This window comes from Pezoporus flaviventris, unplaced genomic scaffold (genome assembly GCF_033815535.1).
Source record: "Pezoporus flaviventris isolate CSIRO_AGI_PZ_B2104156 unplaced genomic scaffold, CSIRO_AGI_Pfla_v1 ptg000026l, whole genome shotgun sequence".
NCBI classification, from domain to species: domain Eukaryota; kingdom Metazoa; phylum Chordata; class Aves; order Psittaciformes; family Psittacidae; genus Pezoporus; species Pezoporus flaviventris.
In genome coordinates this window covers 2,759,723-2,875,852 of record NW_026892574.1, presented here as the reverse complement: position 1 = coordinate 2,875,852, position 116,130 = coordinate 2,759,723, and the positions used below count along the sequence as shown (strand labels likewise).

The following is a 116,130-nucleotide window of genomic DNA, read 5'->3' as shown; positions in this document are numbered from 1 at the left end:
TCAAAGAGGGCAATTCTTTCTCAATTTCACCTTGTTGCCCGTCTGTGAGAATGAATCAGGTACACACAGCAGAGAAAGCATTACATGGATGCTGAAGATAAGAGGGAATAACTGTGCTGGTTTATTGCTGCAGGTTCAAGCCAGCACACAATTTTGAGAGGTTGAATCAAAAAAGAAATCCGATAATAAATCACAGTTACCATGATGCGAATCCTTTAAGTGAAACGGAGAAACGAACAGACTGGAGAGACCTGGGAGACAAGATCAATAATACCCCCTCCCCTGCTTCAAGCTAGAAAATCTCAACTCATTCTCCTCTCAGCTTCTCTTTGGCATGGCAACTGGAACCTTATACCCTGAAGAATGAATTTTCCATGGAGGATTTTGTTTTTATTAGCTATTTTATGCTCTGGCCATATCTATTTTAGCAGCCCAGCAAGGTTGATTGGTATCAGCCAAGATCCAAGGATTCCTGATGAATCACTGCTGGACTCTTTTGTGCCTGCTGCATCAGCACAGAGAACAGCAGCAAGGCAGAACAACCCTGCGGTGGCTCTCCTGATATGTCACCTGAGCAACCTCTTCCTGGGAGCAGGGCTGAGGTGGCAATGGGACCTACCTGTACTTTTATCTCCTGGACCAGAATCTGAACCCCATCCATGTCAAAAAAGCTACCTCCAGGACTCAAAGACCCTGAACCTTTAGTAGGGTGAGTGATGGAGCCCACTTCCAATTCAGCAGCACTGGCAATCTCTGCCTAGAACCAAAATAACGCGGCTTCTGCTGCCACTGACGGCCGACTGTCTGTGATGGGGGAAGTGTGTACCCAGCCTGCCCACAGCAGACCTAATTCTTCAATGCTCTGCTCCCTGTGTGCTCGCTCACACCTCCGTAAAGTCCTTCCTGAGCATTTATCTCAAAATAAAACAAACCCCTACTCAGTGTCCAGCTCAAAAACTTCCATCTGTCACAATCTCCCAGCTGCACAGAGGGAAGGTCTGGTGTTTGTAACTGCAAAAAGCTTGACACACACCACCTAAAATAAATAAAGAAAACAGGCCTCCAAAGTTTCCCCAGCAATTCCCCAGGCAGACAAGCAAAGCAGCTTGTCTGAGCATGCTAAAGTCAATGTAGAGATGGAAGAACTGCTAAATACAAAGGGAATCCTACTCTCCTGCCACCCCAGCTGCTGGGCTGCGGCCAGGGCTTCCAGCGAGGAGATTTCCCAAAGCATGGTGAGAAGCTCGCTCTGGTGCCAGGTGGGTGCTCTCATCCAGCCCTCAGGAACAGCCTCCAGGTTGGTTTAAATGATGAGAAGAGAGACTCTCTCTCTTTTACTCACCTAGCTACTGAGCCTAGGAGTTTACTGCACAGCAATTCACTCTTCCCCAGGCTTAAACTCCACCACCATCACCTTCTGCCTTCCCACTCACCCCAAATGATCAGCAGTGTGTAGACTCCAGGGCTGTCCTCCCCATCCTCCATTGAGGATGACCCCAGACCCTCATCCATGGACAGCAAAGCCTGGTGTGGATTGCCAAGGCTGTCGCTACCTGGGGAAGGGAACACCTCCCATCTTGCAGTGAACACACAACAGCAGCTTTCAGCCAGCTCTACTAGAGCAACTGCCGACAGTGTGGAGCAGCTCATGCTTGAGGATTTCTTCACTGCCTGAAGAAAAGCAGAGAAACTGCCCAGTGCCCTGTTAGTGTCACACTCCGGGCAGGAAGCTGGCTGTATGCCATAGAATCATAGAATAGTCAGGGTTGGAAAGGACCTTAAGATCATCCAGTTCCAACCCCCCTGCCATGGGCAGGGACACCTCACATTAGACTGTATCACCCAAGGCTCTGTCCAACCTGGCTGTGAACACTGCCAGGGACGGAGCATTCACCACTTCTTTGGGCAGCTTCTTCCAGTGCCTCACCACCTTCAAAGTGAGTAACTTCTTCCATATATCTAACCTGAACTTCCCCTGTTTAAGTTTAAACCATGTTTGCAGCCTTCAATCCCTTCCTATTCAGAGCACTTTCCTCAGGGCAGGAGCTCCCCTTTGACAAGCTGAGGTTTAAAGGTGGGGAAAAAAGGAGTTCAGCTCATTGCAAGCAGACAAGATGTCTCCCTGAAAGCAGATCCTCTGCCCACCTCAATAACCCTTTGCTCTACGCTGCCCCTGTGCATCTGGGAGCTTCTCCCCCCTCTTCAACATCTGCCTGGCACCAGCCATCTCAGTTTTAGCTATAATAATCTTTGAAGATCTCTTCCTGATTGCTGAAGCACCTGTCTCTCCAGCAGTTCAGACATGCTCTCTCACACCTGAAAAGCATGTTTCCTAGATATGCCAGGTATGTTGTACTACACTAAATTGAACTACTCAAAATGAAAGCACATTGTAATGGCACTGCTGACACATTAGGTACAGTGTCTGTGTGTCATCGTGGCAAGGCTATAATTACAATTTCTTGGTAAATTCAGGCTTTACATACCCAAGAAGTCAAACTCCCACGTGTCTTGCTCAATGTCTGCTATGAGCTTTTTGATCTGCTGATCTGCCGCCTGTACTTCAGTTCTTTGATGCAAAGCTAACAAAATGGGCTCTTTTCTTTCAAATAAGGTTCAAAAAGGCTAAAATTGCAACAGAAAAAAAAAGTACTTTAAGAATAATCTAACCCCTAAACAAAACTGCAGGTTGAAATCTAGTAGTCATTCATCTGACATTATTTACCTGCCGATAGCCAAAAACCCAACTACCGCACTACCTGGCCACCAACACGCAGAAATTCCTTCTTCCTACCGTTTAAGCCATATAAGCTCGAACAAGGTGATGCGCTCTCCACAAAGCCCTTTAAACATTATCCTGTACTTCAGATCTCTTCTACTTTAAAAAGGGAGTTGAAAGGAATTTTGAGTTTTACAGCAGCCTATTCCCTCCAAGGATCTGGGTGGTTCCAAACCTGATTTGCCTCTGCGTTTTTAAACGCATTCCTTTCTCCATGGGAAAGCACCACAAAGCCTCCACTAGAACCTGAGGACGCAGGGGGGAACAGCAAGACTGACGGCGAGCGGCCCTGCTCGTTACACAGAGCACCTAGCGACAAGGATCCACCGCACCGTTCAGGTTACGGCCATGGCGGGTGTTACGAGACACCACACAAAGCATTTAGACCGTGACTCCAGCAACGTTTGTTCCATTTACGAAGCACAACAGCCTCCGTCTCTATAGCGCGCAACCCAAGGGCAGCCGCACGCTAACCCCAGAGATGGGATAGCGCGGGGCACCCGCGTCCACTTCTCACGGTCTCAGGAATCCAACCCCAGCCCATTTCCACCGTCTCGCACAGCACGAGGGGGGCTCACACCCCCGTCACCCACAGCAGCGCGGCCGCCCCCCCGCATCCTTCCACACCTCCTGCCCTCCACCACGGCGAGGCCCGCGCCCACACCCCCCAGCGCCCGAAGCCCCGGCACCACTCCTGGCCGGGGGCTGGCGGACCTGGCCGGGCGGGACTCTGCGGCTCCCCCGGCCCGGCTCATCCCTCCCTGGCGGGCGGCCCGCACCGGCCGGCTCGATGCGCCCCGGCTGCCGGCGCCCGGCTCCGCGCTCATCGCTAACGGACGGAGGGGCGGGCCCAACGCGCGGGGCGGGGGGGCTCGGCTGGCCCCAGGGAGGTGCCGGGCACCGCGGGCCGGGTGCGGCCACCGCGAGGTCGCTGCCGGGCTCTCCGCTGCCGCCGCCACAGGGACAGCACCAAGAGTGCGCCGCCTCAGAGCCACCACTGAGCATCACCACCGGGCCGGCACAGAGCCGCCATCAGCCCTCCCCTTGCAGGGGCTCGGCCACCCCATCACCGAGCAGCTCCGGGGACACCCACTGTGCGAGGGGCTGGGCTGCTCTGGTGCCACCTTCCATGCCGGCTGGCCACCAACCTCACCGGTGGCTGTCCCCGAAGGTCTGGCAGATCCCTCCTTTACACCATCCCCGAAACCACTGTAGTCAGGCAGGATGCAGAGATACACAACGGCTGGTCTCTGACCGAGCTTATGTACCCATGAAAGCCTTGATCAGTTACACCTGGGAGGTTATGTCAGCTGGGGATGTGTGACTTACCACCACTTGATATCGTCATGAAGAACACATGGTGCCCTACAGACACAAAGGTGGCACAAAATCCTGTTGGGAAGGATGGGGAGGAAGGGACAAGGATTTAAAAAAAAAAAAAAAAAAAAAATCCATCCACCCCTCCCACCAAAAAAAAAAAAAACCAAAACACAAAAAACCAAACCCCACAAAAAAGCAAACAAACAAATCACCAACCAACCACACACCAAACAAACTCAACATAAAAGCGCCATAAAAGTCAGAGATACAGTGTGGGAGAGAGCTAAGGGTAGAGAAGGAAGAGGAAAAATGAAGCAGACTGGAGTGGAGGCTCCTGCAGGAGGGGAGCCATAGGTAGGAGCTGCTCCATAGCCCCTTTGCCCCCCCCCCCCCCATGCCTGTCAGCCCTGTCCAGGCAAGCAGAGAGCTGAGAAGCCCTGCTGCTGCACAGCTTAGCTCCGGGGCAGGTACGAGTCCTAGAGAGCAGGGCCGGAGGAGTAGAGCTGAGCACAAACCAGGCAGCTGAGCCAAGGCCATGGCCTTGCACAGGGCCAGAGGGTCAGGCGGGGGGGCAGGGAGCATGCCATGAGGAGGCAGCAGAGCCCAGGCAATGAGCTCCTCTCCCTGCCTGCCTGGCACTGGGTGCAAAGGGCTTGCGAGTCAAGGGTGGTGGAGGCACTTGTGCCATGCAAAAATGTGCGAGCCAGGGGATGCGAGGTTTGAGCAGGGGGAGGTGGAGGCCGTGGAAAGAAACACAAATCCTCCAAATAACACGGCTTCCTTGCAGCAACGCTCAGCTCTTGCCAAGGTGCTCTCCAGCCCAGCCCTGCGCAGATTTGCACCTCGTGCTGGACTGCCCCTGGCCCTGCTCAAAGCAGCGGCTGCTGGAGGAATTCCCAAGTGTAGGTTCCCTGTCGTACTGCTGGCCTCATTGCTTTACTTTAGACAGGAGCGCGTGCTGACTTGCCTTGATTAGGTTTGATAGAAGCACAGCTCTCACTGAAGTCCCCTTGAGTCGCATGCCAGATGCTCTGGCTGGGAGGAAGCGATGGTGAAGCCCCTTTGCCCTCTGCACGGGAATAATACCCATCTGTTTCACGCCAGCTCCGTCTCCCCTGCAGCAGGTTGGGATTCACAGCAGGTCTTGCTCTCCCTGCAGTTAGTTGTGCTTCATTTTTGGCCAGGCTTTCAAAGCTCAACACAGAATGCTTCAGCGAGTCAGGAGATGAAAGCTGAGCAGTTTCAACTGGCTGGGCCTTCACAAACCCACCAGGCCAGAACAGAAAGCAGACAGGTGTGAGAGCCACCCTGCTCCCCAGCCGTGGGCTGCCACGACTGGCTGATATCCTGACCTGCCTTCAAAAGGGCTTTCTGGTTCCCCAGAAACTCTCTCCCAGGGCTTGCAGCCTCCACTGACGCCATGCCCTGCTTCCACAGGTGCTCCTTTAGGCCAGGATGGCCAGGCAGGGGAGTGTGAGCCCTAATCACTTCCAAAAACCAGGTGGCAGTTGGCACAGCTGAGCACCTCCATGCTCTCTCCTTCTCATACCAGTCTGAGCTGAGATGCTGTCCCCAGCAGGGCCAGAATGAAAGGTCTTTCTCCTGACAGCTCTCCTTCCTGCTCCTTTTCTGCTGTGGGCTCTTTCAAGGCCACAGATCTGCCTGTAACTGCAGGTGATGCTTAGTTCCCCAGAAAACACTTGTTCAAGAAGAGGCTCCCAAGTCCCTGCTGAAACAGGCAGATCAGTGACTTAACATAGGATTTTTCCTTACTGCAAGGCTGTTTTGGGAGAAGGAAAGCAGAGTTCGCCTCTGTTTCAGCTGTGATAGAGCTAATTTTCTTCTTAGTTAAACAATTATGCCCATCCAGTCAGACAGATCACTGGTGCAGTGAAAGCATGCACAGGGGCTAGCAGAGTCTGGACTCATAGTGAGGGCTCCCATCTCACCCACTTATCAAACATGAGAATCAAAACAGTTTCAGTAGGTGTTATGATGTGAGCTGGCACTAGGAAATATGTGACATGTGCTAATGGTTCATTCCTGGCTGAAGAGCCCAGCATCCCTCTTTTATTGTCCATGAGCTGTTGCAGCCACCTTTCGTGCCATCCACTTGCACTCCTTTAGATCTCATGCATCTATCCCAAACCAATAGCTCAGGAAACACCACTGCCAGGGCAGTTAATCACACCAAAGCTCGCTTCTACAGAGAACAGCCTTACCCTGGTTATGGGAGGAATAATAAAATATCAAAAATTCCCAACTTTGTGGACCTCAGAGATGATGCACGGGTTGTTTTGTTTCATCACTTGCACCTACCCCATGTGGGTGGCAGGCCCTTCAGATTTAGCAGTATTTCCATACCCACCCCACACACATTTTGCTGAAGGTGCAAATGATCCTCCAAGCACAAGGCCACTGAAGAATAAGGCCCCAGATTTCTGTCTCCACACCTACATGTGTTCCCACACACGAGATACAGCATTAATCTAGAGTAAAACACCACATGTTGACAATGTGAACAGTACGTTTGACAGAAACTCCTTAGACTTGAACCTCAGAAAGCAAACCCACGAGAAAGTCACAATGCAGGGAGAGTCAGGACAAGGTCTGTCTTTATGCTGCCTGCTCCCTTCTCCTGAAGAGGCAGTTTCATTCTGGGAAGGAGAAGCCAGGTTCACCTTATATTCCTGCTCCTTTCAACAGCGCACTCAGCACAAGGCTGTTACCTTGAATTCAGTCAGGCTGGGACTGGAAGAGCAGTTCATACCAGCCAGCAGCAAATTCTGTCCTTTGCAAGCAGTTTTCACTGCAGCCTCAAAACCAAAGGAGACTGACCCAGGTAGTGACATTGTTGTTGATGAGCTTTCACCACTGTGCCACAGCAAATCATCTCCCCAGGGCACGTTCTTCCACACCTGGGATCACACCATCAATCCAGCCAGAAGGCTTCCCCAAGGAATTTGCAGGCAGAGGTTGCTTCTCCGAGGAAGGTGTGCAGAAAGCATGGGGCTGGCCAGAAGCGGGAAGACGACAGTGAGGATTACCAAGGCCAAGCCTGAGCAGGCAGGGAGTGGTGGTGGTGATGATGAAAAAGCTAAGCAAGCCTCAGTGAGGAGATCTCAACAGTGGTGGGCAGAGAAGCTGGCAGCAGGCATTTCTTACACAACTGATTCAGCGGAATTGGCCAGAATGGTCTCCAATGCAACTCTGGCATCTTCTGCGTAGGGCTGCAGGTGGAAAGAACCTGTCACCCATCGGCAGGCTGGGAGATTTTTCCAAGAAGAGTCTTCTTCTTTAGAGGGACCTTGATTTTAGAAAAGGTGAGTGGCAGAGATGCTCCCAAATCCCCTGGGAATAGACCCTTAGATACCTCAGAAGCCTCAGGCAGGTAAATGACCAGATTTCATGCAGCCTGAGATGACATGCTGACAGGAGGCTTTGACCTCCGTAGCTCCCCCAGCAAATATGGTACAGGCACTTCCCCATCTTCCTAGGTGAAAGCATCAAAATGGAGCTATCAGTCTAACCACTGGTACTCAGGAGCATAAGGGTAGGCTGCTGTAGCCTTGCTCTTGCTGAGAGGGGGCTGTTGCCCTCTGGAACACGAGTCATCCCACGTAAGAGGACCAGGGCCAGCCTCACAAGGAAGCCAGTATACCCCCAGTCTGCACTGGGTAGGAGGACATTTCCTGGCACGCTTCCAAAATTACAGATTCACACATAAACACTCTTCAAGCATGCAAAACACTCAGGAGGCTATAGATAGAGCCTGCTCTCTTCCAGGGAATTTGTCACCCAGCCCTGGTGAAAACAATCCTCAAAGAACTGCAAAACATCTCTGAAGAGCTACGAGCAGTCTTGCAACTCAGACATTCCCAGACAACATACAGGGAGCTGAGGTCCTCAGCCAGTTAATACTGCACGCTTCCGAGAGTTCAGGGGAGCGTTTGGGGGTTTGCTTTAATAGGAACAGGAGAAATTACTTGCCCCTTCTTAGAAAGGCTGGAAATTTTCCCTGAAGCTTCCAGATGAGCATCAAGCTTTTCATGAGGAAGCCAGCAACACCTCGGCTCCCTTCATAAGGGCGCTTGCTGGGGGGCATAGGGAGCTCTGCTTCAAATTTGTCATACAGAACAGACCATTAGGCTTAATGGTTTATGCCCTTTCAGCAGGTAAGCATCAAAGTAATCTAGTTTGAGGGAAAAATAAATAAATAAATAAATCTGCCCTTTGCTGACAAACAGTAACAGATTCCTGCAAAAAGCCTTTCTTCCAACCGACTGGCATTTCATCAAGGAATCCCTAACCTGTCCCGATTTTTTCCCCACTAGAAAGCATATGCCAAAAGCTGGGCTAGACCCTCACCTGAACCCCACCATTTCAGAAGCTGTGCAGAGCAGTGTCTGAGCTGGTTGGCCGAACAGAGTAACAAAATCAAAGCATATCTTTGTGCCAGGCCTTAGGAAAAGCATGCACCACCAGAAGCAGAGGGTCAAGCACGCGGATATGACAGAGCAACATCTTTCCGGATAAGAGGACAACTCAACATTTTTGGATTTAGAACAGCTTCAAAACATGCCTTCTTGACATTTGTTCATGAGCTGATGTATTGCACCAGGTGCCGCTCTGACTTCCTACCATCAGTAACACAGCACCATCAATATCTGGGCATTTATATCATTTGTCTGGCTGGTTCATCTACTCTTGAAGTACCTTCTCACTTAGCAGTGACTATTCCCCATAAAGAGCCCTCTCAAACACAGAGAAACCATTAAAAACTATCTGTTGAAAGCAAAAAAAACCCAAGTGGTTTTTTGCTGTTTTCCGTCTGATTTTTGTATGCAGCTGATTATTGCAGCAGTGTAAACATGAAGGTGAATACAGATGTGCAACCCAGAAAATAAGAGCTGAGTTTGGGTGTGACCTTGTGTTGCAAGTCAGCCTGCTCACCTCACACTCAATGTAAAGGGAATTACTGGTGTCTTTGTCTCCCAAAACAAGGCAACATTCCTGGGGATCTCAGCAGGAAGGAGATTCCTGAAGCTTAAGACTGAGCTTCCTCTCCCCAACAGAAATGTCTCCCATTTAATGATTACCAAATCTTTTGTCTCTTTGCTGGGAGCAGAGCTCAGAGGAAGCAAAATCCAAAGGAAGCCATGGTTGTAGCGTAGACAACCGAGAGAAACTGGACAATCAAGTCAGAAGAATTATAGATTCAAATGTGTATCGTCATCCTGCTAATTCCCGGCTCTCCCCCTACTCCCTCCTCTGCTGACACTCCAGTCCCCACTTCAATACCTGCCAGGTCCTTTTAGAAAGCTGACGTTTCCATTCCTGACATTTTCTGCAGCTCCATCTGGGAATTAGTGGCCGGATATTAGCAGCGATGGGGCCGTTTATCATAATTAGTCTCATGAAGCTACTAAGCATCCAACTATTTTTCATCAGTGCTGAGGAAATAAACTGCAGAATCCAGCAGACGAGACGGACGATTTATTTATTGATTGATTTATTCTGGTCTGTCAGGATGCAGCTTTAAAGTTTGCCGAGATGAGCAATCTCAGAGGCAATGACGACGGCAGGGCTGGCTCACCTTGGGTGCACAAGCAGCAGAGAAGCAGCTCCCAAACCCCCTGGGACAGTGAGGAGGCTTTTGTTATCCTACGTCTGCTCTAGCCTCCTGCTGATAGGAAACAAGTTGTGACAGGTTGTGGGCAAGCTCAGGAAGAGACAGCCACCAGCCACACGATGGCATCATGAATAAAAGCCATCTCCAGGCATACCTTTTCTTCCCCATCAGGAGGGTGCTGTTTACCTTACAGGAGGTGGCACCTGGACCAGCAGCAACAGGACTGTCATTTGGCTTGGGTGCGCCAGATTGTCCTTGGACCTTAATGCTGAAATGAGGATGCTGCAGACAGCACATGTCTGTCACCTTCCAGAGGTGCCTGGGAGCGGGTAAAGCTGTTCTCTTCCTTGTCATCCTATGTGGAGCAGTGTGAAGTACTAGATAGTTATTTCCTTCCCCAAAGGATCAAAAGAGAATTCTGAGGAGGCAAAGTTTCATAAGCAAAATATCAGACTGGGTCCCCTGCAGGCAGGGGAGGGCCCCTTGGAATGGCCGGGGCTCACCACCAGCCACCTTCTCTGCAGAGATAAGATCCACCCTGTCGCAGCTAGTGCTTGCTGTGCTCTCAGACTTACTTTTTAGGGGCTAATGCAGTACATTGTCTGTGTTTCTGGGCGCTTGGGTACTCAAGGAATGTGCCAGAGCTTCCACTCCTCTGGGGTTAGCTGGACAGTGAGCTGCTGAGATCCACCAGACATTGTTTCCTATCCTGGCGGCCACTGCTCTGGGCAAGGAGCCTGTGCTGATTTCAGTGACTTCTCTATCATCCTGCAAGTACCACTCTGCATGGCTTGTAGCCCGGTTAGAGCATCTCTGACTGCAGCTCCTCTCTATACAAGTAAGAAATGAGGATTACAAGGCTGTGTGGAGCTTCTGCCTGGAATGAGCCATGAAGGCATTCTGGGCTGTGCTGCTTTTCCTTCTATCCCCAGGAAAAGCCACAAATCTTGCTACAAGCCATAAACCTCAGTGCTCACCTGCAGCAGACCCACCTCCTCTCCTGCAAGGCTGATTATCAAGGGCTTTCCATCCTGAGGTTTGCTATGCAAACATTAAACATTTGTGTTTAAATATTACACATCTTCTGCTGATGTGAAGCTAGTAATTACAGCCAGATGGGACCTGGCTCACAGGCAGACACAGGGCCCACACACTGCTGGATGGTGGCTTTTGTTTTTTGCAAAGCCATGTGGCCGACCACCACCAGGAGTATCAGAAAAGCTAGGTGTAATTAAAAACAGTAATAAAAGAAGTCTTCTAAATATATCTTGCAACATATTCCAGGTGAGCACTAAGCGTTCCTGGCTGCAGTGCCTGGCAGCCTCAACACTCTACCTGGGACATGATCCAAGCCAGTGTGCTTGCGCCATACATCCCTCCAGGCACAGCAATGACATACACTCATTTGATACTAGCACCTCCTACAGCACCAGCACGGTCTGATCCCACAGAGCCTTCCTCAGCTGAGTGAGACCTCTTTTTGCGCAAGAGTCTAAGCCAGCCTGTACTCCACTCCATCAAAGTAGCCCCTACAAGTGTGTTGCAGTCACAGGGCCACCACGCCACCAGTACAAGTTCACAACTGCTGCTGCCTCCTCACCTGCTTAGTTGAGAGATCATCTTCATTTCAGATGCCTGCACACATTTCTGCTTGCCTGAGCTCCCAGAATAGGAAATTCTGCACTTCCTGCTGCCTGCAAGATTCCAGGTTTGATTCTGTTCAAGGCAAAACAAAAGCATGGCAGTGAATAGTGGATTTATTCCCCCTGAAAAATAACCCGTATTCACATTCAACATCTAAGTCTTGTTTTAGTATATAATCCTCTTCCCCATCGCCTCTCCCCTACACAGCAGACCCAAAAGGTAAGCAGGAGCATACCAGTTTGAGCAAATAGCCGAATGCTTGTCTTACTCATCACCTGTGTTGCATTTATATATATATATAGACACAGAGAGAGAGAGAGCAGCAAACATCCAGGAAGCAATACCTATCCTTACTCCACAAACCTAATTGAGCAGTTGTGTTCTAGCAGCTACAGTGATACACACAACAACCAGCATTTGATGCCTGGAAAAAACTAGAGCTAGCATCTCATGCACAGTTTAAGTAGCCCCGATAAAGGAGCTGCAGGTGATGGCACTGAGGGGAAACGAGCTATAAAGGCTACAACCCTTTCCCTGCAAATCAATCTAGCCCTGTTTAATATTTATGTTCTTACGAGCTGTTGATTCCTCCTCTTTGTTATGAATATTCTGGCATACTTTCAGGATGTTCCCAAGGTAAGTGTTAGACAGTCAGAGCTTGGTCTCCTGCCTAAGCAACCAGTTATGTTTAATTCTCTCGGACAGCTGCTAAGCTGTATTCTCTGTATTGTAACAGTCAGCATTGTATCTCTACCTGCTCATCATCCAGGTGTAAGAGGTGTCTTACAGCCAGCCTGACTGATAGGAGCCAGTGTCTCTGGTTTCAAGGGGAAGAAAGAGGGAAAGGAGCAAACACAGGGAACAAAAAAGAGAGGCTGTCTAGGAGGTGTAATAGAAATCATTGTTTTGTGAGACACGGCAGAGCCAGAGCAAGCATATGCTGTAATCTGAGACAAGTGCCAAGCCCTGATAGGTTTCCCTATCGAGGAAATCAGGATCAGCCTTGGTGAGAGGCTGAGAAGGGGAGTAGGTAACATACATGGAGAGACAGGAAGCTCTGATACAGCCATCTAGGAGCCTGTGCCAAAGCTCTTGAACCCCATTCTCTGAGCTTCGGCTCTTCCTCTGGCTAACCAGAGCCTTGTGGCTGTATGGTTTGCATTCGTGTTTCATTTGCTTCTCTGCTACCCTGGTCTCACTTGTCTGCCATCTCTCTTGCTACTCCCTCTTCCTGTGCTTTATGGGCTTCTAACTTCCTAAGTCTTCCAGGGACCATAGGTAGAGCTTCCAAAGAAGCTTATTTCTGCTGTCATATGCATCAGGAGAGTGTTATGGGATGGGAAAGACAGGACTCAATGCCTCTCTGCTTTCTGCACCCAAGTAGCAGAGCTTTGGCATACCATTACCAACCCTTGTTTCTGCAGTAACCTTATCCAACGCTGCATGGGTCTGTGGAGGCCGTGTTGTACTACTGTTGCCTTCATGAATAATGGATTCCCTTCCACTTTCCCTCTCCTCTTCCCTGTTAGATCCCGTTTCATGTTGGGCATGCCTGGTATGTTTGCCGTGTCCCCTGGGAACACTCTGATTCCCAGCTCCTCTTCCCAAGATGCAAGCAATATGCAAGAGGACACCGAGGATAATTCAGGTGGTTATTAGCAGAGGCATGAGCAGGATCTACCTGCTGGGTTTTGTTTAAGGTATTTCCATTGCTTCCAATGAGGCTGCGCAGCTCATATTGTCAAGGCCTGAGGGCTTTAGCGGCCCTGACCAGGGGCTGTCCTTGCAACACACTCTGCTCCAGCCGCACCAGTTTAACTCAGCCCTGGACCCCGACCCCCTGCTCTTGCCCGAGCTACATTATAGGTGCATCCATCTCCAGCTGTGTTTCTGGCCCTGCCTTCTGCAGGGACTTAAGACCCATGCGTAGCCTTCTCTCCAGTTCTGTCTCTGGCCCTTGTGCTCCTAGCAGGGCTCTGTGGATGGACTCTGGAGCTGGTTCAACAAGAAGCTCTTGTTCTTCCCAGCTCTTCCTGTCCCTGTGAAATATACTTGAATCTGGCCAAAATAAAACCAACAGTATAGGTGCCTGTTACAGAGCAAAACATGCATGGAAATTACCCAAAGGCCAGCCTGGTTGCAGCGTAAGAACTGCTATTTCAAAGTCATTTGCACAGACCTTAGTTTTTTTATGACACCTGATTTTTATTTTAATGTGAATGACAGAGTTGAGCTGCTTTCCTGAGGACCCCCGATCGTCCCACACTCAGGACAGACTTTGCATGGTTAGCACAAAGTCCTGCACTGCTCCGTTTCCATTGTGTTGTTCAGTGCATGAAGCCCTAGGCAGGATTTACTGCACATTATTCAATCTCTGCTAGGGAGGTAAGATTATTAGTCTCCTAAAAAGCTTTTCAATTGAGTTCACTAAAATAGCTGAATGTTCTGAAACTGTTAATGATTTTAGCTTCGGAGCTCCACTGCCTGAGGACGGGTCTGTGCTGGGGCTGTTTTACTGAGGACACAACTGCAGCCCGGAAGGGCTAAAGGAATGGGATCTCTGGGGCCCTGCATGGACACAGCTCAGGTGAGATGTTACAGAGCACTTAGACAAGTGTAGCAGCTTCCCTTCAAGACAGGGGTCTTTCCGAAAGCCCCATGGCAGTCACCTGGAAAATGAAGATCACACCAGTGTGGTACGAGCTGCATAACGAAGCTACTGCATGAGGAGCAGCTCTGAGCCCGGGTGGTAGCAGAGGGCTCTGAAGCCAGCCACCACACCACCTTTATGTGCTCACTGGTCATTTCCTGCAGCCCAGAACCAAAGAGGGTATCAGTCTTTCCAAATCAAAAGAGATTGTCCAAACCTGGATCTAGGCACTTTGGTGGGGGGAGCAGAAAATAAAACACCTCAAGGCTCAAGCTTGGGCAGAAAGGTAGCACAGAGCATCTGGCATTTGTCCTCCTGGCCCTGGGACTGGAGACATGTAGCCTTCATCCCACAGGTGGTGGCTAATCCCTGCTGTCCACAGCTGTTTCTGTAATCCATGGCGGCACTAACCTGCTTCTCTGTACCCAAGGAACCTTTTGTCATCAGAGCAGAGACCGCTGCAGGGACTCTCTTCCTGATTACCCCTAGGAGGGGGATTTGGCTTTTGTCTGGGCAAATGCTTTCCTGATTCAGCATGGGAGTGGGGGAACGTGACACACGTCTCAGGAATTAAATCCATTGCTGGAACTGAAAAGATCCTAGTCCCCAAGATGCTGATCCACGGTGTCAAACAGGGTGGGGGGAGGAAGAAAGGAGGGTGGACAAAAAGGGTTTGCTGAGCAGACCAAAGGCAGGTCTGAGTTTCACCCAGCACAGATGACAGTGGAGCCTCCCTCCCTGTCTGCTTCCCTCCCTCCGTCTCTCCCCCTGTCTCCCAGCCCTTCTCTCTTCTGAACGCAAGCTGCAAGTCCCTGGGAGGCCCCTAATCTGCTTTGCTGTACAAAAGGCCCAGTCTACTGGCTTTCCTTTTCTTCCTCCCTCTTCAAAGTTGAAGTGGGGATCGGTTTCCAGACATGAAGGTAGGGAGGGGAAAGGAGCAGGGCACAAGCGATTCCTCTGCAAAAGAGATTCTTTGGAAGGCAAGGGCACAGGTGTCTTCAGGTGGGATGGAAGCACAGGGTCTTCGGGCTGTCAGGATCCTTGCTTCCTAATTACTTTTTCTGGTGTGCTTTGGTATCACTTATTCTCATGCCAACATCACCCATCATTTTATATGCCTTTTCTTCCTCCCACCCTGATTAATAAACCAGCTCCTTCCAGCCTTTGTTTTACTTGTGAAATAGGATCTCCATTCTCCTGATCACACTCAGAGAATTTTTCTGCATTGCTTCTGGTGTGAATTCAGCCTACCTGCCCAGGACTGCTACCGATGCTAGACCAGGTCTTGTCAGGACTGTGCAAACACTATTAATAATCTTCTTCTTCTTGGAAATATCCCAAACCCCTTGGGTCTCGTTCACCTTTTTTGTGCCTTTAGCTCATTGGTGGTTTATAATCACCCATGACTGCTACAACCAAGTTCACCTCCTCCTCAGTCATGTCCAGCTGACACACTGCCTGTCTAGCATGAAAAATCCCCAACCCTGTGATTAGTCTTGCATTTCGTGCTGGTGAATTTCAACTCCTTCCTGCGTCTCTATGCTCAAGGTTGTCTGCTGCTTTCTGTTTGATCTCCCATCTCCTCTGCATTCACGATGCCTCCCCGTTCTGCGTCATGAGCTGGCTTAACCTAAGCGCTTCCACTTCTTATGACAACATCATTCACGGGGAGAATAAACAAGATCGATCCCAGGACTGATCTGGGAGAAACTCCAGTGGTGAGCTCTGTTCACCCTGCTACTGCCTCTGTCCAGAGGAACAGCTTCTGCCCCCAACTTCTATTTCTTCCACCGGTGCCATCATCTTCAGTTTAATTAGTAATTTCCCTGTTACTCCATTGAGCACAGCTTGCTGCATGTGTCTAGAAATTTGTCTAGATAAATTGAGATGAGCAGGCTGAGTCGGTTGAATGCTTTCCATGGCATGCTGAGATGGGTTTCCTCCAGCCATTTAACCATGCTGGTCTGCAGGTTTTGTTCCAGGTCTTTGCATGCTACTGACCTATCCTGCAAACTTCCCAAGCCCACAAACAACAAAGGAAGAATGGGTATTAGGTTCACAATCTTCAGTGTGGTTCTTTCTCTCCTGCGAGAGGTTTAGGTTTTGCCTCTGGAAACCTTGCCACTGCACCAGCAGTTTGGCACATTATTTTGTTTGGAACCCACAGATATGTGCTTGCCCTGGCTGCAGTGCATCGGTGCATCTGACTGTTGTCTTTTATTATGTTATACCATTCCGTCTTTATGCTGTCATCCTCTTATCTTGCATGTTGACCCTACCTACCCCCAGCACTGTCATCTCCTTCAGATTGGTTGGGGGCCACATCATAAACATCCTTGACACTCAATAAACCTACCGTGTTGAGCTGATGCCTGAATAGTATTTTCCCCCGTGTCATAGTATCCTTTATAAGGTTTATCTCAGTTCAGCTTGCCATGTTATCTTTGCTGCTTCCAGGTGTCTAAAGTAGCATCCCTCTTGTCACCAAAACTGGTAGAGGAGTACATAGATCCAGTTAGAACTGGATTTCCCATAGCTAAACTCTTCCTTGTCAGTGTGAGGCAAGCACATCTCAGATCTAGTCCTCAATTAGGGGCTCAGACAGATTTAAGGTCTTACATTCACTTTGCTAAGTGACATGCCAAGAGGACCTGGCAGTCCTGCTTCTTCTGACTCTCAGGCTTTGGGTCCCAGATGTTCCTACTGCAATCCAGGCCTGTCACAGGCAACTTTAATGCAATCTGGGGATGGACCAGGTCCTCTCTAGTGGGGGCAATGCTAGACCTGGGAGTCTGCAGCCTTCACTGGGAAGGAAAATAACAAAGTGTGTTCTGATTAAATTGTAAAACCTTCTCCATCAGGCTACTGAAAACCAGCTTTCCGCAGTTTAGTTCTACCTGCTGGGGCACTGGGATCCCTGAGCAGGAAGAAGGGGGTAAATCCGTCCTCAGTGAACAGAGGAGTGAGCAGGCTCTTTGTGTTGCAGCAGAGGCTGGGACAGAGTCCATGTCCTGTAATGGGCAGGTGGGATGGGCCCGCTGGAGGGTTACCGCTGTGTTAACCTTTGCAGGAGAGCCCCTCGGCACCACTTTGCTCCCTGCATCTCCCGGGATGCTGCCGGCTGTCTGGGTACGTGGCTTCCCTGGAGACCATGTCAGTTGCTCCCAACTCACCTGCCCTGCTGCGAAGAGCAAAGGCGAAGCCGAGCCTCACCACCCTGCTCTCTAAAGCCTCTGTCTTGTGGTGGAAATAAATTGCCTCAGATTCCTGTAACTCAGGCAGAAAACCCAGGCCCCTTGCTGATAAAACCAGGCGGCCTGGACAGCGTTGCCCTGGCAACCTGCACTTTCTTCCCCATCCTTTTGTTCGGCCTCGGACCCAGACTTTTGTACCCAGCCATAATGGGGCCAGACTCTCGGGATGTTTACGGGGTGAGGTGAGAGGAATTTCATTCAGCTGCGTCTTGCTTGGCCCGTCTCCTTCCGCAGGGCGAGGGAGGAATGTTATTGACCAAGGCCCCATGCAGCGACATAGGCACTAAAGAAAAGCACTTCAGACTTTCGGGCAAAGAAAAGAAATTCCTGCCCTCCCCCATGCAAACATACCCCCTCTGCCCCAGCGCGCCTTTTGTTTCCTTATTTCTCTTTTTGTAACTCCCCTGCTCACCCACTCCTGCCTACAGCTGCTCTCACCGGGCACAAACAAAACCCTTTAGCATGCCCTGTGTGCCTGCCAGCTCTGAGCTGTGGGACATTCAGTCCTCCTGGATCACCATCCTCCGAGGCTCCTGGCCGATAAAATGAGGCTGTGGGTGCCCCGAGTCTGCAGGAGCAGAGGTGCTGTGCAGCTGAGGCAGGGGCATGGAGCAGCCAAGCACAGCAGGGAGCTGGAGCAGGACCTGCAGCCCACTCGGAGACCCTGCCACGCTCAGTCCTGTGCCCTCTAGTTCAGGCTGGAAAGGGTTAAGCACATCAGGTCCAACTGCCTGCTGAGAAGACAAAAGACTGCCTTGACATCCAATATTGAAGCTCCCAGGGACACCACTGAGGAATTCCCATTAGCTGGTGTTTGTGGAAAGCTTTATATCAAATGCAGAGGACAGCCAGTTTGCTTTCCTCGTGCCAGTCGCTGGGAGAGCAGCAGCGCCTTCTCAGTGCTACGTTGCAGGGCAGAAGCAATGAAGGTGCAGTGACTTGTGCCTTTGTGAAGGAAAGGAATGTCTTTTGCCTTGTCCCCCTGCACTGATGAGCAGCCCCAATAGCAGCCAAAACCCATAGAGAAATTTGCCTGACTTGACCTAACCTGTGCCTGGGTTTAGGTAGCTCCTTTCAGAGGTGGACCCCATAGCATCACTCTTTTCCTCACCTTCAGACCTTGTATTGTCGTAGGAGAAGGCAAATAAGTTCATGGTTTGGGCAGAAGGCTTTGAGGACCTGTTACTGGCAAAGCAGTGTTGTTTTCAGTGTACTCTGCCCCACACTGCTCTGTTTTTAGGGCAACTGTGCAAAGCAAAAGGCACAGGCAGAGATGGGATGCAGGGCAGAATGGGCCCTGGGTTTTCTTCAGTGCTGCTGTGGGCATAAACAGGAATTAAAGCCCAAGTCAGTGTTGTTTGGCTGAGCAAGGATGCATTGGGAAGTGAGTAGCTCCTGCTGTGGGCAGCATCCCGCAACTGTCCTCCTTCAGTACTCAGCCGTTCTGGGGGGCTCTCCCCTACCTGATCTAGCATCGGAGAAGAGCCTTCAACTCTTGGCGGAGACACCGAGTGTCTTGCAGGTGATGAGAGACGCTGCTGGAAGCTTATCTTTAGCCCCAAATGGATTTATATGCTATTGCTCTCTCCTAGATGGAATATCTGAAGTCTAATTAAAAGTGAGCTCAGGCATTGTAGCCTGTCACGTCAGTTGGAGGAAAGCAAGAAGTTGGAGGAAAAGGACTTGGACACCTGTTTTCATAGCACTTGTCTTTGAGACTCCTACTCTTCCGTCACGTCTCGTTGAATACAAGGAGTCAGCTAGTAGAGCTAAAAAGTGATTAGTGAGCTGGGCAGGGGAGAGAAGAGGCAACAGAGACAATTGAAGACCACAGACACCTTGTTCTGGGACTAGCGCCAACAAAAACCAAAGCCCAGAGCATGCCCACTTGGCTCTTGGCAAAGGACTGTCGCACTGGCACCGTTTCAATATGGCTTGCCTTGAAGGAATGAAACCCCAGCTATAAAGTAAGCTGGGAACCAAGTGGAAGAAAATGCACACCAGCCATGAATAATGGGACAAGTGTGTCAGTGCAAACAGAAACACACAGCAGCCCTTCCTTCCCATCATCCAGTCTTGGCAAGGTCTTTCCAAAAGCTGCTGCTAAGGCAAGGCTTCCTGCATCAACCAGAGTATGCCCGCAGGCGTGATCCCTGAGCTGGGTTTGACATATGTGCTTCAGGGGTTAATGATTCTGCTGCAGTGAGGGATCATGCACAGGCCTGGAGGCACTCTCGCATGGCTCTTCCCTCACCTGCACCTCTGCTGACCCCTCAGTTTTGGATGGGTTACCTGAGCAGTGATTCACCTTTTCCAAAGGTGCAGAGCTGCAGATTTCATCATGTGATTTGAAGTGTTTGAAAACTGCTTCTGAGCAAGCCCTGAGACATGAAGCCACGCTGAAGAAGTCCATTCTCTTGCATTTTAAAGCACTAGCATTCATGTTTCTTATGTTTCCTCCTTGTGGGACTAAGTAGGGCTCAGGGCAGGTAGGAGGAAGCAGGCTCAGGTATACTCACAAATAGATCTCTATTAGGAAGTGCAGCAGAAGAAAACTGCTTCTGGACAAGAAGAAGGAATGAGAACTGAAGTTCTCACCGCTGGTGGGAACAGAGTTCTTGGAAGAGGCAAGAAAAGCTGAGGAGGAAGAGCAAAGGCTGAGACAGGGATCCTTGAAGCACAAGAGGGAGGGAAAGAAAGCAGTTCTGTTAGGGAAGGTTTTAAGGCACAGGAAGAAGTGACATAGTGTGAAATCTGGTAAGTGGCCCTGTGAGCTTTCCTCTATTTACCCAGTAATAGCACAGGGGCCAGGACAATGGTAGGAAGAAGGATGTCAGCTTCCCGCTACCCCTTTTCTTCCATGTGCCACGCAGCCCAGCAGAATGGCTCTCCAGTAATGATCTAGAGACATCCAGAGAGGTGACTCCTCTTCAGAAATGTGGGCTGTTTCATCTGAGGCTTTGTCTGAAAGAGATGTGTTTGAGCAAGCCTCTGTGTTGTAGCAGCCTCTCCCTCCCTTCTGATGATATGAAGAGCCTAACTGATGAGTCCAGCAGTAGGCTCCTAATCCTTTAAACAGCAGAATTAATTTCACCCAGAGTTACTGGTCAAAAGTTACTTGCTCCTGTACCTGGAAATACGGCAGAGGGGTTGATCCTAGATTGTCCAGACCAGGTTACAGCCCAGGCCACTCTGGGAAAGAACACAATGTAGTAGCTGGTCTTGGGACCTGCAGCATCAAGGCAAGACCATCACCGCCCTATAGAAAATACTCCCTCCAGACCCCATCCCCGCTCTTTCAGGTACCTTGTGGGCTGCTTCTCACCTTCACAAGGAAGGTCTGTGAAGCAGGGATGCCCTGCGGAGGAGGGGGTGCTGCAGGAACCTCTGTGCATGGAGGGACCTGGGCAGCAAATCTCTGCTTAGGTGACCCTGCATCCCCCACACGTGCTGCCTTGGTCACTCACTGCACCCAGCCTCATCTCGTAGAAATATGTTTGTTTGTACATAGTTCGCAACCTGCAGAGCACTGCCTTGGAGCTCTCAGTGAGGAGGTGGGCTGCAGCGACTTCAAATGCTGCATCCAACAGCAGCTGAGCACCGGACATCTGAACTGAGGAGTGAGAATTGCGGCAGGCTGGCACAAGGGAATTTCTGCCGCTAATGTCTTGTCAAGTCATGTGGGCTTAACCTGTCAGGCAGAGCAAGAAGCGGTAGAGACAGAGTACCAGTTAATAGGCATTAGGACATACAAATCAGCGGGAAACCCATTTACCTGCAACCACCCACAACCCATACTGATGTAGCCCTGGGTATTTTTTGTTTTCAGCTGTGTGTTGGTGCAAACAAAAGCATGTCCCTTCTGAGCCATTTGAGCAAGAAGAATGAGGTACAGTAGAGGCTCCTGGGGAGGCTTCTTTTATCAGAGATGCTGGTGTCAAGGAGGTAGAAAAGACACCAATAAGGCATAAATTAAATTAATAAATTAAATTTTGGGCTGTCAGGGATGCCTCAGATGGGACAGGAATGTCGCTGAATTCCCTCTTGCCTTGGTGCAGGTAGGCTTGTCCTGTCAGTGCCATGGAGGGTTGACAAGGTGTTAGCTGTAATGCAGCTCCCCTTTTTAGTGGCAAATGAAGGACAGTTTGCCACAGCAGCAGTCTTTCTGCATCCAGCCACACTCAGGGGTCACCAAAAGAGGCTTAGGTGCAGGTGTACAAGATCTTCTCCATGGGGCCTGTGGCAGATGTTCAGCGCTGCCAAAGCTTTTACAAATCTGATGAAGTCAAATGGGGTTTTATCTCCTGTTTCAAATATTAGGTACTTTGATGCACATAAACCACCTTGGATTATCTGTACGTAAGAGACTTTTTTATGGAAATATTTCCTTGGGATCATTTCTAGCAAGAAAGACAGAGATCTTTCATCTGAAGCTCCCTTTTAAATACCAATCCATAGCCTCGATTTTCAGATCAATGTAAAAAAAGGGGAAAAAAAAGAAAAGATGTTAAAAAATCCATCAAATGATTTTCTTCCTGCTTTCTTCTGACAGTGCTTTTCTCAGCACTCTCCTCCTCCCAGCCCGTTAGCTGGAGGAGCAGTACCAGGTGCTCCAAGGTGACAGGAGACAATTTGATTACAGTGGTGCTGAGCTCTGAGCGCCGTCGGTTCCTGCCTCAACCTGCATGGCAGCTGTGTGTCCCCCCCAAAGGCGGACATGCATTGCTTTGGTGGGTGGTAGGAGATGGAGGTGCTTTTGGAGTAAAAGGCTAATTGTCTGTGTCATTATTAATGGGCTTGAGTTGTGTCACTGCAGCAACAGAAGAAACAGGGACGAAAAGAAAAACCAGCTGAATAAATTCCTAGATTTGCTTTTTCTGTCTGAAGAAAGGAGATAAAAATATAAAGGGGCTCAAACAAATGGAAAACACATCAAGACAAAGCAGAAACAGTGTCAGCTTTCCAGCAAATTACACACTTGGTGTTTAGAGACCACAACTTTGATTTCCAGTCCTCGGGGATATTCCAGTGCATCATCTTCAAGCTGGCTTCCTTGTTCAGCCGTGGTTGGGTCTGACGGCTGGTGTGGGCTCTAAAATCATGAGGGATTAGTGTTAATAAAGGCAACATCCCCCCACCCCCTTGCTTTATTTTAGGAATGGCCTTGTGCTGGAGATGGCACATTGTTTCCCTTCTACAACCATCCATCAAGGACAGTTCATCTCAGTCTCCGATGAATCCTATTATTTCAGCTGCGCATTTCCACTGCCTCCAAATCAGCAGCTGATGATATGCAGAGTGTTGCAATAAATGTTTATGACTCTGCTTCTCCTCAGCCTTTAATTTCAATGGTTTGATGTTGATCAGCCCGTTGAACGGAACCCGTTCACATCATTACTGGTGTGTGCAAACAGCTTGCTCTGGGAACCAGCGCCAGCTCAGCCGCCGCACTGATGTTGGCTTGTTAGAGGTGTTTCCAGATATGATCTTAACTCATGAAAACGAATTATTTCCTCCAGCCTTGAGCTAGCATTCTGCTGTACAAAAAGCGCATGCTACGGCTATATTTATGCATGGATGAATGCCCTGGGTGTATACATAACTTGGGATTTTATTAAAACATATACCCACCTCGGTGCTTGTGGGCAAATTCACAGCTGAAGTGCACCATCGGTTTAGGAGCTGCATGCAGGCTGTGAAAGCCAGTAATTAAACATTCCCCTAACCCAGTGAGCTGACGTTTCCCTGCCAGCCACCTGCCCTTGCCCATGGAGCAGGCAGATGCAGGGGAGGATGTCACCGCTGTCCCCAGCCTGAAGCATTGCAAAGGCCAGAGGATGCTGCCATGGAGCTCAGGACCCGCTGGTGTGAGGTGATGCACAAACACCTATTTTTAGCCACATTTTGGACCTAATAGGTGTGGCTTGGAAGCCTCGATGCAGATCTGGGGCAAACAGGAGTGCAGGGAGTCCACAGCAGAACTGAGCCTGCATCCCTTAGATCGTTATCCAGGGCAGCCATCCTTCTACACATCCGGGGTGGACTGAGATCCCTTTACTGACCTCGCCTTGTGTCCCACTATGGACTAAGCCACACTTTCTCAGCCAGACATCCTACCAGGGTACACAAGCCAAACTACTAGGCCATGCTGGTAGCCAAGTTGAAGGACAACATTTCACAGTTCCATGGTGGATCTTCCATGTGAATTTGCTCCCTGCAGGAGCAAGAGGAAGGCTCAGGGCAGGAATACCTGCTGGCCCAAGGCTCAGGAAGGGGGTGAGGAAGATGAGCTGGGGCTCTGCTTGCCAGAAAAATGAAGTTCACAGCTCGCTTGTCAATGCAGATACAGGAAGGGGGGGCTTCCTGGGAGAGGGATAGAGCTGGGGAGAGTGGGTCGTTAGCCTTCTGCTCACATCGGCGGGGGAAAGCAGTTTCATTTGCTGGCCTGATTGGACTGATGAGATTTCCATATTCTTCATTAAGGGGCTGCCAGCAAGCGCGGCTGGGCTGCCATTTCCCATTACTCACAGCCTATCCATTATGCAAAAGGCAAAGGGGAGAGGGACGAGCCAGTGGGCCCAGATAGGAGCTGTAATGATCCTGTCAGCCTCCATGCTCAGCTCCAGGGAGAGGGCAGCCTGAGCTGCCTCTGAGCATGTTGTCTGCTGCTTCCTTGCCTGCTCCCTCCTGCATGGGCACATGCTCGCCCCTGCAGGTGCCAGTTTGGTTCCATCACACGCCATGTCTCATCCTGGCATCTCTGTGCCAAATGTGCAGCTCTCCTAGGGGCACAGATGAGTAAAGCCTCACTGCAGAGGGGGGAAATGAAGCCCTTGCCAGCCCTGGGATGTGCCCACCAGCCTCTCAGCCATATAAAAGGGCTGCAGGGCACCCCCTCCCCAGCCTCTTCGCCATAGCAGATGAAGCGGGGTGGCCTGATGCTCCTTGCATCCCTGGTGCACTAGGATGGGGTGGCAGGGGGTGGGAGGAGGAAAGTAGAAAAGCCTCCTTTGGTCATGTGCATAAAGGGCAGGAGCAGGTCTGTATGTGCCCCACTGACCTCCAGGTGGGCACAGCTTCTGCCTGGGTGTGCTAACTGCATCCCATGAGAGCTCCAGGGCTTCAAGCTTGCTCCTCTATTACTCCCCATCCTTCCCTGTGGGTCACAGCCTGTGTGTAGAGCTTTTGGATGGGGCTGCATGGAGTTTGAAGGCAGGGATGCCCAAAGGATCACTGCCTGGACCCTGATCCATCCAGAAAGAGCCTGCACTGGAGAAGATGGGGAAAATTGCCTCTCAACCATAGTATTGAATGAGGCTGCTACAAGGAGGCCTCAGAGCTGGGAGCTCTTCCCAAGGTATCCGTCATGCCTGACCTCAGCTGTCACCGGCAGGCAATTATCTCGGTGCTGAGAGACCTCGGCGGGGCTGCAAGGACCCAGCTCTCCTCCTGCCTCCCCTTCAGCCCCCTTTTTCTCATCATACTTGCCATAGCAGCACAAGCAGCAGTCGCTGCTGGCTGGAGGGCGCAGGCAAGGCAGCCCCTGGGATGCCTCTGTGCTCCGCAGCATCCATCCCAGGTTATGGATGGGGCTCTCTGCCCTGCTCCTGCTCACTGGGGGCTGAGTCATGGCATGGGGAGAGGGATGGAGGAGAGCTGCCGGTGCCTGTGCGGCCTCTCCATCCCCTCTGTGCCGTATTTCATGGCATTGTTTATGAGTCTCGCTGCTCCAGAGGGAGTGCAGGTCATCTCCGGGCGAGGATGCTACCGGGGGGGCTGCGCTCAGAGGACGATGCCAATGTCCAGATGCTGGAAGGAACAGGGACATGTGGCAAGGGACAGTCTCCATTTATTAGTGACAGTAACCTTAGCAAAAAATAGCCTGGTCTTTGTCACATCTTCATCCCTCCAGTGTCTCTGCAGGGCACAAGCAAGTAGCTCTAATTGCTCCCGGCTGCGGAGAGCGGAGATCAGAGCCTGCAGCTCTCTCCTCACCATCTCATGCTTTCTTCTCGCCTTTCTCTCATCCTCTCCACCCTTTCCTCTGCCATCCCTCTTTCATTTGCCAGTGCTGATACAACCAATGCACTCAGCTGTCTTTGCTCCTTCATTCCTGCCTGTATTTCCCTTCAAATACCTTCAGAGATCTCAGTCCTGGTGGCCCTGCTGAGCCCTAAGGAGATGTTTTCTGCTGCTATCCCTGGCCTTTCTGGCTGCTTTTGGGGACCACTGCGGCAAGTGCTGTCATCCCTCCCTGCGTGCAGGCAGGCGGAACACACTGAGAGGGACAGGAAGGCGCTGTGCATGTTGCCCCGTAGCCGAGCCTTGGTTTTGGGGTTGGAGACCCACCGGTGCAGACGGGGAGAGAAGGGTTAATTGCCCACGGTGTGATGCCATCATTCGGTGCCCATCAGGGTTGTGTTGCACCAACACAAGGCACTGAATACCTTCCTTGTTGGCCGTGCTCCAGCCTGGCAGAGGAAGCTGCTGAGAAAATGCAATTACAGCAAACAACAGCCACACGCGCAAGCGCTGCAATCCACACCTGGCACTAATTAACTTAATTAGCCCTTAATGAGCTACACTGGTCGGAAGGCCTATTTTTACTTAATTATCCCCTAATGCGCTTGGCAGAAAGTGTGGGCCCTGATGGATGGAGAGGTTTACCTGGCTTCCTCTGCTCTGGCAGGATACTCCATCATCCTGGCATCCCTAACGAGCTGAGCTGCCCAGCAGTGGAGTGCTATGAGCCTGGGAGAGATGGGAGCCTGGCATTTGGTGGGCATCTGCCTGGCAAATTTGGCTGTGCTCATGGGGGACTGTGCATCCGCCTCCCCCAGGTCTGGGTGTCAGTTAGAAGGGCCAGTGGCAGTGCACCAGGTGCGTGAAATCTTGGTGCCAGTGCAAAAGGCTTTCCTGGGGGCATAATGGACTGGAGGTTGCACCATGCAGTGCCTGGATCCAGCACCCCAGGTGGCTGAGAAAAGAGGTGATGGCCAAGGTCCAGTGCATCATCTCCCATAGAAGGGAGCCCTGTGTGAGGAAACACTCCATGCGCAACACAGGTGAGGTGGGACAGGGTGCCCCTGCCCGCCTGGGGAAGGTAGGACTGGAGCAGGCTGGGGACAGGGACAGCTCAATGCCACCAGAATCACTTTCCTGTATCCTACGCTCTTCAGCCACAAACTGAGCGAGAGGAGCTGGTCCCGGGTGCAGGGAGGATGCTGCGGTCCCTGGATCCGGCCCTGCTGTTTCCACAGCAACCAGCATCATCCAGCCCAGCCCTGGTAGATGTGACATCTCTCTGGGGGCTTCCTAAGAAAATGTGTCCTGATGGCCTGAGTTAAAGATGGAGGAACCAGCACCTCCGAGCCGTGCCCAGGGAGGCAAGAAGTGGGATGTGAGGACCTGCTCAGCAAGCCAGGGGGGTTGTGGTGGCAGGGGAGGGAGGTGATGGCACCTGACACCGTCCCTTATCCATTCCATGCATCCATGTAAAGGTGTTTTAAAGGAAAAGAAGAGCGAGAGCCGAGAGGGCAGCGCTGCTCTCCCCGGCTGCCGGAGCCGCTCCCCAGACAGACGTGTCTGTAAATTATAGATCAAATTCGCTGCGCTTCCCAGCAGCAGCCGAGCTCGTGATGTGCGTGTGAATGGAGTGGCTGCTCCCCACGGCACGGCACGGCTGGACACCGCCAGCTGCTGCTCCTCTCTCACCTGCCCTGCTGCTACTGGCACCGCACAGCCGAGCCTGGCCTTACCAGCAAGCGGCACTGGGCTGCGCCAAGGTGATCGGGCAGCCCTTCCTCCTCACCCTTCTCCTCTTCACCCAAGCATTGCTCCTCATCCCGTCACTTTGGTGGGCTGATGTCCTAATGTTATTTTAATGAACTTTCCTGATTTCTTCCTTGCCAAGTTATCACTGCCCAGACCTCAGAAAAAACCTTGCCTGTTGCTTTCCCATTACAGGCTGCAGTGTGGAGCCATGGAGGGTCCCTGGCTGCTGGGGCCAACTCTCCCTGCTCCCAGTCCCACAGGACCTCCTGCCCACCTCCCTCAGTTCTCTCTGGGCTGATGGATGCTTTTCTGCCTCTGAATTGTTTTTTTAACAGGTTTAGGGCCAACAAATTGGTCTTTACCACCCTTTCTGAGTCCTAGAGCATTTTGCTGGATATGAGGAAGGTGCACAGGCTTTGGGGAGGTGTCTCCTGATCTGGACCTTGGTTTATTCACTCTGTTCTCCCTGATGACTCAAATCATAAGCGTGAGGCCCTTTATTCACGCATTAAAGTGTGTTGGGTGTTTAAAGGAGGATTTAGAAGCAGGTGATGGGAGCGGGGTGGGCTCCTGGATCCTCAACCCTGCTCTGTTGAGTGTTTTCCACCCTGCTTGCACCACGGCACAACTGGGCACCCATGGGCACCCAGCCTCCCCTGAGGGACCCAGCCTTGCCCCCCACAACACCTCCTGGCACGCTTGTAACAACACTTTGCTCAGGAAAAGGGCTCTCGGGTCGCTCAGAGGAGCCCAGTGGGGGGCTGGCAGCCATTTCCAAAACCAGGGCTGTTATTTTGTTGTTGTGGAGAGAAAATAGGGCACTGAAGTGCATTTGAAGGTGAGCTGATGCAGATTTATTGGTGGCCAGGTCTCTTTGTGAGAGGCATTTAAGTAGCACCAAGAGGATGCTAGAAAAGCATTTCCAGCAGTGAAATGTGTCATTTGTCCCTAAACGAGAGGGGGCCTCCAGCCATACAGCCCACCTGAAAAGTACCCAAGGTGGCTGTTCTAACCACGGAATGAAGCCTTCCCATCTCCTTCTGCTCGTCCTCAGGTTGTCAGGTCCAGCACCCCTGCCTTTGACCCCCGCCTCCCCCACCAAACAGCTTTTTGGCATCTAAATCCAACAGAAAGAAGCTCTTTCTTCCCAAAGACACCTTGCTCCTGGTGGTCCAGAGGTGCTCCCTGGGGATGGCTCCCATCTCACCTGGGCACTGTCTCCCCAGGGAGGGAAAGCCTCATGGTGGGGCACAGGCATCACCCCCCACTTGCGCTTTATAGTTGTTATCTTTGAAATCTCTCATCTGTACTGGCTACAAGGTGGGGAGGGGGAGATAAATTAGTCCCATTCATCTGGGAAGAATGAAGTGACCCTGCAAGGCGAGGGACGGTGGTGATGCTGGCCCCAGAGGCCGAGGCACAAATGCTAATTTCTCCTTTCCTCCACCAAACCCGGAGCGAAAAATGCTAATGGGGCTGACGGCGGGCTGAAGATAAAAGTCTGTGTGTCTGCTGCGCGCACGCAGATGGGTTTGAGCGCCGCGATAAGCTGGCAAACAAGGTAATTAAAATAATTAAAATGCTAAACAAAGAGGAGGATGGAGGCGAGCGGGACAAAGGGCTGGGAGGGACGAGCGGCTCCCGGGAAATGGCAACTGGGTGCGGGTGAGGACGAGGAGGGCAGAGGGATGGAGATGGGTGGTGGGGTGGGCTGGGTGTCCTGTGCGAGTGGAAGGGCTGGGGGGTGCATCAGGGAACCCAGTCCCTTGCAAAGCCCCATCCCTGGGCTGCAGTGGGCTCTGGACACGGGGACGTCTGCCTTGTACCCATCCACTGCCAGCCCCCGCCTGCCACAGTGGCCCCTGCAATGCGGCTGGGGGTCCCTGTCCCAGGCAGGCACCTCTCAGCCAGGGGGGAACGTGTGCAAAGGGAGCACAGGTAAATTCCTACTGGGTTGGCAAATTTCTCTGGTTTAAAACTAACTACCCCCAAACCAGGCATGTTCTGCTGTTGGAATGGCTATCTCAGAGTCTCCCTTTTATTAACAACAGCCATTACAATTAAAATAGAAAAAAAAAAAAAAAAGCTTGAAATTAGAATTATTTTTTGTTTCAGGCCAAGGCAAACATTTGGTTTGAGCAAAGCAAAGTTTTATTTAAAGCAAAGTCCTCAGGTGCCGGGTGGCTTTCCTGCATGAAGAGTGCCAGGGGCTGGAGCTGCTCTAGACACCTCTGTGCCATGCCCAAGCCAAATCCCTGCAAGTCCACGGTGGTGCAGCATTTGGTGGTGGCCAAGGTTATGCTTGATAGGAGGGTTTAACCTTGCTCGGGTCGGTGGCAGCTCCTCCCTGCTCAGTGCAGTATCAGCCTTTACTTTTGCCTAGTGCTGTCCCCAGGCCTGGCACAAGGGACAGTGCCACCCAAGGAGCTCTCACCCTGTGATGTGTCCCTCTTTCCCAGCTGCACAGATCCACTGTGCAACATGCAAAGGGAATGTGTGATGTGCAGCAGGGGTGGCCCCGGTGGGCTGCCACCACTGTGCCACGTGCAAGTGAAACATGCAGCGTGCGATGGGGACATCCCTGATGGGCTGCCCTCACCGTGCAACCTGCAGCATAAACCAGGGGGGTCTGTGCCAGGCTGTGCTGCCCCGCGCCAGGTTTCTGGGTGCCCTGGAGGAGTGTGCTGCTCCTTCCCCAGGGCTGTGCATCCATCCCTGTTGCTTGCCCAGTGGCCGTGCCCTCTGGACACCCCTTTCTGGCGAATCAAGGAGCCTGCGAGATGGTTTCAACAGAAGCCGTGGAGGGTGTGGAAAAAGCAGAAGCCCTGTGAGATGCAGGAGGGGAAAAGGGGGGTAGGGACTGAGATCCTCCCCCCCCCCCCCCCCCCCCCCCCCGCCGAGCTTCCTGCTGCAGAGGAGCTGTAGCCAAAAAGCGGGCCGGCGGCTGGCAGCCTGCCCGCCGCGAGCTGAATCTCCGGCTGCAGTTTGAAGCTCGCAGACAGCTATTTAACACAAACAGCCAAGCTGTTATCGTCTCCCTTAGGGCCACCATGCCTTTCGCTTCTCAAATGCCAAATTACAGCCTACATTTAATTTCAATGCCACGGGGAGATGCATGTCAAGGGAGGGCAGCTTCGTTTAAAATTAGCCACATTAGCTTAGTGGTGATACAGCTGGGGAGGAGGGTTTTGGAGAGAGAGGCTGCATCCCCATGAACTTGGGGGGAATTCCTCTGAGCGCATCGAGGATTTGGGGTCTGGCAGAGCCAGGTCTGTCGCATCTGCTGCATCCCTGGCTCCGCAGGGTTGCTGGTTCCAGCTGGGGATGTCTCACATCACACAGGGCTAGGGAAGGGATATAGGGCATGGGAGACATGATGCAGAGCTGCTGCAGAGAGATGTGGGTCATGAAGCAATGTTTCCAGCCACCAGCTGCTATTTAGTTGACCAAGGGAAATTTATAAGGCTCTCTAATGAAAATAACATATCCCACCCCCCAAGCAGCACTGATAGGAGCAGGGCACAAGGTGATGGTGGCTTTCCAGGTGCAGTGTTGGCATTGGTGGGATTCCCGCAAGCTTTTTGCTGGCAGGTATACAGGAAATGAGAGGGAAAAGAGCCATGAGCCCCTGCTAGTGCACGGCTACATATGGCTCCAGGAGCCCCCACAATGGTGTTCTTTGGTGGGGGAAACAGGCAGAGGAGTTTGAAACCAGCCATGTGCATGTGAAAAGTGTCGGCCCAAGTCTCATAATTATTTTTTCCTTCATGCTGAAAGGCAGAAATGCTAAAATTGTGGGCAATGCATTCACGGGGAATAGTAGTGACAGCCGGAAAAAAAAGGGAGCCTGTAATTGCAGGCTTTCACTGACAGCAAAACAACCCTTTAATAATAACTAAATACAAGGAGTGTGCAGAGAGCAATCTTCTCCAAAAGAAACAAACACTCATTTCTCTTTTTTTCTCCTCCTTACCAGAAGCATCTCTGCTACAACAGAGCTGGCCTCCTCTGGCCCTGTGGTCCTAGTTAGCCCCACCAAGGACTTCCAGCCTCGCTGGTGTGTGGCAGGGGAGGATAAGCCCCAGCGATGCTCCTGCTTCTCCAGGCTGGTACCCAGCCATGCTGGCCCAGCCACTTGCAGGGGGTGTGATGGGTTCACAGCCAGGGTTCAACATTCCCCATGCTGCAGGAATCAACCTGGATAGTAAAACTACTGCAGCCTCAAAATCCCCTGGGGTAGGGCTACAGTAGAGGGAAAACAGGAGCAGGACACGGGAGTGAATCAGAATACGGACAAGGTGTGCAGGGAGGTCCCTGATGGGGCTATGGGCAGCAGCGCCATGGGGCAGTGCCACCCCTGCTCTGCTCCATGCTTCGAGCAGAGCCCTACAGGCAGCCTGCAGCAGAAATCCGGGCAGGCACATGGAATCCCATGGCACAGAGATGCTGCTGCATATCACTGTCACAGGGATGCTCTTGCACATCCCCCACTGTGGAGGTGCTTCTTCATGTCCCCATCACACACTTGCTTCTACACAACTCCATCATGGGGATGATCCTGCACAGCAATGCCTCTGGCTGGCCACATCCCTCCAGGCACTTGCCCCAGCTCACCCCAGGTGACATGGGAACCACTGTGGCTCTAGCAGGGCAGAGGAAATGCTGATGGGGCTGTAACCAGTCCAACAGGGATTTCATCAGCCCGTCTCTCACAGCACACCAGGACCGTCCAACACTCCCACTTTCAATGGACCATGCAGTCTGGCCCTGCCCCACACAGCAGATCCAAGCCCCTCACTGTGGGCAGCTCTTCCCCACCCCAAGGCCACACGAAATATGGTTTGCCATTCAACCAGACAGCTATTTTTACGGCAGGTGAGAAAGCGGCGGCAGAGGAAGTGGGGAGCGGGGGCCGGCAGAGCAGCATCAACATGCGGAGCAGCGTGCCAGCTCGACGGTGCTGGACGGCGTCTAGCTCATCCAGACAAACACCACAGAGAAAGGTGGCAAATTCAGCCCCAAAAATAACAGTGGAGAAGGAGCTCGTTCACCTCGAGCTAGGGACAGCAGGCTGAATCCCTCCATGGGACCTGCTGGCAGGAGCTCCTCGTGGCCCCATCTGTAATCATTCTATAAGTTAGGTGCTAGCTCCAATTAGACAAGCAAGGCCATATCCTCAGCTTGCATAAATCAGCTGCATAACCCCGGAGCTGAAGCCACCCTGCCTGTTCCCTCCTGCTCCCTGGGGGTGGCATTTGGAGTGGGATGCCGCTGTGCCCAGTCCAGGCTGACCAAGCTACTGATGCCAGCCCTGGTGCTCGGGAATCTGCTGCCTCGTGGGGCTTCAACTAATGTGACTTGCATCTGTAATTTATTTTTAAAAGGGGATTCTTGCTTTCCGTCTCTCCAAGCCGCCTGCTGCCTGCTCCTGGATTTTCCAGGCAAAGGGAAGGGGAAGAGGGGTATGAATAAAATATCATCATGACAGCTTTTATATATATACATGAACCCACTCCGCCAGGCTGCAAGCTTCATTTTTAAATAAGAAGCTTGACTCTGTTCCCAAGAGGCCGGGAAAACGCAGCGGGCTTTTAAGAGAAGGGACCAAAACAGAAGAGCATTTTCCTCTTCCATCAGATCAGACTGGAGCTGGGTTAATTACGCTTCTCTGTCCTGATTTAAGCACGGGAGCTTTTTCAGTACAACTGTTCCTTTATTAATGAATTGCAACCCAATTTTAACCAGAGGAAGCTGGTGAGGAAGGGAAAAGAAAAAATTGGAAACCTTTTGCCAGCATGCTCTGTTTGCCACTGCCTTTCATTTACATAACTTCAAAGTGATGCATTTTTTAAACCAACCTATTTTCGGGTCGGTCTGGACTGCATGAGTGCATGGACATCCGTGCGGATGTGCCACCCAGCATCTCTCCTCTCTGTGGGCGCCTGTTGCTGCCACAGGGTGCAGCATCTCATGGGCACGGAAAGGACCTGGGCTGGGATGCGGCTCTCCCAGCGCTGCTGGCTCACTCGGGCATGCATCACTGTGAGCTCATGACTGGTGCCAGCCGGTCCCTACATCAGCATCCCAGCGCCCCAATCCTCCTCCAGCCCATCCTCCCTGGGCTGGACCAAGGGGTTCATGGAGGGTGCCCCAGTGATCCGGCGGACACTCTGCCCCTGTGCCAGTCCCACAGGGCACTGCTGGCACCTCGGGGTCCTGCTCTGCCTCCCTGCAGCCCCGGGGGAGCCGCGGGCATCGCCGCCAGCCGCCGCGCTGCGGAGCCGGGACATATGCTGCTTGTTCACACCGCGGAAACAACACCTGCTCGGCTTCCTGCTCAGCCCCAGGCAGGCGCGAGGGGAGCCTCTCGCCCCGGTGCCCCTCAGGGCGTCCCCACCAGCCCTCTGCCCCCAGCGGGGCTTCTCCACCCGCTTCCAGCCAGCTCATGGGGCCTCGCGGAACAGCGCTGCCGCTTCCCGGTGCCATGTGAGCGGAGAGCCGAGGGCAGCTCCCCAGCCCCGCCGGGTGCCAGGACCCAGCCCAGAGCTGGCACCCGGCAGCGGCTCACTCTGCACACGGGAGAGGTGCCGGGCTGGGGGGCAGCTCATGGATATTCATGAGCAGAGAGTTCGCCGATCAAAAGGCGCAGTCCTGTTTTCCTTTATAATATATCTGGTTAATACGGACTTAATGAACGAATGAATAATAAATTAGTCCAATTTTGTTTTCTTTCTTCTTAGAAAGGCAGGCGCGAAGGGGGACTCGGTGCGGGTTTGATTGATAGCAGGGGCTTGCTGGGAGATCTGCTCCTCAAGCCCTTATTAAATATGAAACAAATAACGGAGCAATTGGTTTAATCTTGCTGCAGCCGCAGATGCCGGCTGGGTAGGGGGAGAGGAGGAGGAAGATGATGGGGAAGAAGAGGGATCCAGCATTGCCTTTGCCCCATGCTGAGGCAGGGCATGGGGTCCTCGGGCAGGGTGCTGGGCAGTTCAGCATGGTGGGGTGCTCAATGCTCCAGCACTGCATGGTGCCAGCACAGCACGTGGCCTGGGGTGATGTAAAAGGCATCATGAGAGGATGGATGGAGTTTGTGCGACAGCAGTTGGATCAAAGCAGGGTTTGGTGGGGTGATACCTGAGGAGAGTTCAGCAGAACAACAAGGTGATGGGCTCCATCAGGGAGATGAGTTGTGGCCACCCCCCTGTCGTGGCCACAACCCTGGGATGGTGAGGGGCCATGGGTCCCTGCACAGCAGCACAGCTCACTGAGCTGGCACTGCCTCCGCCGGCACGGCTCATTACAACCCTTGGGTTCATTTCACATCCCACCTGCTGAAGCGAAGCAGCAGGAGAAGGTGTTGAGTCACGGGCTGCCGGCACATCCTCCACACAGCCAGATCATGAGAAGGCGGCTGCCCAGGTCAAAGCCCATCCTGGTCTGGGGTGTTTCACCGGGAGGATTGGAGTTGGCGTGCGAGCCTCCAGGGACACGGATCCCTTCAGAGACACCCTCCTGGCCACTAACGGGCTTCAAGGTCTGGGCTCCATCCTAGTGCATCCCAAAATTATCCCACCAAGATGCCTGAATCACCCGGGAATGGGAACATCTTCCTGTCTGTGGCCTTTCCCCATGACTTGGGTGTCATCAGTGGCTTTCCCACTCCCAGCACCTCTCTGCCCTGCTAGGAGAGGCCAGGCAATGAGAGCCGCGCAAAGCAGCACCCTGGCCCTGCTTACACCACAGGGTCGCCACTCTGCCTGCCCTGATGCTGAGGATGCCCCAGTCCCCCCAGTCTTTCCAGGCAGGAGAAGGTGGTGGATGTACCCTGCTCCCTCCCTCCAGGTGGGTGCCAGCACCCCGACCACCCCAGGGTGCCTTACAGCACCGAGCCTCCGCCGGTGCAGCAGGGGTTTGGTGTGGAAGCTGCTCATCCCCAGGTAGCTTTCTGCTGCCATCCCTTCGATCAAAGACCCCAAGCGATTCACAGCTGCTGCAAGCTTAGCGCAGCTCCAGCTGCCTCGGCCCAGCCTCACCACTTCCCTTTGAGGCTCAAAGCCCCTCGCTGGAGTTCGTCGTGGTGGGAAGCTGGGCTGGGGATGAAAGCGCCGCTTACCTGCTTACTTCTGCTCCAGTGCTCAACGAGCAGCAACGCACGGATTACCCAAAATAATTCCCCCTAGAAAAGAAGACGGGAAAAAAAGAAAGGAGGAAAAAAAAAAAACCAACAAAAGAAAGAAAGAAAGAAAAAGACTAAAGAAGCCTGTGCTGTGGGAATGGCCAGCTAACCTCAAAAGCCTCTTACCTGGCTAGATTTAACTGCCTTTGTTGCTGCATCAGCCTGAAAGATTCCCTCTTGCATGGTGTCGGTGTTGCTGCCAGCTCCGAGATGCTTCCTGGCCCTTTGTAATGAAAAGCTGCTCTGTGCAGCCTGCGGCCGGGCTCCTCTGCTCCCGTTTGGGCTTTTCTCCTGGGAAACCCAGCTCATCTGTCGCGTTGTTTCTTCTGTGCAGGCCTGTGCTCAGCGTGCGCGGGGCTTCAGGAGCGACCCGGGGAGGGTTTGCCTGTATTAAACAGCCGCCCTGGCATTAAAATGTCTTCTGCCTCCTCGAGCCCGCTTACCACCGTGATCCAAACTGAGGCACTTGCAAAGTGGCATTTCTATTAGTTAATTAGTGGCAGTCTATTCGTTAATTAATGGCTTTATTAATGCTAGAGGAATGGCATGGGTTGCACCCTGGTGCTCTGGACACAAGGGGCTGGGGAGCTTGGGTGAATGCTCGGTGTGAAGGCAAAGCCTGGAGCTGTCCTGGAGGAGCTGTCACTGGTGGGATGCAGCTCCCACACATTCCCATCCCCATCCTTCTCCAGGGCCATCTCTGCCCCTGCGGCTCAGAGCCCAGCGGTGGTGACACGCTCCAGCCAGCAGTGATGTGGTGCTGGGAGCGGGCAGGACACTGTGAAAGGGACCGAGCCTGGGTGCCACCTGCACGTTCTCTTTGATTTTTCTGCTGGCTTGTCCTTGGAGGTGAAGTGAGACACGAATTGGTTGTGAGACTTCAAAGGGGGAGGCGTGCATGTGGATGGGTTACAACACCAGCTCCCTCTGAGCTGGCATCACCCAAGGGGTTATGTGGCAGCCACCTTGCCCAGGAGCACCTGGCAGAGGTGCCATATCTGTCTTGAGGATACAGAGGAGTGCTCGTGCGTGCGTGGTTTTGGGGGCCTGTTTGTGCCCCAGCACTCAGGGCTGTGGCAGCGGTGTGGGATGCACCCGCAGCACCCCACTGCCATGCGTCTGAGGGCAGTTGCAGCCACTTCCCTGAACCTGCGGTGGCTCAGTGCAAATTAAGGCCGGTGACGATGCTGGGTCCTGGCTGAGACGGTTTTGGTCTCTCTCCCACAGTGGCCATCCCCGTCCCAGGCTGTGCCCCCCACCCCGGGCTGTTCCCTTCTTTGCCCCCAGTCTGGGCTGTGCCTCTCTGTGCCCGGCCCCAGTGCGGCCCCCGGATGGGGGGTCACGGGGGGGCGCAGGGCAGGGCCGGGCCGGGGGAGCTGCGGAGGGGCGGGAGCTGCTGCCGGCGCTGCAGGGGCTGGGGGCCGGGACCGGGGCGGGCCGGGCGGACCGGCGGGGCCGGGGGAAGGCCGGGGGCGGGGAGGGGGCGCTGCCCCCCCCCCCCCGCTTTCCCGCTGCCCGCCCCCGCGGCAGCGCGGCTCGGCGGCGGCGGCGGCTGCAGACGGGGACGGCGGCGGCGCCGCGCAGGTAGGGACCGGCACCGGCAGCGCGGCCGGGCGGTGCGGACCTGGCTGCGGGGCAGGAGCGCAGCGCGGGGCGGGTGCAGGGGAGGGCTGCGAGCGGGGCCGGATCCTGCCCGCTGGGACCGGCCCTGGCGGGAGCATCCCCTGGGATAGGGAGCGGAGGAGCCCGGAGCCCCGCTGCTCCCCGCCCCAGGAGCCGCTGGCCGGTGGCGCTGGGCAGGACCCGGGGACGGATCCTGCTGGCGGAGGGTGCTGCAGCCGGGGGCAAGAAGGCGGTTGCGTGGCCGGCCGGGGAGGAGGGCTGGTGGTCCCGGGAGCTGCTCGGCGTGATGAGGGGGAGCCCACGGAAAGCGGGTTCGTGGGATGCCGGGGTCTGGCACGGGCGTGGGCTCGGTCGCCGCCTGCCTAACGGCAGGTGGATCCGCGGGAGAGCGCGGTGGGATCCCCCGGCCGCTCGCCGTGGCCCCCCGGCTTCAGCGGTCACTGCTCTGGCCTCCGCGGTGGGGACGTGGGTCCTGGTGGAGAGCGCACCCGGGGGAGCGCTGTGGGGAAGCAGGAGCAGAGCCGGGGGGGGGGGGGGGGGGTGGGCACGATCCCTCGTGTCCTCTCAGCCGCCACGAGGGACTGAGTCCCCGTGGGTCACGGCATCGCACCGGGTGGCCTCGGAGGGGTGGCCGGTGGCTCCGCGGAGGTGCGGTACGTGTGACACGGCCGAGCTCCCCGCGCAGCTCCCGGCTGCCGCCTCTTCCCTCTGCAATTTTTTGCCCTTCCATCTCCACGTCTACCTCTGCAGCCTCCGGTTTCTTTTTTATCCTTCCCTCCTGTTTCAAGGGCCGTGGGTTTGTGTGGGTTTTCTTCCAGTCCCCCCCCCCCTCCCCGCCTGTTTTCTCATCCGTGCTCTCACTCGCTGTAGCCCTCGTCTTTGTTTCAGATGGGGAGGAAAAAAAAAGAGAAGAAATAATTGCTTCCCTTGTAAAGTTGGCCCTGTCAGAGCGAGCCCCTGGAGATCGATGCTGCCTGGGTTGCGCGGGAGCCAATGGCAGCCGCGGTCCCCAGCGCGGGGGGATAGCCGCTCACCCCCATAAATACCTGTCACCTCCCAGGGCAGCGGCACTGGGGTGCCCCGTGATCGGGGGACAGCGTCGGTGTGGCTGGGGATCGCAAAGGTACCTCCCGGCGCTGCCTCCCCCTGGGTGGGCTTTTCTCCCAGCATGATTTTCGTCATGGGCCCCATGTCTTGGTTTGGGCATCGCTGCCACTCAGGTCTGTGCGTGGGACTGGTCCCCAGGGGTGCCATAGGGCTAGGGGAGCCTGGGCCAGCCTGGGGTCTTGGTGTGGTTTGTGTTTCACGTGTACCCAGGTTTGCCTTTGTCTGGAGCAGGGATGGGGATGAGGGGACGGAAGGGTTGGTCTTTTATTTTCCCTTTTGCATGTGTCTTTGATACTGTCCCCAGGAGGGGATCCTGTTTCCCCAAGCCGCCCTCACTTCACGTCGCTCCTCCTGCACCACTGGGATTCACGCTGGCCTCAGGTAAAAGGAGAAGCCGGAACTGATCCGCACTTCCCGCTCCCCACACCGCGGGCAGGCTGCTGGATCCCGGTTGCGATCCCTGCACGGAGCTGCTTTGTGGCCAGGTTTGGCCTCGCTGGCTCTGGTACCGCCTGCCGGATGCTGGCAGGAGAATCTGTCCCCTTGTTTGTAAGCAGAGGAGTAGTTTTGTCCTTATCTCCATCCAGCACGGAGCATGGAGCTAGAATTTCAACTGATTGCTGTGGATTGCCCTGGGTGGCAGCCAGTGTGGGTGCCTGTGCGAAGGTGTGGGCACCCCACGTGGGGCAGAGGAGCGAGGAGGTCTGAGCTCAGAGCTGGGGTGTTAAGGATCTTGGGTTTTATTGCCTGGTGTCTCTGTGTCCCCTCTGCCCCATCTGCTTCCTTCTCTTTCTCAGGGCTGGCTCCAAAAGGCAGCAGAGAGGTACTCAGGGTGGGTGGCACACAGAGGCCATGCAGGGTGTTTCAGGGGGTACATGCATACAGGGGTCTGTAAAATGCCTGCAGAGATACCTCTTCCTCAGAAGTTTCTCTGGGGGATGCTGTTGTGGTGTTGGGCCCCTGATGCTTTTGATCAACTAAATAAACCTGGGCAGTGTGGGAGCAGAGCACGAAGGCACCGAGCCCCATTCCGTGGGGTGCAGTGGCCGGCTCCCCGGTGTCGGCAATGCCGACTACGTGGGCTGTGTTTGGAGGAATGACGTGTGCAGTGACAGGAGGAAGGGGATGAGCAGGAGCTGGAGCCCGGCTGTGACCCAAGGCTGGCGTGGGCAGCCACAGCGCGGATGGAGAGCAGGGGACAGCGGTGCACACGGGAAAGCATCTCCCTCCGATCGGCCCCTCTGCCTGCTGAGCATCAGCACATGGTGCTGTGAGCCGCTGCCTGCCCCTGCCTGCCCTCTTGAACCGTTTGAACTCGGCCATGGGGAAAGAAGGCCGGGCATAGGGCTTCCTCCCACCTCCCCCCTTCTCTTTTTTTGTGCTGTTAGACATGAGACATTCCTGAGCGGATATTCGTTGCCGGGGCTGGGACGCCTCCTGCCAGACAGAACTAATGGGAAGAGGGGGAATTGGTTTGGGGTTGTTTTTTTTTTTCTCCCGTGTGTTGACCCTTTGAGTTATTGAAAAGCCAGCTGCAGCTCAGCCCCATACAGCGATTCCCACGTGTCTCCAGCCAGTCATTTCAGGTCTGAAGGTGGCTTGCAGAGAAATCATTGTGAGTATGGGAGAGGCAGCTCGTACTGTCGTTGTTCCTGCGGTGGGTGACATGGGTTTGTCTCTATTCCCCCCCCGCCTCGGATCAGATGTGTAATTATCAGAGCCAGTGAAGTGTGAATTATGAAGCAAAAAGCCCCCGTGAAATATTCATAACTCTGCCTCAGTGAAGGGTCAGCCTTCGGCGCTGGGGAGCTGCTGCTGTCCCATTGCCCGGCCACCATCCCATCGCCCACCCAGCTGGTGGCAGGGCAAGGAGAGGGGAGATGCAGCGAGGCAGGCAGGGAGTGGGTGACCTTGTGACGTCCCTGGTGTCCCGCTCTGCTCCACCACCTCTCATTTTTGTCCAGGCACTGTAGACATCTCTGAAAGCTGTAATCTGCAAAGCCCGGGGGGGGGGGCTCCACACTGCGCTGTGTGCTATTATCCCTGAGACAAAGAGGGACAGGCAGGCAGATTACCTTGGCCTTTATTTTTACATCTGGGAGCAAAGAAAAGCCTTAAACGAGCTTGCTGCCGGTGAGGGATTGAACCAGCAGATCCCCAGCTCACCCTCCCGCTCCTTCTCCTCCCCAGAAGCTGCAGGACCCGATCCCTCATGCCAGCAACAGCTTCTGTTGCCCCATTGCTCCCTGCTCCACCTCAAAGCCGCAGGGCCAGGCTCAGGGCTGGGGCTCCCCTGTGTACCCTTGTTTTCTCACGGCAAGTAGCAGCTGGGGCTGAGGTGGCCAGGAGCAACCTGATGCTTGTACCCATCTTGTACCATCACCTCTGTGCCTGGTGGTTGCATTTCTGGGCTGGACTGGCAATGGGCAGAGGCAGGGCTTGCATGGCCCATCTTGCACGGCTCAGCACCAGGCTCCTGGCTATGCCAGGGGCTGTTTCCAGACGGGCCACATGCTGAGATGTACCACCGCAGCCAGGGGCAGGGCCCCTCCATATGGTGCCCCTGGCCGGCTCCCAGCCCTGGGGCAGGTGCTCTCGGCTGGGCTATGCAGAACCTCATTGTCAGCACTCTCAGGATCTCCCTCCCCAGGCAGGGACCCCCCCTCCAGCCCCTGCTGCTCCCCTCACCCCAGCACCACCGGGGAGATGGCTTATCCTGACCAAGTCCCCAGGGCTCCCTGCACAGGATGCGCTCCCTGCAGCCCCTTCCTGGGCAGCCCCACTGCTGACAGCCATAGGGCTGGGTGGGCTTTGTCAGCCGGCCACTGAAGCGCTGACGGGTTTATGCCTGGCACTTAATTATTCCCCCGATTGCCACCACCATGTGCTGGCGAGCGGCGCTGGCTGTGACCCCGGCGAGCCCGGCTCCACTGCTGCAGCCTGGGGAGCTAATGGCAGAAGCACGCCCCACGTGGAGTTTAATTATTGGCTTTCTTCCTTAACAGAGTACATTGGCTGACCTTAATGCAATTAATTAGGGCTTAATCAACTTCTGGTGGCTCAGCAGAGCACACAGCGATTCCTGCCTTTCCAGGAGGGTTTATAAGAGGTTAAAGCGGCTGAGGAGGGTTGGGATGTAGTCTGCAGGCTGAGTGGGGCTGTGCTGGCAAGTACAACTCAGCTAGGCACTGGGACAAAGCTCGCGTGTCTTCCCAGGCTGGGCTTGTTGCTGGAGATGCTGGTACAGGCAGAGGTGAGCTGGACCCTGAGCTGTGCCTCTGTGAGGGTTGTCTCTGCTCATAGGGCATCACCCTAAGTTTGTGTGTGGCTTTCCACAAGGCTTATCTCTGTAGCCTGTGCTGGGCCAGGACTGCTACACTCTTTGAGTGCTCTCTACTAGTGATGGGGCTGTGGATGGGCTGTACATCCAGCAGCAGCTGCTGGTGGGTGGCTCCCAGGGTGCTGGGGGGTCAGTTATGGGGAGCCCCTTCACCCTTTCCTTAGGAGGTGTTTGTTTAGAGACAAGAAGGGAGCTGTCAGTCACTGGCCCTCCCTGGACAAGAGGGAGGCTCCTTTCCCTCCCTCCCCAGGAGCAGCTTGTAACTAACAGTTCTGACTAATATTGCAGGATGTTCCCAGCATCCCTGGCATGGGACCCTGGCTCTGCACCCGTGGCTCTTCTTGGTGTACTTGTTGGATGCCCGAAGGGATTTTGGAGACCTTCACTAGGCGTAGGTGTCCACTGTAAGGTCTTATTTGCACACCTTGTGTCTCCAGCTGCTGGCTCTTCGGCTTCTGATCCAGTGGGCATCCATCAGCAATGCTGGTGATGGGGTGCCCCATCCCTGAGCTGCCGGCTTCATGTGGGGACAAAGTGACTCAGCCTTACTCTTGCCACTGGCAAGGTGGGTGTCCCTGTGCAAGCAATGGCATCTCCCAGCGAGAGCTGTGGTGATGGGGACCAGGACAGTGGCATGCCCTGCCATGTGCACTAGCATCCTGGGTGCTTTGCATCCTCTCTGGTCCATTGTGCTTAAGTAGCTCCTTTCCCACAGTAGTGTGTGTGTCCCTCTGTTCCTTTGGATCCCCATGTCCCAGGCTGCCCCCAGCTGAGGGGATGCGCTACCAAGCCCCTTGTGCAGGCAGCCCTGTGCTGGGACTGGGAGGTGGCAGCAGAAGCTGTGCCAGCCGCTGTTGCCAGCTTGTTTGCTTCAGTGCCAATTCATTAATATCAAAAAGCTAATTAGGATTCCGCAGCCCTTCCCACCCCCTCGGAGGCTGGAGGATACTTGTTGTCTGTGGGATTTTGCTTAGTCCTCTGTTAAAAGAATTCAGCCCTGGTCTGTCCCAGCCTGGTGGTTTGTGTCCCTCTCTGTGCCCCCAGTTCATCCACGTGGCTAAAGCCCCTTGAAGCCTGTCAATTGGGAAGTGATATTTGCCAATAATCCCTCTGTTCTCCCGGGCAGGCTCTTCATATTCCAGCTCATTAAAAACCCCCAAACCCAGGCAGCAATAACGGTGGCTCGGGGAGAGCCCAAGCACAGATTGCTCCTGGTCAAACCGCACCAGCAGAAGAGCTGCCGGCATGACATGGCACAGCCGGATCTCATGGAGCATCGTAGGCAGAGCCCAGTCCTTCTTGCAAGCGGAAGAGGGACAAGCCCCGGTCCTCGTGCTTCCTGGGAAGCGACTGGGGATTCCCTTGAGTCACAGAGTAAATCCTGTTCTCCCTGTGGAGGCTGTGGGGAGACCTGGAGGAGGCGGGATAAACCCTGCTATAGCTCACCTGGGCTCCCTGCCCCAGCCTCAGCCCCTTCACCACCAGCGCACTGGGCAGCGGCAGCTCCTGTGCTGGGGACAGCACAGAGCCAGCCCCGCTCACCTGCCCCCCCCCCCCCCCCCCCCCCCCAGGCACAACCAGCCTCTGCCGCCAGGTTTTTGCTTTGCTTTGCAGGGCTTTAGAGAAAATGTGCCCCAGAGCGGGGATGCTGCTTCCTCCGGGCCCGGCAGTGGTGCTGCTCCATCCTTTCCTGTGTAGATCTGGCCTGGATGGAAGCCAGAAGGAAGCCTCGCTTCCCTGAGGACAGGTTTGTCCCATGGGAAATTCAATATGCAGAAGTTCTGTAATTACTTGCCATTTTGCTGTGGGTTTTTTTTTTTTTTTTGTTTTACTGCAAAAATACCAATTTCCGTGCAAGGAGTCTCACTGCAGCTCAAAGCGCTTCATTGCATGGGCTGGGGGTTTCCTTCTGCTTTCAAGTCAACATTTCCTCTTAAAATATCACTCAGGGAAGGCTTCTTTTTAATGCAAAAGTCTGTGATGACATTTTAAGTGGAGAAGAAAATTGCTGCTTCCTTTCAAAATGTCAGCTTTGAGTGGGGTGCATTTGGTTTTTATTTTCTCACTCCAGTGCTTCCCAGGGGAAAGCCAAACTGGTTTTGTAACCGTTGCCCCCTTGTCACCCCTAAAGTAAATCCCTTTTCTTAACCTGATGGCATTTTTGTGTCAGGGAAACTTTTGGCAGGAGCAGCTGTGCTCCCGTGGGATGCTGCCTTGGGAAGGGACAGCCCTGTTGTAGCCAAACCTGAGTTCCCTATGGCTAATCCTCTGCCACTGAACTCCAGTGGGGACCTGTGGGCGAGCTTCCACCGCTGCTTGTGGCTTCCATTGCTGCGAGGGGGGTGAACAGCATGACCAGGGTTTGAAGCTCCCCATTTTCTGCTTTCCCTCCGCCTTGTGCTCCTGGTTTATTTCACACAGCTCGCCCTGGAAATCACTTGTGTTAGATTAGGTGAGAGACTGCCGTTATCTTCCTTTTATTTATTAGGGTAATTATACCTAATGATTCACATGCTCCTGGAGAGCAATTAGTCCCAGATACAGCACCGGCAGTGTTCTTACCCAGCCTGGGCACAGTGATTCAGAAGCGCGTCTTTTCGCACAGTTCATCAGATGATGATCCCTTGATGTCTGATCTGGTTTGGAGGCAGTTAAGAGGCGACCGAGCACCCGGTGGCTCCATCACTGAACCCAGCTCACTCTGGTGCCGTCACTGCCACTGGCTCGCCTCCTGCGTGGGGTTTGCTGGGGACTTTGGTTGGCTCGAGCCCCTGGAGCTGTGAGATTTGTGCTGTTTGAGGAGCCACGGGGTCTCATCTGGCAATGGCTGTGGCACAGCCTGGACAAGGGAGAGCCAGGCTAGGGATGACCCCTCCATCCTCCCAAACCATGGCAGTGCCATGGCTTGACCTTCGCCTCTTCACATCTCTTGGAGCAGGTGGGTGAGGGCTGATGTGGGCAGGAAACCCTCCAGGTTTCACACAGAGCCAAGGCTCCTCAGTGAGTGTTCCTTGGGCAATAGCTCCTTGGCCCCATTCCACCCACATCCACCTTCCACCTGAGGGTCCCTGCTCACGCCAGTGCCTGGCCCCTGTCAAGAGCTCCTGCAGGCAGCTGGGAGCTGCTCTACTGGGCTGCCAGGGGGCTTGTGCTCTGACAGCTCCTGCAGCCCTCTAGGCTCTCTTTGGTCAGACAGCAGAGGATGCTCTGACCACCATGGGGAGGGGGATGGCCCCTTTTCACCCCCCCCCCACCAGGCGTTTCTGATGGTGCTGGGGGTTGCCCTGGTGGAGCTGATACAGCTCTGGGGACAATGGTGTTGGCAAGCAGAGAGCCCCCAAGCCGGAGGAGCCCCTGGAGGATGATGTTTTGGGATGGGCAGAAGGGGGAGGTGTGGGTGTACCACAGGGTAAGTCTTGTCTCAGCTCCAGTGGGAGGCCCCTGTTAGCTGACAGCAAGTTCTGACACCCCACAGGGATCCTTCTCCAGTGGCTCTGGGGCCTCCCCTGCTTCCTGCTGGCTGAAGCATCGCCTCTCCTCTCTGTTTGATGCAGGGCTCCTCTGTCTCCTCATGGACCCTGCACAGGGGCTGGGGGTTGGGCTCCCGAGGGCACAGCCACATCCCAGCAGGGTCTGTGGCAGCCACTGCAGAGGGACTGGCCAGCACAGAGCGACTCGCAGCCTGCTGTCTTGTATGGCTTTTTATTCCTATGTGATTAAACATCCCACTTCATATAGGGATTGAAGCCGTGCAATACGCCGGGGTCCTACGGCGGAGAACAGCCCCTGTGCCATGGAGCCAGCCTCGGGGGAGCCACCAAAGCTGTATCCTGGGGTGCTGGAGGAGCGCTGCCGGCCTCAGCGCGGGCTCTGTCCTGCACCCCAGCTCTCATGGGGGGCAGGTAAGGGGTCCCAAGCTGCTTTGGCGTGAGGCCAGCACAAGCCCACTCCTCGCATTGCACCACCTTGCAAGGACAGGTGTGATTCTGCACCAGAACTATCCCAGGAGATGGGTGACGGCGTCTGGGTGCAGACACTGGAAGGAGGCGATGCCAGCAGGACACGGTAAGAGGAGGAGGAAGAAAAGGAGGAGAAAGGAGCCTGGGAATGGCCACGGCAGCAAGTGTTGTCCCAAGCGTGATGCTCTTCCAAGTTTCTCAAGAGGCCCCAAGGTTTGCATTAAATCTGTCACATTAGTGAAAGTGGTGAGAACTGTGGCTCTGGAGATAAAAGGCAGCCCCCTTCCAGCCCTCCATAAAGGAGGGAACCCCTTAACACCTACTGAAATATTGGCCGTTAATCAGGCTCGTGAAAATAAAACCATCCACATCTATCATTATTGGATCCTTAATGAAGTGATAATGGGAATGCTGGGGAGCTGTGATATTAATGCCTCCTAAGAGGCAAGAGCAGAGCCAAGGGCTGCAGCCAGGATTTTTAATTTACTGCCAAAAGCCCACGCTGTTAATAACGCCCTTACTTCTCCTGGCCATTAGCACTGTTTGGCTGTAAGCAGCCCACTGAGGAGAGCGAATCAACCCCAAACACACCTGTGATTCACTCCCCTGCTCCCTGCCCAGCTGTGGGGTGTGCTTTTCCTCAATGGCAGTCCCTGTGTCCCCTGCCAGGGAGCTGCTGGCCATGCCCACCCACCTCCCTCCTTCCTGGAAGCTGGCTGGTGTAGAATGCTGCCCTTACATTAAAGAGGGAGGGGACTGAGAGCATCCAAACCAAGCAGCTCTTATTGTCTTCACTGTGTCTGTGACTTGTCTCCCTAGGCACAAGCACATCGGAGCAGGGATGGCGTGGAGCTGGTTCCAGCATGGCCTGCATGCTGGATCCCCTCATTGTGTGTAACCGTGGCTGCACTCCGGATTTCATCATTTGCCCGGGTATGCTCACACGATGCCAATAACCCATCCGGGACAGTGCAGCAAGCCCAAAGCCCTGCTCAGCTGCTGTGACTCACTCAAGTTCCCAATGGGAAGCTCATTGCTGCTCCAGGCTCTGACAGCCCACTGTTACTTGGCAGGTGAGCGATGCTGTTGTGCCTTTAGATGCAACTGTTACCTTGCAAATCCTTGCCAGTCCTGACCACTGCAGGCCAAATGTGTGCTGGGTCATGCATGGGGTGTTCTGCTGTCAGCAAAGGGACTGCAGGGCAGAGGGAGCTGGCTCTGGGCTGGAGCAGCAACAGGCAATTCTGTGCTAAGCATTGACCATAGGAATAAACCTGTGCCTTGTTTATGGGGGTTGCATGCAGTTCAAAGCTCCTTTCCTCCCTAGGTAGAAGATGCACAGGGTTCACCTAAGGAATCCCTCAGAAATGGAGTTTTGATCTGTTTAGGTAGAAGCATCGGAAGAGGAGAAGTGTTTTGGTAAGCTGGGTGTTCTTGGTCAACCTCCCCTTGCCCTGTTATCTTCTCATTAGAAAAGGGGACAAGAACAAAAGCTGTATACGGAGGCCAGGCAAATGTAGATGTGAAGTGCACTTCAAACAGCTCCATCCTTTCAACAAACCTCTTATTAGCCTGCCTTCCTCCCCAGCACAAACTCCTTTTAATCACTAGTGAAAAGCCACTGTTCTGAAGGGAAGGACAGGGTACATGTGGTAGGCATTTCCCAGGAGAAGCCAGCAAATGGGAGCCCAAGGTCTTACGGACTTGACAAGAGATGCAGCACAAGCAGCAGCTCCAAGGACTAGCACAGTGCTCAGCAATGAGGCAGGGTGCAGAGCACAGGGTATGGTGCCCCTGTGGCAGTGTACCTAGGCTGGCTGGAGATGCCAGCGACCCTTGCGCCAGGCATGCCAGCCCAAAACTGGAGTCACACTGGACTTCACTGGAGCAGAACTGGACAGGAAGCATTAACAACATTTTGGAGCCAGCTTTAGCCTGTTATCCTGGCTGCAGCTAGTGTTTTTTTGCTGTATCAGTGCACATGTTAGTGCCCCACAGTGCTGGCATGCTGGGCATGGAGGAGGTGACCTGCCAGCAACCTCTGGACTAAAACACACAGCACAAAGCACCTTCTCCTGTGCAACCACCACCTGACATCGCAGGGGCACTGTGAGCTCTATAACACTTGGCAGGCTTTCCCCAGCAGATCTCAAAGCTGTTTGCCAGCATGAGCAAGTTCAGGCATGTTACAGAAGACCTGCAGACTCACAGGACAAATGAGACGTGTGGATGAGTTTAACCCACCGGGATAAGACCGGGGTTTTGAAATCTCCAGGCCTGTGCCTTGACACTGCCTCTGGGCTGTGGCCCAGACAGTCCAGCTGCCAGCCTGGCATTGATACCAGGCCCCATGGTGGTCCTGCTGATATCCCTACTTGTTGGAGACTGGCTTCAAAACCAAAGCAGGAGGTGTTGCATCCTTCCCAAATCCACCCTCTGATCCATCTTGGAGCAGGGCGCAGAACGACTGCAGTGAGACACCACGACTCACGATGTTGGTGCAACAGTGTTTTTATGTCACGAGATGAGATCAGCCACAGAGAGTCTGGAAAGAGTCTGAGTCAAGCGTGTCCTATTAAATTAGGGCTGGATTTTCAAAGGAGCTCAGCTTCTACTTAGGCTCTGTAACAATCAGGCAGACATTCAGTCGGACATGTTGGGTCATACCGGCTGCTGGGCTGAAGTCCTTTGAATATCCAGCCAAAACCATCCCCGTGCCTGTTGCTACAGGCAGAACCCTTCTGAAATCCCGTCCCACTGCAGGCTCCATGTCCTGGGAAACCCAGCTCATCTCTGCTCTCCCACATATGTGCTGCAGTAGGTGATGGAACTGTGATAAACACCTCATCCTCATACATGCGGGGGAGCGGCTCCCTGTCAGAGCACAGCTCCAGCAGCTTTGCCCTTTGATCAGCTCAGCAGCATGGGTCAGGAGAGCTGAGCATGAAGGTTTCCTTGCCTTTTGTTCTGTGGAATTAGCAGAGTTAATCAGAGTGACAGCGACTTCTGCCTCGGCACAGGAGAAAGGTCAGTGGCTCAGACTGGGTGCATGACTGTTTTCTAGGCAGTTGGAAAACAACACCGTGGAAGCTCACAGCACACATGCTGCTGGCACGGAAACTCCCACCAGGGATCAGCAGGGATGATGTTCCTGCAGAGGGAAGGAGGCTGGAAGAGGAGGACCCCACTCAGCTGGCTTGCTGCTGCAAATCAGCCATCCCCATCCTTATGCTGCACAGTGAAGGTAGACCACCCTCTGTCACTGTCCTGGGCACTGCTTGTGTCATGGGTCCGGCACCAAGCACTTCTCTGCCAATGTGCCCCTTAGCTACACTGGTGTGCATCATGCTGGGCTTGAGGTCTCTGCTGAGGTATGCTGGTGTGGGAGAAGCTGCAGCGCACTGGAGTGGGTGCTGGGTGTCCCCTTCCCACCATGTTCCCCAGCACCTCCTTGCCTTGAGCTGGGCAGGCTTTGCCACTGCTTTTACATCTTTTGGTCTCTGTAACGCACTCCTGTGAAACTGCATAAGCCCGCTGCTGAGCTGCTCTTGAGGTGCAACAGCCGCTGTGAGGGCTCTCCCTGGCAGCCCTACCATGGCCTTCATTTCCTCACATCATTTAACTACAGTTGAAGCAGTCACAAGTGTGGTGGCTCTCAGCAGTAGTGTTAAATCCGGCCTCTACGTCTGTAATGTGACCTCTTATCTCCCTCTGATTCTAATTACAAGTGCTTGCTTTTGCTGTGGATGTCCACTCCTGTGTCTAATTAGTGGACTATTTCTGTCAAAGACAGTAGCACCCTCAAAAGCAAGCCCTAATTTAAGTAGTTTACATTTGTCTGCAGTGTTGATGCCTTCCTTTACCCCGGGTCCTAATTAAATGCATCTGGATAGCTGCAGAGGGACCTCTCAGGATCATTCCATGGCTCTAATTAAAATGGCCTGGATGTCCATGACATTGGTGCCTGTCAATCCTGTCACCAGGAGGTGATGTCCACCTTGGAACTGGCTGAAGAAGGCATAGGAGTCGTTGCTGCTAAGGAAAGCCTCCACATCAAGGCCCTCCTGCGATGCCTCAGTCACCAGCTCTGGGGTGCAGAAAGCTCCGGCTGCCTCCGTCGGCCCGTCCTGCCCGTCCGTTCCACCGCTGAGGAAGAAGATCTCACAGCTCCCTGGGGAGCTCCTGGCTTCCACGGCCCGTGCCTTGTGCAGCCCCAGCCCCACGCGCAGGACCAGCTCCTGGTTCCTCCCTCCCTTGCCGGTTCCTTGGAGCTGGACTGTGGTTTCTCCGCCGGCCAGGATGCACACTGGTGTTTTAGACCCTAATCCTCGCAGGGCCTGTAGAAATTCAGCAAGGTTCAGACCTGGGATCTGGAGCTCTGCCACCAGCTGCAGGAGATCCCTCCTCACCTCATCACTCTGGGGCCCTTCTCCGAGGCCGGCACAGCCCAGGCAGAGCAGCTGGATGAGCTGGCAGTACAGCGTGGCAACGCGGCCAACGTCCCCGCAGACTGCTGCGCTCAGAACCAGTGTGGTGTAGCCCAGGCCCTCAGCTTGGCGTTTGGCCTCGTCTAGAGCCAGCCTGTTTGACCCGATGATGAAGTTGCAAACGTGGGAGAAGTCTTCTGGAGCAGTGGGCTTGGTGGGAGAGCTGGACAGGACCGCTTCCACTGACCTGGGCAGACTGTGCAGCACGTTGTATTTGGTGAGTATCTGAAGGCAGTCTTGGACAGTGTGGGAGCTGGCAGCAGTGGGGCCGCTTGCTATGATGTCCAGGGGGTCACCGATCACATCAGAAAGGATGAGGCTCACCACCTACAAAAAGAAATGCCCACAGATTATTGTGGGAGGCAGAGCATGCAAGAGCCCTGGCATAAGCACTGCTCTGAGCTACACTTGTACCACCCTCATGTCAAAGGAGACGGAAATGGGTAGATGTTGGACCATTTTTGGTTTAGGGTCCTGTGAGTGTCACCTTGCCCTTGAACCCACAACTCTACAACATCCTTTGATGCTGGACCATCGCTTTGGAAGATGTAACCCGTGACACTGCACTTGTCGGCGCACTTACAGCCTAGTGTGGGTTCAGCAATGGCGTGTGCTGAGAACAGCCCCTAGGGAGTGCCATGTTGGACTCTGTGGTGGAGCACCAGCACACTGGAAGTGCCTGCTGCATGAGGGCTGGCGTCTGCTGAGAGTGGTGTGATGGGACAGCCAACACACACCAAGTCTGACATTTGCCTCTTTCATCTCTGTCTCCCTGAGAGTTTTGGGTCCTTGGTGAAATCTGAGCCACAGTACCCAAACAGTGTGTAAAGGCTGCTCACTGAGTGAGGAGAAAATCCTCCAAATGCTTAGCTCAGTTGATTAAACCCCTATTTCAGGGGCCGGTGGGTGATCTCTGGGCAAGCAGGGGCTTCTTCTCCATTACCTGTGCAGGATATGAGAGCCGGGCAAGCCCTCCACCCTTCAGCAAGGACAGAGTCTTCCGGACAATGTTCAGCTCTTGTATGGCAGCTCCTCGGGAAGCCAGCATCTTTGTGAGTTTCTCCTTCTCTTTGAGGAGGATGGGAGGGATGGGAGCAGGCAGTAGGGCTGACCCACCCCCTAGGATGCAGAAAAGATGGCAAGGACATCAGGATAGCAGGAACACGACAGAATGAAAGCAAGGCTGTTCAAAACTTGTGCCTTTCCTCTTCCCTCATGAGTGCATAGAGAGAAGGCAAAGGTCAGTGGGGACTATGCTAACATCTCTGCATAATTCAGTCTTCACTGATGGGTTTTAATCACAGTTGTCCTGCACTGCCTGCACTCAGCTACATCTCATCTGGGCAGTGTAAACCTCGCTGCACGCCTGCAGTGGTGTGGGGACAACAAAGAAGGGCAACCAATTACTATCCCCACTACCCCATATATAGTGAATCGTCTGATACAAGCGGGCATTGGAAAGGCAGAAAGAAGGCAGGTTCCAAAGGAAAAGTGGAATGGATGGAAAATACGGAGTAGAAAGGAGCAAGATCTGAGCAGAGAATGAGCATGCACAGAAGTACAGCTGAAAGCTACTGTCAAAAGGCAAAGCCTGCTCAGAGGTTTGAGACAAACCAGCATCAATAAAACATGATGAGCAAGAAAAACAAATGCAAATGCCTATGTTTCAGTCAATAGCCAGGGATCTAGCTGAGAGGCAGGAGCAGTTGGGGACCGGCTGCTGTGTGGGAGTGCACATGCATAGGGAGTCGCAGCCACGGGGAGATCCTGTACAGGCTCCCTGAAGGGCTGAGGAGTCTCTTGGGGATTCCTGCAGCCAAAGAACAGGAGGAAGCCCAGCGAGTGCAGCTAGATTCCAGTCGCTTGGGTGTTTGCCTAATGCCACTACTCCCTCTGCACCAGATCAGGCTCCAGCATCCATAGAGGAACAGTCACTGAGCAGAGACCATGGCGTTTCTCCAGAGCTGCTCCAAGCCCCTGCATGCTTTTGACCTGTGACACTTGCTCACCCAGCTGAGCTCAGGCTGGGGTGATATCACTGCATCCCTCTGATGCACAATATCTGCCTTCCTTACACCAGCCCTCGACCCAGCAGCCAGGGCCTGGGTGTGTTCAGGGCTGTAGCTCATTGTGTTGGAATGTGGGGGCCTTGTTTCCACTGGCCAGGAAGCAGCAAAGCCCTATGGAGGGTCAGTCCCAAATCTCAGCTTACAGACTTGCACCCCTGTACAAGTTTGGAGCACGTAAGTACACCAAGTGCTTGCTTCTCCAAGTCTGTATCCCCAGATATAAGGAGGGGGCAGGAGGAAAGCATCTTCTTGCCAAGGGGTGAGAGCAGCTGGCAAGCTGTGCCCAGAGGTGTCATCTCACAGTGGTGGCATGACCTCAGCACCCAACCTGTGCAGCCAGTGCTGGGAGGCAGCATGTCCACTGCAGTAGCAGGTAGCTCCATGCCCTCCCTTGCTGCATCCCTAGAGAAAGGCTACACAGGAGAAGGGAGAGGTGAAATGACAGAGGTGCAAGTGTCAGTGCTGAAAGGGCTGGCACAGCACAGTGCTCCCACATGGGCAGGCAGCTGGAGGGCCCCCAGCAGAGCCCATTCCCTGGGATCCCCATGCTACCTGAGATGAGCACAAGGAGCAGGTCATCTGCAGCCAGACCCTCTGCCAGTTCCTGGATGGCAAGTGCTCCCTTCAGAGCCTCTGCGTCCGGGAGGTTGTTCTTGGCACCTTCGATGACCTGGATTTTGCTGTGTGGCTTCAGCAGCATCTCTCTGGTGAGGTAAGAGAGGCAATCACACCACTGACACGTGCACCTTCACAGGACTGTCACTCAGCAGAGAAATGGGCCTGCTGTGCCAGATGTGCACAATGAGAGACCAAGACAGGGAGGTGGCCTTTGCTGAATGTCTCCTGCCCAGGCCTGCAGAGGCAGTGCATCCAGCACAAGAGCTGGGCTGTGTCATTGGTGACACTGGGACGTGATGATGGTTGAAGACCGATGTGGTGTGGTGGATGGGGTGAGCGCCAGAGCGAGGGTAGTTGGAACGGACTGAATGGGCCACAGCAACATTGCACAGAGGATAAATCTGTCAGCCTCCCCCCAGAAAATGCCCAGGCATGGTCCCCTTACTGCATTCCTGCTCGCTGCAGACTCTCCTGGATGCCCAGTGGCACATTGATGATCCCCCGAACGAGGTGATCTCCCAGGATCTCTTCTGCTGCCGCAGCCATCCCCAGCACAGCTTTGCCAAAACCTACCAGGTACAGGTTCCTCTTCACTGGGAAGGCCCTGCCCTTCACCAGCAGCTGAGGGCACCCATCTTGCTGGAGCTTCAGAGCCCTCTTCAGCATCGGAGCCGGCCGGACAGTGCCCACTGCACTGCAGAAGAGGGTCAGTGCATGCTCACGGAGGGACATGGTGCACAGGTGGCCAGGGTGAGTCAATCTGCTCAGTGAGGTAGGCTTGGACACGACACGTTCTGCCAATGCTGGCGAGGCTTTAAGAGCTGGGGCCGCTGACACCCTCCAACCTGCAAGAGAATGTGAACAGTTTTGCTAGTAGAAGAGCCAGGGCTGACACAGAGAGCAGGGAGGGCAAAACACCAACCATGGAGCTCTAGCTCCTCTTTCCTCTAGGTTAAGGTGCTATATCAACAGCACTTTCAAACCTCTCTTCAGTCAGGTGGGAGGCAAAGGCAGTGTTACATTCAGACTACTTGTCAGCTTGTGGTTCGCTGCAATCCCATCACCTCCCACAGAGAAGGTGAGTCCTGCCAGCCAGCTTCTCCATCACTGTACATTTGCCACTGGCAAGCCATCATTTCTATTAGTTCAGTGTTTGATGCCTTTCCAAACTGTGGAAGATGCTCTCTGTCGTGGAGAGAGCAGGGCATCTGGGTGGAACAGCTTTCGCTACGTTAACTCCCTGCTTGTGCCAGCCAAATGCTGATGTCATTCTCTGGCTGCACATTGCCCCATGTGTCCCTGCAGCATCAGGCATGGACTTGAGAGAAACAACAGGCTTGCTGGCTGCCTGATCCCTTACTGCTGGTGGCCACAGAGAAACAAGTAACGAGGTTTCCCAGCTGTCCAGCAAATTAACGCAAGGCTTCATTTGCCTTTACTTTTTAGTCCTTTATTATCCATTAAAATCACATTTAAAGCCCAAGTAAGGCCTCAGGTCCTGCAAAGTTGCCAGCTGTGTCTGCAAAAGCCCATTTGAGCTAGTCTCCTCTATTAGCATTACAGGCAACAGATCTGCATGTGGACAGAAAGATCTCAACTGCTGGAGGGCAGGCACTTGTCTTGACAGAGGAAAGGCAGCCCCTGCCAGCACACATGCATCTATTCCTTCCCAGCATTTCTCCTTCTTTCTGTTAACTGGCAGCAAGTTCAGTGCTGCTTTCTCAGGATCAAAGATCCTTGTGATCTGTGTCTCTTCTGCTCATGGTAATTATGGTGCTGGCAATTAAGACAGGGTGCCAGGAGGCTGAAGCAGCCTAGCAACACACAGGATCGCAGACCCATTCGAATTACCTGAGAGGGTTAATCTTCCCTCTAGTAAATGGATGTGTTTCAGTGCGAGGCCAGTGGCTGGCTTCTTCCGGGAGAGCTCATGAGTCCAGAGGTCTCTTTGTCCTAATACTCTCATAGCACTGCAAGGTGTTAATCATTAAGCCAGGCAAGCTTCCCAACAGCTCCTCTGGATCTAAATCTGCCTTATTTTGCTGCAAGGACCCAAAGGCTCTGTGAAAACCTCTATGCAAGCACCTTCTCAGACAGTGAAACCTGGACACACTCTGAAATCTAAAAGACAAAGGACCTACAGGTAAAACCATATGGAGAAGCACAGGTTTGCCAGAGGAAAAAAAAAGAAAAAAAATCCAAGAATCATTTAAGTTGTAAAAGACCCTTAAGATCAAGTCTAATTGTAAATGATTCAATGCTTAGGAGATTTTAAAGGTAAAACCCCAAAGCACATAAACTACCTGACTATACTCCCTTTAGGTACTGGCCAGAAGGGCTGGCTTTTCAGTCACAAAGAATAAAAGGCAGAGTTCCTGACCAATTCTGTGACTAGACTCTTAAACTTCATGGCAGCTGATGCTGCCAGCAGGTCAAAGCACAGATCCTCAGCCCTCTTACAGTGAGGGCCAGAGTAACTGTGCTAACACCAGTGACTCCAGCTGTGCACCTCTCAGGAACTGAGATTAGCATCTCCATTCCCAGCAGGTCTCTGATTCACCTGGCAGCACAGTGCAAGCAGGAAGGTGTTACAAAACAGAGGTGCATCGCACCCCAGGTTGCCTCGTCCGAGCTGCGAGACAGGGTTTGCAGAAGTGGTTGGAGAAAAGGGCTTAAATGGAGCCAGGGGAGTTTTAAAAACTAATCCCCAGAGCTTTTAACAGGCTCTGTCTCTGCCTTGATGCTTCTGTGCGGGGCTGACCCTGAAGAGCAGGGGATTGAGCACAACAGACCTGCAACTGCGGCTCCTGTCACACGTGCCCTGCCGGTGGCTCCGCTCAGCTCCGACTCCAGACACGACACAGCAGGCGTGAGTTGTTTAAAAGCAATCCTCCCCTCTGGAGCTGAGAAAAAGAAATGCCAGCTTAATTCATCTGGCACTCGTGTGCGTACTGCTAATGCTTGCTCTGGAAAGCGTTTCACTACAATAGCAGGCATGTAATTTCTTTTCTGCACTCTGAACTCAGATTATATTTTAACCATCAAGGCCTGATCCAGAGCCTGTTGAAGTCAGCATGCGTCTTTCTATTGCTCTTAAGGATTTTACAGCATGCTGCCTGATGCTGATCATGGTGCATGGGTGTAAACGTAGAGTAAATCTGGTGTAAAACCCCCTTGCAGTCAGAAGTTACCTGACTTTACACCAACACAACAGGGAGCTGAATCTGGCACAGGCCCATTAGCTCTGGAGGTCTCAGTGTGTAACTCTGCTCCTTGTCAGCTTTGATTAGACACACAGGCTCACTGGAGGCTCCCCTTGGAATGGGGGTGCTGCTAATGATGCCACAAATCCATTTTTATGTAATTTATTTATACAGTCTCAGGCACTGGGTACTGAACATCACCAGGGACCAGCTATAAATCAGTGCTATGAAATCCACTGTAGATATTAACAAAAATTAAAACTCCTAGTCATTTCTCTAGGGCTTTAAAAACAAAAATCAAGGGAACTGAACATCACCCCACACCAAAGCACAGGCAGCCTTGGAAAGAAAGATAACCCAAATGGCAGCTCTTGAGCTACCTCCAGGATAGTGAGTCTAGAATTTATGTTATTGCTGGTTAGCTGCTCTGTATTGCACATGGAGAAATTACATCCTCACATCCCTGCATTTTCCTCTTCCCACTGCTGGATGGGAAGAATCTGGGCTGGGAGAAGGGGCTCATGATGTGGCTCCTGTGCCTTCACGCACTAATATTTGTTCCCTGGTTTCTCAGGGAAATCACATAGGGATGAATGAGTCCTCTTCTATATGGATAGAACGTGGCATACTATAGGCACCAGTGGCACTCAGGTTTATACCTTCCCTTTGTCCCTGCTCAGAATAATTTGGAGTTTGGGTATAGATAGTCTTTTGAAAAGTTGGGAGAAAAATGATGCTGAGAATTGCCTGTTCCAAAGAGAGCAGGAATACTATAAGGGATTTAGATTAATCCCCTTTAAATGGAAACTTCTTCAGCTTTCATTGATGAATAATGTTCTCCATCTACATACTTGCTTGCATGCATTACCATTAGAAATCGTTCTTCATAGGGCTCCTCCTAAGCCTGCACTGTTAACTCACCACAAAAAGCAGCAAACCCCCAGCTCCTCATTTTCACTTTCTCTGGGAAAGAGGGAGGGAGAGGAGCTGGACTCTGATAAAATACAGGCAAAGTGCTCGTTTGCATTACCTTTCATTAACTTTTTAATTAAAGCAATTCTGCAGGCAAGGAGCCAAAGCCAGAAGGAGACAGAAACGATCAGCACTGGGGGCAGAAATGTGGTAAGCTGCCAGGTAAATTGGATGGTGGCATGAGACCAAAAGCATGGACACAGGGGGGTGCAGTCTGAGCCATAAACTTGGAGTCACACTGGGGAAAGAAAACGGTGAACAAATGAGCTGGCCATGCCCATGCAGTGAGAAAAATGAACCAGCACCTTGCTCCATGGCATGTATCTGAAAGCCAGAAAAATATTCCCTTCTAGGAGCCAGGCCTGCCATCGCTGGGCAGAGCTGAGCCATTCCAGGTGCTGTGGTTAGAGGGTTGTTCAAGGGTTTGCATCATGGGCTTGTGGTTTTCTTGAAGCTGGAGCAATTGCGCTTGCTGCAGGCCAACGCAATCACACATCCCAAGCGTTTCAGGTGCTGCAAGATCAGAGGATGCTGTACATTTAATGCTCCAGGATGTCTAATTGAACTGAGATCTTCAGGGGCCTAAATTAGCTTCTCCTTAATGTCATCAGGTCTTCTCTGGATTTCCCCCCCGTGTGGCAGTGGTTGGTGGCTGGCCCACTGTGCACAGGGTCAACTCCAAAATCCCTCAGGGGCTTGGAAAGTACTTGCGATGTCACTGGATCAAATCCCAAGTGTTCCAGGATAATTTTGAGCTCAAGCTCTAAAGACAGATTACATCTTTGTTACAGTAGTAAACTACCAGACACAGCAAGTTTTAGCAGTGTCTCTTGCTACTCATTTTTCTTGTTGCATGACTTTCTTCTGGCCTCTCAGCATGTAAATTACTGCTAGGCTCACCAAGGCTCACAGCTTCCATCTTTCATGCCTCACCATGGGAGTTTACCTACGAAGTACAACAGAGTGGAGATTGTACTGCCTTAAACTCCCCTGTTCCCACTTACTGACACATCTTTTCTATCATTTGATATATCAACTTCAATTTGCCTGCTGAGCCCTGCTCAAACTCAAACTTGCTGCTCCAGATGGTCCCAAAAGCATTATGAGAAAATTTTCCAGGAGATGCACTGAACCCAGGAGGAAAGCAAAGCAGTGAAGGTTTGTTCCAAGTGACTATTCTGGGAGGATTAGCAGGGGAATTTTTGAGACTAATCTCTTTAAATGAAAATTTTAGAATTTGATTAATTTTTTAATCTGCACATGGATTTGCATAAAATTACTGCACTGCCTCATTCATTGTGTGAAAATGTCTGCAGCCAGGATGGACTGGTCAGCTATGAAGTGTCCAGCACACACGTGGGTGTGCAATGACAGGGTGAAAGGTCCTTTTGCTCCCACTCCCTGTGGTGCTCCTGCATCCATAACTGGGAAAGAAGATGAGGGTAGACAGTAGCAAAATGATGAGACCAGAGAGCTGCCCTTGCAGGCAGGCAAGGGAGAAAGTAGAATGGAGTTCGAATACCTTTGTTTCAAGAACATGCTGAGCTCTGGAAAACCCAGGAGTCCTAATTTCCAATACGTGGCCTTCTATATGTTTCTTGGAAAAGAAATATGCCGCACTCATGACTGATTTGCTCACCAGGAAGGTGTCAACAGCATCTCTTTGCCTTTGATGGGGAATGTAGCCTAAGGCCAAACACAGGGATGATAAGTGTTCTGTTCAGCATTTTATATATATAGATCACTATCATTAGTAAAAAAAAAATAACTGGATTTGACATATGCATCTTACTAGCTTTTCTAGGTCATACTCCCTTCACTCCCTATATACCTTTTGGAAATGATTTTCCCATGCACTAGGGATTGCAGGGAGGAAATATTTTTCAGTAAAAAAATCATTCTGTAGCTCAATGCAGACCAGCACTACCCTGAAGCCAAGTCCATGCCAAGACTACTTCCTTTCATGCTGTAATTTCTCAAACTCCCTATTCTGAGTGAACTTGCAATCAAAGTTGAGAGCCATTTAAAGTACAGGGAAGGATCAGAGTATTCTAGAGAAGATGAAAAGATGCCAACCTTGAGAACTGGAATAACAGAAAGGGGTCGAAATTCAGTACTGCAAAATACAAGGTCATGCTCTCTGGGATTAATAGCAAAAAATTATGAGCTCTTCAGTTGGAAATAACATAAGAGGAGGAAGAGCCAGGAATATTAATCAGTCACAGGATGACAATTACAGCTGCCCTCTAGGCTACGGGAAATGCAGAAAGCAGCAGATGTAATCTACCTTAACTCTAGTGAGGTTTTTGACACCATTTTCATGAGCAGACTGAAGTGTGGGCTGGGCATACATACTGTTGGATTCATTGAAAAACAGCTGGAGCACTGGGCTCAGAGGGTAGAAATCAGTGGCTCGCAGCCCAGTTGACAGCTGGTAATCAACAAGGGCTCTGCTGCGGTTCATGTCGCCCTACGGCTTCAATACGGAGGGCAGCCCAAAGTGCTTGATTTGGGAGAGGTGCTGCTGGAGCCACCTTCCAGAGGAATTGTGATAAACTCAAAGTCAGGGCCAACGGAAACCTCGTGTCATAAGCAAGGAGAAGTATGAAGTTTTGCTGCTGGGGCAGGATCCCCCTGTGCATCAGGGCACTCTGGGAATCAAGTGGTGCAACCAGCTATGGAGCAACCCAACAGCAGCTACAGCAACTTGAAGGGTGGCTATAAAGACAGCAGCTATGAACCCTTCTTAGTAGTGGCAGAAAGTATAAGTAAGGAGCAACGGCCAGAATTTGCAAGTGAGGACATTCACATTGGACATGACTGAAGAGTTCTTTACAGGGAGGGTTGCACAGTACTGGATCAGGCCACGCAGAGAAGCTGTGCTCTCCGCGCTAGGTGGTTTTCAGGGTTTGGCTAGACAAAGCCATGGCCAAGCTGATCTTGTGCTGGTGACCATCCTGCACTGAGCAGAGCGCGGAGCAGGTAGCTCCAGGGGTCCCTTCTCCCCACACTTCTGCGATTCCATGTGGTAACAGCAGGGTCAGAGTTCAGTGGTCCTGAGCATCACGCTTAGTTTCAAGAGCCCATAAAGAGAAGCCAAGTTGTAGGATGCAAGCCCCTCTCCACACAAGTGTTAAGTCATAATTGCTACCCACAGAGAGCCATCACCCCCACTGGAGTTCAGCAGAAATATATTCACCTGAGCAGTGTTGTTTCCAGAAGCATCTCTCTAAAATTCACAAGCACTCACCTGAGCAAGCACAGGTCTGTTTGTATTGTGCAGGTTATGGTGGTACCTAATATGGAAATGCACAGGTAGAATGACTGCATTTGATCAATATTATTCAAGTAGCAGTTAAGCATTTTTTTCCATTAACTAGGGCCATTATCTATAATGCCTACTTAATATGACAGTTTGCTAGGAGATCCAATTATCCCGCCACATAAATTCCAGCTGGGTATAAACTGACAAATGAAGTTCCAGCCATCAGGAACAAAGGCAGAAGAAAGAATAAGGGAGTGACAAAATATCAAATCAACAACCCACAGTGTTATACAACTGTAAAACTAACCTAAGTATTGTAGGTGTTTTGAAGTAAATTGCCTTATGATGGTATCAGTGAGTCACCTTCAGGGCCCACATCAGATAATCCAGGCTTTGATCATGCAAGTCACAGTGTGCAAGAATTCTGTGCTTCTCTACAACCTCCCATCACACAGAGATCAGCTGTGGGTTTTGCACTGACCTGCAATCGTGCAGCTGACCCCGAGGCCTCAGAAGCAACAAAGGTGTCTTGTGTTGAGAGTCCCCAGACACTGGTGTGAAAATCCTGCCTCCGTATCAAAGTAACATGGGTGAATCATCCCGATGAGCCGATCCCATCACAGCATGAAGGGGTGAATCAGGTTAGACGGCTAAACCTGTAACGGTGAACAGTGGGAGCAAGTAATCTGAGAGAAGACTTGTGTTTCACTGAATTGTATCTGCACATAAAGTAAGTCAGCATGTTTGAAGGACGAGCATGCAGACCTCTGGCAATAGTTCCCGGAGTTACTGTTGTTTGACCACAGGAGGGCAATATTATTCTAAAAGCAAAATCGAACTCTACTCTGGAGACTGAAAGGAGAATACCATTAGCATTTATGAAGGCATCTATCTACGTTTTGTTGGGGGTTTTGATTCTGAGTTCCTGAGAGGTAGAAATGACAAAGGAGCTGGCGTTCTAAAATGAAACTAGTGGGGCACTGGCAATCTTTGGGGGTGGGGGAGATTCTCACAGCTGCTGTTATACCCCAGGAATAACTTTTTAAGGTAAGAGATGTACAAAAACATGACTACAGAGCCTGACATCGGGATTCACGATAGAAAAGAGTAGCAGTTCCAACGTGTCTGTGTTGGAGCACCAGCCTCAAACGCCAAGGTGCCTTTCTCACAGGCTGTGCGGTGCTCATCTGTACCTGACATCTTACGGGACGCGAGCTGTGGTGTTCCTGTAGCACTGCTCGGGGCCCAGGGTTTGGAAGAATAAATAATACTGAGAAACAAAGATGTGTAATAACGGCTGGGGGAGGCCTGGATGCGGTATCGGGAAAACGTCTCCACCAAAAGGGTGAGGCACCGGAACAAGTCTTCCCAGGGAGGTGAAGCGGTGAAGTCACCGTCCCTGGTGGCGTTTCAAAGGCCTGTAGATGCCGCACTTGGGGACACGGCTTAGTGGTGGGCACCGGGGTGGTTCTGGGGTAGCGCTCGGGCTTGATGATCTCAAAGGTCTTTTCCAAGCCAAACACTTGCGTGGTCCTATGAAGGCAGGGGCACAAAGCGAGGCGACCGGACCTGTGCCTGAAGGAGGGGGACACGGCTCAAACACCCGCGAGACGCGTTCCCGGGGCGGATCCCTGGGGACGCCCCGGCCCCCCCGACCAGACGAGGCCGCGTTCCGCCGCTTTCCCCCAGCTCCCTCGGAAGCTGCGGCGGAAAACGCGTTCTGCCGGCGGCGGGGGCGCGCAGCGGGGGCGCGCAGCGGGGGGGCGCCCACACCTCACGTGCTGCAGCGGCGCGGCTCCAGCATTGCCCGGCACCGGAAGTGACGCGCTCCCGCGCAGCCCAGCGGCTCGAAGCCGTTGCCCGCCCTTCGGGATGATGTCACGCCCTCAGCCCGGCTTCCCCCGCCCCGCCCCGCCCGGCCCGGTGGGTGCCGCCAGCCCCGGGCTGCCCCTTCCCGACCCCGAGCCCCGTCCGTCCGCGGCCCGGGAGGACCTTCCCGCCGCACTCAACATGGCTGCCGGGCACGGGCCACCCCGACCGCGGCCTTCTCCCCTATCCCAGCAGGCAGTGCTCGCCGCCCGCTCTCCCCCTTCCCCTTCCCGTGGTGCCCAGCGCGCCGCTCGCTGCCGTTCCCCGAGCAGCAAGATGGCGGGCACAATGAGGAGCAGCCGCGTCCCTGCGGCCTGAGTGGGCCGAGCTCAGCCGGAGGGTGCCGCCCGGCCCCGCCGATCCCTCACTGCCCCCTTCTGCTGCCCCCTGCCTGGTCCCCGCCGCCCCGCGAGGCCCTGCCCGCCCGCTCCCGCAGCCGCCGCCACCGCTAGGAGCCCCGCCCGGCTCCTCCTCAGCGCCGCCGCCCTCGGCGCGGCCCGGCCCGGCGGCGGAATGAAGCTGACGGACAACGTGCTGCGGAGCTTCCGTGTGGCCAAGGTGTTCCGCGAGAACTCGGATAAGATCAACTGCTTCGACTTCAGCCCCAACGGCGAGACCGTCATCTCTAGCAGCGACGACGACTCCATCGTTCTCTACGACTGCCAGGAGGGCAAGTGAGTGGCGGGGGCCCGGCCTGCCCCACTCGGCCGCCGCGGGAGGGGTGCCTGCGGGAGCTCCTGGGGCGGGGCAGTGAGGGGCGCCGGTTGCGGTCGGCTGTGCCCCTTGCCGCCTTCGGGGAGAAGCTGTGGCTGGCTCCGCAGCGGTGCGGCCCCCCCCCGGCCCGTGAGCGGTGCGGGTTGCAGCTTTTCTTGTGTGGATTTTTAGTGCAGGTTTCAAAGTGGGACTGCAGCGACGTCTGACGCGGCGGGGCCGGAGGGAAGGGTATAAAGGGTTAAATTGGGGCGCAGGGATGGGAGCAGCATGGTTTTGTCTGCGGTGTGGGTTTCTGTGCCTGTTATCTCTGATAGGCTGGATCCAGTGGTGTGGCTGGAGCCAGCGATGGTAAATTTCCCAAGAGGTCACTGCCGTGAGAACCGAATAGTGGTTTAGCTGAAGGGGCTGAGACTGTTCACGTTTCCAGGCTTCGGGGGGGGGTTAGAGACAGTCAGACTGACATCCCGGGCTTTTCTGGGCTGAAGCCTCACTAATTAAAATTGAAGCAGTTGCTCTGAGCAGTCTACAGATGTGCCTTTTTAAATAACCTAATTAGACTGTAACTTCTTGGATAAATGCTTTAAGCCAAAAGGTGAAGATGGTGTGGTGTGTGTTTAGTGTAACTTTGAAAAACTCGGTGGTGTTTTACTTCAAACTGTGTCTGGCAGTGTTGCAGATAAAGGTGGTCCTTTGTGCTTTTCTCTAGTTGTTTTCATCCGTAAAGCACAGCTAAAATACCTGTGTGATTTGCATGTGTCTTCAGAGGTTGTCTTAACTTATGTTTAATCCATCAAGGTGTATATTGGTTTCGCTTACTTGAGGGCAATGAATTAAGGTATGTGTGTTTCTCACTGATCAGAGTTGTCCAGTTTATCTTTCTTCTTTCATTGATCGCAAGATGCTCATCCTGTTCTGCAGATAAGCCCCCAGAAACTTGCACAGCACTTGAGGTATGGTGTTCTTGTTCAGAGAAGAAAAACATGCAGATAAGGCCACTAGTAACACTTGCAGTTGATGTCTTGGAAAGCATGCAAGAGGCATTTGTATTCTATGAGAGTTGGAACAAACTGAGCCAAATGATGTCATTATTCTATTAAAATCTTTCTCAGTTGGTACAGGTATGCGTTTGGCTGCTTTAAATTCTTTTAAGTCTTAATTTTCTTGTGCTGCTTGGTCAAGAGATGTAACTCTGAGGTTTTTGTTTTGCTTTATTTAAAATTAGGCCATATACATACAGAAAGTGAAAGAAAACCAAGCATGTGGATTGCAGGAGAGAGAATAAAGTGGATAGGATAGTGCAGGAATGAAAAAGAAACGGCTTGGGAGTGCCAGGTGGTAGATGTGTCAGTGTCACTATATTTTTTAGTAAACCAGGTATTCTTAATCCTGCTTTTTCAAGCAGGCTGAGACATCATGCTTGCTGTGTTTGAAAGATTGCATCCTGCATGCTCTCCTAATTTTGTAGACCACTTATAATATGTTATTTTGCACTTCTATTTGGTTTACTTGCTTTACACATTAAAGTTGTTTGTCTTCCCCGTCTGATAAGAGTAAACTCATTTGAAATGATTCAGACTAGGTAACTTTATACATATGGTGTCTGCAACGGATTGTATTCTAGAGCCTAATCATATACGATAGTAGAAGGGCTGAGTGATGTTAATGCAGATGGTATTGATTACTTTTCCCCTTTCAAACTCTTAAAGAACAGTTTGATGGGTTGAGAGGCATTTGGTGCTTTCATCCCTATCTCTGTCTAGACCTGCTGTATACTTTGCAGGCAGAGGGTTTGCTTTAATTAAGTTAAATGGCAGAAGATCGATGGTTGATGCTGCAGTGCTACAGGGCAACGAGAGTAGTTTCATCAAGGTAACCCCTGCTGCAAAGAGGCATTTCTCTAGTGGTTCTAAAATTAATTTGAAGGTTTCTCACGTACTGTCAGTTGACTTAAAAGTGTAGCTGTAATTTTTAGAGGACCTGCTTTTTCACTCACCTGGAAAGTTTTAGCTGTGTGTTGTCACTGGAGATTCATGTAGAGACAAAGAATCAAATATGAGAATGAGCTTTGTAACATAGTGGGATTTGGCAGTTCTAGGCCTATAGTTTGTGACTGTGGGGTGCTGTTTTTTTTTTTTCTTAAATCACCATTTCAAGGGCCTTAAACTCACTTTCAGTATGCGATTTGCTAACGAATACAGTGGCCAGGAGGAAATATCCTGCTTGCTGGGTCTCAGTAGAAGATGCCCTGCTTCATCAAATGGCCTGAATGTTGACACTTTCCCCATGTGAAAGTGGCAAGATTTCCTCGGTTTGTTTGTTTTCCTGTTAATGAGCACCTCTGCAGGTAGAATTAAAACGCAACTGTTTGGTTATGCTTTAGGTACACGCTCCCCTTGTTTGCTTTGCTTTGCTGTACCAAAATGAGCCATACAGCTACACCAGTCATTACCAGCATGGCCAAGCCCCATCTCGATGAACTTCAGTTTCTGAAAGTGTTAGAACAGTTTAAACAGTGATGCATAGCCACGGGCTGACAGAACAAGGTGATCTTGAAACACAGATTACCTTATCATGATATTCTGAGTTTAGGCAACAAGCTTGAAAAAATAGTCCTGCTTCTTCATGAGCATACTGTAATTTTAGACCCGCGATTGCATGTCTAGTTCAAAATGTGTAAACAACTAAATTGCTATTATTTTTAACCCATTCTGCTTCACTGACTACCTCCATCGTAGGCTGGCTCTAAAGCGTAATGGAAGAGGCTCACCTGGGACTGTTGTGCTCGGGAGTGAACTCTGAAAGCTTTTAGAATGGAGTTACGCGCTGGGATGTACAGCAGTCCTTGAGTCTCGGAGCAGGAAGCTCCTTGCTGCAAATTTCCCACCCTGGAATGATATAATGGTGGACTGGCAAAGGCTTAGCTTGTATTTTAGTATATTATCTATCTATCTATATATTTATATTTAGTATATTATACAAATAAAGAGGTGGTGAATCTGTACTCCCACCAAGCTGTGGTGTTTACTATACATCCCAGTGAGCCTGGTTTTGTATGATGGGTTTTTACCTGCAGTAGTAGTGATTCAAACCAAGGCACTGATAATGTTACAGACCTCTCCTGTGTTTTGTTTTGTCTGCATAGCATTTCTGTCTGTGATCTTAGGAAGTACTTTTTGGCAGTATTGTTTGGCTTCAGGTGTGCTGACTACATTAACCTTAAACTTCGAGTTGCGTTTTGCAATTTGCTTAAAAATATGTAAAGCTTGGTCTTCTTGTTTGTGTGTTTAAGTAGTGGATTGGGAACAGGCAGTCAGTCGTGTGTGAAGTAACATGCTTCTGCTTGTATCAGCTTACATGAAAACTTCACCTTTCTTAAAACACGAAAGTTCTTTCTTTTCTCCTTTTTGGTAAATGTGCTTTTGTCCATCTGTCAGTCTTTATTTTCTGAGCTTCTCCACTTTAAATTTCTCTTAGATAAAGAAGAGCCAGACTAGACATGAGAGTCTTGGTATGTTTTGAGTTTGGTGGGTTTTTTAATTGTTTGAGGTTTTTTCTGCAATATGGTCAACGGCATAGTTGAGGTAACCACAGAGAGCAGCATTGGGAAGTGTGTCAGGCATAATGTTACAGAACTTTAGTGTCTGCGTTTACATTTGGTGTGTTGCTTTCAGTTTGTAGCATGTTTGCATCTCAAAATTGATTTAAGAATCTACTTAAACGGGGAAAGACCTATTGAGATTTGGTCTGAGTGGTACAGGTGGTGTATGGGGTTTTGTTACATGTGCTGTGTCGGCTTTCAGCTAATGGGAGCTTGTCCCCAGCAAGTTTGCTTGAAGTCAAAGCACTGTGGCTTCTGCTGGTTGAGAATTAATCTTTAAGAATTAATGCCTTTTTCTGTTCTGATGTGAGAAGTCTCCAACTCATGCTCTTATTTGGGTGTGTCAGTTTGAGGCTAATGAAAACAAGAGAGAGTTGAGCATTTTAGAAATACCTTGTCTGAGGGTGTAGTCTGAAACTTTTCTCTTGGCAGCAGTGTTGGTTTAAACCGCTCCTGCTGTTTGTTTCCATTCTGATGCAGTTGTCTTTGGTTTGTGTTGGTAGAATATTCTGTGGGCTGGTGTAATAACCAGAGTTACGAATTTCTGGATTAAAAATAACTCCCGGACGAGATTGTATGTTTTCTGGTGTTGATCATTACCCCTCTTGGTTCATTGCCCAGCTTTGGAACCTCTCTGCTTAGCTCAGTTAAGAAGAAAGGGGAAGGAGGCTGCTAGAGACCTTACAATGCTTTAACAGGCACTGCTGCAAGGTATTCTTATTAACCAGCTGCCTCTAAGTTTATTTGCAGTTTAAATTTCTAGTACCTGCTTAGCAGACCCCCAAAATCCAGCCCTGTGTTGTCTTCACTCTCACTAGAATGTCTTTAATGCTGTTGCAAAATGTTACATATCAGTTTCATGATTTAATTAAGGTTGGATATGAGTATAATTCTCCAGCAGTCTGAGAGTCCCTGTGTTGCTGTTGCTTTTATAGACTACTGGTATATACGTGTGTCTTTGTGTTAATGCTGAGAAGCCCTAGTCTGAATGAGACCTGCTGTTCTAGGTTTTGAAGTAACACAGAACAAAAAGACAAATTATTCACATCTAAAATAAGTAGCAGATAAATGAAAGATTTGGGTGGGCAAGGGAATGATGAGACAGTGCTGCCTGACATGCTTCCTCCTTGTAATCTTTTTACAGTAGACATCATGGGGAAAAGAATTTTTGGAGGAAGCACAGAAGTGCATTTTGCAGGTGTTAGAGGAAACCTCAAGCCCAGGGATAGTCTTGGAGAAAGCACCAAGGTGCTTGTTTGAGAATCAAATACAAAAGCTTTTCTTTCTTTGTATAAAAACATCTGACTACTTGAAACAGTCTTGTAATAGCTCACTGAAGGCAGGCCTTGTCAATGTGGTGAGTTTGAGCTTTTTGTTGCAGTGAGTACAATTATTTCTCCTTCCTTCTGACAGACCAAAGAGAACATTGTACAGTAAGAAGTATGGAGTGGACCTCATCAGGTACACACATGCTGCCAACACTGTTGTGTACAGCTCCAACAAAATAGATGGTAAGTGATCCACTGGAGTTGAGTCTTTTTAATCTCCTTTCGCTTAAAACTACATGCCTGGATAAGTAGCTCTAAAACGCTGGGAAAAAAGCCCCAACAACTTATTAGTGATAAACGCGCTGTCAGAAACAGGGGAATTAATGTTCAACTGTAATGCACAGCTCTGCGATATTCCCTCGGGCATGCTGATGTGAGTTTTGTTCATTCCTGCAATAACTAAGGGATTAAACATTATTAGTGTGATATTCTGTTGTTCACTTTGCTGTTTGATACCAGTGCCATCAGCCTTACTTTCTTACATGTGAAATGAGGCAAAAGGGGCATGTGGCAGAAGGTGGACTACACACTGTCACTGTGGTGCACACACAAGTCAACTGCAGAGGAAGGGAGGGCAGGAAGTTCAGGTAGCTCAGCAGATCACCACCAACCCCGGAGGAAGGAGGTCACAGAGCTTTTCTGAGATTGCCTTTGCTTCTATTAATCTGTTTTTTTGCATGTAATAGACAGAACACCCATTTTCATGCTATTTCTACCCAGTCAGTGTCTCTGGTAGCCACGCTCTGTAAATCAGTGACATTGAAGAGCTTGTAGAGCTTGTGACAGGCTCTCTATTAGCCTATTTCTGTTTAAAATACAAATTTAAGAACTGGCACTCTTCACAATGATAGCTACATTAATTCTTCCTAAGGTTGGAAATAGCTAGTGTTCATTTCAAATTCTGTCTCAGTTTTGTTTGTTGTAATCAGTCTCTGAGAGTTTTCCAGTGAACAAATCTCTTAGCACAGCACTTTACAAATGGGTTTTAACACTATTTCTGTAGTAGTGGTTTGGTTTTGGTTTTTCCTTTGCAGAGATAGATGTTGACAGTAGTGATACTGATGCCTTGTGGTGTGTGCTAGGTTACCTGAGGAAGTTAAAGAAATGTGAGTTTAGAGCACATGGAAGTTGAGTTAGGAAGTCAAGTGAAACTAGAACAAGCGGGGCCTGAAACTAGAAGAACAAGAGAGTTTCCAATGGAATTGGATTTAATGATGTGAAAGGATTAAAAGTGTGATAGGAAACGCTTGCCTTTTTAGTCTGTTTCATAGCCTACTTACTATCTTTTTTAATTAAATCATTACTTTTATGCTACATTTCTGACTTGGCTCTAATTTACAATTAAATAACCATTTAATGAAGCATTTTTAATGCCATTTTGAGTTCTTAATTTTTGTTTATAAGCACTGGTAAGCCTTTCAGGAGCTAAAACATAAGAGGCTTCATCCTGCAGGGTTGTATTATGATAAATACTTGATGAGAAGAAAAGAAAAAGATAGAATGTGAAAGTATTTGTTGCTGTTATAAACCATAAGCCTAATAAAACCAGCAGTGTGTTCTGTAGGGGTCCACGTACTCTGTGGTTCCTAATGCATGCAGTCTTGGGCAAGATGCATTGTATTCAACATGTTACAGTTATCTGGAGGGAAAATTAACCCAGGAGCGTGTTACAGGAGTGCTGGTGCTTGCTGCACGCATTTTATGTGTCGGAGTTTTACTTCTGAAGATTTCCTCAAGATCTTTGAACCCCGTTCCTCTTGCCTGATTCCAGGCTGAGGTAGTAGTTTGTACAGTTTGAGGGTCTATGATACCACCCGGTACAGGAGATAACTGTACAGGCCACTGCCTTGCCTGGGACAGAGCACTGCCAACAAACAGGCTGACAAAGGATCACAGTTCCCCAGTGCTTCCTCTTTAGCAAGGAAGACGAAGTTCTGCATGGATGCTCCAGGTAATGACAGTTCTTGCAGGAAAAACTAGAGATATGTTTTAACAGCAGGCTTGAAGTATGTCGGGTCTGGCTGTGATGAGATGTGATGCTGTCTTGGGGGTTTGTGGTTTGGACAGTCACCTCAGGTCACTTAGAGCCTTTCAGAGTGGTGTGTCACCAGCATGTTTTTCCAGTTTGATCAATCACCTTTAATTTTCTTGTCAGGTACAGGAGGGTGGTCCAGAACTGTGCTGTCAGCTTCGCGTGAAACCTCAGGCAAAAAAAATCAACAGCAACTTGATCTTTTTTTCACAGAAACTAAATATGCTGAATGAGCCTTTCAAAAACTTCTGAACACAGTAGCCTGTATGAGTATGAGAGTGACCATCTTGCATCCTCTTGGTTGTTGTTCTTTCAAGAAAAAGTAAAAATGTCCTTTTCCCTGAGTTTATCTGTGGAGCCTCAGCAGGGCTTGTTCCAGCAGTATGAAGTCAATGTGTAGTGCAGGTACAAAATGCAAATCTGTTCCATCCAGCAACTGCTTAAACCAGTGTCTTCCAACTGGTGTGAGAAGGGATTTTGCTGGTACTACTTTGAGGTTTTAGCTGTGCTCTTAATGTTTCATCACTCAGAGGCCTCTGCACATAAAGATAAAAAAGCGGCTTCTGTGCATTAATTGTTTCTTTTAATCTTGGATGAAGGTCTCAACAGCATCTTCTAAAATTGTGGACTACTCTTGGTATGTTCATCTGTACTCAATAAAATTATCCCTTGGGAAATGTGGTGCTGCTCTGATTTACTCGGTTTGTTTTTAAGACTGCTTTAAGTGGACTAAGCTTTAGATTATTCCTCTGTCCTCATCCTAAAGCTTAGCTGCTCTAGGTGCCAAGAATATGTGAAGCTGTTGGTTGTCAGTCTTGACCTGGCTTCAAAGTTCATGTTTTATCTTCTCTTCCCCGTAAATGCACATTCACACATTACCTGTGCTTACCGTTTAGTTGGGAGACTTCTTTGCTGGATGTGTACATAGATAAGACAGCAAGATTCATGCTGTATGCAAAAAAAAATGGTGGTAGTATCAACTTCCTAATTTGATACTCCCAGTTTTGTGAGAATGATGGAATAAAATGTGCTGGTACTTAAACTTTAGCACTTTGAAATTAACTTGCATTAATCATCTGACAGTTTACCATTAAGATGTAATACAACTTCAGGCTGTGGGAAGTATCTTTTTCTGGTGCCTGATTTCCATTCCTGCCTTGAAAAACAAGTTGTTTTGTGTCTGTTTCTAACTCGATTCTGTTTGAAAGCTTGACTTGAAATCAGATGACCAGACTTACTCGCTGTGGCAAGATTACTGTGTGGGAAGCAAGTTTACTGTGTGACCACTTTGAGATAATGTTGGATTTGTGGTGTAATGAAGTTTTTGGTTTGTTTCTGGTTTCAGATACAATCCGATACCTTTCCCTGCATGACAACAAATACATTCGCTATTTTCCAGGGCATACAAAAAGGTAAGATGTGGCTTGGAGGCAGTGCAGGAGAAGTTGAAATAGTGATTGTAATGAGCTTGAGTTATGTTACAGTTAGTTCACTCCAGTTTTTGCTTTGTGTTCATGGCAATTACAAGCTTGTACACAGCTGTTGTGTAGGTTTGTTCTGTTTACTTCTTTTGTGTGTCTAACGCATGTGGTCTTCTGTGTTGCAGAGTTGTTGCTCTTTCAATGTCTCCAGTGGATGACACTTTTATTTCTGGATCCCTTGATAAAACTATTCGACTTTGGGATCTCCGCTCTCCAAATTGCCAGGTAGGATATCAAATTCATGTACGTAGGATGTTGCCTTTTCAGTTAAAGGTTGAAAAATGGACATGTGCTACTTATAAAACAGGAAAACTGCCAGGAATGTCTGCTGCTGGTTTAGTGTTGACACCTTCCTGGAATGCTGTGGGAGCCTGGATCAGAAATCTGCAGTTGCGTTGTGTAACACCACTCACTTTCACCTATGGCTCTGCTGAAGAGGTGCTGGGAAGAGCAAGAAATAACACCCACAGCTGATGAAACCAGAGGAGAGCTGGGTGTTGTCAGGCTGCTACTGTGTGCCGAGTGTCCTCTCTTTGCTGGCATCTCTCCTGGGTTAGGAATGCATCTTGCCTGAGTGTTATAGTGTGTGTTTAAAATTGAAGACTTGATGCAATGAAATGTGAACAAACTGATGATCTAAGGCAACACAGCAACCATATGGCCTACCCCTCCTTACATCACCTTTGTTGTTCATCAGACCTGTTTGTGAGCAGATTGAACTTTCTAGCAAGGCAGAACTTTTGGGTTTATTTCCTTTTTTGATGGAGTATTTTACATTGTTAAGTGGAAGCAGGCTTGTGTGAGCTGAGAGAAGTACCAGAGCTATCAGCAAAGTTGGGAATGAAAGACTAGGGTTAGAATCTGCCTTTTATTGATGATAAGCTGTGTGCACTCACAGCCCAGAAAGCTAACCCTATACTGGGCTGCATTGAAAGAAGAGTGACCAGCAGGTTGAAGGAGGTGATCCTACCCCTCTGCTCTGCTCTTGTGGGACCCCACTTGGAGTATTGTGTACAGTTCTGGTATCCACAACATAAGAAGGGCATGGAGCTGTTGGAGCAAATCCAGAGGAGGGCCATGAGGATCATCAGGGCACTGGAGCACCTCCCGTATGAAGACAGGCTGAGAAAGTTGGAGCTGTTAAGCCTGGAGAAGAGGAGGCTGTGTTGAGATCACATAGCAGCCCCCCAGTATCTGAAGGGGGCTACAAGGATGCTGAAGGGGGGACTATAGTGGTAGGACAAGGGGTAATGGGTTCAAACTTAAACAGGGGAATTCAAGTTAGATGTAAGGAAGAAGTTGGGTGGTGAAGCACTGGAATGGGTTGCCCAAAGAAGTGATAAATGCTCCATCCCTGGCAGTGTTCAAGGCCAGGTTCGACAGAGCCTTGGGTGACATGGTGTAGTGTGAGGTGTCCCTGCCCATGGCAGGGGGGTTGGAACTGTACGATCTTAAGGTCCTTGCCAACCCTGACTATTCTATGGTTCTATGTAGCGTTGTGCTCTCATTTTCCTGTCTCACTAGGACCATTTTGCTAATGAAAGAAGACTGTTTACTTATTGCAGGTGATGTAACTGTAAATGCAACATGAAGAAAAGGTTGTATTTCTTACAAAATAGTTTTAACTGTTTTAAAACCACACCAAGGTCTTTCTGACATGTTAATTTTGCCTTTCTCTGGGACTTGTGCCTTTAATGCCAGTTTGTAAGTTTCCCTTGGGATGAAACTCGGTCTCAGAGTTGCTACAGATGAGACAGGGTGGTAAATTCAGAAGCAGTTCTGTAGCCTGTAGTTGTAAGAGTGGTAAAACTAGGACTTGTGGCAGGAAGCTGTGTCCTGCAAAGTTTGGGAAACTGGTTTAGGAAGCGTCACTTGTAACTTTCAGTTTGCCCATGAGGTGGCAGCCGTACCGCCTGGAAATGTCATCGGCAATCCAGAGATGCCCCACTTGCAAGGCCACCTTACAGCTCAGGCCTCAGACATCACAGGGGAAAGTGGCTTCAATTAGGAAGATAGTAGTAGTAATGTCTCCAAGAAGAATGATATTTCAGAAATGCAGAAGCTTCTTAAATAAGATCAGATCTTTCTTTGAATTGACAATACATTCATGTGCATACAGCTACATAAAGACATTTGGCCAACGCACACAGACCTGCCAGTCAGGATACAAAAATCATGTATCTTGTTGCCTTTACCAAATTTTCCTCAAGTCTTTTCTACAATGTGAGTTAAGGAAAAATTGACATTAAAAATAAGCCCTGATAGTAATCTGTCAATTTTAATATGTAAGATGTGTTGGCTTCCAGCAGGTTTGAGTTTTCATTAAGCAGGCAGGGATAGTTAAGCAGTGGTGCTCTCTGGAGCTGTTTGTACTTGCTTTCAAATTACCCTTTTTTCCCCTCCTTCACAACCATCACTGGTAGAGCATTGCTGTCAGTCTCAGCAGCAGTGTTTTGTGATGCTGTCTGGTGTGGTTATTGATACAGCCACATCATCCTCCCTTCTCTGGGAACTTTTTGAGTGGATGTGAGCTCAAATGAGGTCTTTATTTAGTCTAATGTAAACTTCATCATTGCAGCAAACTGGAAGCTCCATATGGTCACCTGAAGTAGTCAGACTTGCTTTTGAGAAGCTGAATTCTGAACCTTAGTGAAAGCTCAATGTTTACGATTGAAATCAAGTTGTTCAACACACAGGCTGCTGTCCTGCTCGCAGTGGGCTCAAAGGGTGATGATAGAAATGTATCAGTTTCACAAAATAATTTGGACTCCTTCTGGTTTCTAGGGTTTAATGCATCTCCAAGGGAAGCCTGTGTGTTCTTTTGACCCAGAAGGGTTGATTTTTGCTGCTGGAGTCAATTCTGAAATGGTGAAGCTTTATGACCTCCGTTCTTTTGACAAGGTGAGCTACATTAACATCACTTCTTATGCTTTTTAGCCTCCAAGAAGTAGTCTAAACTCTCTGCGCAGAGGCTGGATTTCTTTCCTCCAGCTTACTCTCTGGGGTGCTTGCTTGACAGCATATGTCTTGGACAGAAAAGGATGCATGCTGCCACCAAATCCTGAAACCCATTCTTGAACCAGTGTTAAAGTTTACTTCTGATAACTCTTTAACCTGTTCCAGACCCCTGTTTAGGCTTGTTGTTGTGATGTGGAGTTTTTGTTTTCCTTGCTGCTATTTCTGGAAGAACACTAGCAAAGATGGAGGGAGAATTCAGAAAGAATGGAAATTTCAATGGAGCCTATAATTGGGTGGCAGCTGAACTGGCTGAGCACTAAGCTTAGTTAGTTCCATGGGTTTCAAAAAGTCAGATGATAGTAAAACTGGCACAAGCTCTTTCTCTAACCTCACTTAGCACCCGTGTGAGAAAACGTCCTACTTTAAATTAATTTCTGCTGTTGAATGTGGTAGAGTATGGAATTGCTGGGTGTTGAAGTGCCCCACTGTGGCTCTTTTTTGCTGTGGAAACTGTGGATTCATACTTTGAATATTACACATGCAGTGACATCTTTTTGCCATGAGACTTTCCTTTGGTATCTTGGAACTAAATACTTTCTTTTGAAAAATCCAACCGTTTCCTCAGCTGAAGGCTAAAATCAGCCTCTCAACAGCAACGCGTGCAGAGTCCACATCATATTTCCCATTTTTCCTTTGAAGGGGCCGTTTGCTACGTTTAAGATGCAGTATGATCGAACATGTGAGTGGACAGGCCTGAAGTTTAGTAACGACGGCAAACTCATCCTCATATCAACTAATGGAGGGTTCATTCGGCTGATTGATGCCTTTAAAGGAGCTGTCCTGCATACATTTGGGGTGAGCATGCTGCCTGGGCTACCTGCTTGAAACTTCGTGTTAGTTTTGGGAACAGGTACCCTTTGGTTGTGGGATGGTTGTGGACACACTCTCTGCTACATATTCTCCTGTTTTGTGCCACAGGGTTATAACAATAGTAAGGCTGTCACACTGGAGGCATCATTCACCCCAGACTCTCAGTTCATCATGATAGGTAAGATAATTCCTCTTGGAAAGAATTCCAGTGCTCTGAAATTAGGTGTATTACATAGGACTTCAGTTGTATGTGGGAAGCAGAATGTATTTAAATAATACAATGCAGCTGTCAACCTCCCTTGCATTGGCAGTTTTGTTTTGTTAGTTCACTCAGCATTTTCTAGGCTGAGTGTAGATGGGCTGCAAAAATACTTTTTAGTTTTCCCTTTATGTAGGAATACTATTCCAAAAAAAGATAAGAAAACAAACTGTTGTAGTGTGTGGAGACCTGTCATAAATTATGCCAGTGATCCTCATCCTGTGGTTTTGGTGCACTCATGGGCTGCCTCAGAGCATTTCAGGGCTGTCTGTTGTGGTCTGTCCTCACTGCCTGATGAGCAGTGCTTGGGTGATGAGTCTGGTAGCCTGATGTGTTTGTACAGCCCTTGGGGGTAGTCCTGCCCCAGTGACATGTGGGGCAGCTGTGTTTTGTTCATGTCTGTGGAGCTAGCTCTGCTTAACCCTTGATAGAAGCAGTAGGCATCAGCCTGATGGCTCCAACTGTATGATTCCTCTGGCCCAGGCCCCTTCCTCACCCTGCAGGGAGAGGGACCCTTGAGTGAAGTGAGTGGGAAAAAGCAGTTGCCACTGCTGTAAAGCCTGATGCTGCAGGTTGGTCCCCCAGGGTGAGCACTTCAGGCACTCTGCTGCCCAGCAGGACCTGTGAACACAAGTCAGATTCATCTGTGTAGTGCTGCCCTCTCCTAGCACTTCTTTTTGTTCTTACTTATATGGCTGGTACATGAAATATGTTTAACTGTGGTAATTGGTATCTGGATCCTCATTTTTCCTGGATGAGTGATGGTCTTGGCAAAGCTGCTTTTTCTTGTTCTAGCTGAGAACTTCCTGATTCCAGAGAAGGGTGGGGTTCTTTGTTGGGTCTGTCTCTGGAGAGCACTTTATTGCACATATTTACCTTCCTGTTGTGCCCTTCCAAACGAAAACTATAGTGGAAGAAGTTCCAGAACACTTATTTTGTTCAGTTTTTACATGTGGTTAAGTTACAACTTGTGTTTTTTAATTTTTCCTCCCTGGAGGGCTGTAACTACAGAAACAGAAGAAAATTCCTTGCCTTTTTTTTATTAGGAACCTTATTTAAAATGAGGCTAGAGCAGAATTGAGTTATAAAAATGGTAAGTGCTCAGCCTCAGAGTTTGCAAAATGCCATTTTAAAGGAAAAAAAACCTGTCCTGTTGTAGCAATGTGGAGAGTTGACATCTCCAATGAAGCTTCTGGTATTTGGTCTAATGCATTGCAATGTGGTTACCCTCAACAGTAAAGCCTTTGATTTGATTTTGTGCCTACCAAGTGCAGTATTATCTCCTTCTGTCTGAACTGGGAACTTGTGTGAACCATGACTCTCACACCAGCTTTTGGTCTCGTGCACATTGGCATGGGTTTTTCCTCCTCAGCTGGATGCTGTCAGCTCTCCTTGTGCTCTGGGTGACCATAGCTGTAAACCCCTTCACCAGAAGAGCATTGCACTGGGGTGCGTAGTTGAGTGTCTGCAGTGCAAATATATAAACTGCCATTTGGATAAAGGTGTGTAAACTCAAGTGATGTTTTGTAAGTGGCCTAGTGATAATTTTTAAGCTTAAACTATGAAGATGAGGCATGCTTGTTCCTGCAGTTCTCTGACAGAAAGAACATAATGTTCTTCAGTTTCACGGCAGGCCTCTCCCATGTGTCTTCAATATCTTATTTTCCACTCCTGCCTGCAGGTTCAGAGGATGGGAAGATTCATGTTTGGAATGGGGAAAGTGGAATGAAGGTGGCTGTGCTGGATGGGAAACACACAGGCCCTATAACCTGTCTGCAGTTCAATCCAAAATTCATGACTTTTGCTAGTGCATGTTCCAATATGGTAAGGAAAGTGTTTTAAGTTCCTTCTAACTCGATTTCCTTGGGCTTTGGTGAGAGCCAGGCTCCTCTTCTCTGCCTTGATTGCACCTCACCTGGCAAATAGATACATGGGGCAGCAGACCTGGCAAGCCAGTGTTTGAACATACACATGAAAGCAGAGCAGCGAGTGAATGCACATGCAGAAGTATGAGTTCTTTAGGTTACTGCATATGGCTGGTGTTTTCAGTTTGTGTAATACTGTCTTGCTCTGGAGAGCATGCAGAGCAAACCAAAGCAAGGACTGTACCCTTCAGCTGCTGGGAGAGTAGTGCTGCCTCTTTGGTAGTCTCTCCTTGTATGCTTATAGAAGGTAGCAGAGATCAGCTCCTGCAGTGTGTTGCAGGAAAGAGTTGTTTTCTGTAAGATGTTCTTTCTTCCCTTTTCTCTAGGCCTTCTGGTTGCCAACTATCGACGACTAATTCCTACACTGAAGCTGCTGGCAGATGACTCCCATACTGCTAACAGCAGCACATTATTGCAAGCATAGTATTGGAATTGCCCGAGTCTCCTAGACTGCATTCCTGTTCCTGAGTATGTTTCCATATGTCTTACCTTTATTTGCCGCATTCCTTTGCAAGGACTCCTCCACTCAGCTTCCTAGCATGTTCAAAAGCAGCATGCTACACAACCTTCTAGTCCGTTCCCAGCAGGCTTCAGCTGAAGTTGGAACTGACACAGTATTATTTCTAAGAGCAATGAAGTCTGTTTGATTTACAAAATGTTTGTGGCATTTTTTTAAGCTGTAATTGCGTGTTTTCTTTCTGTAAGTGCACAAGGCTGTTGATGTTCCAAGGTGGAACGTGGAGTTCCTTCCCGTAAGTGCAAGTTTTTAACATCTGGGATCTCTGGTTTCACTGCAGCCCACAGATGGGAAGTCACTTCTGTGCCAAATACGAACACTGACAGTTTTCAACTTACACGGCAGATACTGGATTCTCTTGCAGTGGAACATGCACCGGAAGAGCGGGTGACTGTAAATATACATGATGCAACCTGTCATCCTTTCATTTGGCGATTTAGTGTACAACAAACCATACAGGTTTTGTCCACTGCCAGAGCTTGCCAAAGCCTCCTTGCTGTTTGCTGTGCCAGCATCCCAGAGGGCACAGACAGTACTGATGAGGTCCGGCTGGTATCCCAAGCAATAAAGGAGCCTGTCAGCAGGAAGGTGGAGAAACCAAACCGAGACTGAAAGCACAGACTGCCTGTGCATCGTCCTTATGTATCATCTTGCCTGATCTCATTTGTAAATACCTGGGGGAGGGGAGGGCAGTGGGAATGGGCCATATTTTTTTACTTTTAGATATTAAAGAAAATGATGTGGGCCAGTATTGTGGGGTGCCCAGGCTGTTGACCTCCACCAGTGCAGTTTTCCCCTCCTGGTTTGTAAATAAGCCCCATTAAATTTTTCCCACACCTGGCATAGACCTGCATCCCGTTTATAAAGCTGACAGACGGTTAGTTCATGCATTTTGTCACAGGTCCTGCAGGTTTTGGGTGATAGCTCTGAAAGAGCAATGCGTCCTGGGTAGAACTGAGTTTTACAAATTTTACGTGTGACTGTGCTGACGCTGCTTTGCTGCGGCCCTGCTCTGAGGAATACCCCTGTACAGAGCTGGAAGAGATGTGCTCCCCTGCTCCAGAGGGGCTTGTGTGTGAGTGGCATGGAAAGGTTGGCAAGCTGGTCTTCATACCTGGTTCCAGTTTCTTTTTCCTGCAGTGCTGCAGTGATAAATGCATCCGTCAGCAGGCTGGGACAGGCTCGGTATAAATGTGGTATTCATTGTGTTCTTGCCTTTCCAAGCAGACTTGGGTTTATGTGCTGTGCCACAGCTTGGAGAGTTGATTCTTTCCCTCGCCCAGTCATGTGTGCTTTCCACATTCCTAAATGTAATATGCTGGTAAGGTGACAGGCACAGGAATGGGCATGTTCTCCCTGCTCTCAAGTGCCAGTCCGTATGGGAGAGCCACGCTCAAGCATTTTACCTTGGGTCAGTTGTCTGGATGTTTCCTGTTGCAGCAAAGTTCATCTCAGCTGATGGGCCCTGTATATAATTGGAGCATGTCTCCCTGGAAAAGTCAATCAGGAGGAGGAGCTGCTTCTGTTTTACTTTTTCTCCACAGTCCCTGTCAGTGGGAATGTGCTGTGCTAAGAGCTGGGGATGGGGAGTGAGCATTTCTCCACTGCTGGTTCCTTTAAAGCAGCAGCAGGTGCTGAGCTCCAGCGTTTGCCTGTGGCAGTGAGCAGGAGGACTGGCACTGGACACTCCCATAAACCTCATGCTTGGATCACTCCTGTGGTTGAAGCTCCTCCGTAGGCTCTGTGGCTTGCAGCTGCTGATGCTGCCACAGGAGAGCCATTCCTGATGGCACAGTTCTGCTGTGTGAGTTTGCTGTCCTCCAGACTGAAGGAGGAAAGGGAACAGTGGACTGCTGTTTTCCATTGTGCCAAATAGGCCTGCTGTTGGAGATGCAGATGAGATTCATGCTGTCCCACTGTCACCTATAAATGCCCAGCAGGAAGGGAGATGGTTATCTCTGTCCTCCAGTTGACTGCTTTCCGCAGCTGCCTCTTCAGCTCAGTATTGTTGCATTTCAGGCTGCTTGGTGCTATTTTACCTTTTTGTTGGTGTTTATGAAAGCAGCCGTATTTTGCAGTGGTTTGTATCATTACAGGTGTTTGGGGTTTGTATTGCATTTTAAGAGTTAAACTTTCAGTAGCAGATCATCTTTCAGGGTTTTACCAAGTCTGTTGCTTGAGGAAGTGAGCAGACAGGGAAGCATTTGAAGTCTTACTCTGAAAATGCTCTTTGCTGATGTGGTTTGAGCACTTGTCTAAAGACTGTGTTTCAGCTCTCTTCCACTTGCCATGGTGTAAAACATTGTGCGTTGCAGCATGAAATCTTACAGAAGGGAGGAACAAAGGACTGATCTAGGAGGACATGTACATTAAGAACATCAGTGCTTTTGGGAGTGAAGATAAACGTACAAGTTTGTGTACAACATGGCACTAATGCCTAGTTCAAAATTAAAGCCTTCCCAGGGCTGATTGCTGTCCGCAGAGGCATCTTGCTCGGTTGATGTAGCACCTCAGTGTTTTCCACCTGCCTTTTAAATGTGCCAAGTATTGTTAGGGAACAATCCAGTTAGGGAACTGGAGTATTACATGTTGCTAGAAGATTAGATGGGAAAGGCGAATAAAGCTTTTAGCTTCCATGTGCTTCTCTAAAGACCTTTCTTCAGAACAAGGTGGAATTGTGACTGAAGAGGCCACCTCTAAATAAGTAGTGGTGGTGGCTGAGCTGCATCTACATGGGCTGCAGGAGATCTTGGCTGTAATTCTCTTCTCAAAAGTTAATCTTCAAGAGATTTCTCTTTAATTGAGGCTCCCATGTCCTCAGTTCATGTCCCAGCCCCTGCGCTGGGAGAACACAGCAACAACTGAGTGAACAAAATTGGCAGCAGGAGTGTATCTTTTCCAATGCCTCTTGACTACCTTTGCACTTTAAGAGACTTCACCTTGGTTTCAGGTTAGGGGCACGGATCCTGGTGAGCCTTTTGGAAATTGGTCTCTTTGGTCGTGAGCTGGTTATGGGGAGTTTGACTCCTAGGTGGTATCTGCCAGATGGGTGTAAATACATAAAGTCAAATTCTGCTTTGTTACAAAATACTACATATGTGGAGAATTCAGTGTTGTGGCTGTTAATAAATATTTTGTAGAGATACCCCTCGAGTGCTGTAAATTCTGCATTTGTTCTGTGTGATACAACTTGCTGGTTTCTTAGAGGGGGAAAATCGTATTTGTTTTTTAAAGGTTCCTTCATTTTGGAATGTCTGAAATTCTGTAGTGGAACTTGTGAGCTATTCCAACATAAATTGTCCCCTTAAGGAGGTTTCTCTTGCCTAGGAATGCATCAGGATAGGGAAGACAGCTACTTGCTGAGTACCCCTAGGTAGAGGGGTGTTCACAGAAGCTTGTGGTCTGGAGGGAAGAGCAGAGCCCTTTCTCAGCAGGAAGGTGGGGAAATAGCTGCTTGTTTTGAAGTAACAGGAGACCTGGATCACTAAAGTCAGTGTGTGTGTGTGTGTGTGTATATAATTACAGCAGCTGTTAAGGGGATTGGCAGCCAGCACCAAGATAACATGGGTAAAACCCTGTGCATTGTTTCCAGGTTAAACTTCTAGGGGGAAAAGCAAAACTGGAGAGAAATGTTTTTTGTTCCCTTCCTCACTTGAACCACAAGGAGGCAGCTGAAAGGCCTCTTCATTCCTGGGTCCAGGCTTCCCACTGCAGGAAATCATCTCCTGACACCCAGTCCTTGGGGCAGTCCTGCTGAGGGAACACTTCTGTTGACCAACTGGGTTTTGGCAAAGACAAATCCAGAAAAAGCAGAAACTCCCTGCAGTTGTCTAAGGCTGTTTTTCTCCCTCTCAGGAATGTGTAAAACCTCTGATAGGTTTTACTTCTATCAGAGATGCATGGGGGGGAGGGAGGGAAGTATTTTTATTTGAACTTTTCATCCTTGTGCAACTGAAGCAGGAGCTGAGGTTTGTCTGCTTCCCCAGGGAATCTTGCAACTTGTGGAATGAATGATGAAACCCAAAGTGAGGGCTCAGGGAGATGGAAAGCTTGTCCAGACCTGAATTTGCCTGGCTAATGAATGGGTTGAGGAGGAGATCCTTGGAGTTCAAGGCACAACTCTGGCATGTCTCCTGCTCTGCTGTTCCTGCTGTAATGAGTGCAAGGTGCAGCACTGCAAACAGATTTAAACAAAACGGTTTTATTTTACTCCAAACTCTTCTACTACATCAGCTGATGAACTTGGAACACTTTGGTTCTCATTGAAGCTTCTGCTACAAAACCAGCTTTGTCAGAAGTGACCTGAACGAACAGAGGAAGTGAAGGCAAGCGAGTTGTTAGAAATCTGTACATTGCATTATGTACCAATATACTTAACTGCTCTCAAATAACAGTAAGGCACGTATCTTTACACAGGAGGCTCCTGGATGCCAATGTCTGGCTTCATCTGCTAACATCCCGTGTTTCAAGGTGGTGCTGCCCACACGTGGCAGGTTTCGCAAGAGGTCTGGGCTCTGCCTCAGCATTGGCATTACATAGCAGCTCCTGGGTTTTCAGTACATCTTGAGTTACAGCAGATGGGTATGATGCTGGTGCATCCAGTTTTACACACTGTAGTTCAAGTCTGATTAAAAGACAGCTCTGGAGACTGGATTTCAACTGATCTTCAATATTAAAAAGGGAGAAGGGTCACCAGAGATTCGAGTCTCACTGTGCTGCAAAGATTGTGGAAGTAGTACCATTCAGCTTGTGTGGCCCCCCTTGCAATTTCTCCTTGGCCTAACAATGAGAAAGGAGTGAGGGGAATGCTTTGTTGCAGAGCGTTCCTCTTAAACGTTCGTAAGGAGCTAATGTTCTTGTTGATCTTCTGCTAAGCTCTGGCTGTGCATTTTCAGGTTCCATGGCAGATGGTTTTACTGGAAGAGAGTGAACATGCACAGCAGAAATCCCTCAGTCCTGGTTGATGCTGTACAGCACCACAGCAGGGGACACAGAGAACCCGAGCCCTATGCAAACAATCAGTTCTCATCCCGGTTGTGCAGTGGGATGACAAACACAGAGATGTCATCATAGGATGCCTCGTGGTTGTCATCCAGCATCCACTGGTGGCCTCTCTTCTTTCCCCTTGCTCTGCATACCAAACACCTGGCCAATTTTGAAAATCTGTAGGTGGAAAAAATGCAATGTTTTGGTTAACACATCACTATTCCCTTCAGAACATCGAGATGTGGCTTTGTTGTCAAAATAGAAGGGTTGTTTTAAGACACCAGCTTTGTCTTTGTTTCTTTAGGATGGGGAAAGATTAGGATGCAGTTTCCAGAGTCACAGAAAAGACTGCTTGTTGGTGCTGGAGCTGACCTAGAACCAGAGTGTTCTCAGCATGGTTTTGGTTTGACCAGGGTCTTTGGAAGGGAAAACAATGGCAAAGCTGCCGTTACCTTTGAGGATCTGTCCTGTTTTCTTCAAGGAAGCTTCTGACCATATGGGCTACCTCTTTGTTGCACAAAACATCCCAAAGACCGTCAGTTGCCATGATGAGGACATCATCTTCCTTAATGTCATGCAGAGCAAAGTCAAATACTTTCACCTGGAAAGCACAGGAGTACATCAGTGACAGTCCCTGCAATGTACCAGAGTGGTAGGAGATGACTTTCCCCAGAGATGACAAAGTGGGAACAGGGTGCTTTGAATCTTTTACATCCCCTTGCTGCTGTGCTTCTAGATTCTTCTGTCTGAAGGATTTTCTGGCAGCGTGCTGAGAGATAGATGGGGGATGGAAAAAGGACACGGCTAAAACCTGCCAGATCTGTAAAAGGTGGGTGTTACAGAGGATGAGCAACATGTTTAATTCCATGCTGCAGTTCCCATTTCCTGTGACTGACCTTCGGGATGCAGGAGAGGAAAGGTTTGACTTCAATGTTGGTGTCGATGACTTCAAGCTGGTGATCCCCCAGACCTCGAGAGACAGCCAGAGTCCCCAGCAAGCGAGCCTGGCCCAAACAGAGCAAAACAGTATTGAAACGTAAGAACATGGCACCTTTAAAGGCTGACATGTGGCTGGTCCTGGCTGATCTGTGTGTTGCCTTTAGGACCTTTCTCCAAGCATCACCCAGAACAGCCCCGTGAGACATCAGGGATGGAGGAGTGATGAGAAGCGATGACCATCACCACGTGAGTGTGGAGACAGCCTGCATGTGGGTGGCTCCTGATGGCCCATGGTGTGCTCTGGAGTTACATGTACTCTTGAGTAATGCTACAGACCTCAGGAAGCTTATGCTGGCGTCTTGCTCTTGATTTGGGGTGGTGAGGAAGAAAACTGAGGGGGGTCCTTTTCTCCTTGAAAAGGTAGCATGTGGGTTGTGCTGGGGTAGGTGACAGGGCTTTCTGCTCTACCCCAGACACTGGATGTGTGCAGTCGTTGCTTCTCCCTGTCTTCTTCCCTCTACAGGCTCATTTTCTCAGCCTCTCCTGAAGGAAATGGGTTTGTGGGAAAGGTGCTAGTTAGAGCTGGAGGAGACGGTCCAAAGTTGTATGCTGAAATAAGTTCTCATCTGAAATGGTTCTTGTGTGCAAGGGGAGATGAGGAAAGGCCAGCCTCGCTCAAGGCTGTCTGCTCTGCTAGCAAGTACTCTGGGGGAGCGTGCAACCCCTCTGCTGTCAGGGGGCTCTGGTTTACACTTACAGGCAGCATGGTTCTAGCAAGGAGAGCTGCTGTATTGGGGCTGTGGGAGTGCACCATGCTGGAGAGCCCCAGAGTGTGACAGTGAGTGACAGGGCACTGAGGACCCCAGCAGACTCGCCTCTGCCTTCCCAGTATGTAAAGCATTAAGCTACCTGTTTCCCATGACCATGGACAAGAGGATACTTGAGGTCAGCTTTCTCCACTGTCTTGTATCCCCTAGAACAGAGAAGTCACTATTCATTTGGGATTTCTCTGACCTGATGGTACAACCCAGCCGGAGCCATGATTCAACCCTTGTGCTGCCCCCATGCACAGGCACCTGAGTGACTTGCTGAAGCAGATTAAGTGAAGAGGACCCTTTGCTGAATACCCAGCTGGTTTTGCCTCTCCCCTTCCTCCCCAGCTAGTACCTGCACCAGGCTAGGACTCCCTGCACCAGCCCCACCTTGTGAAGGATTATCTTGGCTGTCCCCGAACTGCTCTGCCAGGGCCTCAGCCCTTCAGTCATGGGGGAGGCTGCTCACAGCAGCCTTTGCTTTATCTGGCACAGCTTCGCGCAACCAAGCCCGCTGCTCTCACCAGTGGGGCATGGCCCTTTTTCCTTCACCTCCCCATCACTATGAGCACGTGAAGCTGCCCTGTGCTGCAGCCTCAGGCAGAAAGGACTCACCAGCCCTCCATGAAGTAATCCCGGTACAGGACTTTATGCCCCACGTCGTCTCCCTTCAACCTCCGTGGAAACTCGAAGCGCGTGAACTCGCCACCCAGAAGCTTGGGGAAAAGAAAAGCCTGGAGGAGGGAAAGAAGATCTGAGGATGAAGAGGTTCTGCTTCCGCACAGCAGTGCTTTGGGACTGGCACTCCCGGCAGCAGAAGAGAATTGGGAAAGCGCATTCCAAAGAGGACATGAGCATCTCCCGTCCTGGATGCTGTCGGTTGGATCTCGTCCCCAGTGACATTCTGGCCACACACTGGCCTTTGAGGAAAGCTGGTGGTCCTCCTTGCTACAAGCCCCCAGTGGGAAGCTCACAGCTGGACTCATGCGTGGAAGGAGTCACTCACCAAGTGCTGGATTCGCTGCCTCTCTGTCTCAGGTGTGAACTCGCAGCTCATGGGCACAATGTTGTCCTTCAGAACAAGAACCGCCCTGCAAGAGGGAAGAGGCAAAGAGCTGAACTGTGTCTGTCCTTGCAGCCTTCCTTTTACTGTGGCTAACCCCAGTGTTAGCCAGATGTGGGGCTGAGGGTAACCAGCAGCAGAGCAATGCCAGAGAATAACTCTGCACCCAGAAACGTTCATAAATGTTGGTGTATTTTAATTCCACTGCAATTGCACTGCTGCAGCAGAGACCTGAGCTTGCCTGGTTTGACAATGACAGCTCACTGCTATAAGAATCGTGGGCTATGGCCCAGTGAGGAAGCTCTTGAGGATCTGAATCTGAAAACCCTTCCAGGAGGCATCAAGAGCACCCATCCTTCCAACAGGTCCTGTGGCAGGCAGGAGAGAATGGCTGGGTTGCACATTTACCTTCCCTAGGATTAAATAAGCGTCACAGTTTAACCCAGTTGTTAGGTACACACCAGTGCTGCTCGCTCTGATGCTCTGGGTCAGCTATCCTGCCCATGTGCTCCCCCAGCCTGCTCACTGGGGGGGCAGGGTAGGGTGAGAAACTGGGAAGTCCTTGACTTAGTGTAAGCACTGCTCAGCAACAATTAAAACATTGTGTGTTATCAACATTGCTCTCACGCTAAATCCAAGACACAGCATTGTGCCAGCTACTAGGAAGCAAATTAACTATCCCATTGAAACCAGAACAAGATGCTGGAAACTCTGCTTGTCTCCCATTTCTCATCCCCCAGCAACTTCCCTCTCTTATTATGGCTCACCTGCTGTCCCCAGCGTTGGCCACATACAGCTTTCCTTGGAAATAAAGGGCAGCCAGAGCAGTGCAGCCTCCAGTCTGGTTTGTAGCTTCCATCTCCTGGCCTATGACTTCATCCTGTTGGTTTAAACAAGTTTGGAAAGTGAATCAGTGGAGCTGCTGATTTCTGCAGCTGCCTCATGCCTCCCAGCAGAAATCCAGAAGCAAAACTGCCTGCAGATGGGCTGTGGGAAACCATGCAAGCAAGGACAATGTTGCTTTGGTACAGCTAACAAAGCTCTCAGTAGTGGACTAAGGGCCACTTTAGGAGCGTGATGGGGAAATATCACACTTGTATGTGCTGTACCAGTGTGACATTAGCCATGGTCTAGCCCTAAAGAAATGTATCCCCATGGTGCAGATTAGCAGGGATGCTGTAGCTTTGTGTTAGCAGACAGACAGATGGGTCAGCATTGCTGATGTGCAGTAGGTCTGAGGCAGACCTTGGGCAGCTGACCCAGTGTGATCTCAGGATGCTTAAAGATCTGGCTCAATGCTCCTGCCTGCTCCATGACCTGCAGAACTGCAGACTGTACCCACCCCAGGCAGTGGGGAGGGAGGGACAGACTGACTGCCTGGGGCAGGGGGTACTCACACACTCCTGGAAGGCATTCTCCAGGGCTCCCACCACCAGGTCTTGAGCGTGGATGTGCTTCTCCTCCACAAACTGGGGGTCACTGTCACAAACGCAGCGCCCACTGAGATGCATGGGGGGCCGGGCCTCTGTGATGCCTCCCACAACCTCCTCCAGCTTCTGTTTGATGCAGTAGTGCAAATAGTTGGAGGCAATGATGGCAGCTTCTGGGCCACCGTGGCCATCAAACAGTGCCCAGTAGTAACCAGTCAGAAACTGCAGTGAGGAAGAGGGAAAAGACAGTAAACGGGAAAGACCTGGAGATGGTACAGATGGCAGGCTCGCAGCAGGAAATCGCTACACGTGTTTTGCCCAGCTTTCCCACCCCAGCTACCCCTCCCTGCCAGCAGTTATCTCCTGCACAGCTCAAACTCGTGATGCCACGTGCTGCTCTGCCAGGTTCATCATCTGAGCTCTAGTGGCTGGACTCACAGCCACCCACCCTCGTGCTCTATTCCTCTGTGGTGTAGGGGCATGTTACAAGTGGGAAGGCAGAGTCAGTCCTACATAAGTGCACCCTGTGTCTGGTTCATGCTGCTGTCCCTAAGTGTTGACAATGCACACTGGCCCTTGAAAGCAGAGACAGAGACAAGACAGTACACAAAAGGCGAGGGCAGCAAGTAAAGGGCTTGGACAACCTCAAATGCATGGGCCATGCAAATAGAAATGGCATGCACAGGCAGAGCTGCGTGTTTGCTGGCCAGACATCGGGTACATCTGTCCCCTAAATGTGTCCAAAGGAGGATTTCAGGGTGTGAGCATGTAGGACTGATGGGGAAACCCTGTGATTTCTGTAGCTCAGTCCCTGGCAGCAGGGTGAGCACAGCCTGCCTGAGGGCTGTACCTGCGTGGAGCACAGGATCAGCCATTCCTCGTCCTCCTCCAGGCCCGGCTCTCTCCTCCGGATGCTGATCTGGCAGCAGGCTGCCTGGTCCTCATTGAACTCTGACTTCTCAGCATTGATAACCCTGGGGGTGCAAGCGCTCCAGGTAAGGTGTGTGGACACCTCGCCTGCTCCCAGACCAGTGCCAGGAGCTCTGCAGCCACAGCAAACAACTGCGCCCTGCCCCTCCCAGCCCCATGCTCCTGTTCCAAAGTCAAGGATCTCTTTGCTGGGGATCTATATGAAAAGTCCTTTATGTGGGGGGAAGGTTTGGCCACAGACACAGGGACAAGTGAGTGGTTATGGAGCACCCTGGCCTCAGGAAGCCCTTGCCAGCAACCCACGCCGTGCTATTTCCTTGATGACACAGTGAATTGCAAAACCACCACCACTGATTTTTCTTCCAGCCTTATTGATATTTGTCCCTGGTTGGGACTTTGCTCTCCTTGCACAGCTCCTCTCTCCAAGCTACGCCATCCCCTAGTGACGTGGTCTGGCCAGGATACGTGGACAGCTCCTGAATGGAGTTCTGTCTGATCCATCCCCTAAAATCTGATCCTCCTCCTTCCTTTGTTTTAAAGGCACTTTTCGAGGAGCAGGGGGATACACACGTGGTACTGCTAACCGCAAAACACACCTCCTGCCCCAGACATGCCCCATGCAAGGGAGAGCTTCCTGCCTGCCTGCCCAACACAGCAGCCTCATGGAAGAGCCAGCTCCCTGCAGCCAGGCAGGGCGGGGGACGGGTGACAGAACAGCGTTAAAGTTAAGGTGCCAACACCACTGCGTTAGGGGGTGAGGTACCTGAACTGAGCTGCTTCTGCTCTCGGGGCTGCCCCCGCCGCCAGTCACCGGCAGTGGTGGCGGCCCTGCGGCGGGCAGGGCGCAGGCAGCTCCCCGCAGGCAGGGGGTGGGCAGGTCCGCCCCAGCTGCTGCCAGCCCCCGGCACGGAAGGAGGAAGGGCAGGGAAAACGCGCGGAGCATCGCACCCGCAGCCGCAGCCGCACGGCCGCTGTGCCCGCAGGAGGAAGCGGCCCCACTCCTGCGGGCAGGGGAAGGACAAGTCCCCGTGCTCGGGCTGGGGCTGCAGCGAGGGGAGCGGCGTGGGGCAGATGTGGGGTGCGACCACCCCCCCACGGCACCTCCCAGGACTCCCCAAGACTCATCCGTACACCCGCACGGGCCCCCTCACCCCACGCAGACCCTGGGCATCCTCCCGAAGCTCTATGAGGACCCTCAGAGGCCCCATAACCCCTCGCCCCACGGCCCGGAGATCTCCACGCGCCCCCTCCCCGGGGCGGCCTCGCTGCCGGCCCGCACTCACTCCGCGTAGCCCGTCCCCCAGGGCAGGGGCCGCTCGGGCCCGGTGCCCCGCACGACCCGCCTGTCCCGCGGGCTCTCCTCGGCGCCACCACGCAGGAACTTGGGCCGGCGGTAGCTGAGGGCGGCGGGCGGAGGGTCCGGCCCGGTGCCCGGTGTCCCTCCGGGCTGCTCCGCGGGGCCGCCCCGCCGCAGCCGCCGCAGCCACTCGGCTGCCATGGCGGGGCCGGCCCGGCCTCCAGTGTTGCCGCTGAACGCCGCCAGGGGGCGCCGCCGCGCGGACCCGGCTCCTCCCCGGGGCGGTGCAGGCGGTGCAGGGCAGCGCAGCGCGGTGCGGGCGGCGGCTCCAGGCTCCGGAAGCGGCCGTGGTGCCCGCGGAGCCGTTTCCTGCCCGGGACGCGGCGGAGCCGGAGCGGAACGGAGCGGGGCCGAGCCGAGTCGAGCCGAGCCGAGCCAAGCCATGACTCACCAGACCGGCATCCACGGTAGGCGGCGCCCGCCGAGCTCCTGGGTCCCCGCGCCCCTTCCCTCGGGGTGGGCTCGGCAGGGCTCGGACCGCTCTCCGTGAGCCGGGCTGCTCCTCCGCACCCCCATCGGGAGGCACCTTGAGCATCCCCCGGCGCGGCGCGGCGGTGTCGCGGTACCGGTGGTGGGGGCGGTAAGATGAACCTTCCCGAAGGAGCCGGCAGGTTTCCCTGCAAGTAGCCGGAGGGGGTGGGGGAGGCGTAGAGCCAGGCTGAGAGCGTTTGGGTGCTGGTGGAAGGTGAAGGAGGGGTCTGGCTCCCGGAGCTGCTGCCTTTGAGGGGCTCTCCTCACCCTTTGTCTGGGCTGATGCTCAGGACACCGCTGTGACACCGCTGGTACGGGCGCCTTGCTGCTGCGGCAGCGCCTTAACCCCCGCAGAGCTGCTCCGCCGCAGCCCCCGGCCGCATCTGCCCGCCACGGGGTGATGCTCGGCCCCGGCCCCGGCCCTGAGCCTGCTCCCGGCGGGGGTGCAGAGAGAGCCTCGGGAAATTCCTGCCCGGCTGCTGCCGTGGTGTCGGGGGGAAGCTCCCCGCTCTCTCTGCTCGCTCCCTACAGGGCCGGCCAGCACCCCCAGACAGCAGCTTTTGCATTTATGGGTGCGTTCGGTGTGTGGCTGTGCCCGCACGGTATTTCCCTCCTGCGCCGCGCTGCCAACTCAATTAACGATATTAATCAGGAGTAGAGGTGCTGCATAATTTATGTAACCGAATCGATATGCGAGCAGGGATGTGAGAGCAGCTGGCCCTGAAGCCCTGCTGCGTGCCAGTCTCGCACTGCTGTGTGCCCCAGGAGGGGAGCTGGGACATCGGCCTTGTGGCTCCCTTCCTCACAGCCAGCACCTTCACACAAGGGTGTGGGGTTTGTGGCTGCTCTTCCTACGTGGCAAGAGCATCCTTGTTCCTTGAGTGCATGGTTGAAAGCATCCTTCCTTTCCAGGTGCTTGTGGAGGAGCCGTAGTTGACAAGTGGTTAGTGATGGCACTTAGATGTTTCTCCTGCTTTGCCTGGGAGCGCCGGTAGCTGACAGCTTTTGGGCTCAGGTTTGCTGCTGCTGGTTTAAGCTGAGGCCCTGAAGCTGAATGTGCTCCCCGCTGTAAAAAAAGCTACAGTTAAAAGAGCCCAGCAGGATGCACCCCCCTGACCTCCGTGCGCCAGCTCTGCAGAGCTCTCTGGTGGGGTTTGGTGCAGGCAAGGCCTGTCTCGCCACCCGAACCCCAGGGGACTGCTGCCTGTTGCTCCCCTCTGCGCCTGGTTGATGCCGCCCTCTCTGGCACCCCCACGGCTGCTGGGGATGCTCTGGCTTAGCGAAGCCAAGGAGCTGCTCTCTTGAGAGCAGGACCTTCATCGACCTTGGTTGCCCACCGACCGAGGCAAACCCCGCTCTGGGAGTCGCAGTGAGTTGTCGTTGCCCGAGGACATTACGTGCCCTATCAGCAGCTCTGCTGGAAAGGGGAAGAGGCTTTGACTTCCCCTGGGGAGCTGCGCCCAGTGCAGGGTGGGGATAGACCCAACAGCTCTGCCCGGCAGCAGATCCCCAGGGGTGGCACGAAACCCTCCCGTGGTCATGAAGAAGACCTTGTGCTGGGTGTTGGTCCTCGCAGCGTCTTGGGCATCTCTGGCTGTCTGAGCTCTGGGGTTCTCTCCTCCATGTCCTGCTGCGTGGTCCCTCTTCCAGGAAGCGGCTGTTTCCTCTCTGAATGCAAATCTGCCCCTCCTGGGGGTGCTCTGGGTTTTAAGGCAACCATGCTGGTGGGGGGGGTTGAAGTATTTCAGTCCTCCCCACCCTGGCACGGTGATCAAATTAAACTCCTCTGCTCGACAGAGAGCAGATTCGATACCGGGTGAGGAACAGAAATCCCGCTGCTGCTTTCATCCCCTCTGCTGACATCTGTTGTTTGCCGAGGAGGAGGAGGGATTTTCTGCATCTTTCTGGTTTCTGAGGCCTTGTTATTTTTGTGTGCACATCACTTTGTGGTTTTGCATTCCCATTTCTCCACATTTGCAGGAAGGCATTTGCTCCTGGTGAATTACGATCGGACCTGCTGCCGGCTGGCTTAGGGGAGGTTGTGGCCAAGCTGCTGAGAGATTTAGGTTGGCCCTGTGCTAGATCAGTGAGAGCAGGGTGATGGGGTTATGGGGAGCCCCCGGAGCAGCCCCCTGCTGCGATGCTACCGAGTCATGCCGGCTGCTGGGGAGAAGCGGGTTGTCCCCGGAGAGGGGGAGCAATGGCAGTGAACAGCTGCAGATTCGGGGTGTTTAATCAGGGCTGAGCCTTTCACAGAGAGGCAAGAGGTTAATTATTATCTTTTTAGGTATCTGGCAGCTTCCTTTCAGGTTCTGGTGAGGAAACAGGGCTGCCATGGAGACTGCTGGGCTGGGGAGGTAGCTGGAAGCTATCGAGGGTTGCTGTGGGCTTTTTGGGGCTGGAAATCTGCTTCTTGACTGCGGCTGGGAGGATTCAGTGAGAATTTTTGCATTAGATGGGGACAGCTTTCACTGTTTGAGTTTAAAACCTTAGGAAGGTGATACTAGGCCAGGGCTTCCCTCAGAAAGTGTGCACGAAGAGGCTGTAAATGCAGTGAGGTCGCTGCCAGGGTCTGTCCCTGTGTCCCTGTCCTTCCCGACACTCAAATCAGTGCTGCCAGTGGTGCCTTTACTTGGCAGAGGAAAGGAACAGCAACCTGCAGGCAAGGCAGGACCGTGTGTGCTGGCACTCTGCTTTGCTCCAAGATGCCATGCTGCCAGCTGGATCCAACTGATGCTGCCCACAGGGTGGATGCTGCGCAACCTGGAGTGATGGAAGGGCTGAGTAGTTCCAGTCCGAGGTGGCGAAGCGGAGACGAGGCAGGTCCCTGGTACGTGTGTGGAAACCCCAGTACTGAGAGGCATGAGGCTGGTGTCAGGCAGGTGGCTGAAAGTCTCTGGGCAGGATTTTCTATATGCACCGGGAGTCTTCTGCATGAAATCCTGCAGGATACCGCTCAGCCCCACGGAAAACTGGGAGAAAAGCTTTGCAGTGTCCTCTCTTGCCATTTTCCTTCCCTCCTCTTTCTGTTTTATTCCGACATCTGCAGCTTTTTCCCAGAGAAAAGGTTTCCTGCAAGGACATATTTTTTTTCTTTTTTCCATGGTGAGGAATAAAATCCTCTTAGTGCTTAAACCAGGCAGGCAGAGCCGTCAGCAGAAAAGCTCTGTGCAGCAGGCGTGTTGAGCAGGCGCTGCGTGACGGACTTACACTGGGATAGATTGAAAAGGAGGAATTTTAGCAGCAGCAACAGCTATTTTGTGCCTGATGTAGTTGTGCCCTTTCTTGGATGCCCTGGAATGAGCTGGGCAGAGCTGCTTGCACAGGGAAAGAGTTGTAGGTGCAGATGTAACTGTGTTTTACCCATCAACATCCTGACTACTGTCTGGCCAAGCATCCCTGGAGCTTGGACAAGTTTTGCCCAGGTTTGTGGCTGGATTTTTGGCTGTTTCCCTGTTGCATCCCAGGCACACTGTGCCCTGCACAGTGAAAGGGAAGCAGCCACTTGGAGTCGCATCAACTTGAAGATTATGTCCAGGGAATGAAAGATTGATGGCCAGAGGCTCGGGTTTCCCGTCGGGAGTGCAAGGTGACTCAATGTATTGAGAGAGGCATCTGTTTCAGGGAGCATGCATTATTGATCTGGGAGCTGGGTACTGTCGTTGGGATGCGGGGGGATTGGGAGGGTCAGATAAGCTGAAAACCTGTTGTTCCCCCAACAAGTCAGTGAGAGGATGGAGGAGGAAGAGGTGCAGGGGGGCGGTGGGGCTTTCACTTCCATCTCCTGTGCTTCCCTGGGTTGTGCAGGCGGCTCCGCAGGCACCCTGACATCCCTACGGAGAGACCAGCCCGTTGCTGTGGCTACGGCTGTCAGTGCGTGGTGCCTCTGTCTCCCTCCAGCCTCCTTCCAGCCCGGCTCTACTCAGATAAGCTTGTCAGGGCTGTAAACACCAGCAAAAAGGCTCGGTTTTGGGAGCAGCTTTGTGGCAGGGTGGTACCCACAAGCTGCTCCGTCTCGCAGCGTTTTAAGGCAAGCGTGTGCCTTCTCACCGTGAGCTCCTCTTCTCTGGCAGCTTGCCTGTGTGGTCAGAGCCACCTAAAGGCCACCACTGGACAAACCACGATCTCCCTGGATGCCGTGGTGCCAGCTCTGCTCAGCCCTCCGTCCCAAACGGGTGGCAAGAGCTGCTGGGCTGGGAGGTTAGTGGGCTGCTGTTAGTGGGCTGCTGTTAGTGGGCTGCTAAAGGCAGGTGGCTCATGAATAGGGGACAACTCATCTGCAGCCTACAAAAGGTTGGAGACAGAGAGGTGCTGCACGACTGCTGGAGGCGATCTTGGGGCTGTCTTGGGAGGGTGGATGAGGAGGCACGGGTGCCCACCAGGAGGGTTGGTGGCTGGGGTGCCTTGTAGAAAGGCCAGAAGGTTCCTCATGATGCCACTGAGCTCACCCTGCCTCCAAGCAGCAGCATCCCTGGAGGTTTGCCAGGGCAGGGATGGGGGCACGTTGTCCTTCCTGGGGTTTGGTCACTCCCATCAGGAGATTCCCCAAGTGCCAGTTTGGGACCTGATGTTTCTGGCTAGAAAAGCACAAGCTGTTTCTGCTCTCCTCTGGGCTGACCAGCCCTGGTTCCTTCAGTTGCTCCTGCGCACTGCGCCTTGTGGCATACGTGCTGTCCAGCCTGTGCCTTGCTCCTTGCAGATGCTGAGCTTTGACATGTTTTTTGTGCTGTGCCCACAGCCTTGTCAGCACCAAATAACATGGTTATGCTCTTGTTTGCGCCTTCACAAATGGCTTTGCCTGCAATAACATGAAGCGATTAACCTGACCTCGGCTTGCGACCCACCTCTCCTGCCTGTAGCTGCTGGACCCTGCCCTGCGTCGCTGCAGCTGGTCCTTCTCCTGGTCACAGTGCTTGGCTTCCTGTTGAGTTTCACCCTATCTCTTTTTTTCCCAGCCCATTTCTCCAGCCTGCCAAGAGAACGGTGAATTCTCCAGGGCGCGTTTCCGTCTCCTCTAGCTTCCCTCCTCAGAGCTGCAGGAACCGCTATTGCAGTGCCAGAAGTATTCAGTGAAATGTGGACTAAACCTGGAGCCACCACCTGGGTCTCCCCAGGAGACTTTGCTTGATCCAACCTCTGGCACCTCCTACACTGAGAGATCAAAGAATCATAGAACAGTCAGGCTTGGAAAGGACCTTAAGATCATCCAGTTCCAACCCCCCTGCCATGGGCAGGGACACCTCACACTAAACCATCTCACTCAAGGCTTCGTCCAACCTGGCCTTGAACACTGCCAGGGATGGAGCATTCACAGCTTCCCTGGGCAACCCATTCCAGTGCCTCACCACCCTCACAGGAAAGAATTTCCTCCTTAGATCCAATCTAAACTTCCCCTGTTTAAGTTTTAACCCATTACCCCTTGTCCTATCATTACAGTCCCTAATGAGGAGTCCCTCCCCAGCATCCCTACAGGCCCCCTTCAGATACTGGAAGGCTGCTATGAGGTCTCCACGCAGCTTCTCTTCTCCAGGCTGAACAGCCCCAACTTCCTCAGCCTGTCTTCATACAGGAGGTGCTCCAGCCCCTGAGCATCCTCGTGGCCTCCTCTGGACCTGTTCCAACAGTTCCATGTCCTTTTTATGTTGAGGACACCAGAACTGCACACAATGCTCCAGGTGAGGTCTCACAAGAGCAGAGTAGAGGGGCAGGATCACCTCCTTCAACCTGCTGGTCACGCTCCTTTGGACGCAGCCCAGGATACAGTTGCTTTCTGGGCTGCAAGCGCACACTGAAGCCGGCTCATGTTCATTTCCTCATCAACCAACACCCCCAAGTCCTTCTCCTTGGGCTGCTCTGAATCTCTTCTCTGCCCAACCTGTAGCTGTGCCTGGGATTGCTCCCACCCAGGTGTAGGACCTTGCACTTGGCATGGTTAAACCTCATGAGGTTGGCATCAGCCCACCTCACAAGCGTGTCGAGGTCCCTCTGGATGGCATTCCTTCCCTCCAGCTATCAACCGAACCACACAGCTCGGTGTCATCGGCAAACTTGCTGAGGGCGCACTCAATCCCACTGTCCATGTCAGTGACAAAGATGTTGAACAAGACTGGTCCCAACACCGATCCCTGAGGGACCCCACTCGTTACTGGTCTCCAGCCAGACATGGAGCCATTGACCACAACTCTTTGCGTGCGGCCATCCAGCCAGTTCTTTATCCACCGAGTGGTCCATCCATCAAATTGATGTCTCTCCAATTTAGAGACAAGGGTGTCGTGTGGGACAGTGTCGAACGCTTTGCACAAGTCCAGGTAGATGCCATCAACTGCTCTACCCCTGTCCATCATAGAAGGCCACCAAATTGGTCAGGCAGGATTTCCCCCTAGTGAAGCCATGCTGGCTGTCACCGAGCACCTTGTTGATTTTCATGTGCCTTAGCACGCCTGCCAGGAGAATCTGCTCCAAGATGTTGCCAGGCACAGAGGTGAGACTGACTGCTCTGTAATTCCCCGGGTCATCCATTTTCCCCTTCTTGAAAATGGGGGTTATATTTCCCTTTTTCCAGTCATGGGGAACTTCACCTGACTGCCAGGATTTCTCAAATACGGTGGCCAGTGGCTTCACAACTTTATTTGCCAGCTCCTTCAGGACCCGCAGATGGATTTCATCAGGTCCCATGGGCTTGTGTGTGTTCAGGTTCTTAAGATGGTCTCGAACCAGATCCTCTTGTACAGTGGGCCCAAGGTCTTCATTCGTACAGTCCCTGCATCTGCCTTCCAGGTGTTGGGTGGTGTGGTCAGAGCATTTGCCAGTGAGGACTGAGGCAAAGAAGTCATTCAGAACCTCAGCCTTCTCTCCATGATCCGTGCGGTTCTGTGCCCCTGCCATAGAGCTTCACCACCAGCGTGTTTCCCAAACTGGCTTCTGACACATGGAGACGTGTTTAAAAGCTGAGCTGGGGCTCCTGAAGCCCACAGGTCTGTGGGTCTTCTGGAGGAAGTTGGGTTGATCTCATGCAACTTGCCCATAGTAGATCCCTGCTGGCTATAGCCCAAGTTGGGTTTGTTTCTGGCCTTGTTCCAGGATTTTCCAGGAACCCATGTCTAGAGGGTGAGTTGGACGTGTGGGTTCCCGCCCAGTCCTTTGCCCCATCACTCCTCCCTTTCCCTGATTTGTATGGTTTCCCCACACATGGCTTTTTCAGCCCCGGAGTTGGGTCCTGGAGACTTCTTGGCAGCAAGATACCACTGGTATCTCTGCCTCCATCTCAGGGTAAGGTCTTCTCCCTGCATGTCTTCCAGAGCTGGCCATCTAATTCTGTATTAATATGGCATGCGAGCCAGCTCATCAGGTCTGCTGTGCCAGTTAAGTCGTAATCATGCCCAATGAAGCAGTTGCTGAGCTCGTGCTGAAAGCCCTCTCTGGCTTATTCCTCTCCCTCCTTGCTGGCTCACTGGCTCTTGGCTCTGTATCACAGGAGACAGAAGGGGACATCAAAAACACCCCAGTGATCTTTATATTTAAATGAAAATTGCCTTTTTTTATTACTTTGGTTTTTAATTTCAGCAGAACGCTTTCTTTTGTTATTATTTTTTCTTTATTTCAGCAGAATTAAAGCTTGGAAGCCTGCTCTGAGGTTTTGTTGAAACCTTTGCTGCTGCGTCCTCTGGAAAGCATCTCCCTCCTTGGCAGTATCCTTGCAGTATTTCCCATCCTGCACTCAGCTTCTCCAGCAGCATCTGTGCTTTTCCCCATCCCCTTAAGCCCCTTTGTACCTACACATGTCCCAGTGCTCGGCTGTCACTTGTCAGTCACTCAACTGTCAGTCATCCCTGCTGTCAGCCCAGTACCTCTTGGCATTCATTCCTAGCATTTCCAGGTGGCATGGGGGGGGTTGTATTTGCACAGACTCCTGATTTTCCTGACCCCTTGTGTTCTTGGAAGGATGGGCTCAGGCCGGAGGGATCTGCAGCCAGCTAGCACTGCAGGACGTTCATCTTTCTCCTCCGAAGCTTGTGCTGTAGGAACATCCATGACTGATGTTATTCTCTCCTATTTTGGTAGTGTAATAGCAGTCAGTGAAGCTTGGTGCTTATTAGGAGCTTTTGTCTCCTGCATGAGGCTTTCTGGGTGTATAAATGTCTCTTTTTTTTCCCTCCTCTTCCGCCTCGTGTTGTTTGCAGTAACCACAGATGCTGCCAGAAGGAAACAGACACTCTCAATGGGGAAAGGGGCTAAAAATATCAGAGCATCTTTGGGTGGCAACAGCAGGAGCAGGGTGAGCTCCCAGCCGGCACTGGGAGAGGATGAAGGTCTGCTCTGGGAACAGGGAGAGCCATGTGCCTCGATGCTGATGGAGGGAGAAGGATGGTTTGCTCATGGTGGGGTTATGCCAGCAATAACTTCTGTGTGTCCCCTAAAATGCCATTAGCAACTGATGTGCCTTCACTGGAGTGTCTTTGTGCCCGTTCCCCCTGGGATGGCATCTCTGGGCTTGTATGGGAGCACTGCTGTTGGCAGGGTATCGGCTGCAGCTCTTTCTCATTGTGCCTCTTCTCTCTATGGGAGGGGAAGCCATTGGACATCTCTCTGCTCAGGGCAGGCTTTGAGCTGGTGGTGGGGCAGATGTGTCTTAGATGTGTCACTGGGGGGACAGGCAGAAGTTCCCTGGGGGGCTCCCCAGGGCATCCCTCTGTCCCATCTCTCTGCCTGCATCATCATCAGTGTTTGTGCGTGGGGACAAATCTGTGCCCACTCCTTCTCCCTGGGGGCTGGGGGGCCGTCTGCAGGGGAGGAGAGCAGCCCCTGTGTCCCTTGGGCAGGGCATGGGTAACATCGAGGCTCCCCCGAAGGTGATGCTGGGGGGCTTCGCCAAAGAGTGGTACCCGTGCTGGTGGGGCTGAAGCAGAACGGGTACAGCCCTTGGTGGCAGGAGATGGCTTGTCCAGCGCCTTTCAGCTGATGTAGGGGTGGCTTTCTTTGCAAAGTGCCTTGACCATGGGTGCTGTCAGGCTCCGAGGGACCAGTGCAGGGCTCCCTCCTGCTGTGGGCAGCTCTAGCTCGGTGGTCAGTAATGGACAGGCAGCACAGCAAAGTGCTGGGAGCGGGGAGCTGCTGGTGGCAACTCCAAGTGCAGATCCCAGTGTGGACTGAGGGGCTTCTGCCCAGGTCTCTAATCTTTGCAGCGCTGGTTTCTTTAGTGTTTCTAACAAGCAGAGAGCTGCCTGTGGCTTCGAACTCACAGGACCCCTTGACTGTGCAGCCACATCAGGAAAGAACTTAAGCATGTAAAGGGGCTTTCGGGGGGAGCCAGCCTGGGAGATGCTCCTCGCTGGGGGGGCTGTGCCCCTCCAAGTTGCATCTCTTGGACATTTCCTTCCCAGGTAGCATGTCCAGGTGGGACGGGAGCTCTGCACCAGTGATGTGTTCAGGATGGGCAGATTAAGGCTCCAGCACTGGTATGGGCTGCCCCTTCAACATCCACTGCCCGCCGTTATCCCTGGTAGGATGCCAAAGGCTGGTTGCTGGTGCCTGGTGCACGGGGAGGGGGGATGAGGAAGAAGGTGGCTCCCCAAAAACCTTCTGCAACCAAAGCGCTTCCAGCTCTGGAGCAGAACCCTGGGACCATTGCCTTTCCCTTCTGTAGAGGCTCAGTTTCAAACCAGTGCCTCCAGCCTGGAGTCACGCTCGTCCCAGCCACCTCAGGAGCAGCATCCCTGACACGTGTCACAAGCCCAGGATGTCGCAACCTGTCAGGACATCTTCCAGCCACCCTCCGTGTCCAACCCTTACCGCTTCGTGAAGAGAGCAAACTTGTCACTTGAGCTCTCCGTGCCTGCGCCGGCCAAGCCATCGTCTAAATTTGGGTGATTATGTTCACGCAGGCCAAGTATCAAGTTCTCTGGGTCACATGTGCTCCCAGCTGCTGTTTAACTCTGACGCCTCGGGGAGAGGCAGCACTTTGCCCCCAGCTGTTTGGGTTTTCTGTTATTATTTTTATTACCTCTTTTTTGGGGGCAAGACAGATTTTTTTTAGCTATTTTTAAGTGTCTCTCCTCCAAGGTGCTCCCTCCCCCGGCCAGTGCCAAGCAGCCAGTGCCTGCTTCCACTGCCACATCTCATCACCATGTTTCTGGTTCTTTCAGCCACCACGGAATTAAGGGACTTTTTTGCCAAAGCCCGAAACGGTTCAGTTCGGCTCATCAAGGTCATCATTGAGGACGGTAAGTGCGGTTTAAGCGCTCTGATTTACACCGTGTCAGTTCTGTTTCACCTCTGTCTCTCCTCCTTTCCTCTTTGCCGCTGTGCTGCCAGCTTGGTTCTTTGGAAACCCCAAGGAAAACGCTGCTGGGGCTCCCTGGCACGTGGCAGCCCAGACCTGAAATACAAGCCCAAAATGTGGGTGTGCTGGTGAGCAGCAGCTATTGGAGCCCTGGGGTGGCTCCAGGCTGGAGAGCAGCAGCTTTGCTGGCATCTGGGATTGGTGCTGGGTGGGCTCTGGGGGACTTTTGCTGCTGCATGTATTGCTGCTTGTGTTGCGGGAGCTGTGCAAGCGTGGTGGGTGGCATGGGACCTTGCTCAGGGGTGATAGGCGGCATCTTCCTCCTTGGACATGGTGTCCCTTGCCAGGCAAGGGGATGCTCGGGGCAGGGATGGGTGAGGGGGTGCTTCTTGGTGTGGGGCTCAGCATGGGACCCGGATTGCATCCCACAAGGGATGCTACACTCGGAAACCCATCCTGTCCCAGCCTCTGCTCTCATGCATGGGACTGCCCCTAGCCGAGTTTGCTGGCATCAGTCTGCCCGTGTTTGTCCCATGCCTTTGGGTGGCCTCTACATCTGTCAAACAAACAAGTGGAGCAAAGCACTGATTGAACATCCCAGCGGGGAGCCTCCGTGGTGTAGGTTTTCCATCACCTCAGCCTCATACAATTGCATATGAATGACTTGTTTCTCAAGGCAGCAGGGACGTTAATGTCCTGCCAAGCTGCTGTCATCACCTCCCTCAGGTCAGCCATCAGGACATCGAGGTGGACACAGTCATTAGGAACCCGTGCTGGCCTTGGAGGGGCTACAAAGGCCCATACATTGAAATGTATGGGGCGCATCAGCAGGGCCAGTGCAGAGTTCAGTGGTGTTGGGTTTGCCCCGGCGAGGTCTCCATGTGTTAGGATGTGATGTCTACGTTGTTTCTCTGAGCATCTTCAACAACGTTTTTGCTTTCTTGGCTCCCTTTCTTTTAAGAAGTAGGAATTGGGTTTGTGTTAAGAGAAGTCACAAATGCCCCTGAGCCTGGCCTTAGGGTCCTAGAGCTTGTGCCACTGACTTTGGGTTGTGGCCAGCAATGTCAGCAAGGGAGACTTTTTACTTTCAGTTGAAACCACGTCCCGCCATCTCCACTCAGGCTGAATGGGATGTCTTTATCTGTCCAATGTGGCATCATCGTGCTGCATGGACCAACGTCACTTGGCAGTGCTTTGTGCTTCACAGTGTGCCTCTCCCACCCTGCCGGCTCCTTTCCTCTGGCCTGCACCAGCCGTGGGCGGTGCTGGAGGAGCTTGGGTGTCTGCGGAAGCTTCTGAAATGCAGCGGAGCCCGAGGCCTCTGTGGGCAGCAGGTGGAAGGAGGAGAGGTGGGAGCACCTCTGTGCTGAAGGGCTTGGCCTGCTGGGGACACCGTGGCCGTGGTCCCACCAGCCTGGCACACAGAGCTCCCGTCTGCCTGCCCGCATCACTTGGAACGAGGTTCTTGGCCTCTGGCCACCACCTTTCTGTAGCACGGGGGCCATCAGCCTGCTGCTACCCACCAGAGAAGGACCTTTGAGCAGTAGTAAATGGCCAGGCAGATGTCGGGGCTGGATGGGCAGACTTGAGCATGCAGACCCTGGGTGGGATGTGTCCCCGGGTGTGTGGGGAGGATGAACCAGCTGCTCTGCCTGTGCAGGGGATGTGGAAGAGGGACCTCTAGCTCTGCTCGATGGCTTTCAGGGGACCTTGTGCCCTGTTTGTCTTGGGGCATTGTGGAGCAGGCGTCGGTGGATGGAAGGACAGGAAGATGGTGCAAGGAGCCTTGTGGCAGATGCTCTGTGTCTGGGGCCCCAGGACAGCAGCTATGGCTGAGCAGCCCTTTGGGAACTCTTTGATATTGTCTTTAGGGACCTGCTGGAAGAAGCTGAGGTTGGAAGGAGGAGTGGTAGGGATGAGGATGTGCACCAAGGGTCAGCAATGGTTTTCTGGTGTGAAAGCAGCTTGTGGTCCAGCATGGTTTTAGGTGTAGGGGCGCTTCAGAGCCAGGCAGCCTGCCTGCAGTGAGTGCTGGGGGTACCTCGAGGGCCAGAAACGTGCTTCCAGCTGCACTTTGTCCAGCAGCAGTGCCCTGCAAAAGTGGAGCCTGAAACAGCCCGTGCTGACAGTGATGCTTTGCCCAAGGGTGGCTGCTCTGTGTTTCCCTTTCTCAGTGCTTCCCAAGGAGGAAAATCTGGCCCTAAATGGGATGAGCAGAACTGCAGAGAGCCCAGTGGCAGGCAAGGGGAGTACGTGGCTCCTCCAGCCCGGGGGAAGCAGCCTGGGAATAGCCCGGAGTGACTTGGCACGATTGCCTTTTGGGTGAGGTGTTGGGATGTTTGGCAGATGGAGACACCCGTCAACTGCCCATGAATTTGGCCAGATGAAATTCCTTGTGGTCTTTTTAGGATTCCAGGTCTTAGCGATGCACAGATCTGATTACAAGGCTTTAGTTTAGGGGTACATTGAGGGATTTATACTTCTCTTTCTCAAAACAGGTAATTTTGCTGAAGGTAAAGTGTTTTCAGCACCTTTTTTCTGCTGTCCTTGTCCTTACTCTACTGGTAGCATGTGCTTTTGTGTGCAAATAATTACGGGTTCAGTGTGTGATGGCAGTTTCCATGGCATTGGGCAGGGAAGGGCTGCGCTGCTGTGGGCAGGGGAATGCCCTGCTTGGATGGAAAGAGCAATTCATCCCAGACTCTTTATTCTTCAGCTATCTTCCTTCAAAGCTTTCCTGCCATGGGATTCGGAGCTGCTGAGCTGGATGGGTTAGGGGAGGGAGTCCCTGGCCAGGGGTTCTCTGGCTCCCAATGGGCAGCGGGGCAGAGGTCCAGGCAGGGTGCATGCCAGGCTGAGCATCCCCTCAAGTGCCAACTGTCCAAGGCCCCAACCGATTCGTTTTGCTTTGGCACCTCCAGGCTTTTCTCCATCTTATTCTGAGTCCAAACATCTCCCCCCAGAGACATTCCTACATCTAAAAATGGAATAAAGATACAGGCTGTTTTCCAGCAGCCAGCGCTGATCATCTCCAGCACCATCATTTTCCATCCAGCCACCCCAAAGCTTGGTTTGACCCTCGCAAGGGGGGGTTCATGTTCGTAGGGTGCCTGCACCAGGGTTTAAATCCCAGCTGAGCATTGCCTGGCTCGTGGGGCTCCGACCCCCACCAGTGCTTGCGTAGCAGCTGGAAAAATGCCCCTCCAGATACCTGAGCTGCTACCACGTGTGTGAAGTATGTAGGTCACTTGCAGAAGCTGGGGCTCTCCTGGCAGCATGGTCCCTCCACAGACTGGGGTCTCTGGGACAGTCCTGGTCCTCACAAACAAGGGCTTTGGGTGTCAGCTCTGATTTTCACCCCTCTGTTACGGGGAATTCAGTGAGAGCAGCTTTGGCTCATTGTCCTGGCCTTTGCTATGGGACCTTTATTTTCCTTAACACCCCAAATCTAGGTGTTTCCTCATGTCCCTGATGAGGTATTCTAGTGCCCCCGGAGCTTGTCCAGGTGAGATGGAGGGGATCTTGCCTTCTCCCATGAGCAAGGAGGGATGGCTGGAGGGAGCAGGACAGAAGGAGGCTATGGATGGTCTCCAGAGAGGAGACCTCAATGATGAGGAGCATGGGAGGGGAGGAGATGGTTGGCAGGAGGCAGTGGGATACTGGCAGAAAACCAGCCCCTCCACAGCAGCCACAGCCCCAGTGGCATCTCCTGGGGTCCTCCCTGGGGATGTACAGTCCTGCACATGGCTCGAGATCATCATTTGGTTTTCGGCAGGACAGCGCTGGCGTCTGTGCTGGAGCTGCAGTGAGCTCTTAGACGAGGCACCACATGGTCCTGCAAGGTGAGCCTTGCTTCCACCTAACGCCACCTTTTCCATCTCTCCAGAACAGCTTGTGCTGGGGGCCCACAGAGAGCTGTCCCGGCGCTGGGATGCTGACTACGACGCCTTCGTGCTGCCCTTGCTGGACGAGCAGCAGCCGTGCTACGTGCTGTACCGCCTGGACAGCCAGAATGCCCAGGGCTACGAGTGGCTTTTCATCTCCTGGTCCCCCGACAGCTCCCCGGTGAGCACCGCACCGCACCGTGACACCGCAGCTTGGGGACACGGGTGTGCCCTGGGAGGTGGAGGGTGGAGGAGATGCTGGCCAGGCTGACTTTGCACTGGGGCTTAGGAAGATTGTTCACACTCTCCATCACCGCGCCAGGTTAAGAAGTGGAAACTGCTTTGGGATGGGCGAAGTCTTTAAGACACAGTAAGATACACTGGGACTGTGTCTCTGTTCCCTTTGCAGAGCTGTGTGAGGAGGTGGAGGGACTGGGATGTGGAGGGGGAAGCAGAGTGGACCACAGGGCTGGGATGGAGACGTCCCACCATGGCTCTGGCCAGAAGCAACAGAGGGAAGAGCTGGTGCTGGCAGTGAGTTGCCTGGCCTCGTGTCCAGCCTGGCCCTGCTCCACGTGAGGGCTGACACACAGTGGCTGCTGGCTTGGCTCTGGGCTCGGCTCCAAAATCAGCCTTAAAAAGGGCCAGGCAGGCTGGTTCCCTTGGAGCTGTGCGTGGCTGGGCCAGCATTGACCCCTGCTGGGTGCCTTGTGGGGCTGGAGATGGTGTTGGAGAGCAGGCACCAAAGGGCTGGTTGGATGGAGGCTGGTTTAGAGGATGGCAGCACTGGCTTATAAAACACAGTCCTCTTGAGCACATCTCCATAATGGGCTTTCAGTGGGATCAATATTTATTGCTGTATTAATGTGTGCTTGTCATATATGTATGTATATGTATTTATATATACACATTCACACATACCTATATATTGTATGTATTTTATATGATCTATATTGTCAAGTTAATATATACATTTGTCATATATATAAAAATATATTTGATATAGACATAACAACTATATGTTGTTATGTATTATTTTCTATATTATAACACACATATATAGAAAAGACTCTGCAATTTGTTGAGATATATCTAACATACAGATATTATTATATGCACACATATACAATTATGATAATATAGTTTCATGTGTGATACACACCTGCGTGTACATGTACATATACATATACACGTGTACGTAATAATACATATTTTAATATGCATCTCTCAACAAACTGTGGAGAGTCTTATTTGCAGAAGGACGGTGCACCAAGGAGCCAGAATTCTTCCCTGAGTTTTACAGAACAATGTAAAGTGCCAAAAGGCAAAAGTCACTTTCAGGTGACTCTGGTGGTATTTGCCCGAGTGCAGGCAAGAAATGATGTGCTGGAGCTCCGGGATGGGAAGCAAAGCACAGAATGAACGGGTGGATTCTGGGCAGTCTTGGCGGCGCTGCGCTGTGCACCAGCAGTGCAGCAAACGGCGCTGGTGGGTTTTCCTGGCTGCTCCTGGCCTGGAGGTGCTGCAGTAGAAGTCAGCCTGAGCTAGAAACCGGGTGGTTGTTCCAGGAGGGGCTGAGCTTTACAGAGCCGGTGGTGGGACGGCTCTGTCTTGTGGGGAGGTGCTGCTCTGTGGTCCCGTCATGCTCCTCTGACCACGCTGCGCACCTCCCTCCCTGCGCAGGTCCGGCTGAAGATGCTGTACGCTGCCACCAGAGCGACGGTGAAGAAGGAGTTTGGCGGGGGGCACATAAAGGATGAGATGTTTGGAACGGTGAAGGTATGGTGGTGGTTCCTGGCAGCCTTTTGGGCTCAGCGCTGAGCTTTGGCAGCCTACTCCAGGCTTGGTGCCAAAGCCGGGTGGAACGTGGATGCTGTTAGTTTGGCAGGGGAACAGCTCCAAGGTTTGTCCCCCACCCTGTTTTAGTCTCCTGGGTGGCTTTTACTGCTTTGTCCTGCCTGCACGGCTGTGGTCCGTGATGGAGACCATGGAAGAGGTGGGAGGAAGGCTTCTAGGAGATCCTGAGCTTTATGCTGAGTGGGAAGAGAAGCGCCAGGGGGTGGCGGTGTCACTTCAGCAGTGAGAGCTTTATTCGGCTGCCTTGGCGGGAGCCTTCTCCTTCTCCTCTGACACAGCCATGGGTGTCTGGGAAGGGGCAGGGTGGTCTGCATGGGCATGGGTGGTCGTGGGCACTGTTTAAATTAAATTTAAAGCGTGGGGTTTGCATGAAGGCATCCTGGGGTTGATCGTCCTGGTAAGGAGAGAGCCCAGGAGGCACTGGGCTGCTCAGATGCAGCCTCAAGGCTGGGCACGCATCCAGCCCGGCAGCAATAACCACCCCTGACACTCCCCCGTCCCTGTCCCTCTGCCTGCAGGAGGACGTGTCCCTGAGCGGTTACCAGAAGCATGTGTCGTCCTGCTCTGCCCCAGCCCCGCTGACCGCAGCCGAGCAGGAGCTCCAGCAGATCCGCATCAATGAGGTGGGTGTCTGCCGGCCCAGGGAGAAGGAGCCTGAGACCCTCAGAGCACACAGGGATGTGGGATGCAGGGAGCAAGCATCTGAGCACCCCAGAGTGGCTCATTTGTACTGCGCTCTCTTGCACCTCTGCGGTTTAACCCATTCCTGCCCCTGCTGAGTGGACCGAGCATCCTCACAGCCAAATTGGTGGCGTAAAGAGGAATTTAGAGACTGGCTTTTTTTTTACACTTGCTAGGACTTGAGCTCAGGGCTCTGTCTTGCTCACCGTAAGTGGCACTCAGAAGATGGTTTGAGGCTGAAAGCAGGCAGCGGTTTCTAACCTCTAGGTACTGGGGCAAAAGCCAGAGCTGAGTTTGAAGTCATGGGGGAGGCAGGAAGAATTCAGACTTATCTTTGGGCTGCACGGCATCCTTTCCCATACTCTTCCTCTGTGGCTATAAAAATGAGGGATGCTGTCACAAGAAATACAGCTCTTAGCTAAATATGGGGGCTTATGCACTGGAAAATGATGTGGAAGTGGCATGGGGTAGGGTTGGCGGCAAATAAGGCTGTAACAGCATTGTCTCCCCAGTGGCATCTCATGGCACTTGTGCCAACATCTGTGGTGCTGTGAAACATGAGGCAGGGAAAGGGATCCTGCTCACTGGTTGGGAAAACCACCCAGAAGCAGTATTTGTTGGGGTAGGAGGATTTCACTTAGGTGCTGTGGAAAGGCTTCCTCTCTAGAGGAGCATCCCTCACTCTTCCGCCTGTGCTGGGGCTGTGGGGCTCATCGGTGGTCACTTGAGGGGTGTTTGGGAGATACTACCAAGGAGTGGTCTTCACTGAGTGGGTCTTAGCATAGATATCCCAGCTGCCAGCCAGGAGGGGATTGATTTGTGCTGGAGGATCCAGTCTGGTGCCTGTGCTTGGAGAAGAGACAGATGCTGATGGTGGCTCTGCAGCTTGTTTGGCATCTTTGGGCATCTGTGCCATTGCCTTGGCTGGGCACTGCTGCAGGATTAAGTAGTTGGCTGTGTCTTGCAGGGTCATACGGCCCAGGTAAGTGGTCATGGTGCTTGTTTCTTGGTTGATCTGCCATGCTCTGCCTCCCACTCTTGCCTTTGTGAGATGAGATGCAGCAGCCGGGTAAAGGTGCTGCTACCATTTGGTTTCATTGGGCCACAGAGATCAGTCAACACCAGAGAGAAAAATGGATGTTTTTCTGCCTGTGGATCCAAAGGTGGGAAGCAGCTGAGCAGTGGCTGCACTAAAGGGTCTTTGTGTTGGTGCAGGGGCAGCACAGAGCAGGAGGTGATGGGAGATCAGTGCCATGCTCACCTCCCCAGGGGAAACTCATGGCTTTGGGTGAGTGCAGCTTCAAGTGAGTTCCTGGAGCCATGCAAGGCAGCTGTATGGGAGGAGCTCTCAGCCTGTAGCACCCTGCTCACTGCAGCAGTGCCCCCAGCCTGCTCACTGCCTGCAGGCTTACAGGGTGCTTCTACATTGTGCATAGGCTGTGAGGCCCTTGCACTCATGTGCACGTTGCAGTTTCATTTGGAGGAGCAGACCCAGGGCGTGGGAGCCAGCAGTGAGGGCTGGCAGCCCCCATGCAAGCCCTGACCACAGCACTTCCACATATCTGCCCATGCCCCCGCTGGCAGTTCAGGACCCTTCACATCCCCCTGGGTTCAACCAGTCTGTTAGGATTTGGAAAGTGACATAAGGGACATTGTGTCTTTAAAAGCCACCAGCTCACACGAGCTTTGCTGTGCCCCTCACCTGGAGCTGCTGGTGGTGGTGCGGACCTGCTCTCCTCTAATGCTGTTGATGCTCAACCCTCTGAGATGCTGACCAGGTCTGCATCCTTCCCCGTGAAGGTGGCTGAGTTTCTAGGCTGGCAGAGGCTCCCTTGGGATCCTCCTCAACCACCAGCTGAGCGGGGAGAAGAGGTGTGAGGGGAAGAGCAGTAATAGAGCAGGAGCAGGGAGGCGACGGCTGCATGGCAGCAGCTTCAGCGCTGGCAGAGCTACTTTTTACACTGATATAGGAAGGACTCGGGTTTGCACCTCACCTGGGAGGGTGCTCAGCCTTTGGTAAAGCAGGTTTTAGGCTGCATGAGCCAAGCTTCTCCTTTGGTTTGAGGACTGCATGGGCAGAGGCAATGTTGTGAGCTACCCTCCTGCTTGCTCGCTGGGTGGGAGCTCACAAAACCCTGCCATTTGCTGTAAGTATGTGTGTGTGTATGTATGTATGCATGCATGTATTTTAAATAGCTGGAAAATGCATTGCCAGCTTTACTGAGCTGGAAGTTGTCAGCTGACTGTGGGCTAAGAAGTGGCTTTGAATTTGGCATTGATCTCCCTTAACACCATGAGTGGGAAGTCTTTCTAGAAGCATCACAGGCTCAGAATCATGCAGGGGAGCCAGCGGAGGAGAGGAAGGTGGCTTTGGAGCTGGGGGATGAGGCAGGAGAATTAAGAGGTGGCCGTGCCACTGCAGCATGTAAGGGGGTGTAATTCATACGACTCGGTGTTGGTGGGTGGGTAGAGCAGAGGCTTTGCTAGAACCCCCCCATGAAGGTTTCATTATGAGATAGAAATGGTCGTTAGAGCCAAGGTCAGCACCATGCCAGCAATGAGGAGAGAGCAGGACAAAAGTTAACCTAAAGAAAAGGAGATAAATATCCCTCCTGCTGCCAACGAGGCCACGGCTGGGATGAGGCATGGGCTCAGCTGTCCCATGCATGCTTCCTGGGCTGTGCCCTGTGTTTCCGTGAGCCAGTTCTTCATGGTTTTGGAAAGGGAAGGAATAGGTACTACAGCAGTATGGGGGGGAGCTGGTGTTGCTAGGACAAGTTTCCACATCTTGGGATTCTCGGACTTCTGCGTGATTCGTGTTACAGCTTGAGGTCTTTCCAGATCCGCTATAACCCTCCCAGCCCCTTTTCTGTTTTAGAGGAGAAACATGAGGATCTGGAGGTGTTGGCAGTAGTGATGTCCTTGCACTGCACCTCTCCACAGGGTGGGACCAGGAGAACTTGTCTGTATCCTCTGAACCCCTACGTGCTTGCCCTCGGGCCCTTGCTGCTGCCACGGCAGCTGGGGGTCATGGTAGGAGAGCAGAGCTTGGGGGTCAGCCGGACCTCCTGGCACTGCATAACCATTGAGCAATTGTTTCCCAAGAGCTGCGCAATCACACCCTGTTCATCCTCCGCGACGCTTGGCACGGATGGAGGCTTGGGCATTTTCCGCCCTCCAGAGCTTTAGTATATGTTGTTCTGCAGAAGATGGCCCAAAATCTATTGCTGCGACTGCGGGACCTCCTCCAGACCCTGGCTTAGGGCCACCCTGGTTGGGAGGAGATGGGGCACAGGCATGGGAATGTCAGTGGAGGTGCTGCATGTGGGGCTGCCGGGGCCCAGGGCTCTGTCCTGCTCCTGCCCAGTGCTGATGTCTGCCCTGTCATTTTTTGCTGCTGTCACTGCCTGCTCTGCCAGGACAAATCCTTCCCTGGCCTCCAGCAGAGCCAGGGTACACCTCCATCCCCCTGGCATGCCCGTGTGTCCCCCACCCCTTCTCGTTCCACACGAGACCCGCTCCATCCCTGCGCGGGGTGCTGTTGACAGTGTGTCTGCTCTCCCCACGCTCGCAGGATTCCTGTTCCCAGGACTCCAGCACCGAGATGGTAGGCTGCTCTGCCCGCTTGATGCCCTTTTTGTCCTTCTCCTGGAGGTGTTCTTCTGCATGTTCTGCTCCGGGCACCTGGTCCGTCATCTCCCTGGGGTGTGGGTACCCAAAGGGCTGCTGTAACGAAAGGCAGCCTTGTGTCAAAATCCGCTTTGGCACTGCCCAGCTGGTTCTGAGTTGTGAGCTGAAATTTCTGTGTTTCTCTTGGCATGCCTTGATTTTTCTTCCTTTATCAGGGGGAGGGAAAAGAAGAAAAAGTGTAATAGAAGAGGCTGGACTGTCTTTATCCAAAATCCCCCAAACTGATCCCCATGGAAAGGGACCCATGCTCACTGCAGAGCACCTGGGTTAGCGCTGCTGGACTCTTTACCTGGGGGGGTCTTGAGGTGGGCTGGGGTCCTCCGCTGTCGGGGTGACGCCGTCTCCCTGTATTCTGTGGCAGATGGTGGGGGGCTGCTGCTGCTGCCCATCGCTGGTAGAGTACCCCGGCCCCGAGGAGGTAATGCCGCGCCTGCCGCGTCCTGCCCCCCTTCCCCACTGCCGGCCCACGGCACACTGCAGTCCCGGGCAGGGACCCCGCTGGAGCTGGGTGGAGGCACCCGGAGCGATGCGATGTCTCCACAATCTCATTCCCTTCCCTCTTTGAAGTGGGGTTTGGCCTCCTGGACTAGGGTGTTTGCTTGGGGTAGGAGCAGCAGCCTCTGCCTGGCAGGGGTTGCGGGGAGGACGGTGGCTGGGATCTTTCCAAGGTGTGGATCTACAATTCCCCAGCTCCAGCACAGGAGGCAATGATTGTCTGCTGCAGTTAAACCTGCCGAGGAGGGGCTTGCCCTCCTCACTGCCAGGGACCCATGCAGCCGAGCACTGTGATTTCAGGGCTTTCCCTATCATCTGCAGGTTGTGGTCAGAGGTGGACACATACCAGTGTTGGACACAGCATCCCTACCAGGGGCTCACTGGGAAATGTTGGTTTTGAGCTGGTTTTTGCTGCAGTGAAGTGATGGGGTGCGGGGTGCATGGCTGGGGATGGGTGATCTCCCAGAGCAGCGGTGCGGTGACAAACATCAGCACCCTGAGCTTGGCTGACTTCTGGTTGTTTAATGCCCTCGCGCTGGGTGTCAGGCAGCTCCTCGGATGAGAAGCCTTTTGCTGCAGGACTGGCCGGTTTTCCTCTCTGTCCCTTGTGCACCCCTTGCTGCTCTCTCCCTGACGCTTGGGTGGTCTCCATCCCCAGGTGAAGACTGAGATCAGTGTGGAGAGCAAGCACCAGACCCTGCAGGGCCTGGCCTTCCCCTTGCAGTCGGATGCTCAGCAAGCCATCCAGGCGCTCAAGCAGAAGAAGATCAACTACATCCAGCTGGTAGGTCCCTCACGCAGCTTCTCCACTGCCCTGCCTCATGCTGCCACCACTCACTCCCGTCCGCTCCCCCATCCCCTCTGTCCACCAGAAGCTGGATCTGGAGCGGGAGACCATTGACCTGGTGCACACAAGCCCCACGGAGATCGCTGACCTGCCCAAGAGGGTCCCCCAGGACTCGGCTCGCTACCATTTCTTCCTGTACAAGCACTCGCACGAGGGAGACTACCTGGAGTCTGTCGGTGAGTGCCTCGGCACTGGCAATGGCTGGTTAGAACCTGCGCTGGGCCCCGCTCTCCCTGGACCATCGCTCACAGGGGGAGCAAGCAAGGATGGGGATAGCGATGGTGTGGCAGGGGGCCTTGAGTTGGTTACCAGTTGCCATCCTCCTGTGGTGGGTGCTGGCAAGCCCTCTGGTGCTGCCATGCATGCTGCAGGGCGCTCTGGGTGCTGTGGTCATGGCACTGGGGAGGGTTGATGGATGGGATGGCTCACCTTCTGTCACTGAGTAAACTGGGACCCTCAGGGCCGGGAAAGCCATGATCGGGGTGGGATGCAGCTGCCTAGTGCTCCCTAGCCACGATCTCAGACAGGGGTATGAGCCCTGCTCTCTTTTGCAGTCTTTATCTACTCCATGCCTGGGTACAAATGCAGCATCAAGGAGCGCATGCTCTACTCCAGCTGCAAGAGCCGGTTGCTGGACACTGTGGAGCAAGAGTTTTGCCTGGAGATAGCCAAGAAGGTAAGTGTGAGCCCACCCAGAGGTGACGGAGCAGAGCCCTGTGCTGGGCATCTGCAAGGCACCCTGCTGCAGCCTTGGTCCAGCCCCACTGCCAGGCTCAGGGGGGCTTCGAGTGCCCCACAAGTGGGTGTCAAGGCCCCAGGGAGCTGCTAACCCCCACTCCTGGGCACAGATTGAGATCGACGATGGAGCCGAGCTGACGGCGGAGTTCCTCTACGAGGAGGTGCACCCCAAGCAGCACGCCTTCAAGCAGGCCTTCGCCAAGCCCAAGGGGCCCGTGGGGAAGCGGGGACAGAAACGGCTGATCAAGGGGCCGGGAGAGAACGGCGAGGACAGTTAGATCCCGCAGGAGCGGGTGGTGAACGGACAGCATCCCCGCAGCGCTGCCCAGCTTCCCCTCCGCTGACCGGGGGGTCTTTCCCTCCGTCTCAGCCTAGGTTTTTCTTCCCTTTCTTTTTTCCTGTTTCATTCCTTTTCTCAACATCAGGATGGCTTCTTGCACCTGGGGCAGAGTGATGGGGAGGGTTCAGGGGTGTTGGTGTTTCTTTTCCCTGTGTCCTTATCAAGCCCCAGGGCTGCCAGTGGAGGATGGGAGCAGCAGGGCCGTGTCCCCCAGCCTTGCTCCTGTCCCCCCCCCCCGGGGTCACAGCTGCTGCTCTCGGTGTTCCCTGCGTGATTGAAGGACATGCTTGCCTGCAGGCTGCTCTATGCAAAGGGAAGGGGCTGGCGCTGGGGATTCCTGTTTGAAAAGAGAAAATGCTTCTTTCCCTGCTCCCCCAGCCCCAGGTTTTGCTGCCCTGTCCTGCTCTCAGTGTGCACAGCCCCCCTGTCCGGGTCTGGAGTGATCCTGCACCCCCTCAGGGTGCGGGCAGGACCCCTCCCCATGGGGTGGGCTTTGCTGGCAGGAGTTCGTCCTGGGGGAACCCAGCCAGCAAGAGGTGGAGGGTCTTCCCCAAGGCTGGAGCTCTGCCTGACACAGGAGAAAGGTCACTGCCTTTGGGTGATGTTTGCATCCCCTTTTTGACTCCCCCCAGTAAGGCTTTTCCCCTCAGTGGGAGCCGTTACAGCCCTGACTCAGCCCCATCCCTGCTCAGGATGGGAGCCAGGGGTACCCCAAGCCCTGGTCCCCCCCTCCATGTGCCCCAGCTCCCGCTGTCACTGGGTTTGCTGCTGGCTCTGCTCTGAGGCAGCCCCATGTTAAAAATCACATGGGTTACCCCAAATCCTCGTGTGGGGAAGCGTGACCACCCCTGCGTGCCCCCCTGAGGACAGCCCCCAAGCCTGGGGCTGCGAGCTGGGCTTTGCTGAGGGGCTGGAGGAGGGGAGCACCTTGCCGCTGGGTACCGGCGAGGGCTCGGGAGCCGCCCGCCTCCCCGGGCACACGGAGCCGGGGGCGGTGGGACCTGCCCTCCGCTCTCCTGCTGCGGCGCTGCCGTTGGCTCGGCGGTGGGGTGGAGCTGGGCGCAGAGCACTCTGTACTGACCGCTCTATTTTCTAACGAATAAAGTATTTTTAAAACAGTCGGATGTTCTTTGGAGGCCCCTGCGGTCCCCAGGCCCGGCACGGAGCAGCCGCTGGGGCTGCAGAGCAAACCGCTCGGACACAGCTAGCTGGGAGCCAGCCGCCATCGTGGCCTTCCTGCTGTGGCCGCGTCCAGCCCTCGCCGGCACCCCAGGGACATTTACACTTTAATCCAGGGAGCCGGGACACAACCCTTTAATGTCTGCCAGAGGTTTAATGCTGGACCCGTCCAGCGATGGCCAGAGCTAGAGCCAGCTGTGGGAGATGGCGTCCCTGCTCGGCATCCCTGCTCAGCCCCCCTGCTCAGCCCAGCTTCCCTTTGTTTAATGGATGGTAATGATTTTGCTAGGCTGCAGTGCTTGTTGTTCTCTTGGATGGGGCGAATTCCTGCCTGGTGGAGGTAGGAGGGAAAGGAGGAGGATGCTGAGCCAAGAGAAGAGCTGGGAAGGCAGTGGGCTCTGTCCTGTAACTCCTGCTGGGCTGCGGGGTCTGAATTTCCCAGCAGCAGGTCCTGATGGAGAAGCAGGGTAGCATGTCCCAGCCTGTGATGGAGCCACCAAAACTGCTGCTTCCCAGCTCTGCTCAGAGGAGCTCCGCTGCAATTAGGATATAACCTTTATTCTTGTTATTTATTATGGGCAGATTTCCCAGCACAAATTCTCCCTGTGTCCTGCACTGGCACAGCCCAGGCCTTGAATGGGCTCTTGCCATGAGACCAGTGGGGTTTGCACCGGCTCGGGGCTGCACCACGTCTTGTCTTTACTCTCCGTGCCCAGGATGAGGAGCTGGAGAGCTTGGGAAGCCAGCTGTAATACGTTAAAAACAGAACCCAGAGCCAGCAAAACCCCAAAGTAAACCACCGACAAAAGGTTTAATGCAGATAAAGAACCACCCGCAAATGAGTCTCCTTTGGGCGCAGAGGAGGATGAGGAGGGCAGATGCTGCTATGCATGGAGCAGCCTCAGCGCGGACGAGCTCCCCCTGGGCTGGCGCGGCCGGAGCCGTCCGACAAAGCTCATTCACCGGCCCCTTCCGAGCCTGCTCCCCTCCTGTGCTCCGTAGTGTTTAAACGTGCCCAAAGACCGGCAGGAAGCGAGGGGTGTCCCCATGTCCCCACCCCACCGCCCCCATCCCCTGCCCGTGCTGCTGTTCCCAGCGGAACCCCCCCTCGTGCCCCAGGACTACTGCACACGGCTGCGGGGGAGCTGGGCAGAGCAGCCCGAGGGACCTCCGGCTGGGTGCCCGCCCCACCCACTCCCATCCCATCCCGTCCTGTCCCATCCCGTCCCCTCCCATACTGTCCTATCCCATGCTGTCCCAGACTGCTGCCCCCCCTGCGGCACAGCCTAGCAGGGACACGCTGTCCAGCTGTTCCTTTCGTGAGCCTGGTCAGGATTTAGATTCACAGCTCACCCTCTGTTAATTTAGGCTGAACATCAGTGGAACAGAACAGAGTGGGGCAGGAGGGCGCTGAACGCGCAGGCAGAGCACGGAGCAGTGTGTGTGTGCTGGGGTCCCCTTGGAAGGGGGGTTACAAAGCCAACACTGAGCAATTCCCAGGCGCAGTTAAGGCGCTCACAAACCTGGCTGCTGCCTCCTGCCCCTGTGTCCCACCACCCAGCAGGCACACGAGGGGTCACACGAGCACTGCCCCCTGTCTTTAAGGTGTGAGTTTAAAAAGCCTCCCCTGCTATGGACCAAAAGCTCTGGGGTTTGAGGTGATGCCTGGGAAGCCTGCGTTTGGTTGGCAGCCACTGGCGACCCCATGGAGCGCGTGTGCCATGAGACAAGGCCACCCCATAGCAGGGTTTGCCCAGCCGGAGGGAGCAGCAGGGCACAGCCAGCTTCAGAATGAGGAGGCAGCTGCAGGTGGATGGAGCTGAGCACCCCCAGAGCCAGCCCAAGCACTCAGGTCTTTAGGACTTGCAAAGGAGGGTTCATGGGCTTTATGGCAAACAAGTCACAGGGAAAAGGATGGAGCCAGGATGTTTTTCCCCATGGGATCCCCGGTTCAAAAGGTACAGAATCTCAGAGGAGATAAGTCCTTTGGCTTCTGCTCCTCTTGGAGCTGAAGCAGAGGAGCTGCAAACGAGTTACACCTGGTTGTAAGCTGACCGTGTGAATTGGAAGAGCCACCTGGCATCTGGGCTATGGAACCACAGGTGCCTGTGGGAAAGGGAGATGAGCCCTCGCACTCAAAAGCTCCGCATCCTGCCTGAAGCCCCCCCCCTGAGGGATGATGGCTCCAGGGAGGAGGATGCAGCAGTAAGGAAGGAGAGGTTGTTTTCTCAAGGGGTAAGTTTATCCAGGACCAGCTTCCCCCGGGACTGTACAAGCTTGGGCTGTGGGTGGGAGCGTGACCTGATGAGGGTTTGGGGTCAGGCTGCGGCACAGATTGTCCTAAATAACGAAGCCTGGCTATGTGGGGCTAGCAGCTCTGGGCCAGGGGCTACCCTTGCAGTAGGCTTCAGTGCCTTATGCCAGCATGAGCTGCAGCCCAGGTGCTCTCTGCCCGAGCTACAGCAGGTTTGCAGTGAGTCCCCACGGGCATTTCCCCATCCCAGTCACTGGCAGCAGGGCAGGAGGACCTGCTTACAACCCTCTTTGCAAGGAGCTCCCTGCTGCTGTTCCCCGGGGAGCAGCAGTTGTGGGCACTGCTCCCTGTCCCTCCCCCCTGCATGCCTTACCCCATGGCTGCCAAGAAGCTGGCTCTTTTGTGTGCTGAGGTGGCCAAACCAGGCAGGCAAGGGGATGGCTCCTGTTCTGTGGCTGCAGCATCCCTTTGC

General features: G+C 52.4%; 4 protein-coding genes and 2 long non-coding RNA genes across 16 annotated transcripts; 3 read left to right on the top strand and 3 right to left on the bottom strand.

The window, feature by feature from the left end:
- Positions 1–34,275: 34,275 nt before the first annotated feature.
- Positions 34,276–36,463, bottom strand: LOC133271930 (uncharacterized). The gene is made up of 3 exons (XR_009744298.1): positions 35,359–36,463; positions 35,170–35,232; positions 34,276–34,387 (listed from the first exon to the last, which is right to left on the bottom strand). It is a non-coding gene; the product is annotated as an uncharacterized LOC133271930 (long non-coding RNA).
- Positions 36,464–40,964: 4,501 nt separating this feature from the next.
- LOC133271929 (uncharacterized) lies at positions 40,965–41,758 on the top strand. Its single transcript, XR_009744297.1, has 2 exons — positions 40,965–41,215; positions 41,591–41,758. It is a non-coding gene; the product is annotated as an uncharacterized LOC133271929 (long non-coding RNA).
- Positions 41,759–46,808: 5,050 nt separating this feature from the next.
- Positions 46,809–61,887, bottom strand: GLYCTK (glycerate kinase). 10 transcript variants are annotated; one of them, XM_061458393.1, is made up of 9 exons: positions 61,868–61,887; positions 60,357–60,531; positions 59,810–59,906; positions 58,250–58,296; positions 55,228–57,123; positions 52,881–53,280; positions 52,370–52,521; positions 50,692–50,867; positions 46,809–50,075 (listed from the first exon to the last, which is right to left on the bottom strand). In XM_061458393.1, the coding sequence occupies exons 5-9, from the start codon at positions 55,430–55,432 to the stop codon at positions 49,176–49,178; spliced, it is 1,833 nt and encodes a 610-aa protein (XP_061314377.1). In that variant the 5' UTR covers positions 55,433–57,123; positions 58,250–58,296; positions 59,810–59,906; positions 60,357–60,531; positions 61,868–61,887; the 3' UTR covers positions 46,809–49,175. The 10 variants fall into 10 exon arrangements, with proteins under 10 accessions (XP_061314377.1, XP_061314375.1, XP_061314376.1 ...); XM_061458391.1 differs by lacking the exon at positions 61,868–61,887 and adding an exon at positions 61,649–61,785; XM_061458392.1 differs by lacking the exon at positions 61,868–61,887 and adding an exon at positions 60,641–60,661.
- Positions 61,888–62,134: 247 nt separating this feature from the next.
- WDR82 (WD repeat domain 82) lies at positions 62,135–80,569 on the top strand. The gene is made up of 9 exons (XM_061458401.1): positions 62,135–62,418; positions 67,470–67,567; positions 70,762–70,828; positions 71,023–71,122; positions 73,682–73,798; positions 74,555–74,710; positions 74,834–74,903; positions 76,666–76,808; positions 77,236–80,569. The coding sequence occupies exons 1-9, from the start codon at positions 62,258–62,260 to the stop codon at positions 77,263–77,265; spliced, it is 942 nt and encodes a 313-aa protein (XP_061314385.1). The 5' UTR covers positions 62,135–62,257; the 3' UTR covers positions 77,266–80,569.
- Positions 80,570–81,762: 1,193 nt separating this feature from the next.
- On the bottom strand, positions 81,763–89,115 carry PPM1M (protein phosphatase, Mg2+/Mn2+ dependent 1M). Its single transcript, XM_061458402.1, has 10 exons — positions 88,870–89,115; positions 87,507–87,630; positions 86,624–86,878; positions 85,994–86,106; positions 85,170–85,254; positions 84,779–84,897; positions 84,261–84,324; positions 83,309–83,416; positions 82,865–83,013; positions 81,763–82,589 (listed from the first exon to the last, which is right to left on the bottom strand). Exons 1-10 carry the CDS (start codon positions 89,082–89,084, stop codon positions 82,445–82,447), a joined length of 1,377 nt encoding a protein of 458 aa, XP_061314386.1. The 5' UTR covers positions 89,085–89,115; the 3' UTR covers positions 81,763–82,444.
- A 74-nt stretch (positions 89,116–89,189) lies between these two features.
- TWF2 (twinfilin actin binding protein 2) lies at positions 89,190–113,093 on the top strand. 2 transcript variants are annotated; one of them, XM_061458383.1, is made up of 9 exons: positions 89,190–89,350; positions 99,557–99,634; positions 103,580–103,758; positions 105,261–105,356; positions 105,953–106,057; positions 110,959–111,084; positions 111,173–111,323; positions 111,702–111,823; positions 111,996–113,093. In XM_061458383.1, the coding sequence occupies exons 1-9, from the start codon at positions 89,326–89,328 to the stop codon at positions 112,161–112,163; spliced, it is 1,050 nt and encodes a 349-aa protein (XP_061314367.1). In that variant the 5' UTR covers positions 89,190–89,325; the 3' UTR covers positions 112,164–113,093. The 2 variants fall into 2 exon arrangements, with proteins under 2 accessions (XP_061314367.1, XP_061314368.1); XM_061458384.1 differs by having other exon boundaries at positions 99,474–99,634.
- Positions 113,094–116,130: the final 3,037 nt, after the last annotated feature.

Bases quoted from the DNA above. Each gene is read 5' to 3' on its own strand.
- WDR82 (XM_061458401.1), top strand. From the start codon at position 62,258: ATGAAGCTGACGGACAACGTGCTGCGGAGCTTCCGTGTGGCCAAGGTG. The intron at 71,123-73,681 runs GTAGGATATCAA...TCTGGTTTCTAG, and splicing joins TCCGCTCTCCAAATTGCCAG to GGTTTAATGCATCTCCAAGG. The intron at 76,809-77,235 runs GTAAGGAAAGTG...CCTTTTCTCTAG, and splicing joins CTAGTGCATGTTCCAATATG to GCCTTCTGGTTGCCAACTAT.
- GLYCTK (XM_061458393.1), bottom strand. From the start codon at position 55,432: ATGCCTGCTATTGTAGTGAAACGCTTTCCAGAGCAAGCATTAGCAGTA. The intron at 53,281-55,227 runs GTCTGTTGTGCT...ATTCTCTTGCAG, and splicing joins GACAGGAGCCGCAGTTGCAG to GTTGGAGGGTGTCAGCGGCC. The intron at 50,076-50,691 runs GTAATGGAGAAG...TTCTTTTTGTAG, and splicing joins GGCTCTCATATCCTGCACAG to GTGGTGAGCCTCATCCTTTC.
- TWF2 (XM_061458383.1), top strand. From the start codon at position 89,326: ATGACTCACCAGACCGGCATCCACG. The intron at 99,635-103,579 runs GTAAGTGCGGTT...CCATCTCTCCAG, and splicing joins CAAGGTCATCATTGAGGACG to AACAGCTTGTGCTGGGGGCC. The intron at 111,324-111,701 runs GTGAGTGCCTCG...TCTCTTTTGCAG, and splicing joins AGACTACCTGGAGTCTGTCG to TCTTTATCTACTCCATGCCT.
- PPM1M (XM_061458402.1), bottom strand. From the start codon at position 89,084: ATGGCAGCCGAGTGGCTGCGGCGGCTGCGGCGGGGCGGCCCCGCGGAG. The intron at 86,879-87,506 runs GTACAGCCCTCA...TCCTCACTGCAG, and splicing joins TGATCCTGTGCTCCACGCAG to TTTCTGACTGGTTACTACTG. The intron at 83,014-83,308 runs GTCAGTCACAGG...TGTGCTTTCCAG, and splicing joins TCCTCTCCTGCATCCCGAAG to GTGAAAGTATTTGACTTTGC.